The 144,179-nt window shown below is 42.4% G+C and overlaps 2 protein-coding genes, 1 non-coding gene and 1 pseudogene across 3 annotated transcripts in view; 3 read left to right on the forward strand and 1 right to left on the reverse strand.

Moving 5' to 3' along the window:
- Positions 1-21,850: 21,850 nt before the first annotated feature.
- Positions 21,851-97,739, reverse strand: USP31 (ubiquitin specific peptidase 31). The gene is made up of 16 exons (XM_068524149.1): positions 96,971-97,739; positions 58,903-59,040; positions 56,886-56,974; positions 56,703-56,795; positions 55,951-56,086; positions 53,518-53,662; positions 48,983-49,163; positions 45,552-45,663; positions 44,849-44,943; positions 43,347-43,424; positions 42,618-42,747; positions 36,363-36,482; positions 33,876-34,101; positions 28,430-28,588; positions 26,708-26,860; positions 21,851-24,734 (listed from the first exon to the last, which is right to left on the reverse strand). The coding sequence occupies exons 1-16, from the start codon at positions 97,589-97,591 to the stop codon at positions 23,173-23,175; spliced, it is 4,038 nt and encodes a 1,345-aa protein (XP_068380250.1). The 5' UTR covers positions 97,592-97,739; the 3' UTR covers positions 21,851-23,172.
- On the forward strand, positions 40,147-40,275 carry LOC137750781 (small nucleolar RNA SNORA22). Its single transcript, XR_011070566.1, has one exon. It is a non-coding gene; the product is annotated as a small nucleolar RNA SNORA22 (small nucleolar RNA).
- LOC137778598 (T-complex protein 1 subunit zeta pseudogene) lies at positions 40,426-41,668 on the forward strand (annotated as a pseudogene).
- A 24,999-nt stretch (positions 97,740-122,738) lies between the features above and the next one.
- SCNN1G (sodium channel epithelial 1 subunit gamma) overlaps positions 122,739-144,179 on the forward strand; it is a 25,031-nt gene continuing 3,590 nt past the window's right edge. The window contains exons 1-8 of the mRNA XM_068566132.1: positions 122,739-122,775; positions 126,138-126,485; positions 128,465-128,774; positions 130,236-130,426; positions 131,423-131,526; positions 134,073-134,236; positions 142,268-142,366; positions 143,916-144,033. Of these exons, the coding sequence (XP_068422233.1) occupies positions 126,169-126,485; positions 128,465-128,774; positions 130,236-130,426; positions 131,423-131,526; positions 134,073-134,236; positions 142,268-142,366; positions 143,916-144,033 (1,303 nt within the window). The 5' untranslated portion in view covers positions 122,739-122,775; positions 126,138-126,168. The remainder of the gene's footprint in view (positions 122,776-126,137; positions 126,486-128,464; positions 128,775-130,235; positions 130,427-131,422; positions 131,527-134,072; positions 134,237-142,267; positions 142,367-143,915; positions 144,034-144,179) is intronic.

Below are 144,179 nucleotides of genomic sequence, written 5' to 3' on the forward strand. Positions count from 1 at the left end.
TTTTAGTCTTTGATCTATTTTGAATCAATTTTTATATATGGTGTGAGATAGAAGTTCAACTTCATTCTTTTGCATGTAATATCCAGGTGTCCCATCACTATTTGTTGAGAAGACTATTCTTTCTCCCATTGGGTTGTCTTGACACCCTTGTTAAAAATCAATTGGCTGTAAATATGAGAGTCAGTTTCTGGATTTTCAATTCTATTCTGTTGACCTATATGTCTATCCCTATTGCAGTACCACACTTTCTTGACTACTACAGCTTTCTAATAGTAAGTTTTGAAATCAGGAAGTAAGAATCTTCCAACTTTTTCTGTTTCAAGATTTATTTTTGGCTATTCTGGGTCCCTTAAATTTCCCTATGAATTTTAGCATCAGCTTGTCAATTTCTGCAACAAAGCCAGCTGTGGTTTTGATAGGGATTTCATTGAATCTGTAGGTCAATTTGGCAAGTATTGTCATCTTGACAATATTGTCTTCCAATCCATGAGTATGGGATGTCTTTCTATTTATTTAAATCTTCTTTAATTTCTTTCAATAATGTTTTGTAGTTTTAGTGTACAAGCCTTGTATCTCCTTTGTTAAGTTTATTCTTGAGTATTTTATTCTTTGATGCTATTGTAAATGGAATTGTTTTCTTAATTTCACTTCCAGATTGTTCATTACTAGGGTATAGAACAAGAATTAATTTTTGTGGATTGATCTCTCATCCTGTACACTTACTCAAATTATTAGTTCGAATTGTTTTTTAGTGGGTTCCTTTAGAATTTTCTACATACAAGACCGTGTCATCTGCAAATTGAGATAATCTGAGTTCTTCCTTTCCAATCTGGATGCCTTTATTTCATTTTCTAGTCTAATTGCCCTGACTAGAACCTAGTATGATGTTGAATAGGAGTGATGAGAACAGACATCCTTCTTGTTCCTGATCTTAGGGAGAAATACTCAGTCTTTTACCACTAAGTATGATGTTAGCTGTGGGTTTTTCATAGATGTTCTTTATCAGGTTGAGGAAGTTTGCTTCCATTCCTAGGTTGTTGAGTATTTTTTTTATAATGAAGGGGTGTTGAATAGTGTCAAATTCCTTTCTTTAACTATTGAGATGATCATGTGGCTTTTGTCCTTTATTCTATTCATATTGTCTATTAAATTAATTGACTTTGGGATGTTAAACCAACCTTGCATTGCTGGGATAAATCCCATTTGGTCATGGTGTGTAATCCTTTTTATATATTGCTAGACTTGGTCTAGTTTTTGTTGAGGATTTTTGCATTCATATTCATGAGATATTGGTCTGTACTTTCCTTTTCTTGTGAAGTCCTTATCTTGTTTGGGTATCAGGGTAATACTAGTCTCATAGAATGAGTTGCAAAGTGTTCCCTTTTCTTCAGTTTTTTGGAAGAGTTTAGTATCAATTCTTCTTTAAATATTTGGTAGAATTCACCAATGAAAACTTCTGGGCCTAGGCTTTTCTTGGTGGGTAATTTTGTTGTGTTTTACTAACTCAATGTCTTTACTTGTTAAAAGTCTATTCAGATGTTCTACTACTTCCTGAGTCAGTTTTGGTAGTTTACATCTTCCTAAGAATTTGTCCATTTTGTCTAAGTCATCTAATTTGTTGGCTACAGTGTTCATAGTATTCTCTTATAATCCTTTTTAATTCTGTGAGGTCAATAGTTACGTTGTAAGGAGAAAAAAAAAAACTGCTTCTTCTCTCAGATCTCTACTACTATTCTCAGTATTTCATGGCTGACACCAAATGTGAGAGGGTTTTCCCCACACCAAGCAATTCTCCAATTTTCTGCAGACACCAACTAGATGCCCCACAATTCAATAGCTCTGACACTGTCTACTGGGGTTAGCACAGACCCCACAGGCAAAGGACTCAGTCCCACAAGACTGCACACACACCCCCACTTCAGACACCAACTGCAAGTCCAGGTTGTTACCTGTGCTTCTGGCCGACTGGCTATAAATCATAGGTTCCCACGACCTCCTCTTCTGGTCCGATAATTTGCTAGAATGGCTCATAGAACTTAGGAAACAATTTATTTACTAGATTACCAGTTTATTATTAAAGGATACAACTCAGGACAGCCATATGGAAGAGATGCATATGGCAAGCTATGTAGGAAGGGGCAAGGAGCTTCCATGCCCTCTCCAAGCAGGCCACCCTCCCAGAACCTCTGTGTTCACCAACTGGAAAGCTCTCCAAACTCTGTACTTTAAGGATTTTTATGCAGGCATGATTGATTAAATCACTGGCCATTGGTGATTAACTCAACCTCCAGCCTGTCCCCCTTCCTCCCTGGAAGTTGGGGGTGGAACTGAAAGTTACAACCCTCTAATCAGGTGGTTGGTTCCCCTGGCAACCAATTCCCCTCTCCCCCAACCCTTAAGAGCTTTCCCAAAGTCACCTCATCAACATAAACTCAGGTGTGATTGAAAGGGGAGTGTTAGGACTAAGAAAAGACACTCCTTTCATCTTTATCACTCTTATCACTTAGGAAATTCCAAAGGTTTTAGGAACTCTGTGCCAAGAACCTGATGATGACCAAATACATATTTCTTATTATAAATCACAAATGTCCTCTTTTTCATTCTTGATTTTAGTAATTTGAGTCTCCTTTTTTCTTGATCTTTTCTTAACTAAAGATTTGCCAATTTTATTGACCTATTCAAAGCACCAACTTTTTGTTTTGTTGATTTTCCCCTATTTTTCTATGCTTTATTTTATTAATTTCTACTCTAAACTTTATTGTTTCCTTCTGCTTGCTTTGGGTTTAGTTTGTCCTTTTTCCCATTTCGTTTTTTGTTGTTGTTGTTTTTTGGCTGCACAGCATGTGGGATTTTAGCTCCCTGACCAGGGATCAAACTCACGCCCCCTCCATTGGAAGGGCAAAGACTTAACCACAGGACCGCCAGGGAAGTTCCATCTTTTTCCCATTTCTTAGTGTGGAAGGTCATGTTATTGATTTGAGATATTTCTCTCTCTCTTTTTTTTTTTAATGTATGTGTTTACAGCTATATATTTTTCACTGGTTTAGCTGCTTCCCATAAGTTTTCGTATGTTGTATCTCCCTTTTAATTCATTTCAAAGTATTTTCTAACTCCCTGTGATTTTTTCTTTTACCCATTGGCTGTTTAGGAGTGTGTTGTTTAATTTCCACAGATTTGTGAATTCTCCAAATTTCTTTCTGTTGTTTTTACTCCATTGTAGTCAGAGAACATTCTTTGTATGATTTCAAGCCTATTAAATTTATTGTGGCTTGTTCTGTGGCATATCATATGACCTATCTTGGAGAATGTCCCATGTGTGAACTTGAGAAGAATGAGTATTCTGCTGGTGCTGGGTATAGTGTTCTATAGGTGTTTATTAAGTCTATTTCATTTATAGTGTTGAAGTCTCCTTGCTGATCTTCTGCTTAGTTCTACCCATCATTGAAAATGGGTTATTAAAGTCTCCAACTATTACTGTTGAATTATCTATTTTTCCCTCAATTTTGTCTATTTCTCTTTTATGTATTTGGGGGCACTGTTGTTAGGTGAATATATATAATTGTCATATCTTCTTGATGTATCAATCCTTTTATCATTACAAAATGCCCCTCTCTTATCTGTTTTTTGTTTGAAAGTCTATTTTGTCTGGTATTAGTATAACCATCCAGCTTTCTTATGGTTGTTAGTTGCATGCTATTTCTTTTACATCTTTTTACTTCCAAACTACTTCTATCTTTGAGTCTAAAGTGTATCTTCTATAAATAGCAAATAGTTAGATCTTGTTTTTAAATCCAGTCTGACAATCTCTGCCTTTTGATTAGATTGTTTAATTCATTCACATTTAATGTTATTATGTATATAGTTGGAACCACTGTTTTTTGAATACCAAGTCTTCCTTTTGTTTAGTTCCTTATTTTGAATTTTTCCATTTTGCTGGAGAGCTGTTTCCAGTACATTTCTTATGGCTATATGTGGATGGTCTCTTTTCTGAGTTTTTGAACACCTAAAAATATTTGTCTTTTATTCTTATGCAAAAACAATAGTTTGAAAAGGTATAGAATTATGGGGTCACAATCATTTTTTCTCAGAACGCTGTAAACATTTTTTGCCACTGCCTTCTAATACTCACTTTTGCAGGGGAACAATCTGATGCATCATTTGTTTTTCCTGCCCTTTTTTTTTTTAAATTTATTGTATTTTGGGCTGTGTTGGGTCCTCATTGCTGTGTGCAGGCTTTCTTTTTTAGTTGCAGTGAGCAGAGGCCACTCCTCTCTGTGGCGTGCGGGCCCCTCACTGCAGTGGCTTCTCTTTGTTGTGGAGCATGGGCTCTAGAGTGCAGGCTTCAGCAGTTGTGGCCCACGGGCTTAGTTGCTCTGCAGCATGTGGGATCCTCCCGGACCAGGGCTCTAACCCGTGTCCCCTGCACTGGCAGGCGGATTCTTAACCACTGCGCCACCAGGGAAGCCCTCCTGTCCTTTTTAATCATCACATTTTAACCTACCTAACTGACCTTAATATTTTTTTATACCTAGAATTTATAAAAATCCACAAAATATATCCATGTGCAGGCTCTTTTTTCCAGTTAATCCTGAGGATAAATCAGGAAACGCTTTTGACATAAAGATTTAAATATTCAGGTCAAGTAAATTTTCTTCTTTCCTTCAATTATTTCTTCTCCATCTACTTCACTTTGTATTTCTGGAATTTCTTTTACATAAATATCGAATCATTTGATCTAGTTTGACATCGTATTTTGTCGTTCAGGATTTTTGTTTGTCTTTTTTAACCAAGTTCTAGAGGAGTTTCTTAATAAAGCCTTTTAATTAATTTATTTGATTGTGCTATTCCATTTTTTTCAATCATGCTTTGTAGCTCCAAAAATTCCTTTTGCTTCTCTAATACCTTTTCATAGTATCCTGCTTTTACTTGTATCATTGCCATATCCTCCCAAGTCTCACTGCAGTAATATGGCTTCGCAACATGTCACTTGTTTTGAGTCCTCAGAGACTTGCTCTGATGAATTTCTTCATGTGTTTAGAGAGTTTTCTCGGAAATGAGGTGAAGATAGTTCAGTGTCAGTAGCTGAGGGAGCTTCATTAATAATTCCTCACGTTGATGAATTGTGAGGCCAAAGGAGAAGGAAATTCTACATTAGAATGTCTGTTTATCTAATTGGCCTCATTTGCAGAAAGTTGAGATAAACATACCCCTCTGTTTATGGCATATGACCATCTTCAGGCTGTGAAAATCCTTCTTCCCTTATTTTATTTATGCATTTATATAGTTATTCCCCTCATCCTAGAATTCTGAGTGTGCCAAAGTTAGTGCCAAAAGAAGCATATATTATTTAGGGTACAGGCTATGCTGTTGAAACAAAGACCTAACAATGCGATACCGTAAATAAAATAAAAGGCTTTTATTTTCTCTCACACAATAGTCCAGAGCTGCCGGATTGCACTGCCCTCCTGACACATGGCTTCCATTTCTGCTCCAGGTGTTATCATTTTCTGGCCAGCAAGAAGGGGGAAAGACAGGAAGTGGAGGGAAACCTGCTTCCTTTTAAAAGATGTGATCCGGACATTGTACATACCACTTCCTCTTACACTCTCCCAGCCAGAAGTTAGTCACATGGCCATACCTACCCTTAGGAGGCTGGGAAATGCAGCCTCTGGCAGCATAGAGAAGACGCGATAATGCAGGACAGTTATCAGTGTCTACTGCAGAGAACAAGGTCATCAACCCAGAGAAATAAATTCACTTCTCAACGCCTCTTAGCACTCGCTTAAGTGTCAACAGAATTTCATGGGCCAGAGCAGGAAACCGGATGGCCCCCCCAGCCCCAAACCGTAGTGAATGATCTACCCCAGAGTTTTTCTGAACGCCAGCCATTTTAGAGCCAACTTCACAATTTTTGCCACATTTATCATCTGTGTCCCATGCAAAATCATGTTGTAGCCTTTATACCTGAGGTGCACGCAGCTTCCCGATCTGTCATCATCACTCCTGCAGATGCTCCCGACTCCTTCATCATGTCCTCCCCGGTTAACAAGGAATGTACTGCATCTGGGAACCACAAAAATACCCTGTCATCCAGGCCTCACCTTAGACCCATCAGATCAGAATATTAGGTGAGGGTTCTAGACTTCAGACAAATTTTAAAACTCCCCGGGGGATTCTTATGTGCAATGAGGGAAGAGATCCACTGCCTTAACATTTAGGAATAATCCTAAATTTCCACAAAGAGCAGGAAAGCTTTCTTCCTTTTTATTTCTTAAGAAGAGAGAGGGCTTCCCTGGTGGCGCAGTGGTTGAGAATCTGCCTGCCAATGCAGGGGACATGGGTTCGAGCCCTGGTCTGGGATGATACCACATGCCGCGGAGCAACTAGGCCCGTGAGCCACAATTACTGAGCCTGCGCGTCTGGAGCCTGTGCGCCGCAACAAGAGAGGCCGCGATAGTGAGAGGCCCGCACACCACAATGAAGAGTGGCCCCCACTTGCAGCAACTAGAGAAAGCCCTCGCACAGAAACGAAGACCCAACACAGCCATAAATAAATAAATAAAAATTTTTAAAAAAAGAGTAGATTTAAAAAAAAAAAAAAAGAAGAGAGAGCCTTCCTATATACAATGGAATATTACTCAGCCATAAAAAGAAACGAAATTGAGTTATTTGTAGTGAGGTGGATGGACCTAGAGTCTGTCATACAGAGTGAAGTAAGTCAGAAAGAGAAAAACAAATACCATATGCTAACACATATTTATGGAATCTAAAAAAAAATTTTTTTAAAGGTTCTGATGAACCTAGGGGCAGGACAGGAATAAAGATGCAGACATAGAGAATGGACTTGAGGACACGGGGAGGGGGGAGGGTAAGCTGGGATGAAGTGAGAGAGTGGCATTGACATATATACACTACCAAATGTAAAATAGATAGCTAGTGGGAAGCAGCTGCATAGCACAGGGAGATCAGCTTGGTGCTTTGTGACCACCTAGAGGGGTGGGATAGGGAGGGTGGGAGGGAGACACAAGAGGGAGGGGATATGGGGATATATGTATACATATAGCTGATTCACTTTGTTATACAGCAGAAACTAACACACCATTGTAAAGCAATTATACTCCAATAAAGATGTTTAAAAAAAATAAAAATTATGGTATACCGCCCCCCCCCCCCAAAAAAAGAGAGTGCCTTGCTCAGCCCTGGCTTGGATGAGGGTGGTTCATCTTACAAACCTAACATCACATTTAGGCTCATCCTAGGGGGATAAGGGAGCCAAGGGGGATTTTTTTTTTTTCAGTGGCTCAGGCAGACAGAAGAGGATGTATATTTTCCCATGGCCATTCAGCAGGTCAACAAGCTCCTAACTCCCTCCCCAAAGCTCCAGCCACATGACCTTTCAACATGGCCCAAGCCTAGGTCACTGAGCTCCAAGGCCTTTCCTCATCCACCCCCCTGGATGAAGATCAGGGAAATCCAATCGTTAACCCAATTAACACCAAGCACCAGACATTTTTCTAAGTACTTTACATATGTGACATTGAGGCATAAAAATGTTAAACAATTTGCCTAAGGCCAGAAAGTTAGGAAGTGGAAAAGCTGAGATTTGAACCCAGGTGGTCTGGCTCCAGAATCCATGATATTAAACTGCTACATTAGACCAACCCTGCTGCAGGAAGGAGGTGGCTACTCCCACCCTTATGACCACAGGTCAGAAAGAAGCCAACTTGAGATTCAGAGTGAACAAACCTTTGTTGAGTATTTAAATGTGCGGGGAAACTTCCACTCCACCGCTGTGGAGGTTCTGCAGCAACAGAACCTTAAGCCTTCCCCTCTTCCTCTCCTCGCCCCCTCGCCCGCCTGTTCCCCAGGTTCTCCCACCCTGGAGCATCTCTGGAACATCTCTGCCCCAGCCTGCTCTCTGACAACCCTCTGGGGGGCTGCCTTCCTCAAGCCCAGGATGGTTCAGCCAAGACTGGTCATCTGGTCACCCAGCTCTGACCACAGCCCCTTCTCCCGCTCCCACTGGGGTGGGGAGGAGGGTCAGTACGCTCCAGACACACGGTCTGAGCTACTGCGCAGAGGCAGGCTCTCTGCCCTCAGCCTGAAGGGAGGGTCTGGCTGCTGAAGCCCCATTAGCCCAGACACGCAGGCTTGGGAGACGGCAGTCAGGGAACACAAGAGTGGTTGTTAAGTAGAAAGCACCACACGTGTCACCCCTGTTATCCCCTTTCTGCACTGTCAATCTGACAAGCTCTGACACAGGGGCATTAATTTTTCATGCCACCCTGCCGCAGACACACAGATTTGTTTGGAGCGACGACATAACGAAATCCAAATGTGGCTGGAAGCCCAGGGCTGAGATGCTGAGACCACAGGTCACACATCCTGCCCCCGCCTCACCCACCTGTCCTGTGACACCTGCAGCCGCCGCTTTACATCTGCCACACCCCGTGGCGCCAAGGAGCCAAAGGTGACTGGCGAGGAGAGGGAATACAGTATTCTCAGTGGGTAGCAGGAAAGTTGATTAAGAAAAATTCACTCCCTCAGTGCGATTTCTGATCTCATGTTTATCTTCATTTGAACCATCCTGGGTAGATGTGTTTTAATTGCAAGCCACTTCCATTCTTTTTCCAGAAGCAGGCAGGGCATAAATTATAAAACAAATAAATGATTAAGGAACATCTAATTATTGTTATTAGTTTCTTACTGGAAGGTACTTCTAAGCTGCTTCTTATTAAAGTCATTCATCAAGGAGCCACTGTGCCCTTTCTGGAGGCGCTGCTCCCAGGACTGACACGAGGCTCGCTGTCTCACAAAACCCGCGCTGCTTAATAAACAAGAGAATATTGATGGCTGTGAATTCTTCCCTCAGCCTAAACTCCAGCTTGATGGATTGATGCTTCCTAAACATGGAGACTATTTCTCTGGCCATTCATCAGCCCCACCACAAATACAGGTGTCAGCACGAACAGACGTCAGCCTCTAAGTGTCTCCCGCAGAGCAGACGTGGAGAGAAAGCCTGCATTTCCCACATAGGGATCTCATCAATTTTTCATGTGCTGCAGTCCCTTGACTTATTAAATATTTATAACAATGTCACTATTTACCAAACAAGCTACCAGGCTGTGTCCGAGGCCCCCAGAGCCAGACTCCTTTGTGTACAGAGCAGGGACCTCCCTCTGGCTCCCTTCTTCCTCTGGAGAACCTTCTTAGTAGAGGCCGTTGGGTCTGGCAGACAGATTTCTCTGCCTTCCTGCACAAACACCTCTGTAGGTTCTCCCCAGGCTTTGGTAGAGGGAACTGCGGGGCCAGAGGTGCATCACCCTGCTGGAGACCAAAGCATGAGGAAGCTAAGGTGTCGTGAGTGGGGACTCCCACGGGGGGCCCCCTTGCCATTCCGCCATCCTTGCCACGCTGACCTCACCTTTCCCTGATCTGCTCCCCATGTCACTCTCTCTGTCTGAGGCCACAGTTCAGAGCTCTAATGCTTCCAGGTAATGGCAGATTATGTCTCCAGGCAAGAGACCAAGAACTCATTGGCTCCACGGAGACTAAGTGAGCACCTGCAGGTGTAGGGCGCTGCCTTGGGTGCTGGGGATGACGCAATGTGGCAGACGTGGGGCTATCTCCCCAGTACTCATCCCCCCCAAGTTTCTTCTCTGCCGGAGCCCATCCTTCCAACCCCCAACACTGGCTGGAAATGCCAGTTACTCACTTCCTTTGCTTTCCTTGCAACTTGCTTACAGGCAGGTAACCAAGCTCCTGGTCAACGGGATCTGAGGGGAGGTTTTCAGAGAGCAGGGGGTAGATCTGAGAAACATTCCCCACCTGGGCAGAGAAAGGCCCCGTCTTTTTCAACTGGATGTCGTCACTGAAGGCCAAATCTGAGGACACAGGCTAACCTGCTGAGAACGGCAGAGGGAAGAGCCTTGGTCCTGGCTGACTCTGTTGAGGCACTGAGAACCCTGCACCTGCCCTGTTTCTGGACTTCCTGTTAAGTGAGGTTTTTAAGATGTCTTTTCTTTCACCACTGGAATACCCCAGTAATACAAAAATTGTTGCAGGCCAGATCCACTACTGGATGCTAAAATTAGTTGGCCAAAGGAGGAGAGACAGAATATTTGCATGATTTAACATCACCTCCCCAAGACATTTATTAAGTTCATAGGGAAAAATAGTAACTTTACAGTGGAGAAACCCAGAAGACGCCACCTTAACCAAATGGCCAAGGTTTTAACATCACCAGTAATAAGACATATCAATGTCACATTCTCCCTCTGATGCACTGCTTTGGGGATATTCTTGCCAAAAAATGCAAAACCTCAATCTAACCATGACAAAGCATGAACTAAATCCAAACTGAGACACATTCTATATAATAACTGGCTCATACTCTTCAAAATTGTCAAGTTCATAAAAGAGTGAGGGCTGTCAATTTGGAGGACCTAAGGAGACATGTCACTTAAATGTAACGTGAGATCTGGGGTTGGTTTCTGGAACAGAAAAAAAGACATTAGTGGACAAACTGGTAAAATCCAGATAAAGTCTGTAGTTTAGTTAATAGTATTAAACCAATGTTAATTTTGAGTTTTAATAAGTATTATGGTCCTGCAGTATGCTGACATTAGGGGAAGCTGAGCAGAGGACATGGTAATCCTCTGAACTATTTTTGTAACTTTTCTATAAGTATAAAATTATTTTTTTAAGTTTCAAAAAATTAAGCCAAGGACACTCCTAAATTCTGTTTCCAAAAAGTAGCAATTTCCTTACTTCCTGAATTTGCTGTGGTAAAAAATTACTCAGAGATTACAGACAAAAGAGGACTTTATACAGTGTAGAAGGATTCCCCTTCTAGTAACTGCATTATTAAATGCAGTTGAATATGTTAATTATTAAACTCCCTTATTTAATATAGTGTAGGGTATTGGAGTAATAATGTAAAAAAACACAAGTTTTGAAGTAGCAGACCTAGGTTCATATCCAAGATGTACCACTAATGACTGGTGGGATTTTTAGGTAAGTTATTTTCTCTCTCTGCACCTCAGTATAGATATGTATAACACTGAAATAGTGGAGTCTACTTTGTTTGGACATTTTGTTCCTTAGAGCTGAGAACACCCAAAATGACATAAGTAACAGAGCAAAGACAGACAAAGACTCTGATCTCATGGTAACTATGTTTTGGTGGGGCAGACTCATGATCAACTGGTGCTAGTGAATAAATAAATAAGAGTTTCATAGGTTTGTTTTCTATATCTGTGACTATTTCTGTTTTGTGAATAAGTTCATTTGTACCATTTTTTTAGATTCCACATATAAGCAATATCCTATGATATTTATCTTTCTCTGACTTACTTCACTCAGTATGACAATATCTAGGTCCATCCCTGTTGCTGCAAGTGACATTATTTCGTTCTTTTTGGGGGGTAAGGAGGGGGAGGGATAAATTGGGAGATGGGGATTGACACATACACACTACTATATATAAAACAGATAACTAATGAGGACCTACTATATAGCACAGGGAATTCCACTCAACACTCTGTAATGGCCTATATGGGAAAAGAATCTAAAAAAGAGTGGATATATGTACATGTATAACTGAATCACTTTGCTGTACACCTGAAACTAACACAACATTGTCAACTATACTCCAATAAAAATTTTAAAAAAAAGAATTTCAGAGACCGAGGAGTGTTATGAAAATACAACAGGGAAATGAAATAAAGAATGACTGCAGAGCTCTATTTACAATAGCCAGGACATGGAAGCAACCTAAGTGTCCATCAACAGATGAATGGGTAAAGAAGATGTGGCACATATATACAATAGAATATTACTCACCATAAAAAGAAATGAAATTGAGTTATTTGTAGTGAGGTGGATGGACCTAAAGACTGTCATACAGAGTGAAGTAAGTCAGAAAGAGGAAAACAAATACCATGTGTTAACACATATATATGGAATATAAAAAAAAATGGTTCTGAAGAACCTAGGGGCAGGATAGGAATAAAGATGCAGACATAGAGGGCTTCCCTGGTGGCGCAGTGGTTTAAGAGTCCGCCTGCCAGTGCAGGGGACACGGGTTCGAGCCCGGGTCCAGGAAGATCCCACATGTCGCAGAGCAACTAAGCCCGTGTGCCACAACTACCGGGCCTGCGCTCTAGAGCCCGCGAGCCACAACTACTGAAGCCTGCATGCCACAACTACTGAAGCCCATGTGCCTAGAGCCCATGCTCTGCAATGGGGGAGGCCACTGCAATGAGAAGCCCATGCACCACAACGAGGAGTAGCCCCTGATCACTGCAACTGGAGAAAGCCCACCACAGCAAAGAGGACCCAACGTAGCCAAAAAAAAAAAAAAAAAAAAATCTTTGAAAAAAAAAAGATGCAAACGTAGAGAATGGACTTGAGGACACGGGGAGGGGGAAGGGTAAGCCGGGACGAAGTGAGAGAGTGGCATGGACATATATACACTACCAAACGTAAAATAGATAGCTAGTGGGAAGCAGCCGCATAGCACAGGGAGATCAGCTCAGTGCTTCGTGACCACCTAGAGGGGTGGGACAGGGAGGGTGGGAGGGAGACGCAAGAGGGAGGGGGTATGGGGATATATGTATAGGTATAGCTGATTCACTTTGTTATAAAGCAGAAACTGACACACCATTGTAAAGCAATTATACTCCAATAAAGATGTTAAAAAAAAAAAAAAAAAAGGAACGACTGCAGAGCCGGGCAACAACGACTCTGGATACAGGGGTCCAGAGAGGACGTCCTGGGGTTCCATTTGAGATGAGAAAGGACTTGCCACATGAACATGCAGGGGAAGAGCATTCCGGGCAGAGGAAACAGCAAGCGCAAGGCCCTGTGGTCAAGACATTCAGGTGGCTTCTGTGCCTGCAGTGAAGGAGAGCGACATAAGATGGGGTTGGAGAAGTGGGCAGATTTATTTAAGAGGCTGATGCAGAAGCCCAGTCAAGATACTACAGTGCCTTGGACTCGACTCGGGTGTCATTAGTGGAAAGAAAGAAAAGTGGGCAGGACATTAATTGTGGAAGTAGGCTTGGACAAGGCTTGCAAATGGATTAGATGTAAGGATGGGGGCTGAGAGGAAAAGCAGAGTCAAGGATGGATCCCTGGCTTCTGGACTGAGTGACTAGAGTGGATGGTGATGCCATTTACTGAGCCCTAGAAGGGGATGGGAAAATGGATCAGAAGCAATATTTAAAGAGTTAATGGCTGAAAACTTTCCCAAGTCTGATTCATGAAGTGCAGGATAGAAACAAACAAAACAAATAACCCCACACTAGGCCCATCATAATGAAACTGATGAAAACCAAAGAGAGGCATCTTCAAAGCATTTAGAAAAAAATAATAAAATACCTTCAAAGGAACTGACTTATCAACAGAAATAATAAAAAGCAAAAGACCATGGAATGAAAATGAAAGAAAATAACTTGCAACCTAGAATTCTATTCCCAGTGAAAATACCCTTCAAAGGCAAAATAAAGACATTTCCAATCACATAAAAACTAAGAGAATGCATCATTAGCACAGGCTTGAAAAAGAAACACTAAAGGGAATTCTTCAGGAAGAAGGAAAATGATCACAGAAGAAATACTGAAATGCAGGAAGGAATGCAGAGCAATGGAAAGTAAATATCTTGGTAAATCCATGTGAATATTGACTTTTAACATTAATAATAATAATGTTAGTTATGACATCTAACATTAATAATAATAATCTTAGTTACATGAGTTATATATACAGTCATCCCTCAGTATCATGGGAGATTGGTTCCAGGACTCCCCGCACCCCGTGAATACCAAAATCCAAGGATGCTCAAGTCCAAGGATGGCATAGTACAGTCAGCCCTCCATATCCATGGGTTCTGCATACGCGGATTCAACCAGCTGTGATACGGAACCTGCAGGTAGGGAGGGCCGACTGTATATGTATGTTAAATACACATAGAATTCGAATACACAACAAATAGCAAATGGCAGAAAGGATAAAATGGAATTAAAGTGTTCTAAGACTCTGAAGGGGTAAAAATTACTAGTTTTTCTTAGACTCCTATAAATCAAGAATGCATGTTGAAATCACAAGGATAACCACTGAAAGAAGAGCAAAGGAATGAATAACAAACAGAGGTGAAAAACTGGAATTTAAAAAACGATTGATCTAAAAGAGAGAGAAAAAGAAATATAAAACAGGTGGGATAAATATTAAAGAAACAGTGAGATAGTATTATAGATGAAACTAAATACATTAGTGATTATATAAAATGTAAATAAACCAAGCACCCCAATTAAGCCTCCCAATGATCATATAGATACAATTAGACACACGGAACAGGTGAAGAATTTGAGGCACAGGGAAGTTAAGTAACCTGTCCAAGGTTGTCCAGCTAGGAAGTCATGGTACCAGGATTCGAACCTAGCAGCCTGCCCTCGGGGTTTCTGTACACCTAACACTGCTTTAGGTCAGCCCTTCCACCGGGCTCTACCCAGAGTCCTGCAACAAGTTCCTAACCAGGGCTCGCTGGTGCCACATCGTTGCCATGGTGACCATGCTACGTCACAAACTGGATCTCATCTCTCTCCCAAATTAAAATCTCTTCCTGGATTCTCATTTACTTCAGGACAAATGTGTAAGGTCAAAAAAGGTCCTGCTAGATGAAGCCTCTGCCAACCTCCCTCTCCCTTCATCCACTACGTCCTGCCTTCCTGCCCTACATTCCAAGAAGATTGGACTCCTGGGGTTTCCAGAAAGTACAAGCAGTTTCCCCAGCCTGGAATGTATGAGTCATGCTCCAATGTCCCCTCCTCTGTAGAGCTCCCAGGAAGGTCAGGGTCAGCCCCCCCCTCCCCATCCCCTAAGCCCTTTCTCTGCGCCACACACTGTGCTGAATGCTTTACAGGCATCGTTCCCATTTAACCCTCACAACTCCATGATGCAAGTACCATCATTCTTCATCTTCTAGATAGGAAGGCAGAAAGGCTAAGTGGATTACCCAAGCAAATCCATTAATCCAGTTAGTAAATATTTACTTAGTAACTATCGTGGGCCTGGCACTCTCCTAGGTGGTGGGAAAAGAGCAGCAAGCTGAACAAACAGCCCTGCCCTCCTGTGAGCATATATACCACAGGTATGTAGTATACATTGCATATATATTGTATAGATACTGTGGTTGTTGGTACTAAGTGATATGAAGAAAATAAAGTAAGGAGGAGGGAGAGAATGTGAAGCTGGCTGCAGTGTTTTAAAAGGTGGCCAGGGGAGGCCTGAGACGCTAACATCTGAGCAAAGACATAGGAGATAAGGGAATGAGCCCTGGGGCATCTCAGAGACAAGGTTTCTGAGCAGAACAGCTGGAAGTGGCTGCCGGTGGGGTGGGAGATGCCTAGAGGGAGGACCAGTGAGTGAAAGGCATGGCAGCACACACTGAAATCTTCGTTATCTACCAACCAACCTGACCCCTGACTAGACAGCAAGCCCCGCGGAGTATGGTCCTATCTCCAGACAGGAGGCGTTGCTAAACGAAGAAACTTGGACTTTAATTCTGAATAAGACAGTTAAAGGGGCACCTTCCCCAACACAACCTTTTATGGATTTGGAACCCTGAGGCCGGCGCTGACTATCCTTGGGCCACACTGCGCCATCCTCCACCCTGTGCCTTCCCTTCCCCACTCTCCGAAGGAATCTGACCCTGCGTCCCTATGTCTTGGGAACTGGATCTGTACACTGTGGGCCTCTATGAAATCCTCCTAAACAAAGGAAAGGTACAGAAGGAGAGCCTGCCAACGCCAGGGAGGCTTATCAAAACTGAAACCCTTGCTCACTTTTAATGCTCCTCAACTCGTATTGCATAAGCATTTCCACAGAGGCTAAGAACTTGGAGGCTGGACTTCTAAAATACCTTTGATAATGGTGACCTCTAGTGCCCCCAAGTGGTCATAAGTGATGTGACATCCTCAATAGGGAGTCCCGTCCTGAGAGGTGGTAAATTTTTGCCACCTGGAAATTTTTATCAGAACAGGATGGTTGAAAACGAAGATATCAGGGGCAACAGAGGGCCCAGAAAAGAATGGTTCCTTTTACACTGTTATTTCCTCCCATCCTAAAAGTTTGGTAGAAGAGGGAAATAATACAAAGCCCATTGGAATTGAGTTAGAATGTGAGTTCTTGTCCAGTTCCATGGCCCAGGACAAACTGCATCTTGGAGGAAATGGCTATATTAATCCTTGGTTGTGAAAATTAAATAAGCACGGATGTGATTTTTTTTGCTTTAAAATTTTACTTATAGAGTATCTGTATGTATCCTTCTGTAACTTTTCACTTAACACTACAATTTTAAAGCATTTTGTATCCATCAGTGTAGTACAAGTACCTGCTTAATTTCCAAGGTTAATTAACACCAAAAATACAGAGGTTGGCAAGGGGGAGAAAGAGGAATATGGCTTGAAGAGGGCATCAAGTAATACATTTATTATATTCTGTTACATTTTCCACTTTTCTCTTAATTCCAACTGTATACTATATAATCAACTGCTGTTCCAGAAATAAAACGTTTTAAACATAAAAATATAAATTCTGCTTCTTAAAAGTGCGTACACTTTGAATAATAAAACATACAAATAAATAACAGAAGTCAGTGACACATCTCATGCACTTGTTCTAAAATAATTTAAAATGTATGATACACTTTGTTTCCAGCCTCAAGGAAAGACATCCTGCCTTCCATATTACTGTACAACTAAAGAAGAAAATGATACACAAATCACTATGAATGGTGCATGAACACCACCAAAGCATTTTGTACACAGTGATATGACATGCAGCTTTTAAGACAACTATAGAAATTCCAGTGTAAAAACTTAAGAGTTCAATCAAGAAACTATTTTTGTAATGGGGCTTGAATTCAATTTTAACCAGTGGTGAGAGGCACAGTTGGTGAGCAAAACTATAGGGAACATAAATGCATATTTAAAAGGCCTACAAAGAGAACTTCAGCTGCAGAAACACTGCCTTCCCCATTTGGTATAATGACACCTCACCGTTGAGAATAGCACCTAGGAAATTTCATATTGCATTTTCACCATTACAACAGGTATCACTGCTCCGGGCGGCCCTTCTAAAGGAGCATTTCCAACTTGGATTTTTACTTATATATTATTCCTTGAAATGTTGAAAACACCAGGTAAATTCTTTTTTTTGTAGGCAGCATCATGCTCAACAGGAAGAAACCACCTGAGAAGCACAGCAGTTTATTTTGAAGATGTTGTAGTGCATTCAGCTCACCACAGATTAAAACTAAATTTCATTTGCCTCCACAGGTAACATGTACTGCCAAATTTTTGGATGAATATTATTTGATTTTTTAATTACATGAAAAAATACCAAGGGTTACCCGAAAAAAAGACCCCAAATAAAATGCTTCACATTCATTTTTAAACTAAAAAAAAAAAAAAAAAAATTCCTGAAACTACATTCTGGATAGTAGAGAGTGAGCTAAATAGGAAATTGGGCGGCAGCCTAGGGTTTGCTACTATAATTACTACAAGGTGACAATTGGTCTATCAAAATCAGGGACAGGATTTTCAAAGCCACTGAAGGCTTTACTTCAGCATTTTCTAACTCAGAGTGACCGCCCTACTCCCGCAAGGGTCTGGCCCTGCTGTGGCATCCAGGGGAAGGGCTCTGGGAAGGAGGCAAACCCATGGGGCACTCTGCCTGCTCCAGCAAACTAAGGACCACCGGTTCCCACCAGACGGACAGTGCTGAGGCACACACAAAGCTCCAAGCTCCTCGAATCAGAAAGGCCCCCCTTATTTCAAACGGGAGGTTGATCAGTAGCTCTCAATCTCTTTTTTCTTTTCTCTCCAAAGCAACAGAGAAATCTGAGTCACTCCTGAGTACTTCATATGGCAGTGATTCTCGCCACAGTTCTCAGCAAAGGGAGGGTGTATCACAGTGGTTCTCAATTCTGACTGCAAATTAGAAACATCTCGGAGCTTTCAATATAAATATGGTAATTCCTGGGACCTGCCCCTATACTAAGTATATCAAAAGCTTGGGAGTGGGACCCAGGCATTTTTAAAAGTTCCTTAGAAGAGTCTAGTGAACACTGGCTATCAGAATCTCAGACGAGTCATTCAGAAGAGGCTTGACAGAATCCTGGGGAGAGTACACGTGGGAGATTTGAAAAAGCCTCCCCAGTCTGCTATGGATCTCCCTTCTCCCCCAAACTGGGAAACACCGGTCTTAGACGAATGTGAGAGGGCTCTAGAACCTACCCCACTGTCAACGCTACTGTAAACTCCACAGCTTAGTCTCACTGTGACCAGCGGTTGGGAAGCTCCAAAGCTTTCCAGAACAGCTCAAGTCTCTACAAAAGTGTTTTAAAATTGTTAGCAGTTTTAGAAGCCACATTCTTCCCTTGTGACCACAATGGAACCCTAGAAGATATAAAAAATTAAGATCTATAGGAAATGGCAGGTTATTTTTAGAACAAAATACTTTAGGAAAATCTTCAGGCTAAATACAGTATATAAACCAGTGTGTGTTCAACATACCCATTTCTACTCCTGCTTGCAAAATACTTATTTTACATACAATTTTGCCAATGATCAAAAAAAAAAAAAAATCGGCAAGTGCAAAGCAAGAAATCATTCATGTTCTTTGATACTGATTAAGCCACATTTTAAAAATTACAAATTTAAAAATAGAGCTCCATAATCTAAGAGTTGTGTTTTTTTTTTTTTTTTTTAACTTACGTTGAGTGTAAGTAGTCTGTATTTTTTTATTAATTGCTTGCATAGGTAGTAAGAGCATGCTTTCTGGGTTAGATGGAGGCCATGCAAAATTATTTTCATTACTTGGGGGAAAAATGATTGGTCATGCTCAAAATGCAGCTGCAAAAACACTTTGGGGGTTGATCAAAAGGCAGTATGAGACTGAGTGTTCATTTAAATAAAAGCATGGGATTTCCCCCCAAAATTTGTAGTCAGGTTTAGCAACAACATACCCTTTGTGAAATTGCAGACAGACAGCCTGTACAGTAACAGCTATTTTTTGTGTTTATGTTTATGATATAGGCACTGGTTTGTCAGCAAGTTTTGCTCCTCTCAATTCCAAATAATACAAAGTTCAACGTGCCTCACAGAAGACGTTTTATTGAAACTGTGCTTATGGTTTGCACACTATCTCAAAAATCCAACCCGGAAACACTAATTATCTTTGCATCCAATAATTATTATAACCTACACAGGAAACAGTATCTTTAGCTGTTCGGTAATTTGTCAGAATGAAATTTAACGTCAGATGTCAATCTACTTTTTAAAGCATGTTTATTTGAAAAAAAATGAGCTTTGTTCACAGCTCTTCTCTGTTCCTTTTTTCCTAAAGGCTGCCACCTGTTTCCTTCACATTCTGCTCCTGTTTTCTCATGACAGGTACTTTAGAGGGATGACAATTTCTCTCCCCACCCACCCTCCAAAATCCCCACATCCATCTCATACAAATGCGGATGACCAAATTCTAATGAAAAGTGACTTCGTAATGGATTTCCAATCCCTAAGTAGTAGAGACAGCACAGTCTGAAAAAGAGGATGTGACAATAAAATGTCTCCAAAGATGAAGAAGGCCACTTTTGGTTTCCAGAACAGAACAGACTTGTTCAAGAGGCCCACAAGGCTCAGCCGATCACCAGGATCCACTTGATCTTTCTGCTCGGGAGGACTGTCGCTCCATCTAGGACATCATTGGCATCCCCTGGTTCATCAGCTGTGCTCCCAGGGCTCCTCAGCTACAGCAAACTCTCGAAGCTCTCAGCTTGCCTTTACAAGCAAAGCAGGCCCTCAACGAATGTTTGCAGAATGAATAAATGAATGAATGAATGAATGATGAAAGAATGATTACAGAAGAGGTCACGGCAGCCTCACAGACAATAACAACATTTTACCATGCCACAAATACTCCCACATTTCTATTGGTCCAGAGGAGCATTACTTACTTTCAGTTAGGCTGCTGTTACGATAAGAAAATACAAAAAAGGTGGGAGTCGGTCTTGAGATGATATGAGCTTAACAGTTTCTTTGTGCTTCCACATTATATAAGGGATTACAAAGGCAAGGTGTAGGGCTGTCCTACGGAATGATACAGACTCAGTGCACTCGATGTTTACAAGAAAAGAAATCAAGAATAAAGTTTTTAAAAAGCAAACAAACATTACAGATGCAACGCTACTGTTGGTGATTATTTTGTGCCTACCAGGAAATGACTACTCTAATCAGGCCCACCTGGTTGTCAACCAGGAACCCAGGTCTACCATCCTCAGCAGGTGATTTTTAACCCCAAAAACACATACAAGCTCATTGTACCAAACATCACTGGGAAAAGAAAAAACAAAACACCAAGTCACTAACTCTACCAAAGAACTGAACTGAACCAAGTAATAATTTTCCCGTAGGGTACTTCACACCACAAAGAGCACCTCCAAACTTTTGGGCAAAATATCCTTTTCTGTGGCTTAAAGGTTGTAACCTAATAATTAAGAATGAAGTTTTCATTGTTTACCAAGCACAGAAATATAATAGCCTAAAGATGCCTAAACAATGCCATAATACTTCCTGATTTTTTTTCCATTTAAATCTGAAACAAGAACTAAACTCCATAGACATACAGTTTATAGATACGGAAAATTTATTTCTAGATCCCATGGAAATTTAATGGAGTTCGTAGAGTTGTTGTGTTCTTTTTTAAAGACACTAGACATAACAGAAAATCTATTCCTGGAGGACTCAAAGAGTAAAAATACTTACCACTGTGAAAATTAAACTAGATTCTAATTAATGCTTAACTGTTTACAGCCCCCGAAAAAGTGTTATTAAAACACTCTGTGTAGTCAAACTATGATTCTAAGACTGTTTCAGAGCTTCAGATAGGAGATTTCAAACCAGATTTACCTATTAAAGAAAGATAAGAGAGTCAGACAAACACTCAATTCCGGATATTGACAACCCCACATTTGGTGCATCTTTTTAGGAAATAAAAGTGACACAGGAAAACTCGAAGTGGCTATACACGGATCAGGCTGTCAATGTGCCGTTGGACGCAACAACAAGATCGAAGGCAGTGACAGCCCAGCAGGGGAGAGTAAGGCTGCTTTGGGAAACCAGACGTCTGTACGGTGAAACGGGGACACCAAGCAAAGTGGTGAGTCAGGGTCGAGTGCCATGGGCAGCAGGCTCACAGTAAGTGAAGTGCATGAAGCACGAGCGTAACTCTCACAGGCTGAACGTGTAAGTCTTAAGCATTGCAAGGGTCTAAAGTTCCAGCTACCCTCAACATAAGTGGCCTCCAGACCTGCAAGTTACCTGCTAATGCTCGAATCAGCAGCAAAATAAAATTAAGTAACCTACTGGAAACATTTCCCAAGAGGCATTCATAGAAAAGAAAGAAAAAAAAAAAAAACCAGGGCAGTGCAGAATTCGTAGCTATGCATGTAATATGTGTTCTAGTTACTTCACACAGAGCAATACTGAAAAGGGAGATTATAAATGGCTCTGTGCACAAAGAGTTCAGGAAGAACCTGAAGAGTCCATGATTTAAAAGAAAAAAAAAAAGTTAATACGTAAAAGCATATAAACTTAGCATGCTATATTTCACGGCAAAGTGACAAATGCTAGTCAAAGAGAATCAGAACTATGACTCTCTTGACATTTAAAAAAAAAGTGAAAAAGAAGAAAAAAAAAGCAAAAAATTCCAGAATACCTCCTAAAAGCCTGAAATTATATATATATATATATATATATATATATATATATATATATAAAATCTTGCTTATCTTTGGATTTCTGTGAGGTTCCCTTTTTTCCTAAACAAGAAATGCAACTTGCACTGACAATGCCAGATGGAACATTCTCCATCCTGCTTGTGAGTTTCTGGGTAAGAGATGAAATCTTCAGCGCAAAGAAGAAATTAATGAGTTCCTGAAAAACAGTCACAACTCAGACTGACAGGCAGGACCGGAAGTGTGCATATAACACTTTGTCACACATCGTTCTAACATACCGTCACTAACTGCTGGCATTAGGCAACTTCTTTCCTCTCCGTATTACAAGATGAGGAAACAAAGGCAAGCACACATGGGGCAGCATGGAGCTTTCAACTTCTAACGTGGAAAAAACCAACACCAGAGAAGGAAAATGGCAGATTTATGCATCCAGTTTAGAATCCATTTTTTTCCCCAGGAATCTTGCAAAGGTATTAACTGCTCTACTACATTTCAAAATCCCAATGACCTTAGCTAGCAAATTTACAAGGAAAAAAAAAAATTAACTACTAGTGACTGGCTTTCCAGCTATCCAATTTGCCACCTCTTAGGACATATCCCAAGGGTCAAGACAGCTTCTGGTACAGACATCTTTGCAGACATGAAGGTGGTGAAAGACTTCACTTCTACCTCTAAAAACTTCTATCTGTGGCAGTAGGAGAAATGACAGCCACCCACAGGCCACCTTCTTCTTCGATCCTCTCACCGATGTGCACCCATCCTAGACTAGCTGAGTATATACCTGAGAAACATTAGTGTTAAAATATTGCCCTTTACAAAGACTGGTAGATGGGGCCAAAGTGCAGAAAGCGACAGTCTTCCCTCGGTTTGTTTCACTGTTAGTGTCACAGTTTTTAGAGCTTCTGGTGCCACATGACAATCCACACGCAGTGAGGACAAATTCCGCTCAGATGAAACCCAAGTCAAATAATTCATCCTTCTACAGAGCACACTAATGACAGCTTAACTGGTTCACAGGTTTCAAATCCCTAGTGTCCAACGAAAGTCATTAGAGTTCTCTAGAAAGAAATATGTACAATTGCTAAAGGGACCGTCCACGGTATCGTCTGCAATTATTCCAGTTAACTTGGTATCAATGCTTTGCCTATGGCTGTTATTTGGTTCAATGGCAGAATAAGGCGATGCTTTTAACAATTTGCAATTGAATTCTACACACACACACACACACACACACACACACACGCACGCACACACGTACGTCAGGCACGTGACCCAAAAAATACAAAACAAAAGCATAGAGGGCTTTGGTGGGAGGGAAGGGGTTCTAAATAAATTAACATCTTTACAGATAAAACACTTGGATTGCAGAAATATCACTGAGGTTTTTGAGAAGGCCGTGCATTGGTTTGCATGCTAGAAGGTAACTTTTTTGAGGATTTCTCAGCAGACTGCCTGCAACCAGGAGACAAGGGCACTCCAGAATCTAGCTGGGAAGACTTGGATTTGCGGGCGGACAGCAGGGAATGTTTAGCAGAAGCAGGGTCCTTGGAGGCAAGCTGCTCTTTTCCAACTGCATTCACATTTGGCTGCTGGGAGCCTAGCGCCTGGGAGCCTTTCTCTGCCTTGTCATCCGCTGCACTCTTAGAGACGGACTTGACTGAGCTCCCGCCCACCTTCTTGGACAGCAAGGTTGTCTTGCCAAGATCCGTCGACCGCCGGGTTTCCTTCTGTCTCAAGGCTGACTTGAAGAAGGACAGCCCCTTGTCCTCCGACTTGCTGTCCCTCTTCAGACCAGCCTTCATGTTCATGCTGGGGGAGCGCAGGCTGGCCATGGAGGAGCTGCGGACGTGCTTTCCATCTCCCCTGCCGTCGCCAGCTCTGGCCTGGCTCACGCGAGGGGAACTGGGTTTGGGGCTGGAGGTGACGCTGGCTCTGTCGGAAGCCAGGCTTTGTCTGGAGCCCTCTCTGCTTAAGCTCCTGTCTGAAGTCCTGCTCTTCCCAGGAGGGAAGGGGCCCCTCAGGGCAGGGCCTGAGGTTTTTTTGGTGGATGTGGAGGAAGCACTGTCGGCGAGGGAAGAAGCTGACTTCTGCTTCTGGAGCGAAGGAGATGACACGGAGTCCTGGGATTTGGGGGAGGACTCCTTTTGGGGGGCAGGGGAGGAATGCCGTCCACTGGCCCTGGAAGAAGAATCGGCTTTGCTTCGGGAGCGGGAGGGCTTTACAGAAACTTTTACAGGAACAGGAGAAGAAGGGGATGTACTGGAAAGAGATGATTCCTGGCTGGCCAAGACTGGTCTCCCCTTCCGCAAGCTTCTGTCTGGCTCAGGAGCGCCCCTGGAGCTGGGGGATCTCCTGGCTGTGCTCTCCGATTTCTTTGCGAGGGAGCCTGGGTGGCTTGGAGGTTTCACCTCTTTGACTGGAGAGCTGTCTACAGAATCGCTCTGATCCACATAAGCAATCTGGTTATTGTTATCAAATGGACCAGATATGGGGGGCAACTGATCCCCTTGTGCTGAGCTTTTGCTCTGTGTGTCTACAACACCGGAGTTCAACTTGCGGGTGTCTGACTCGTCTTTGAACACACCTTCCATGACAGCCAGAGGGGCCCGGCCCACAGCCTTGTGCTCCCGTCGACTGTGACCATCGCTTGAGTCCTGGTAACTGCTGGACAGGTTCCTCAAGCTACCAAAGCAAGAGATGGAAACTTTGTCGTCCACCGCTTCCCCGATCTTCTCCAAGGTGGAGGCGGAGGTGTGAATCGGAGAGTCCCCTGAGAAGCGGGAAGGGGAACTGGAGCGCATCTGCAGCTTAGCAGACAGGGACCAGGAAGGTCTAATGCAATTTTCATTGACGGCCAAGGGGCTGGTGACAGAAGATCTGGATGACAAGCTCTGGCGCTGGACGCTTCTCACGAACGGTCGAGTTGAGAAACCTCCTGAATGCAGCAAAGAGAGTGTCGTTAAGCTAAACCTACAAAATGTCCTTACTAGGATATCCATCTAAGACGGTAGGAAATCAAGGAAGGGGTCTGGGGTCAAGGAGTAGTCATGTGATTTTAACTCTTCTGAGCCCAGTTCCTTTACCTATAAAATATGGGCATTCTAACTTGGGGATCAGCAAACCACCTTCTTGCTCGACATCAGGGGTCAGCAGACTTTTCCTCTAAAGGCCCAGACAGTAAATATTTCAGGCTTTGTGGGCCAGCTGCTCAACTCTGCCACCCTAGTGCGAAAGCAGCCACAGGCAACACAAACAGATGGGCGTGGCTGTGTTCCAATAAAACATTTTTTTTTTTTACACAAATGAAGGCAGGGGCCGTATTTGGCCTGTGGGCTATAGTTTGCTGACCCTTACAGAGCTACTATGAGAAGTTTATAAAATCTTAAAAGTCCTGTGCCCAGCAAGGCACCTGGCACTGCACAGCTGCTCAATAAATGTGAGCTACTTCATTTACAGCTTCTTCATCTTATTAAGAACACTGGGGCCCACAGCAGTGCAGTCCTTGCCCAAGATCACACAGACAGAGGCAGAGCTAACACCAGAACCGCAACGCCTTCCCCCCAACTCAATGCCACAGGTAGGCGGGCCTGTAATCGCTGACTGTGAAAGCAATCAGTGGAAAGCCTCCAAGGAAAATATTCATAATTAGAACACTATACTCCAATTTTAAGTGACGTAAAACTTCCACAGAAAATATTCTAAATTAAATTCTCCACACACTTGATACTGTAGCTGTGGTATTAATAAAACTCTGTCTGGATGAGATCCTAAGAGATAGGCCCTGTTCTGTGGGCACCACCCAGCACCACTGCATGATGATGGTGCTGATATCGATTTCACCAACTACACTGTTTAAAAATAGACTGGGGCCAAACCATATCTAGGCTTACTGTTAAAACAACAGTGAATTCTAGGTTTAAAGGCTGTGTTGAAAATAACCTCTAAATAATAAACAAGCCAAGGTTCACTGGTCAGTTTTTCATAAAATGTCAGGAGCTACAGATAGGAGCTTCACAGTTATAACCCAAGACTCTCTGGCTACAAAAAAAGAAGCAACAACCAGAAGCAGGGGTAGAGCTGGAGCTGCGACGGAGTTCTCGTCTGGCCTTCTTCTTCCAGCCTCCTGATCGCCCCTAGGAGCGGTTTACTAGACGCGATGGAACTGCTGACCACGGAATGAGACTTGCTGGGAGATGAGTCACCGTCCTCATTATAGAAGCTGAGCTCACTCTCTCCTGCCCCTCCCAGCTCTCAGGGCCCCTGCTGCCTGACCCTCCCCACACCACCTGGGGTCCCAGGGAGAACCGAGGGCTGTTCCGCCACTACTCAAACGGCAGCTGAAGACAAAAAACCGGAGCTCAATTTTTATAAGATTTTCAAAGCTTTTATACCGTGACTATCTTCAAAATTCCTAAAAACTACCTTTATGCAAAGGCAACAGCTTTTGTTCTAGATGCTTGTGCACTCACAAGGGCACACACAGATCCCTCCAGGGGAGAGAGCGTGGTGGGAAGGCGAGAAGCTGAGCGAGTCGGGAGCCTCCACGCCGGGCCCCACACACCAGGCGGCCCTCGGCAAACCACAACCTCGCTGAGTCCCCTCACAGCTACTCTGAAGATTTCAAAAAGCACTTTGAAAAAAAGCATACATCACTGTACAGAGTAAAAAAAAAAAAGTGGAAAACAACGAAGTGGAAGGAAGAAGTGCTAGGTCACAGAGGAAGAGCGAATGACCCTGTTACATAAAATGCTACTTACGATGGTGACCCACAGCCATGCGGCCCACTCGCTAAAACCCCCTGCGTGTTCTCCCACCATTTTCCTGGGACTTGGCTCCTCGACATGAGGGAGCCCGTGCTGTGTCCGTGAGTTGCCATTTTGGAAATCTGTCACCGAAACCCAGACCCACCATCATCTTCACTCCTTTCCCCAGTCATCTCCACAGACTCAGACAGCGAGGCCAGGGAGGTGCGTCTGGAGGAAGCTGCAGAGGTCACGCTGGCTTGCTTGCTCCCCGGGAGCCGGCTCACCCAGTGTTCACACAAGGAGGAACTTGTGGAGCCTGCAGGAAAGGAAGGGGGCGCCGAGGTCAGGCCAGAATCCTGCCTGTGCCACACACGCCCTCACCAAGGGCTGCTGCCCGGGCGGCGGGTGACCTCACCGCCAGGTCAGCACTAACTCCCAGCCCCACGCTGTGCCCGCTCGAACGTCGCCTGTTGGGATGAAAAGGACAGACGCTCACACACGTTTGCAGTAATAAAATCCAAGTACAGGGATGGCCAAGTCCGAGTCTTAGTGCTGGCAACAGAATGGAACAGATACAATCGTTCATATATTCATCTAGTCTACAAACATTTATTAAGCACTACACGCCAGGCTCTGTTCTAAGCACTTGCAGGAATACTGACACAGAGGAAAAAAAGCAAGCAGCAGTGTTCTGTTATCTTCTTGGCCTGTGTGGTGGAATTTTTAAACCATTTTCACAATATTAATATAAACACACACACATACATGCACACACAAGGCCACATGCCATTCTGTCCTGTGTGTTCCAGGGAGGCCCTTAAATATATATTGGAGCAACAGAAACTGCTCTTGAAATGGAGAACATGAAGCCACATGACTATTATCTAGAGTAGACCTCAAGAGGGTGTCATTTCTGAGCATATCTCAGACTCTGGAAAGCACTGAGGGACGGCACTAGAGCCCTGGAGTTCCCACTTTCTGGGAACTAAGAGCAGCTACGGACAGACGGCTGTACTGGCTGGGGTTTGACTCCAGCAGGGCTCACTCTGCTTCAGTGACGCTTCCTTTTAGCGGCTTCCAACTTACCCCTCGCACGCTTCAAGGGGAGCAGGGATTAATAACTGACCACACACTGCCATGTCCCAATCCTCTGTCCTATTCTCTAAACTCCAACTCTGCATTAGGAAGCATTCGTCCCCCTGCTTGGATTGTGTGTGGCTGCATCAACATCACACGTGGGTACTGGTTCATGCATTTATTAAACACAACAGGCTAGATCCCATCGAACTAAATCCAAGCCATCTAATATTTTTATAGCCTTCAATCCCTCCCTTAACAGAATAGGCCAATCTTAGTGGAAAAAAGAACGATTTCTAATGGTGCTTTACCCTTTACAAAAGGCTTTAATGCACATTTACCTAATCTGTTTCACACAACTACCCCATGAGGCAGGTAGGATCAGTACACCCATATTACAGATGACAAATATGTGGCTTGGGTGGGACATGCTCGAAGATAAAACCCGACCAAAATGTGGCAAAGCCAAGTCTCAGTTCTATTTCCAGTCCCCCGACTCTGAGAGCAGTGTGCCGTGCTGCTTCTTAGCTCCCTCGCTCATTTATTTACTCCCTAAGTAAAACACCACGAGCGTGCTTTGAGCCAGGCTCCACGCCTCCTCCAGGTGAACTCCTGGTTCACAGCTGCTGGCACATTCCACCCCCATTTCCTTTAACTGCAACCATTCTGGTTTCCAGATTAAATGCAAACATGAGAATTAATCTGATCCAACCAACAGAATCATGAGACCTCCTGGAGAAGTTCTCTGGACCATCAGCTACAATCTTCTGCTCTCAAAAACAACCACCCAAGAGTAGAGGGGCCTTACCTGCCACCGAGCTGTTGGCCGACCATGACGGTATAGCTGTCCGCCTCTGGTAGAAGAGGATGTACGCCGTCTGCGTGCAGACCTCGTCTTCCGACAGCTGCTGCACGTCACTGTCGTCGAAGCAGTACCAGAGGCCGTCCACGGAGTTCTTGCAGTATGCTGCCAAAAAGAGTCCACCAGTGATCAGCACCGGGGTGGCCGCACTGGCCACTCCACTTGACCCACAGACACCATGTCTTTGGCTCATATAATTAATTCAAGAACTTTTTAAGGCTGCAGATAGTAATACAGAAAGAGGTAAGAAATCCAAATTCCAAATCACACTCAGGCAAAACGTTTCAAGAAATTCCAAACTATTCCAAATGGATGAAATTCTATTTAATTTTAATTTTAGAAAACACAATATACTTCTTTAAACCAGTGGATTTCAACCAGAGATGATTTTGCCCCAGGGGACACATTTTTGACTGTCACAACTGGGGGTGGGGGTGGGGGCGTGGGGAGGGCAGGATGCTAGTGCAATCTAGTGGGTAGAGACCAGGGGCACCACTACACATCCTACCATGCGTGGGACAGTCCCCACAATAGAGAATTACCCAGCAAAAATGTTACTGTACCAGTGTGGAGAAACCCTGTTTTAAGGATGCTGTAACATTTTAGTGTTTCTTAGAGACAGAAAACAGTAGAACTAGAAATAATATTAATGAGAGCAGTAGCTAACATTTGTTTAGCACTTATGTGCATCTCATTTGATCCTATGAAATTTGGTTCTATTATCATTGCCATTTTACAGAGGCTCAGAAAGATTAACCAGCTTGCCCAAGGTCATGCAGCTGGTGAAGGGCAGGGGCCAGCTCATTACAGGATTATCTAGTCCCTGAGCTTAAAGCCTTATCCTACCCTGCCTCCCTCAGAGGTAGCACAAACGATGGCTGACGGAAGGCCCCGGCAAACTGAGAACACTGGAGCTCATGAATGCGTGCGGCCTTCCCTCCAGTCCAAACTCTAATCCAAACTCTAAGCTGAGATAAAAATAAAGAGCACTGAAGTACCAGCAAGGACACAGCTCAGTGTTCATGGAGCCACACCATCCTGTGAATCTATCAAGGAGTGTGATAAGCTTGGTCCAGAAAGGTACACTCTTACAACACTTTCTAAAAAGACCCATTTATTGGGGTGAAAATAAACGAGTGCTAGAATATTCAGCTGAACGCTGGAACAGGCTCAGTAGGGCCCCGGGGGCAGGACACGTAAGGTCCCGAGTGGCACCAGGAGTGACTCCCTCGACAGGCCACCACCACTTCGCTAAGTATGGACTCGTAGGAGACGAAAGGGACCCGGAAGAGGAAGGGATATACCACACAGGTCCCGAAAAAGAAGAGCAGAAGAAGAACCTATGAGTGTAGGGAGGAAAGTTGTCTGCAGCTGCGGACTCACTGGAACCAGACGGCAGAGAAAGGGAGACACAAGCAGCAAATGGAGCTGGTAAAACAGCAGCTGTTTGGTCAATGGTGTCATCAGGCTTGATGGATGAATGAGCCAGCTGGTGAGGGGCTCCTATTCGGGAGTGGCAGTGGGAGTGGGAGTGGGAGGAGATCTGTAAGGGGGGATGCGCCCAAGAGAAGGTGATGGAGCAGCCTGTACTAGCTTCAGTCTGTTTCTCCTCAGGATGGTCTGTCCTCCACCCCGGTGTGGAAACTAAGGCAGCACAGGGACTCATGGATGGGTCAATGATGTATTTATAAAATAATTCTATGTGCTTTTCTTCCCGGCGCTATTTTCTGGAGTATTTCCTAGACCAGTGCTACTCAAATTGTGGCTCACAGACCGGTGCCAGTCCGTGAGATAAGCACCAAAACGAGGTAAGCATTTAAAAACATTCATAGCAATCTGATAATGTATGATATTTTTATTGTGTTTTTGCAAAAGTACTGGTTGGTTCATGGTTCATGAAGGATTGGACATTTTAAAAAAAGGTTTAAGAAATTTTTTAAAAGGTTCCTCATCACAGGTGGTTTGAGAAGCACTGTTCTAGCCTCCTTACACAAGTCAGCCATACATGTACCATGTAATTATAGTTAGAACCAGTGCAAAATAAAAGAACACATTAAAATAAACACTCCAAATGAAAGCTTAAAAACAAGGTATGTTTAACTCAACAATGCTGAGGTACTTAAAATGTTCTTATCAGAAAAGCAGTGGTATGGCCTAGGCACGGGAAAGGGATAACAACGCAGAAAATACCCGAGCCCCTTGTCGGTAACAGGCCCCAGGAGGCAGGCACGAGCACTTCTGGCTCCCTCACATGGTCGCCAGGTTTGAATAAGGTTACTCACCTAAGGTCACAGAGCTAGGAATACGTGTCTAGCTTCTACCCCATACTCCTCTCACTAATTTGTACTGCCTCCAAGGCAGTTACGGGTTTCCGGGCACTTTCCAGAGTCTATGCTATACAAAGAGCAACGTGACAGGTGAAAATCTGGCACTGTCCAATTTCCTGCAACAATTTCTTGCTAGAAACCACACAACACACTCACGCATATTTTCCTGAGAAACACTGTTATACACAGGAGGTTCTTTACCAAAGCTGAAGCTACATGAACACCAACCAGTGATGCTGGCAAAGGCATTACTTCACCAGCTAATTAGTGAAATTAAATTCCCTCTAAGTCCCTTTCAGTTCTCGGAGTCCCTGAGTATATAACTCTGTGACTCAGTATCAAAGAACGCAGATATGACCGGGAATGCCACAAAAGCAAAAATCCAACTAGACACACACACTTACAAGTGGCCCCCCAAAATATAAATATAACATATGTAAGACACAATATACAGTATTAAAATTTGGCTTAAACCAAAACACGAGGTAAAACATACTTAGGCATTTAATTAACATTAACTTTGTCTTCTACAGACTTTTCAATAGATCCTCTGTCTCCTTTTTGTCCTTGCAAGTACTTCCGAGGGCAAGTAGAGGCCGTCCGAACGGCTCCACCACGAGACGCACTCCAGGTCGGGACCGTTCCTCTCACAAGTGGCTGCTGCCGGCAGCGTGCTGAGAGAACTAGACTCAGCGGGTTTCGAGAACACGAGACTGCTGTGTCCTGTCACGCTCCACGGCCCCTGTCTCCCGAGGAAGAGCAGGTTCAGAGAGTGACTGCGCTGGGCTAAGGAGGGCGTCTGCGGCCCGACAGGCTCCTTCACCGTGTTGCAGGGCTCTCAGGGCTAACTGCCGGGGAAGAGCCTCAGAGAGACTGAAACACCAACTGGCAGAGCCTACCCTCCTCTACCTCCCCCTACCTTTATGAATCACTAGCACCCTGGGGTCTTGCTGCAGAAACCACTGAACTGCAGAAACAAAAAGTCCCAGAGAAGTGTTCATGCCAAACAGGCTGAGTGAGAAGGACGCAGAAATCCGAGTCCTGGCCACCTATACAGCAGGAGGACCCTCACATCAAGTCCCCCGACACACAGATGTCCAAGCAAGAAGCCCCCAAATCTACCTGCCTCCCCAGCACGCATGCATGCCCTTAACCCAATAATTCCATTTCTGAGACTCAATCTCAAGGAAATACAGAATTAAAATACAGAAAAGGTGACTACACACAAAGATGTCCATCAGTTATCTTCAAAGTTAAAAACCAGAAACAATATATGTGTTCAACAATGGGGAATGGTTATATCACGTTAGAGTTCCATCCACTGAATATTCTGTGGTCATTAAAAATAATATTTACAAAAATTAAGCATCTGTTGGGACTTTCCTGGTGGCACAGAAGTTAAGAATCCGCCTGCCAATGCAGGGGACACAGGTTCAAGCCCTGGCCCGGGAAGATCCCACATGCCGCGGAACAGCTAAGCCCGTGCGCCACAGCTACTGAGCCTGCGCGCTAGAGCCCGTGAGCCACAACTACTGAGCCCACATGCCACACTACTGAAGCCCGCGTGCCTAGAGTCCGTGCTCCGCAACAAGACAAGCCACTGCAATGAGAAGCTCGTGCACTGCAACGAAGAGCAGCCCCCGCTCGCCGCAACTAGAGAAAGCCTGCGTGCAGCAACGAAAACCCAACGCAGCCAAAAATAAAATAAATAAATAAATAAATTTATTTAAAAAAAAAAATAAGCGTCTGCCCCATTAGCCCATAAGGGCCTCACGTGTAGGCCGCAGGTTACTAATCCCAATAGCTTCTCCTGACCCTCCAGGAGGAGGGTGCTCTGACCACTCTCCTCCAGCCCCTGCTCTGTTCACACTTCAACCACAGAACCTAACACACATCCTGCTCTTTCGTTTTAAGTGTACCTACACCGCCCCAACCACTTGATTACACTCTTGGAAGACAGAGGTCAAGATCTTGTCATTTCCAGTGTGTCTCTGATGTGACACAGCCCAGTGCAAGCAAGACAGAGGAGGTGCTCCATAAAGGTCCACCTGAACAGAGCACACGAGGCCAATCACAACAGTATAAAATAATGGCCAAGACTTACAGAAAAACACTGGAAGGAAACACCATATATCAAAATGTTACCTACATACAATGGGATATTATTCAGCCTTAATAAGAAAGGAAATTCCGACAGATGATACAAAGTGGGTGAATCTTGAATGCATTATGCTAAGTGAAATAAGCCAGACACAAACGGACAAACACTGTATGATTCCACTTACGTGTGGTACCTAGAGCAGTCAGATTCATAGAAAGAATGGTGGCTGCCAGGGGATGGGGGAGGAGTCAACAGGGAGTCACTGTTTAATGGATGCAGAGTTTCAATTTGGGAAGATGAAAGAAACTCTGGAGATGGACAGTGGTGATGGTTGCAAAAAGATATGAACGTACTTAATGACACTGAACCGTATGCTTAAAAATGGTTAAAATGGTAAATTTTGTTGTGTATATTTTATCACAGTTTCTAAAAATGTTACCATTTTTTGAGCACTAATCTCATGGGTTATTTCTGAGTGATGATCTCGTGCGTTGATGGCCCTGTTCCGTCTGCCTCTCTCTAGTCTCTAAATTTCATACGATGAGCACTATTGCTTTGACAAATGAAAAGGTAAATTTAACCATACAGCAAAAAGAAAAACCCTTCCAAATCACGTTAAAGACACTATAAAAGTGGTTCACAACCACTCCAAATAAGGGAGATGCTAGGCCCTCAAGGAAGCAGAGCGAAACCTTAAACGGGTCATGCAGGTGAGGTCAAGAAAGCAAGTCCTGGGTGAGCCAGACGATGCCACCCATCTGCACACACCATTCCCTGCTTGGGTCAGAGCCCGACCAGACAATCCAACTCAGGGCAGAGAACCAGAGGACGAAAACTGCCCTCACGGTTGGCACTCTGCCTGCTGGAAGAGAAAGCGGGGTTCTAAAGCAAAGCGACCCTGTCACAAGCAAAACACGTCGGGAGGAATCGTCAGCACAGGCGCCCGGCCTCTCGCACTGCAGACCTGTGTAGTGCCCCCCTTGCATGGTGCCGTGATGATTGCACACAGCATACAGGTCATAGATGTAGTCCTCAGGGTCCCGCCCGAGTCCATAGGGCCGTCTCCATGGAGACCAATGGGATGGCAAACTCCAGCTGCTCTGGCTTCTCTTAACCACGTGAGGTGTCATGTCCAGGCCAGTCAGAGGGAACTTGACCATGTTCTGAAGTTTCATACGCTTGTCTCCTTCCTGTGGCAAGAAGAAAAACAAGTTCTAATGATATTTTCATGCAAGCAGATGGTAGAGCAGTTTAGCATAAAAGGCAGACCGTATCAACTGAAGTAGGGTTGAGTTACCTATCTGATGTTTCCAAAGACACATACAACACAGGGAAACAGATTAACAGTTTTATCTACCTGGAGGAACAGGTTTTAATATCACCAAAAATGGAACCAGCAATGATAATGAGCCTTCATTGCCTCACCTGATAAAGGGTTCATCCTGAAACCTCTGTCACGAAAGAGGCATGGAAAGTAATGGAATAACAACATATGTGAAGGGAAAGCACAGTGCTGGCACAGAACAGCCATTCACGGAACAGGGCCTCTTTCCTTCCCAACTCCTCCAACAAATACGTTAACAGTTAACAGTGACTTAACTTAATATAGTCATTTAGTTGACAATCTTGGACAATCTGTATTTCCCATTAAGCCCACTGGGAAATCCAACCATCAGTTGAGTAGATATTTACCAAATGTTTCCTGTGTCTATGGGAGCTTTAAAAAATTAATCAGGCACAGATAATGCCCATCCCAAGGAACTATGGATCTACTAAGGGAAGAAAAATGTTCCTAAGAGAAAGGTAGGATGGGTCTTGCATGGTCAGGAAGGTCAGGCTAAAGAACCTGGACCATGTTCTGCAGTCAAGGGAGAAGCACTGAGGCTTTGAGGGAGGAGGGGATGCCATCAGAGCTGTCATTAAGTAGTGCCCAAAACATGGTAGAAAGAGAAGAGCAGTGTAGGTTACGAAACCAATGAAAAGACACTGCAACTGCAACCAGCTCGGAAGTATCAGAAGTTGGAACTGGCAGGATGACAGCAAGAATGGGGAGAAGGGGACACGTACAGGAGGCAGTGGAGAGGCACAACCAGGCCGAAGAGGTGACTGACTAGGTGACAGGGACAAGAAAGAAGAGTCAAAGATGACACTGCAGTTTTGAGTTGGGGTGCTGGAAGGGTGATGATATGTCTTCAAAAGAAACAGAAAGCAAAGGAAGCCAGTCTGTGTGTATGGAAGGAGACAGAGAAGCTGGGTCCAAACCCTCAACCGGCCGTCCCACTGCAGATCCCAACGGAAGCGTACAGCTGGGACACTCAGGGCAAGTGCCCGCTCCTCACTACTACAGGAGCTGGACCCCAAACCTGTGTGTGATAGGCCACCCTGGGGACCATGTGCGCGCCCCCGACACATTCACTTCATCGGCCAGCCCCAGACATCTCTCAAGTCTATCCAGGTCTCTCCATCTCCACTGCCGCAACTCCACTGCGAGCCATCGGCCGGCCCCCCGCCCCGGTGACTGCAAAGGCCTCCTTCAGGTCTCCCTGTCTTCATCCTTTGTAGCCTCTAATTCTCCACACAGCAGCCTGAATGGTCTCTTCCAAGCACAACATTTGGTCATGTTGCTTCTCTGCCTCAGAATCCCACTCTGCCTACAAGGACTGCTTGGACGACCAGCCCCTGCCTGCTCTTCTACCTCAACGCACGTCCTTCTCCCCCCGACCCCCCGGAGCCACAGCCACACTGGCCTCAGCTTTCAGCCTCTTGCACATGCTCTGCACCTGCTGCTCCCTTAGCCACTATACGTGTGCAGCCCTGCTCCCACCTCACCTGGTACAGGCCTCCTCCTAATCTTCCCAATCCAAACTTTCTTACACCAGGCTCAGACTCCTCCAGCGTTTACCTCTCATTTACCTCTCTTACAAGGGGGCTGCCCAGGATAACTCTAACCTTAGGAATAGAGAGCCTCTGTGGGAAAATTGACTCACAAAGCAATACAACTCAAAGCAGATTTTCTTTGTATATATTTATGACTCATCTCCCCAACTGTACAACTGCTCCTTGGAAGCAGGACAACAACCGTTATTACTTTAGGGCAGAAATAGAATTCTACCCACCCCCAAGAAAGGCGCTCAATTTTTTTTTTTAAATCCCAAAGTACACTTACTTGAGCACAACATTTACAAATCTAAAGCAAATCCTCAGGAACAAAGTAAAATATCTGCAGTATGAACTAAAATGGTTAGGATTTAAAGGGTCACAGGATGCACAAACTTCGCTCTGGGAAAGAACAAAACATGGCTCCAAACATAGGGGCAGCTGTGTGTCTGCAACAACACAGGATCACGGGATCAAACAGGGACACCAAAGCACTCCCCGCCCAACAGCCCACCAGTCAGGGGCATAGAACCTTGGTCACAGCTCTTTTCCCTGTGACAGAGGGTTTCCTTACCTGTCGGAATCGCTTTAGGTGTATGATAAGCACATCAGGCAGAGTCCAGAGGCTTAACGTAATGCTCCCCTGCTGCAGCTGCTTGCAGTGCGGGCACCGCCAGGCGTCATCTGGGGCAAGCTGAAAACAAGGAGCACGACTTCTGTTACGGGCCACTTAAGGCAAGACTCTGTTACAGGAGACAGCCAGGCTCACCTCCTGGCCAGGGCACGGCACAACTCTGAATCTCCCCAAACTATGTATGATGGGAGTCAACAGAAAAACACAATTAAAAGTGGCGCCTGGCTAGAGCGGGCACCCAAACATTTGCTGAACAGATTCTCTCTCAAAGAGGAATGACCACCTAGGTGACTACTGCACAGAGATGTCAGATGTCACAGAAGCACCTCACGCTCAGCACACTCCCAAACTCAACTCGCCGCCTTTCTACCAACATAGTTCCCTTTCCTCCTCCTCCTGTGTGTCCTACCCCAGCAAATCCCACAACCGCCCGTCAAGAGCAGAGCACGGGGGGTTAACCCAGAGCCTCAAACCCCTCCCTCTTCCTCTGTTCCACGCCCATCCGAGGTAACACTCTCTGCCACTCCTCACACCTGTCTCCTCCTCTCCATCCACCTGAATTCAAAGTCCTCACTCACCCTTACCCGGACTTCCTCAAGTCTCTTAATTGTTCTCTCTCCCCCAAGCATCAAACTGCTCCAAACAATCTTCCTCATCCTGCTACCAACAAGATCCTTCTCAACAGCAATCTGAGACCTCGAATCCACATGTCACCTCTGCAGGCAAGGGTTTCAGGATGACAACACAGAGGTACTAACAGGGCATGTCTGGTAAGAGAGATTTTTTTTTTAAATTAATTTATTTATTTATTTACTTTCGGCTGTGTTGGGTTTTCGTTTCTGTGCGAGGGCTTTCTCTAGTTGTGGCAAGCGGGGGTCACTCTTCATCACGGTGCGCGGGCCTCTCACTATTGCGGCCTCTCTTGTTGCGGAGCACAGGCTCCAGACGCGCAGGCTCAGTAATTGTGGCTCACGGGCCTAGTTGCTCCATGGCATGTGGGATCTTCCCAGACCAGGGCTCGAACCCGTGTCCCCTGCAATGGCAGGCAGATTCTCAACCACTGCGCCACCAGGGAAGCCCCAAGAGAGATTTTTTAAATCTCCTCTGGATTTCGGAAGATGCATCAGATCTGGGACCATCAACACAATGAGGTAAGGGAAGCCACGGGAACAGATGGCAATGCCCACTCAGATGGAAGAGAAAGAAGCCAAGGACAGAATCTTGCAGAAGGCCGATTTTTAAGGGAAACACAAAGGTCGAGAAACCACCAGAACCTGAGGCTGCATAGTCAGAAAAATAGGCAAATCAGAAGCATTCCTTTTATGCACACCAAGAAAAGAGAGTGGCAAGAACAGGGTGCTTATCAGTACCATATCCCACGGAGAGGTCAAATGCAGACTGAGCAGAGGCCACTGAACTGAGCAAACTATGGGCCCCGAGAACTTCGGAGAGCAGTGTCAGAAACACAAGCCAGACAGACGACAAGAGGTTTGGAAGGCAGGAAAGGGAAAGACCTGAAATCACTAAATGGTAAAGTTACACAGAAAAGAAGAGAAAGACCGGCACAGCAGTCTGAAAGGGAAGCAGAAGTGAGGGAGTTATTTTTCCTGAGAGGGAGATCCTGTCATGTGTGTAGGAAAGATTGGGAGAGACAGAAGTCTGGGTGGATAGAAGTGAATCAGAAAGTCAGGCAGGCATAGCACAGGGAGATCAGCTCGCAAGAGGGAAGAGATATGGGGATATATGTATATGTATAACTGATTCACTTTGTTATAAAGCAGAAACTAACACACCATTGTAAAGCAATTATACTCCAATAAAGATGTTTAAAAAAAAAAAAGAAAATTAGGCAGGAGGAACCTAAGTGTCATCTGGCAAGTCCACATCTGTGCTAACATGCTAACTGTCTACAGACGTGGCCATCAGCCCAGTGCTCGTGGTAAAGGAACAGGTTGTTGTTTATTTGTTTTTTAATTTCCAATACCTCATAAACAGATACTCTTTTATAAGATACAATAAGAATGTCAAGGCAACGTCTAGCAGCTGTGACAGTTTCTACAACACTGCTCGACTTCTGTACTTGTCTCATTGTAAACTGCCACAAAGAGCTGCTGGGCCTGCAGAGCACCCTTGGAGCGTGGCCAGCCTCGCTAATGGCCCAACAAGGAAAGCGACTAGCCCCAGAGGCAGCTGCTCACTCTCAGGCAGTCTGTTACAAAGTTCTTCCTCATATTAAGACAAAATCACGCTCCCTGTAATTTCCAATCTCTAATTCTGCTTTTTAGATAAAATTAATAAGCCCAATCCCTTATCCACAGGATGGCCCTCGAAGTATGTGAAAATAACTATCAGATCCTCACTTAAGATCTCCTTCATCAAGACATACTCAGCCGCGCCATCCCCTATCCACACTCTCTGCGTGTGCCCCGGGATGTCAGTCTCTTAACAGTGAACATTTAAGGTAATGAGAAGAGCAGTGCTATCACCATCTGAGTTCTGGACACTGTTTCTAAAGCATCCTTAGGTAGCCAACAGCGGCTGACACCCACATGACACTGCTGATCACACTGAGCTTGCAGACAACGCGACCCCAAAATTATTGTCACACAGCCTACTGCTAAGTCTGACCTCCTCCTCTTCCATATCTGGACTGTTATTTTTGGACCCGGTGACTGAGCTCCCCAAGGAACACTCACTCATTCATTCACTGTGGCATAGATTTGCTGAATGCCTTCCATGGGCCGGATACTGCTAGACATGCTGGGGTCATTTTACAACCAGGATGCATTCTCTCACCTGCTGTGCCCCAGCCACAGTGGCCTCATTTCTTTTCTCAATCTTCCTCCGACCCCAAGACCTTTGCTTCCTTTACTTACTTGTTTATCCCCACTACACGGTAAACAAGCTGAGGGCAAGACTGTTGTCTGCCTTGGTCCCTGCTGTATTCCCAGTTCCTAGCACAGTACCTGGCACACAGTATGTACTCAACAGACGTGTGCTGAATGAACAAAGCCCTATTAAAATGTATCTGGCTAGCTTGAAAGATCAGTGAGATGTTTTGTAGAATACCAATGTTGTCATCTAGTAGATCTGCTCACCTTTAAGCTTTGTGACATTCTCAGACATCTCCCAAATCAATTAAAAAAAAAAAAAAAGCTAAATAGGATAAGGTGCTACATACAGCATGTGATCAACCAGTTTCAAAGCCAATTATTTATACAAGCCCAAGATTGGAAAAATATGCCTAATGAAAAACTATTAAAGGAATTAGCTGTTAACTGCTTGGGGGAGAAAAGACTTCGTGAGAAGACGAAAACTATTTTCAAATATTTGAAGGACAAACAAGTAGAAGAAAATGAAGCCCTGTCCTCTGTTCTTAACGACCTGAGAGTTCGCCTGCTGGCTGTAGCAACCAGGGACATATTTCAGGTTAACGTCAGTCACCATCAGAGATACCCAAAGAGAAAATGGTGTCTCTGTAAAACAGCGGCTGGATAATCACCTATTTGAAATTAGGCAGAACTCAACCATTAGAAAAAAAATTTTAAAGCCCCCTCCGACCCTGAAGTTGCATGATTCCCTATATGCAAGAGTGAGCAGTAAGAATCAGTAGCCAGAATTATGATCCTAAACATCAACTCAAAATTAGATGAACTCAAAGTGCTCTCGTCAAGGTTTCTCAAGGCGCCTGAACCTGGAGAGGTTTAAAAACCACAAAGGCCTGTTGCACAGTGAACACCAAGAGTGCCTTAGTTCCTTGGTTTCAACTCTGTGCTAGAGCAATGTCTGTTCTTTTCCTCTACACTGAAAGCTTATTTATCCTTTTTAAAGTATTCAGAAAGTCAGCACATCATATTAGTTGTATTAAAGGGTATGAATGATCCAGAATATCCTTCCATAAATGTAGTTCGTGTAGTTTATCACGAACTACAGTTGCATCTAACTGAAGATCTCTAGTATTAGTGGTGGTTTTGTAACTATGTGTTTATTATAGGATCTTCATCTCAAAATAATAACAGAAGGATTTGAAGCTGCAAAGAAAAAGGCACTTCAGTTTTGGCAACTAGTCAAAATATGCAAAGAGATGAACAGTGAAACACTTACAGACATGGCCAGAACATCTCTACATACTAAAATTCATGCTAAACTTGCTGGTGTTTTAACAGATGCTGTCGTGGACTCCATTTTGGCCATTAAAAAACAAGATGAACGCAGTGACCCCTTCATGGTTGAGATCACAGGGATGAAACATAAATCTGAAACCTATACAAGCTTAATCAGAGGTCTTGTTTTGGATCATGGGACATGGCATCCTGATACGAAAAAAAAAAGTAGAAGATGCATACATCTTCATATGCAATGTGCCATTAGAATATGAAAACACAGAAGTGAATTCTGGCTTTTTTTTTAATAAGCATGCAGAAGAGAGAAAGAAATTAGTAAAGACTGAAAGAAAATTTGCTAAAGATGGAGTTAAAAAAATAATAGAACTTTGAAAGTGTGGTGATGATTCAGATAAAGGATTTGTTGTTATTTATCAAAAGGAAATTGACCCCTTTGCCTTAGATGCTCTTGCAAAAGAAGGCATAGTAGCTCTGCACAGACCCAAGAGAAATGTGGAAAGGCTGACGCTTGCTCGTGGTGGGGTAGCTCTAAATTCTATTGATGACCTAAATCCTGATTGTTTGGGAAATGCAGAACTTGTCTATGACTACACACTGGGAGAAGAGAAGTTTGACTTTACTGAGAAACGTAACATCCGTCACATTACTGGTCAAAGGACCAAATAAGTACACACTCATGCAAATCAAAGATGCAATCAAAGGTGGCTTGAGAGCTGTTAAAAATGTTATTGATGATGGCTGTGTCATTCCAGGTACTGGTGCAGTGCAAGTGGCAATGGCAGAAGCCCTGATTAAATAAAAGCCCAGTCAGTGTAAAGGGCAGGGCCCAACTTGGGAGTTCAAGTATTTGCTAATGCAGGGCTCATTATTCACGAGGCTCTTGCTCAGAACTCTGGTTTGGACCTTCAGGAAACACTAGTTTGAGTTCAAGCAGAACATTCAGAATCAGGTCAGCCTGTGGGTGTGCACCTGAACCCAAGTAAGCCAATGGGAGGAATATGGGAACACTACTAAGTAAAGAAATAGCTTCTTCACTCCTGCACTGTAATTGTCACCAACATTCCCCTGGTTGATGAGATCATGAAAGCTGAAATGTCTTCTCTAAAAGGAAGGCTGAATTGAAGCTTCCCTTGTATCATCTGAATCATGAAGACTCTACAGAGTGATCCTAAGAATACAGCTATGGAATTTTGCTCCAAGCTTCAAATGATTTTCAAAGGAATTTTCTTTTCCTATATGAAAAAAGGACAGAATACTGGCACCTATTCAAATCCTGAAGTTCTGAAATTATAATTACAGTATTTTTTTAATTGCACTGCAGTGTACACACATACAGCAGGCCATATTTATCCAATAACAGGATGTTTTGCTTTAGCTTCAGTTATATAAAAATATATGTTAGATAAACATGTTATCTACCTTGTTATTAAATATTCCTGTTGGAAAAAAAAAAAAAAAAACACGTAGGCAAGGGTCCTATCCACTATTTGTCCATCCATTCATTCAAATATTTACTGAGTACCTACGATCTGCAAACACTATGCTAAGTGGTCTAAAGCATGTTGTCCAACAGAATTTTATGTCTATATCTACACGGTCCAATACGAGTCACTAGCCACGTGTGTCTCCTGATCCCTTGAAATGTGGCTAATGCAACTAAGGAACTGAATTTTTAATTTTAATTCATTTTAATTAAAATGGTACCTATGTTCTTAGTTCCAAAAAGTTGAGAACCACTGCTCTAGTTACTAAGGAAAATAATTTAAAATCTCTAAATTGAAACAAAAATATAACTTTATCATTAACCATTAAAAAGTAAAAAAAAAAAGGAACTATACAAAGGTTCATGTCTAGAGCATTTCATTTAATCAAGGTTTTCCAGAAATTTAAACTACTTTTTGTTAAAATCCTAAGAGGAATAACACTAAGATGCACATCACATGTGCAGAACCTATGTAAATGCAAAAATCCTTGGGGAGTTTTCTGGGGCATAATTTGTTTCTCCACTGTCATCTTGCCCTGGACCCTCCCTACTACCCTCACCACCCAACAAATGCTGCCCAACCCTTACCCGCTCCTCTTTGGTGTAGAGTTGGAAACACTGGGATAAAGTGCAAGTTTGAGGCTGATGGTGACGCTCCCTTTGCAGCCGGACACTTTCTGCATCAGGGATATACTCATCTTCGGTATTTACAAACAAGCTGCGATCAGAGGAGAAAAAGCATGTATTAGAGAATGTCTTGGAAAAGTGACACAAAATACAATTAACAGCTTCACAACGTGGCTGTAAATTCATAACCAAAAAGGTCAATATGTAGGAAAGCAAAAGTGGCAAGGCAACTTTTCTATGTTCCAAAATGTCGTGAGACGTTCTCTATCTATAACGTTATTTTCAAGAAATAACTTGAAATTGTTTTTTCTGGGATTGGGCACAAACTGTACTGATTAATTCATATATTCTTGTCCTTTGTATCAAAGGGCATGCATTTGGCAGAACTTGCTAGAGTTAATGGGTCTGTAATAAAAATCAAAGTAATTTGACCTACACAGTAGTTAATGAATATAAAGCTTCTGTCTCATTAGCAGCAAACAAATGTTCTAAGGTTTTGGGATCCAGACGACAGAATGTATAGGAGAGAAATAATAAATTACTTAAATAAAGGATCAGCAACACACTTGGATACTTAGCTGAAGAAAACAGAGGTTTGTGTTTCAGCTAATTTGAAAGATCAAAGGTATGCTATCATAGTGATAATTAAGACAATGACTCTACAAACACTAAGTTAAAAAAAATACTTACAAATCTTTTGTCTCCTTGTCCCATTCTACCACTAATTTCACGTGAGCAGTGCCACCTGGTCCACAAGATTTTAGTGCCCTATAGGATGGGGAAGGAAGTCACGTATTACTTTCTAAATAAATGATTTTAATTAAATATACATCCTATCTGAAATCTGAAATCATAGTGTGATTGCTGAAAATCTTCATCATCGTTCCCCATCAGAAAAGGTTTCTGACCATTATAAACTCTTATTTAATAACTTGATTACAACTGGACTGAAAAATCCTTAAATTAAAATATTCAATATGGAAATAAAGATATTGGAAGAAATTTAGTACCACACTATAAGGTTATCCACAATAACTCTTAGATGTTACGATCTTTCCAATTTTTGTCCAATATCTCACCAAATCCATAGAGATTGGACGGGATGATAGTCTCTCTGGGAACAAAGTCTGCTCCTGCATCTCTCCACCTCCCCCCATATGCCATGCTTGGTCCCTGGACTGTGCCCACACCAATGTAAACTGTGCCTTCCTACAAGGCACCCCTCAAGTTTCACCTCACTTATTTCCCCTGAGCTCCTTGGCTCCTTCGCCATCTCCTGAGATACTCAGCATTAACAGTCAGTATTACTCATCAAATAGTTTTTAAGTTTTGCAATGTTTTGGATCATTATCTAATCTATTAACTCTAATCTCTAAAACCAAACAGTGAGTTGCTTTTAAACAGAACCATGTTGCATACTTTTTTGGAATCCTGAAATGCAGGCACTACGATATTTGTTGAAAAAGTCATTATAATGAAAACAATAATGTGTTTTTATATTTATATGTATCCATATATGTATCGTGTGTCTATATACACTTATCTCTATTACTTTATTAATAACAGAAGTATGTTAAAGCACAGAGATAGCAGAGGGGAGAAGATAATTCTGAGGGGGAGAGGAGGGACAGTGTGAAGAGAGGCTCAAAGGGAATGAATTATCAACAGAGGAAACTACACGTGCAAAGGCACACATAAAACCATATTGTGCGTTCAAACAACCCTCAGTACTTTGATGCTGCTGAATGTTTAAGATAGTGGGGAGAAGAAAGAGGCCTGATAGAAGGGGAGTAGTCAGGGTTCAAACTGTGGAGAACTTCACATACTGTGGAAATTCGGCTTTATCTTTGAGGCCACGGGTTACCATTTAAGGATTTCGAGGAGGAAAGTGATATGATTAGAATTCTACTTTGGAAAACTTTGATCTTGGTGAATATGAAAGTGCAATTCATCTGTGGTCCTGAGACCGATCAATTTACTTTCCTAACATCAGTACTCTAGGCTTTCCTGATTCCAAAAAAGATCATAAAACATATCCTACTCAAATATGAATCAAAAGTAAAATAAGTGTTTACTTTCTAAGTGAGCCTGAAGGACCTACCACACTTCGTAGGAAATTACATCAGACATCACTAGAAATTACACACAAACATATATGAAAGTCTAGAAGGTGATTTCTTTTTTTTTTTTACCTTTCTACTGTTGGGTGGCACAGGGGCTGCTCCTCCTGGGGCAGCAAGTATGTTATTCCCACAACACTGACCACTCGCAAACTGAATGGACACACCTGCAACAAATGGCAAAGGCAAATCAGGCTGAGTTTCTCTTCGAGGGCATGTGGTTCACAGGGGCATTTCCAAAACAGATTAGAGGGAGAGCAAACTGTTTTGCAAAATGCTTCTCTACAACATTCTGTAAGGCTGTTGAGCCACTCTAATACACTTTAAATATGATTGCCCCAAATGCAATTTACATATCAAATATGTTATGCAAGACAAGTAATATGTTACTTTAGCTGAACATTAATGTAAGTTTTCCACGGATACCTTAACAAAGAAATCATAATTTTGAAAATATACAGATAGTCTACAAAATCTCTCCAAGCTGATCACGTGCTAAACTTTATTAGACAAACATTATAAAGGAACACCTGGCAGTGCATGGAAAACCGTGCCGTGGCCAGCTCCCTTCGTAAAATGAGGGACAGTCCTCATTCTGGAAAACCTGAACACAGCAGATTTTACTACACAGCTTTTCTCCAGGGCTCCCCAGCATTCCAGCTCAGTGTCTGGTCTTTCCTAAGGGCAAAGGTCTGAACTTCCAATCTCACTGTAATGACTGTTTCTTCATGACTGTACACACATGCTATGCTGGAGTACCAAAAGGCTTACACACCTGAATGCCAACTGTGGGCCTCAAGAAATACTTCATCTTCTCCAAGATTTCCCTCTGCAGAAGGTCCCATGCTATTGTCTTCTCTAAGTGCAGCACAAAAGGTAGTCCAAATCTAACACACATAAATATTATAATCACCTTAAAAAGTATGACAATTCCTTTAATACTGTAACTCCTTATTCATGATCTTTTTAAATGGAATCACAATGCAATTAGTTTTAGGACAGTTCTCAAAATAAAACAAACAGGAAATTTAATACTCTCATAAGTGGATGAAACAGTCAGAAGGGAAACTGAGATTTCTAAATGAAATTTAACAACTCATGCACCAAAATGGCTTCTAATAGAGTATGGTGCCAGGTAATAAGATGACAGGATTAGTGGAGATGGGGAGGAAAGCAGGTGGGAGTGGACACGAGTCCAGCAAGCAGCATGGGTCAAACATATAAGAGGTTCGGTGCCAGAGGAAAAGACAGGGCTGGAAGCTCCAGCAGGGAGGCAGCCACATGCTGGTGGCCTGGCAACAAGGAAGGCACTGGCAAGCAAGTGACACTAAAAGTCAGCTCCTAGCCTAGGGCAGAAGTCACGTGGCCCCTGCCAGGTTTCCTATCCAGTGCTGCGCTCACAGGTGTTAGAGAATCAGAGGCGGAGCCATGGTTCTCAGCAGTGGCTGCAGGCTGAAATCAGCGAGGGAACTTTAAAACACAATGATTCCCCCGAGATTCTGCTGCAATCCCTCTGGTCTGTGGCTCGAGCACTGAGGCTGTTTGAGGACCTCCCCAGGTGATTCTAATATGCAGCCAACGTGGAGGAGCACTGGCCTGGCCTTAACTCTCACCCAAGCCCCAGCCATTCAGACCTACTTGCTGCGCTCTGAATGCATCCGACTCACACCCGCAATGTACAGCCAATTCCCTCAGTCTGGACTACCCTTCTCACTCTTCTTTTAAGCTATTTCCTACTCATCCGCAGAAGGAGCCACTGGCACCCTGTTGATCTGTTCCCTGAGCTCTGCTGCACTACAATACTGCCTGCTTATTCTGCTGCCTCCACCAACAGACTGTGTTACCTGACAGCAGGAACTGTGACCGACTTATCTTCCTAGCCCAAACTGCCAATACCTAGACAATAGTAGATGCTGAATGAATGAATGCACAAGTGAATAAACAAACAGATAAACCCTGACTCAGGCCAAAGGAGGGGTGCTAAGGTCACCAAGAAACCCGCTCCTAACAAGTACCAGTTTACTCACAGCAGTACTCGAGTGAGCCTACCTTCCTAAAGACAACTGTGATGCGAAATAAGTTACAAGCACGATGTGTAAATCAGTAGCCATATTTTTCACATGACAATGACCTCACTTTTAAGAGACTAGCATCATGAAAGGGATTCTATAAGTTCTTTATTTTATACAAATACGATGAGCTGCCTTTTCTTCTGTCCCTTAAACATGCCAAGCTCCTTCTAATCTCAGCAACTTTTTTTTCTTTTTAATTTTCATTGGAGTATAGTTGATTTACAATGTTGTGTTAGCTTCAGGTGTACAGCAAAGTGAATCAGTTATACATATACATATATCCACTCTTTTTTAGATTCTCTTCCCACATAGGGGATTACAGAGTACTGAGTAGAATTCCCTGTGCTATACAAGTAGGTCCTCATTAGTTATCTATTTTATATAAAGTAGTATGTATATGTCAATCCCAATCTCCCAATTTATCCCTTGCCCCCTTTCCCCCCGTAATATCCAGAGAAAACCATAATCCGAAAAGATACCTGCACCCCAATGTTCACAGCAGCACTATTTACAGGAATCAAGACGTGGAAGCACCCTAAACGTCCATCAGCAGAGGACTGGATAAAGATGTGGTACATATATACAACGGAATATTACTCAGCCATAATCTCAGCATCTGTGTACTCAATGTCCCCTCTTCACGGGATCCCTTCCCAAGAGGCTCACACAGTTCGCACCTTCCCACTCGGCTCAGCCCAGCTGCCGCGTCCTCAGGGAGGCCCCCCTCGCCTCCCTCTCTAATACAGTTTTGCTAGAGCCCCCACCAGCATGTTCTATCACACCCGCATGTTTTAACATCTTCAAAGTGACAACGACTGTCTGAAGTTAATGTGTTTACTTGTCTTTAGTGGCTCTGTCCTAACTAGGATGCAAGCTCCATGAGAACACACAGATCCTGCTGTATCCCTAGTGTTCAGAATAGTGGCCAACACACTGTAAACACTAAAGTACTTGCTAATGAACATCATAAATATACAAATCAACACATTTTGCTTTTATGCTATTTACCATTCTTAAATAAGAAACTTATTTCAAAGCAACATTTTAAAAAGTTAATATAAATGCTACTCTGACAAATATTAGAAACACAGTATCCTTCCTCCCTGAAACACATCCATATCTTGTTATTACTCTAGTTACATTACTATTGTGATAAAGTTACTTTAAAAGTAACTCCCATACAGAAACTAACATAACATTGTAAAGCAAGTATACTCCAATAAAGATGTTTAAAAAAAAAAGAAAAGTAACTCCCATAAATTCTTACAGAGGGAAACAGATTTGAGAGAGATTTCTAACTCCCAAAATGTCTGACTACATGCAGCTGAATGAATACTGGTGCCATTTGCCAAGCCAGGAAATACTGGAGGGTCAGGTTTATAGGGGAACACAATGAGTTCAGTTTGGAACACAAGACTGAGGTGCACGTGCCATCCAAGTAGATTTGTTAAGAATTAATAGAAGAAAAAATGCTGTAAAGAAAGTAGCTGGATATAGGTCTATAGGTCTAGAGACCCAGGAGGATCTTGAGCTGAAACTATACAAGAGAAATGTGCCTTTAAAAACTACATGAGCGGCTTCCCTGGTGATGCAGTGGTTGAGAATCTGCCTGCCAATGCAGGGGACACGGGTTCGAGCCCTGGTCTGGGAAGATCCCACATGCCACGGAGCAACTAGGCCCGTGAGCCACAACTACTGAGCCTGCGCGTCTGGAGCCTGTGCTCCGCAACAAGAGAGGCCGCGACAGTGAGAGGCCCGCGCACCGCGATGAAGAGTGGCCCCCGCTTGCCACGACTAGAGAAAGCCCTCGCACAGAAACAAAGACCCAACACACCCAAAAATAAATAAATAAATAAATTTAAATAAATAAATAAATTTAAATAAATAATTTTTAAAAAAAAAAACTACATGAGCTTGGGAGCCATTCTAACTCAGATCTTATCATCCTAATTTTATATTCTCCCCCTCCCAACCCCTCAAATCAGGTCAATTTACACACATGCTCTTTCTAAATATCAGAATCAACAATTAACTACTAAAAGTAAGGATTTTTTTTATCCCTACTTTTTAAAACATTTGAAAATATTAGACTTTTAAAGTCTCAATATTTATTGGAAAATAAGTTGGTCTTCACCTTTTCCCTTGCTGCCCAGTGCAGGCTCGGTTACACACTAACAGAACAATCTTGTCGCTTCCTGCTCTCGCGGGGGTTAAGTCCGCTCTCCCCTGCTTTGCTGCTGCTTGCGTAGAAGAAGACAGTCTATAATGATCCAAGCCAAATTTCAAGTGGTTTAGGTTGTTGTTTAAGTGGATTCCTAAAACAAAATGAAAACGTACTTGATCTCTTCAAAATTTTTATTCTTTCATTACAAAAAATTTACCCGTTAGAGAAATTAAGAAGTTGTCATTATGTTATTTACGCTGCAATTGAAAAAAGGAACAAATGACCTACTTTGAGATTACTCGTCTAGTCATAAGAAAATTTTTTGCATCCATTATTTCTTTTAAACTTGCCTTACCTACTACCTTAAAACTGAAAATTAAAACTCTTCACCTTCAATGAATATTAGTTTTAGAATGGCAAGTTTGCAGAGATGACCCACCAAGATAAACTTAAAGTGAGACCATACAACCAGCAACCAAATAAAAAAATTTTAATAAAAAATAAAGACTAGTACATGTAGAATGATCTTCAATATTCCAACAGCAGCTGCTTTTCCCCGCTTTAGACCCAGACTTATAAGAAACTCACAGCCATTACGGAACTTTAATACAATCAACTAGCCTGGATCGACCTACAATAAAGTGAACAAAAATATATGTTTGACAGGCACAGTGCTGGTTGCTAAAAACCAGGTCTTCAGACATGCTCCAAAGCAGAGCTATCTGTCAGTCAGAGGTACTTAGCAATTCAGCACCTAGCACAAGGTCCTGCACTTAGTAGGAACTCAATAAATGCTTGACTAAATAATTGCTCATTTCTTTAATCCTTTGGAAGTATAGCCTAAGGAAATGACACCCCAAACTGGAGAACAGAAGAAGTCCTCCACCACTACCACACCAAAGAAATAATAACAATATCACCAGAAGGAGAATAAAATAAAAGGTGGTTTACACAAAAGCATCCATAGCAAAACTCCAGCAATAACCTAAATATACAGCAATAGGAGATTTGTTGAACCTATTAACATACAGAGTTAATACTAAAATAAATTCCCGATTAATTAGAGTTTAGAAACGAGAACATAGAAATTAGAAATAAGGAAGAACTGAATCTTCACCAAGCTATTAGAGGGAAGAAAACGTTTTAAGCTTAAATACCACAGAGAAATCAAAAAGAGCAGCAGATTTCACTTCACAACCATTTTAAACTTTGGTATGAGAAAAATAAATAGAAGTCTGAATTTGAGACAATTAACAGGCTCATTTCCCAGGTTCTTGGCAGAAGTAAGGCTGGGAAGACCAGTTCTGCTAAAAGTGATCAGGATTCCCAAGGAGATGAGAGGATACCACTCAACTGCTCAGAAATCAAGCTCCGCATTCATAGTCCAGGCCCATCACTACCAACTGTGCGAACTGGGCCCGTGACCTAACCTCTCTAAGTCTCAGCTCCCTCACCAGTGAACTGGGGAAGACAGTAGCCTCACATGCACGAACAAAATATCGATGAGGCCTTTGTAAAGAACAGAGGCTTACGCATATTCACTAAGTGGTATATTCTTCCAACAAAGGCACTCTCTGGCTAGACTATATAACCTTGGACCTCACCAAATTCATTTATAAATAGAAACTTAGTGCTAACCATAAGCAATTGGGGTATGAAGCGTTAATTTAGTGTTAACCGTAAGCAATTGGGGTACGGTTAAACTTAGCGTTAACCGTAAGCAATTGGGGTATATGAAAGGTATACTCTCTCTGTGTATTATACGAAGTACACTAAACTGCTAGGCACAGAAAGATAAAGCAAAGTGTAGTCCCAACTGCAGAGAATTTCACAGTTTGGTAGGAAGGATAGAGAAGAATACAGAGCATTTCCATACAGCATGCTAGTGTCAGAGATTAGCAGAAGCTACACTGGAACACAGGAGAGCAGAAGTCAGTCAGCCAGTCTGGGGTGGGGGAAGTGAGGAAAGGTTTTCTGGACAAGGTGATGATTGGCTATTTTTTACTATAATGCAACTAAAATAAGAAAACAATTTAAACAAACAAAAGCACATGCCTGAAAACACAACAACTAGAAAATAAACAAAAAAATCTCCCAAGTCAAAGAATGACAACTGAAATAAGACTCAAAAAAATAATAATGTAAATATGAGTAGACCAGAGAAATCTGAATCCTAAGCTGGCAGTGCAGAAAGCCGACCAACCCAAAATACAGAATTACCAAAGGTTCAGAGATTAGAGGCACCAGAGACCTCTAGAAGTAGAGGTGAAGGAAAAGAGGAACTAAAACAAGAACTTTCAACAGGGGTACCAAGGCCATTCAATGAAGAAAGAATAATCTCTTCAACAATGGTGCTGGGACTACTGAATATTCACATGCAAAGGAATGGAGTTGAACTCCTACTTCACACCACATACAAAGATTAACTCAAAATGAATCAAAGACCCAAATGTAAGAGCTAAAACTATAAAACTCTTAGAAGAAAACACAGGTAAACCTCATGGCCTTGGATTTGGTGATGGATTCTTGGATATGACTTCATCAAAATTAAGAACTTTTGTGCATCAAAAAACACTACCAAGGAAGTAAAAAGATAGCCCACAGAATGAGAGGAAATATTTGCAAGTCATATATCTGATACAGGTCTAGTATCCAGCAGATATAAAGAACTCTTACAACTCAAAAACAAAAAGACAAGCAACACAATTTTAAAGTAGGGAAAGGACTTGAATAGACATTTCTCTAAAGAAGATATACAAATGGCCAAAAACCACATGAAAAGATGATCAACATCATCTGTCATGAGGAAAATGCAAATAAAAATCACAATGACATACCACTTCGCACCCACTAGGATGGCTACAATCAAAAAGACAGAAAATAACAAACACTGGCAAGAATGTGGAGAAATTGTAACCCCCATATATTGTTGGTAGGAATGAAAAATGATGCAGTTGCTATAGAAAACAGTCTGGCAACTCCTCAGAAAGTTAAACATAGAATTACCATATGACCCAGCACTTCCACTCCTAGGTACATACCCACAAAGGAATTGAAAATAGGTATTCAAACAAATACTTGTACGTGAATGGTCATAGCAGCAGTATTTCATAATAGCCAAAAGGTGGAAATAACTCAAATGTCCATCAACAGATGAATGGATAAACAAAATGTGGTATATACATATAATGGAATAATACTCAGCCATAAAAAGGAATGAAGGACTGATACATGCTACAGTGTGGATGAACCTTGAAACACTATGCTAAGTCAAAGAAACAAGTCACAAAAGGCCACATATTATATGATTCCATTCATATGAAAGTCTAGACTAGGGAAATCTATAGAGACAGAAAGTAGAATAATGACTGCTTAGGACTGGGTGGGATGGGGAGATTGGGAGGTGTCCTTAGGGGAGACAAAGTAGGAGCTAATGAGACAGGAGCTGGAGAAATGAATTTTTAGCAAAGCAAACAGTAGGGAAATTATAAAAGCATGTGGCATGTTCCAGAAATAAAGAGTAACTTGGATAGGGTACATGGGGAAGAAAATGGAATATAGTAGAGAGGCTGGAAAAAAGGCAAGGACCAAATCATGAGGGGCCATGCATTCTTCCCAGGTATTCAGATTTAATCGCAGACAAAAGGGAAGCACTGGTAAATTAATAAGCACATAACGTGGTCAGAACTGCATGTCAGAATAAGTCTGGTGGTGCTGTGAAGAAATAACTGAACGAGAGAAAGCCCAGGGGTAAAGAAGTTACTAGAAAAGCCCAGTTGAGACTGGTCTGCACTGTGTCAGTCGCAGTAGAATGCAGAGGAAAACTTCAATGTTTGATCAGTTGTGAATTAAATCAAAATCTGAGGGAGAAGTGTTTGGGTCCAGCTTGGGCGAAGAGAAGGATGGTAATGCCGTATTTCACAGGAGAAACGCAAGAGGAACTAAGAAAGAAACGCTCAGTGTAAGATACCTGTAGGACTATAAACAGAGATTCCAGTGGACAGCTGGAAGTCAGGGAATGGAACCAGAAGAAAAGTGGGGGCTAGTGGAGAGTTTAGCTCTAAAAATCACCAGTAGAAAATACTGGTAAGACTGGGTATAGCAGCGGTTCTCAAACTTTCATGTGCATCAGAATCACCTGTTAAAAACAGATTGCTGGGCTCTGCCCCCAGCGTTTCTGTTCAGTAGGTCTAGAGTGGCACCTAAGAATTTGCATTTCTAATCAGTTCCCAGGAGACATTGATGTTTTGACAACCACTGGAGTAGAGCAAAAAGAATAGAAGCCCTAGGATCTTGAAGAACAAGGCCAGGAATAAAGTTTTTCCCAAGAACTGCCTTCTGCCAGGGAAATATGTTACCTAAAATTTATACCATCATAAAAAGATGTGTTATGTGTATTTTACCACAATTTAAAAAAATTATACCATCATATAATAATCTAAAAGGGTAGACATTTGTTAGACCTGCAAACCCAGGTGGTATTATGGAAACAGATACTCATTTACCTCTTTGACTGAGAATTCCTTCAGGCCTAAATATTTCTGGAGTCTCAAAGGCAAAAATGCAGTCGCTTTCATGGACTGTTTCCAGGTCGTCTGTGTCACAAAAGGAACGATGGAACCCATCATAGTACATTTCTGTTAACACAATCTAAAAATGGGAAAAATGTAAATAGTTGGATAACTGGAAAGTCAATATGAATTGATCTCCCAATCCAGCTGTGAACGTCTCCAGACCAGCAGGACCGCAGTGATCCGAGGGCTTGGAGACACCTCATCAAGCCGATGTGATCTGCCTTTAATAAGAGAGTCTTGGAAGCACAGTATCTTCTATGATTGTATAACAACATACAGATTTCAGAGTGCTGTGGCTCTAAATCCAGAGTTTCCTCTAAGTTTCGGTGAAGAGACTCAGCAGATACAAAGTCTAAGGCCCTTCTTTCACAGGGGGAAGAAACTAAAAAGAGATGGAGTGACTTGCCTAAGGTTATACAACTACTCAGCCTCGTAGCGAGGAGAGAGTCCACATCTGACTCCGAGACTTTCTCTTACCATTAAATTTTCTTCTTTTCAGATTAAAAAATGTCAAATAATCATGGACATTTGTATTGGAAAAAAAATGAAATCAACTCAGATGCCCAACAAGAGGAACTAGTTAACTACACTACAGTTCTACTGGAATTATAAAGCGCTTCCAAAGAATGAGCTGCATATATTTGCACTAACGTGGAAAGATCTCCTAAGTAAATATTAAAAGTAGGGAAAGAAAAATGTGAGTACACGGTTCCGTTTTCATAAAATATTAATATAGTACATGCACAGGAAAAAATATGAATGAATATACAACACAGTATTAAAGTTAGTAACCCTTAGTTCTTAAGATACTTAGTACAAGATACTTTCACTTCTAAGTTAAGTTTCTGAAATGGTTGAGTATTTTATAATGAAAGAAAAACAAAAGATGGGGAAAAAGACAATGGAGACATTTAGAGACCTCATTACGTGCTCAGCAGCACCCTCTAGTGAAAAAGCACTGGACTGAGCTTGAAGAAGTTCCAATTCTGGCCTGCCACCAACAGCCCTGTGACCTTGAACAAGTCACATGGTTTCTCTGGACCTCCTTCAAATGAGGCGGTTGGACTGGACCCCTAAGGTCCCCTCTACTATCACAAACATACTATGAGTTGATGAGGTGAAAGGAGCTTGGTGGCATATTCCACAAACAGTCCAAGAAAAATATTCCTGGCCCTTTTTTCTTCTAATGATTTTAACGACCGTACTGTTTTCCTGAAGGTGAACATGCAAGTATAATTCACTTTCTCCGGCAAGCTGAAGTCAAAAACAAACTTGTAATTACATCACTCATTTAAACAATGCAAAAAGAGCCAGACAGCACTGGAAGATTTAAAGATACAGACAGATCTGCCTCGGACACACATCTAAGCCTCCCTCTTTCTGTCTTTTCCCTCATCTTGAATTTAAAATAAATAAATAAATAAATAAATAAATAAATCAACGAGCACCTCAAAGTAAGGAAAAATGTGAACATTTTATCAATCTGCCAGTACTTGGCCTATGAAAATATGAGATATTTGCTATATCAGGGCAACACTGCTGGTTGTTTTTGTTTTACTGTGGTAACTTTTCAAATGAGGTCCCAGGAGGCCGAAGTACAAAACACCTTTATTAGTCACATGATTACATAGCAGCTTCCAGAAGTTATCTAGGGAAAGCTATTCAGCCACTGACTCATCTTTCCTTGGTAAATTTTAAATAGGGAATTTTTTTCCAAATAAAACCCCAACAGTGAATTGAGTAAAAGAGTATGCAAAATTATGTCAAGTCACAAGCAGGCCAAAATTATTTTTGGTCAATATAAGTACTTACCAAAAATTTACCCAAAAAAGAAAGGGAGGAGGTACAACTTTCTTTTCTCTTATCTAAACAAGGTAAGAGACTCTAGCCTAGCTTTAATCAGAAAGTAAACCAAACTGAGCACCTACATGTACTGTACTAGAAATAGGCCCATTCTTATCACCATAATGGGAAGGGATTTTCAAGAGCCACTGGTTGAGTTTTCTAAGCCTCTCTGACCTTCAAATACCACAGGATGCTCTTCCTATTGCCCACATGAGCATCCACAGAATGATTTAAGAGGGGTTAACTAATTATACTTTATAAACAAAGCTAAAAGAAGGTCTTGGTGTAAAGTCATAGCTTTTCCTTTTAAATATATATATACAATTAAATGAAACATGAGAAGTTTTGTGTATATTTTTCTCCTTTGGATCCTGATTTTTTATTTTTCCCTCAACACTAGAAACAACTGGTTTTAAATTTCTCTCCAACCATGTTTGGCTGAGAACTGTTAAAAAAACTCCAGAAGAAAAAGCAACACTTTTGTGGCTCATGTGTAATCGGTCTTAGCAAGCTTATTACCTGATCAGTGGGGATCTTTGTTTCCATAGACACTGCTTCCCGAAGTCTGGCGACAGTCCCAGACAGAGGCACGGCCACACCAATCCGCATGCAGTGAGAACATTTCCCTTGATACACTACAGTGACATACAGAGGCCTGTACAGATCAAAGTCAGATATTCCTATTAGTCACTTACTTCAACTAAAATATAGAAGCAGAACAACCCTGATCTGGAATCAACAAAACTAAAGCTAACCCACACCTTTAGTTGGACCTAAGTAGAACTATCAAACAACAATCAAGAACTCTTTGGAAAAGGCAATACAGCATAATAATAAAGGCAACACAACAAAAATACAGCATATCAATACTTGGCTCTGTGCTTTGTATATTCTTTATAACAGCGTTAACTCCTAGAAATTTCGAGGAACAGTTCAAATAAAGCAGCTAATTAAAAGTGGAACATAAGGTCTCTAGAGGCTCTAGAAGGCATTCAACAACCTTCTCCGGCCCCCATACTATAGGTGGATGACCTATAGGCGGAACAGACTACAACCAGACCAACCAAAAAGACTTGCTTGCCCCGTGCACCTGCTCACCCTGCAAACTCAGACAGGCATTTATAAATTTCTATAAGGCCTTAACAATGCCTGTATTCAATTTATCACTAATCCTATTACTTGTTTAAATACGCAAGAAGCCCCAACAGGAGCCTACAGAGGAAAAGGAACATATAGGAATATAGTCTTAATTTTATTAACTCTGTTCTTACCTTGTGTGGGGTAGTGGAATTGGCAAAGAAATGCAGAGGAAAGGATCAAAAGTGTTGCTCTGCTTCTGGCAATGAGGACACGTCAAAGAAGATCTGCAGAAATAAAAATGTAAGACACTCACATTAAGATCACCTAGAACTACATAAGCACACAACATAAGGGAAATTTTAATTTGCTCGTACCTGTACTGGGCTTGAAAAAGTTCTTGTACGAAAGTGCTACAGACAGGAAAAGATGGTCCCTCAGGCATCATATCAGTCTCTGACGGTGGCTAAAAAAAAATAAAGTACAATTTCACAGATTAAAAGTGCCAGTTCTTGATTAAAGATGAGCCTAAAAATGTCACAGATGTCCTTGACCTCCTTTACAAGATCTGCATCAGATCCAGATGTTTCAGGGAAAGACATCTGCTAAAGGAACCAGAACACAGATGCCAGGGTGTGGGTCACATGGACTCATCGCCTCACAGGCTCTCCCAGACACAGTGCTTATCCGTCTCTCCACCCCATCCAGGCAGTCGGAAAGTCCTTCCCAGAGTGCTCCAATCCCCCTCCAACTCTCAAAGGGCCCCCTCCAACCTCTTCCAGGAAATAATCCCAACTATTCAAAAGTACCAATTCCTCCCCTGCCTAAAGAGAATTTTTTGTCTGGCACCTATTACCTCTGCTGCTTATTTGGGCCTAATCATTCTACTTCACATTTTACTTAACCTTTTCATGTCCCTCCCCCTCACAGTTATTGGGCATCAGCTACCACGTGCAGAGAGCAATGCAAAGGGCATTAAGATACAAAGATAATAAGACACAGTGCCTGACCTTGAGTACGTCTCAATCTGGTGGGAAAGTCAGCCGCAAGCATATAGTCATACGATAGCACAGAATGTTCAGGCACAAAGGACCTTGAATCAGAATACTTTAACAACTTACCAAAACTAGAAATTTAAAACTTGAGGTATACACAATGTTCATTGCAGCACTATTTACAATCGCCAGGACATGGAAGCAACCTAAATGTCCATCGACAGATGAATGGATACAGAAGATGTGACACATATATACAATGGAATATTACTCAGCCACAAAAAGGAACAAAACTGAGTTATTTGTAAGGAGGTGGATGGACCTAGAGTCTGTCATACAGAGCGAAGTAAGTCAGAAAGAGAAAAACAAATACCGTATGCTAACGCATATATATGGAATCTAAAAAAGCGGTACTGATGAACCTAGTGGCAGGGCAGGAATAAAGACGCAGACACAGAGAAAGGACTTGAGGACACGGGGGGGAAGGGGAAGCTGGGACGAAGTGAGAGAGTAGCACTGACATATATACACTACCAAGTAAAATGGATGGCTAGTGGGAAGCAGCTGCATAGCACAGGGAGATCAGCTCGATGTTTTGTGACGTCCTAGAGGGGTGGGATGGGGAGGGTGGGAGGGAGGCTCAAGAAGGAGGGGATATGGGGATATGTGTATACATATAGCTGATTCACTTTGTTGTACAGCAGAAACTAACACAACATTGTAAAGCAATTATACTCCAATAAAGATATTAAAAAAATAATAAAAAAAGTAAAATAAAATAAAATTTGAGGTACAGAAAAGAATTATCAAAAATTTTTAAAGCTGTGAGAGGAGAACACTGTATTTCCATTATATAAATCACTTTACCCATCATACTAAGATTCCATAAATAAAAACTGAGAATGAATCACTGTTTCTCAGTAAGTATATTCTAAGGGTTCAGTTCCTACACTCAAATCTAATCCTAACAGCAGAGACATCAATACATTTCCTTTTTGATTGTGTATTCACATTCCAATGATCTATAGACTATGTCTCATTGGAATAGAAAGCAAATTTCTGCTTTAAAAACAGCTCAGTGAGATGGAATCCCTTAATGTCAGTCTAAAGCTAGTCATACATGCAAATGTGTCCCCTCTCTCGAGAGTGTAAGCTCCTATCTGACACTGCCAGCACAGTGGTAAACAGGGGAAATAGTCTCTAAGTATCCATGAATTTTATACTCACCCAGAGCTTAGTCAATTTCACTATATTAACTAACTGCAAACTGCAACAACTCCTCAGAGGAGGTTTGGAGGAAGAATCTACACTCACTCCTCACTAGGTTCACTGGTTCACCGGTGACCTGTGCCGCAGCCACTCACTGCTCCCTGACTGCCCTGAGGGCACGCGCCCTTACCTTCAGAGGAGGCTGGCCACTCTGCTTCACAGCATGATTGAGGTCTTCATGAACTCGGTCCAAAAGCCACAGCAGAAACTCCTGGGCGTCATGCTGGGAATTTCCCCGATATTGCAGTGCATTCTTTGACACAATACTCTACACAGGTAAATAAATCAGCATGAATAGTTGTGAGTTCCTGGCTTTAAAGATAAACTATTCATAATCCCAAAGAGGAACGCAAGATCTCAAGGGTGTTAGAGAGTACTTCCTGGAAAGACAGCAAATATGAAAACAGATGCTCAATGTAAAAACCTCACCCATGTACCAAAAACTTTTAAATGCACCTACCCAACAATCCTACTTTTAGGAATATATGTAAAGGAAACCATCAAAACAGCATGCCAAGACTTCTAAGATATTCATTCACTAACAGCAAAAAACTGGTAATAACTCGAACATCTTAAAAATGAGAATTGTTATAAATATCAAATCATTATGTTGTTAACCTGAAACTAATGTTATATGTCAATTATACCTCAACTTTTTAAAAAGTAAAAGAAAAAAAATGAGAATTGGTTAAATAAGTATCATAGTATTAGATTATAAACCAAAGTATAAAATAACCAAGTCTATGTAAGGTAAATGACTGAGTGAATAAATAAGTGGGAAGAGACAAATCTTCCTTAAAGAAGAATTCTGAATAATTTATGTCAACAATCCCCCCTCCAGGAGTTGGACCTTAACCCCCCCCACCCCGCCCCACAACCTTGAATATGGACTGTGGCAGTGACTTGCTTCCAAACTAGAGTATGCAAAGAGGGGAGGCCACGAAAGGCTGTAGGTGAACTGGTTAATTAACATTAAGATTATGGGCTCTGGAGCATATAGCCTGAATTCTCTCTGTCCTACCACTATTTGTGAGGCCTGGCCTACTCTGCTCCAAAGTAAAAAGGATATAATGACTTAGTGTGATGGTTAAGTGAGAATGCATATAAAACATTTCACATGTAAATGATATATAATAAGCACTCAAATTTTAGCTATGAGTATTGGATTTGGAAGTAGGGAGAAAGGAGGGGAGACAACTGCACAAAGAGAGAGCAGTTAGGAGACAAATGAAACGATCAGGCAAGAAACAATAAGGGTCTAAACTAAGTCTGTGAGAGCAAATTTGAGAGAGATTTCAAAATTGGGCAGTAGAATCAATAGGATTTGTGACCTAATGAATGTGGAAAGTGAGGACGGAGGCATTAATGTCATTCAGGTGTCTTATCTGGATGATGGGCCACTGGTGGTTCCCTTCATCAAGGCAAAATAAAAAAGGAAGAAGTCTGGAAAAGAGGATGATGAGCTCCCATTAGAATCCACTATATCTGAAGTTCTGTGGAACCTCCAAACGGAAGTACCTGGCAAACAACTAAAAAAAACAGATCTGGCACTCAGTGGAAGAGTCTGCGCTCAGGACAAAGATTTAGGGGTCAACAGATGGGTGGTACTTGAAATCATGAGTACGGCTAAGACTGCCCAGACAAGATCATGAGAGATCAAGCCAGAGGACAGAATCCAGAGGACTTCTATATTTAGGGGGTCCTAAAAGAAGACTAAGAAAAGGCCATCAAAGATGTGGCAAGAAAATCAAGAGAATGGAGTCCCAAGAGTCAAGAGAAGAGAGCTACGAAGGAGAGAGTGATCAATAGTATTAAAAGTTGAAGAATGACAAAGTAAGCCAAAGAACCAATAACTGTCCATTGTATTTTCCAATTAATGATAACAGAGATGAAAAGAAGGGATACATTTTTAATTATGAAGAAGAACCATCACAACATGATGATCAATTAGATGTGAATAACAAAAAGATGATCTACAAAATTTGAATTTAAGGAGGAAAAAATCAAAGCAACGCAAATGAGGATACACAAGTGTCATTGGCAAAACTCACTAACTGAACGAAGTGAACAAGGGAGAGAAAGGACCCTGGTAACAAACAAGATTTCAAGTGACTTGAAGGATACCACTTGGGTGCCACCTCAGAAACAGGTACACAAAAGGCGGAGTGGGTGTGGGCAAAAGTCTTCACTACACTACAAAACTTACCCCAGAGGTCAGACGCCACCCACATCACCAAATCTAATTTCTTCTTTCTCAGTCTTCACCTTTCTCATTCTCCCTGTAGCACTTTATATACTTGACATCTTACTCCATCTTGAAATGGTTTGGCTTGCGGCCATGATTATGTTCTCATTTAGGAGAATCAAAACTAAAGCCATTGGCATGAAGAGCGGAAGAAAGTGAGCTACAGAAGAAAGAGACCTCCTAGCAAAGAAAAATGGATCAGTAAAAAAAACATCATCAGCACTAGCAGGTAAACCTCTGGCTGATTCAGGATGGAAGAGAAAGAGATGACTGGTGACACTATATTGAGTGATATGAAGAAGAAATCGGGGATGACACCAAGGTTTTTAGTTTCGGACTCTGGTGCATAATGAAATCAGGAACTGAGGAAGAGACTGGGGACTGCAGAGCTTTGAACATGTTGAGTTTGAGGTACCTACAGGATCTCAAGTGAGGTTAGGTCTGGTGCTCAGGAAAGAGATCTGAGCTGGAAAGTTAAATCAGAGCACATACACCTATCATATGAGCATAGAGGAAATAGGGAACATTTAATGAGAAAAGGAGGCAGCTGGGGCAGAATCTTATAGAAGGGACAAGTCACAGAAAAGAAGCCCAAGAAGAAGATAAGAGGTAGCAGCCAGAAGAGAGTGGCATCACACAAGCTGACGGAGAAGAAACCTCCAAGGAGATGGAAACAAGGATGTAAACCACCACAGAAAAGTCAAGTAAGACAAGCACAGAGATGGGTCCTTTGGAATTGCAAATTAAGAGATTGATTGCCTGTGCAATTTCAGTGGCACTGATCAAAGAGGCTAAAGGAGAAGAAAAGGTAAGGAAATTGAATGGTTACAATTAGACCACTCTTCATATACAGGAAGCTTGGTTATAAAAGGCAGGAAGAAAAGATGCTGTAACTCTCTGGAGGGGGCACCTACAGGACAGAGGGATTTAAGTGCTGAGGGCAGAAGCTAACGGAAAGGAGATATTTGAAGAAAGAGGATTCTTCAGTAAGGGGAGAAGGAAGGATTCAGAAAAGAGGTAGAGGAACTATCTTAAACAGGAGGTAAGAGAGACAGAAGAGAAGGAGGTAAGGATAATTATGGATTCAGAGAAGTTATAGACAGGAAGGCAGGGAACCTTTGTTTGTTTTGTGGAGGAAGCAGAGGCCAATTGCCAAGAGGAAGTTTTAGGTACAGCAAGGGTAAAGACAAATCTCATGGCATATAGTTGGGGCACACAAAATGCTAGAAGCATAACAAGCTTCTGTTCAGGACCCTCTCCCTTATTTACTCCCAAAGGGGAGGGAGAGGTAGTTCTCAGTATATGTATCCGAAGAAACAAATAAGCTGAAATCAAATGCTTCTTTTCGTGTCAAAGCAGATATTTTATGCACGGTGGCCACCAAATTCAGGGTGGAGACAACATTCAGTTCTTTATCAGGATTGCATTAAATCTGATTTATGCTTCCTGCCACTATCACTTCAACTCATCCAGCATTTATCCTCCAATCACTCTGTAAAAGGTGCTGTGCTGAAGCTGCTCAACAAGATTTTTGCTGGGCACGACTAAACAAGCAACAGGACTTCCACAACCCTCTGTAACTAGGGCCAAAACTGCTCTGGGTCAACCCCGCCCTAAATCACTATATCTCAAACTAAATGAAATTTTAAAGGAAACCTCACTGAACATACACAACACAAAGGCTCCTTTTTCCCTTCACAATGGTGACTTCTTCCCACTGCAGAGACCCAAGGGACTATTTATTTTACTTCTTCCCCAGACAAACCATAACACAGAATAACCTAGTAACCATCCTTTAGCGTGTGTTACAGAAGGAAGAAACACAGTAGGAGTCAAGAAACCTGGGCTTAAGCATGGCTCTGCCACACACGGATGGTTATCTTAGGTAACTCACCAAACCTGACTCCTGGTCATACAATGAAGCAGTTGAGCTGGACCACCACAGAGACCCTGGCATCCCATATCTTCACCCAAGCTCTGCCCCTAGAGTCCCAGCAAGTGATTTGGTTTTTCTTTTGGGCCGCATCTGACACTGCTTTGGTTTGTCTTTTATGATTTTTTCTTCCTAATAAATCTTGGCTTATTTGATGTCCTAAAATTAATACTTCCGTATTTTTGCAGTTTTTAAAAAAGTTGATTATCACTAGAATATGTCATCTGTAAATATAAGCATTGCTACAATCTGAGAAATCATTTAAAATTAAATTTGTCACTTCTATGAAAAATAGAGAAGAACCTTCTTAAAATTAACCTTACACATCTGTGTCTATTTTATAGAATTTGGGTATGATTCTGGTTTGTAAAAACATTAAACTGAATCTGTTGCTTTAAATCCTTTACATCCTATTACAAATAAATGTAACCATCATTCTAATTTTCCATTCAGGATGATCCCTAACATCTAGTTACTATAAAGAAAAAATCAAACACATTTGTAGGGCCTTCAAGCCTCATAAAATTTCTTTTTACCCTTCAAATAAAACCTTAAGGACTAGAACAACAGAGAACTTTTTTTTTCCCCTTAAAGGGGAAAAAAAATGAGTTGGAAGCATGGTCCAGAAAAGGAAAAGAATGAAGTCTATCCAACTGGCGCTATAAAACTAGACATGAGGTTCTTTCTTTCCACAGAGCCCCAGTACAGAAGCAGCAGAATCCTGGGCTCCAGCAAAAAGACAGTAACTGGTTCAAGACATCCTTTACCTGACTCCAAGAAGATGACAAAGTAATGGCTATTGGTGATTTCCTTCCATGGGGAATGGACATGGCAGTATCGGTCTGACATCACTGATCAGGAGTTGGCTTACTCTTTTGGGGAAAGGGTGGCTTGCCAAAACGCATCAAACCAAATCATCACTCACTTTCCTTGATTCTATGCCAGAAGGAATGTAGAATTTATTTTCAGTGATTCTGGGAAAGAACAGAAGGACTTGGGAGGACAATATATTTACATCTTAAGAGAAAGATGAAGTGTAAAAAAAAAAAAAAAAACAGCTGGGTTCATAGATGGTATCTAAAAGTGAAACTTGGTTCCTGGACTGTGCTGGAAAGAACAGAAAGATAAGCACTTGTCTTGAGAAAAGCTTCATCTCTTGTATTTGACTTTCTGGACACCTAAGTTGATGAAGAATAATTAAGTAAAAACACAGTGGATGAAATTGGTACAAATGGATGAATACTGTAAAACCAGATATGACCCATAAAAAACAGTGATAAAGTGTCCATACAACAGAATTCCATGCCAGGGTACAGAACACAGCCACACTCAACGGGGCTCTCTGTGACTTTCATTCAACCTTTCCTCCTTTTATTGTCACCTCTGGTGGGGAGGTCTGTTCACATAACAGTACACATGAGGCAGAGAGGCCCTCAGTACTAGCCAGCCGTGGCAACTATGGGCCCTTGAAAGAGACAGTAAGGCCTCCAGACTTTCACACACTTTCCCTATGCCTAGAATGCCCTCCACTCCCATCTCCCAAATGCACTGCCCCCGCCTCCTTCCTCAGCAAGATGGAGCTGGGACCCTGGTGGGAGAGGAGAAAGACAGAAAAGGAAGGAAGCAATGGGAAAGAAGTTTCCTTCCAGGATGGAAACACAACTCGGGAAGAAGAGTAGAGAACACCACACACAACCTGTTCGTGTGTTCATGTCTGGCCACAGGGAAAAGTGAGTTATTCTGATACAGAGCTCCTTGATCCTTCCAGACAGAGAACTGAACAAAGGTTACCTCAAGTACAGGTGTCCCTTATATCCAAGTTCTCAAGATCCAAACTCAAGAACTAAAACAGATTTGGACAACAACAGATATTTGCAGTTATAAGATTAGTTTTCAGTATTAAACAAATTCATATATACCACAAAGACTTGGTGGCAGGGACTCACCGCTGAAATAAAAAATAGGAAAGGGTATATTCTTTTATAAAAGAAAAAACTGTAAAAAAAGGATTGAAAAATGGCTACCGCATTTCAAGAAATTATAGCTAAGGGTGGAAGTATGGTCAAGAGCGTTAGAGCCAGAATAAAAGGAAGAAATATAAAAAGAAATACACAAGTGGTTCAGCCAGATGAACAATGAGCAAAGATTTCTCAACAGATCATAAAGTTGTATCAGTGGAAAACATAGCAGCAAGAGAAGACCTTTAAGTATTTAAACAGTGGGTGGAAGTTTCTGCTAGAAATGCAATAGAAACAGAAAGACTGGATTCTGAATACCTTGGCTTAAGTCTACCCTTTACTTAAGGTGTAGTTTTTCTGAGCCTCGGCTATCTTTTCTGCAAAATGGGGATGATAATACTTTTCTAAATTTATCATAGTGAGGCTTTAATGAGATCACAAAAGCATTTTAAACTCTCAACACCTGCCATTATGTAAGTTTCAAAAGTCAAGTAAAAAGCAAGGAATTATCCTATGGTATAGTATAATCCTGGAAAACACCAAAGAAAAAGAGAAGAAAGTATCTAAAGCATTGGCTCTTGACCCTTGGCTGCACATTAGAATCACCTGGGGAAATTTTTTTTTAAAATAAAAACCATGCACAGCAGCAGCCCAGAGATGCTGATTTAATTAGGTCTATGGTGGGACCTGATCATCACTAGTTTTTTGTCAAATGTGATTTTCTTTTTTCACAATTCTATTTCTAATGTGAAGCTGCGACTGAGAAAGAGCATGCTACATCGGAAAAACTCTGAAGTTTCAGTTCCAAAAGCATTAAAACTTATGGGAGGCTCTTCTGTCATAACTGTATTATATCAGTTATTACATTTTATTCAAATCACCAGAATATATAATCTTATATCTGTCTCCACCACTAGACAGTGATCAGGAATGTCTTATTCAATGTTATTTCCCCCAAGCCTAGTGAATAAAATACTTGACACAGAGAATAACAATAAGTTAATATCTGAGTGCCTGTAATGTATCAGGCTTTATACTAATTGTTTATAGGCGTCATTTCCTATAAAATGAATCCCCAGAAATTCCCTAGGCTGTTAAGTATTAACATCACTATTTACAGATAAAAAACCTTGGGCTCAGTAAAGTGAAGTAACTTGTCCATAGTTACCTCTATTCTTCAACCTCATCTGATTAAAACGGCCTTAAAATATTTTTGCCCATAATCATTTTGTTCAATAGATGATTTTTTCCCTTCTACAACTCAGGATCACGTAGGGCTTGAGGTTCTTCATTCTGAACGCCATTCTCAACGCAGACACAAAACATGTGTTGGAGACTGAACTACAGCTGCACCAAGCCTGAGGCTTCTGGGAGTTCATTTGCTTTTAAATAAATCCTTGTTAATCAGTGTTTGTTTTGTTATAATTTGCATTTTTTCCTATGACTGAAACATGGCCCAGAAACAAAAATGCAGTTTATCTAAGTGAAATGTTATTATTCGAGAAATAAGGAGGAATTCGGACTATGTCAGAAAATCAAGGTGCAGCACGTGAAGAACTATATACCCTGCCTGAGTGTCCCAGGATGCTAGGGAAAGGAAACCAGAGAGAGTCGACCACCATCCCTCGGAGAGCTGCATCTGTCTCTCATCAACAGATGTAAAGGGGAGTGTTCACCTTATAATGCTCAAGCTGTTCTGCTGGTGGAGATGATTCTGATGCCATCCATCCCTCCCAGAACACTCTAACTGGCCAAGCCTAGCCAACTCCAAAGTCAGCTTGGGTCACCAAAATATGTTTATGTATACAATCAAGTAACTCAAGAGTGTCTTCTTTTTAGTCTCCTTGACATCTTCCTACACAATCTAAGATTCTTCCCAACTACAGTAAAATAGTGCTTTTTAAAAGCTTTTTTTTTTTAAGACGGGGAATTTTGGCTAACTACCAACACAATCAAAAAAGCAAACACCCAGCCCTGATGTGACTAAAAGGTCATCATACGGGAAGTGTAATAATCTTCAGCAGTTAAAACTCAAAACAGAAAAACCGGAAAAGCCATCTAAAATATCTAAGAAATTATTATATATTCCTACCATGGAACATTACAAATGTTTGAGAGTTTTAGAAAATTCAAAGAAATAAATACGTAATAAAATAAAGTGGAAAGAAGATACAAAACTACGTATGAACTTGATTTCAAACTTTTAAAAAACATTTTTAAAGACCTTTTTGTTTTTTATCCTTGTAAATATACAACAAAACATTAACAGTCATTATCTTAAAGTGGCATATTTTGGGTGAGTTTTCTTTTTCTTGTTTACACATTTCAGTATTTTCCATGTTTTCTAAAATGAATTTGTTGATAATGATAACCAAGTGGTACGTAAGGGTGATCTTATGATAAATAGCATACCCTAGTATTTCTGACCAAGGAACCCAAATCTTATGCAAAGAAAACAGGGCTGACAAAAAAACAAACAAAAACAGACCTTATTTCTAGCTGAAGTTTTGGCCTCAAATCCCTGAGAGTCAGGATGCACTATGCTAAGAATTTTTTTCTCTGCTAGACAGACCTAGGGAGCCTTAAATCAAAGTTTTCTGCCTATATTAATCCCAAACCTGAAGCCCAAATCAACCTTTGGATCTTACCACTGGGGGAAAAAGCAGCCAGCATCAAAGAAAAATTAGGGAAAGAGAAAGAAAAAAAGAATTTATGCCTATAGCCACCCATCAGGGGCCTTTTTAGGCCTCCCTGGCTTGCCAGGTGGGAGGTGAAAGCTTAAACCTAGTAAGAGAAAAAAAGAATAGCAGGATCAGCTTCTTGATCAAGTGGAGGGAAGAAGAGGGGGAACGTGGGCTTGGCTTATGAACTCAGCACATGGCCCTGCTCACCAGCACAGGGGCCAGTGATGTTCTTGGCTGAGTGTCACTCCTCTTTGGGGTGGAAGTAAAGGGACCTACACGTCATCGGAGGTGAAATAGGGTGGGAAAGACAAGGAGTGGGGTAGGCGTGAAGCCTTGAACTACTCCAAGGCCAAACGTGCATTTACTTCTTCTATAATCAGTGTGTGTACGTTCACTGGCAAAGTAATACATCCTCTTGATTTTGAATATATTGGAATTTGATGATAAACAGATCTAAAATGTTTTTGACCAAATTGACAATTTTATAAAGGGATTCAAAGTATTCTGGAAATTATCTTGCTTTGAATCAATATTCTGTTATTGCATTTTGATAACTAAAGCATCAATTAGTAGTAATCAAGAGATGTTATTCATAAGCAGATAGAGATCCAGCAGGTTTCTCTATAAATTATGCATTCATATTGCCATAAACCCAGAGCACTCCAAATAAATTTTAACTGGCTAAAGAAGCATTCAAGTCATGGGCCTGCTATATCACTCTTCTCCATACCTAGCACTGTGCATGCTTGATAGTTAAGCCAAGCTGACTAGTAAACTGCACACAGGTGTAGTCTCCAAATCAGTCCTGGCCTCCACCAGTTCTTCCAACCCTCACCACAAGAATCAGGCAGCAGGGACTTCCCCGGTGGCGCAGTGGTTAGGAATCCGCCTATCAACGCAGGGCACATGGGTTCGACCCCTGGCCTGAGAAAATCCCACATGCCACAGAGCAACTAAGCCCATGTGCCACAACTACTGAGCCTGCACTCTAGAGCCCACAAGCCACAACTACTGAGCCCGCGTGCCACAACTACTGAAGCCTGCGCGCCTAGAGCCTGTGCTCCACAAGAAAAGCCACCGCTATGAGAAGCCTGCACACCACAATGAAGAGAGTAGCCCCCATTCACCGCAACTAGAGAAAGCCTGTGCCCAGCAACGAAGACCCAATGCAGCCAAAAAAAATTAATTAATTTTTTTTAATTGAAAAAAAAAAAGAATCAGGTAGCAGACAACTAGCACAGGTGCAAGCCTCCAGCTTATCCTGGCTCCAGGCTTTTCCTAGCAAAGTGCAACTTAGAACCTTCCCAGTCCAGACCTGGTCTGACTGCCCCAATCTCGGCCAATGTTGGTTGGTACAGGTCTTGTTCATCTGCCTGTAGAATGTGAAAGCTAACTGGAAGGGTGTGTGTGAAAACACAGAGAGCAAACAAGAGAAATCTGTGAAATCAAAACAGGGTAATTCCCTAAATTATCAAAATGTTACTCTCATATAGATATCCTCCCACTTTAAAGAACAAATGGAGCTGTCCTACCTCACTATCAACAAAAAAATGCAAATTAAAACAATAAAATGCTCTTTTCCATTTATCAACTTAAGGCTTTCTTTTTTGCAACAGTGGGGTATGACAGACATTCTTACACTGCTAATGGCACAACCCTTCTGTAAAATAAAGTAACAATATGATTTAAGAACCTTCAAAATAGATGAACAATGACCAAGGAATTTCACTTCTAAATATCCAAAAGAAATAGTCAAAATGAAAGATTTATGTAAAAAATATGTTCACTGCAACCAGAAACCATCCAAAAAAAGGTTACAGTACCTTCATACAGTGATCTAAAGAGTTTTTGTGGAAAAAATGACTAATACAATATGAAAAGACAATCACATAATGCAAAACTATATACACAGTTTGATCCCAATTGTGTTAAAGCATACACAAAAGGAAAAAAAAATAGTATGCCAAACAACTTCTCTACACTTTCAATTTCCTCTTTCAACTTTTACATATTTTCCAAGTTTTCTACAATATTTTAGGTATTACTCTTATCAAAATAGATGTTACACATAATGAATTTTGACAAAAGAAACCAGACACAAAAGATTCCTTACTGCAAATAAAAAACACAATGAGATGCCACTCCACACCCACTAAGATGGCTATAACAGAAGACAGACAATAACAACTGTTGACAAGGATGTAGAGAAACTGGAACCCTCACACATGGCTGGTGGAAAAGTAAAATGGTGCAGCCGCTATGGAAAACTGCTGGGCAGTTGCTCAAAGTTAAACATGGAGTCACCATATGACCCTGCAATTTTACTCCTAGGTATACACCCAAGAGAAATAAAAACATATTTCCACACAAAAATTTGTAGATGAATGTTTATAGCAGCATTACTCATAATAGGCAAAAAGCAGAGACAATCCAAATGTCAATCAACAAATGAATGGATAAACAAAATATGGTATATTCACATAATGGAATATTTTTCAGCCATAAAAGGGAATGATACATGGTATGACATGATGAACCTTGAAAAACATCATGCTAAGTGAAAGAAGCCAAACGCAAAAGGCCATGTGCTGTATGATTCCATTTATATGAAATGTTCAGAATAGGAAAATCTACAGAAACAGGAAGTAAATTAATGGACATCTAGCACTGGGAGGTTGGGGGCAATGAACAATGACTGCTAATGGATATGGGGCTTCTTTGGGGATAATAAAAATGCCTAAAATTGTGATGATGGAGGCACAACTCTGTGAATATACTAAAAACCACTGAATTATACACTTTAAATGGGTGAAGTATATGGTATGTAAATTGTATCTCAATAAAGCTCTCTTTAAAAAGAACATATACTTTTACTTCACTCATAATAAAATTCAAAACCAAGCAAAACAAATCAATGGTGTTAGAAGCCAGGAAAGTGGTTACCTTTGGGGAGGAGGGAGAGGGTAGGGTTTGGGAGGGGGCAAAAGAGGAAGCTTCTGAAGTGCTAATGACAACCCATTTCTTGATCTGGGTGATATAATATCACATTAGGATTTACTATTCATTGAGCTGTACACTAATGATGTCATGCATTTTTCTGTATGTAGGCCATACTTTATTTCGAAGTTCTTAAAAATTGAGTTCAAAAAGGAAAACCCTAAAGTTTCTTAATATAGCCAGATTCTCAGGCCCTAACTCAGCATATTTAGTCTTATTTGAGCCAATTCTATTTATCTGGTTACTTAACTAGAAGCAGATTAGAAACTGCAAAATGCAGGAATGAGGAAGTAGGAGGTATAGGCTCCCAGGATAAAGTAAAACAGGATAAAGCAAGAGAAAACTAAGGAAGGACCTTGAGGGATGATGGTAGGGAGCAAGAAGGAGTATTACAAAAAGCAGAAATAAGAATTCAAACAATATAGCAAGCCAGGACCATTCATTAAGTCCTACATAGTCCCACTAGCCCCAAAGAAACCTCCATATTACAGAAGAAGAGTGCAATAGATCATGCTCATAATAAAGACTCTAAACCATCAAAGAGCGTAAAGTATGCCCAGGATTCCCTCCCTGAGAAAGTGAGTGTGTAAAATATGCTGTATCAAGCCATCTATCAAAAAAAAAAAAAAAGTTAAACTTTTAAAGACTTGATATTTAAATAAATAATTATCGAGGATATAAGTTATATGAAAGACTTACTCCCTCGAAAAGCCAGATGAATGGGTTATTACTGTGTTACTCAAGGAAGATCATACAGGGGCTTCCAAAAGCAGCCATAAATAAATAAACAAACAAATAAATATTAACAAAAAGAAAGATCATACAATGACAACTAAATGGCACAGAATATATCATAGTGAGAGACACCCTCCTGGGGGACAGATGCCTCAGTGAGTCCTCTAGCACTGTGACACTGGAGATTTAAATACCACCCTTTCAAAAAACAGTCTGCAATTCGAGAGGTCAGCACACATGCATCAAAGGTGAGCTCAAAACAATTACAGTCACAAGGCCAGACCCAGAGAAAATTTGGGGTGGAACACATTTATCTCTCTTCAGCACTTAGCTGTGGTGTAGGATCCTCCACATCTTCTTCCTACCAGGGTCCCTTTCCTATGTTCTAGGCTTGCTTTCACAGGCTGGGTTGGTGGGTTTTTCCTGCTAAAGTGTTTCCATTACTTAGGTATAAAGGAACCAGTGGTTATTCAACGCCACAGTCTGTGAGGCTGACATTACCACATGGCAATGAAAAGGAAAATAAGGAAACTGAGGCTCAGTGACCACCCCAAGATCTCAGCCATACCAGGATTCTAACTAAATTCAGAATTCATGGGTTCACAGATTTTCAAAAGGAAAGGAGCAGACCTGCACCCTGGCTGCCCGCATCCTCCTCCCAGCACTATCCTCTGATGCTGACAGCCTGAAGTCTGAGAGAGAACTGGGTACCACCAGGAAGTGGGTGGGGCAGTCACTACAGCCTAACCAGCTGCCTGATGTCACAAGAGAGCCTCAAAGGGTAACGACCAACAGGTCTCCAACCTAGCTAACCCTTCCTCCTGCTGGATATAAGATAAAAAGCTGCCAATGCTCCTCTTTCTCTCCCGCCTGCAGGGAAATGAGGCTACCCTCCTTCCTTCCTGTCACTATTAAAATCCTGAAATCATTAACTAGTAGCTATTTCCCATGAGCTACTGCTTTTAAAGGAGTTTGTCTTTTCTTTAGCTATCCTACTTTATTATAACTTCAGTGGAATAAAGACTCTAAAATGAGGGAGATTTACCAAGCTGTCACTGCACTGTCAAAAAGGGACTCTTATTTTAGGGTAACATTAAAGAATGTTCCAAGTTAATGTATCTTTGTAATTGCTGGGACCACCTCTGGTCAGGAAAAAGGTTCTTTCTACTATGCGTTCTTCTCCAGCTATAGAGAGCTATGGACCTCAAAGAAAAGGTTGAATTTCCTTTCCTACAGTTTAAAAACAGCCTTTCTCTGCTCCCATCGTTGCTCAAAGTAAAGCAGTTACAAAAGTGAGGTCCTGCTCATTCATTCACTCATGAACAAGCACACAAAGGACAGGACCAGATACTATGGGGAATAATGAGAATCAGAGAATTAAAGGTCTGTAGAAATGCCTCTGTTTCTTCATCTGTAAAACAGAAATAATAATATGTATATCTACCTTACAATGTTATAAGGAATACATAAAGTAATCCACTGTGCAGGGCATATGGTAAGCACTCATATATTATCTATAAGAAAAAAGCAAGAAGAAGAAAATCATGTACGTATGGTGTGCTACTATTTATCTGAATAAGAGGAAGATTATGAATACACGTATTTGCTTATATTAAAACAATGAAAGAATAAATCATAAAATTTAACGAGAAAGGGAATAGCATATAGGAATCAGAGACAGTAACTAGACTTCTTTGAACAGATCTTGTTTTGTAGATTTGACTTCAGGCAAATGAATTTTATTTTTTACATAATTATGCAACAAAACTAAATTTTAAAAAACGACTCTTCAAAACCAAAAGCAAAAAGAAACAAATCAATTTAACTGTATACCACATTGGTTTGACATCACAGACTACTAGCAGTATTGTGTCAAAAGGACTTGGTAGCTGACTTGTCCCAATGGCCAAAAGAGGAACAAGTTGGGCATAATAAGGTTAATAACTGTAATTGACTGAAACACATCAAATATGCATTTAAATCCATGAATTCATACAGTTACAACAAAAAAAATTCACTAACTACATTTGGAAATCAAGTAATTATTTTGAAATCCAGAAAATAAAGGGAAAAAAACACCACGTATTTATTTTGCCTTTCTTCTCCAAATTTACTTTGGGATAACCAAACGACTGACAAGGGCGAGAGTCTCTATAGAAGTTCTCCAGCTAATAAGTGAAAAGGAATGTTAAAATTAAAACATCACCATTTTTCAACCCTTATTGAACTAATGGATCAAGGACTAACCACTGACGACTGCTAACGCTGCAAGAGACACGACCAGACATGACAGGCTTCCTGATGGAAGAAGTTTATAACACTTCCCACAAACTAGTTTTACCAAAAAAAAAAAAAAAAAAAAGAAGAGGGCTTAAAAAAAAACCCTCAAACCTGAATCTCATTAAGCCTCTAGATCTAACTACCATTTTACGGGAAAAGCAAAGACAGAAAAACATTTTCATTGAAACTATGGGAATAAACAGACAAAATCAGACCATGGGAAGCTGCACAGCAGTGCTCTTCAAAGTATGAGGCACAGATGGGTGCCTGTCTGTGAACTTTTTTCACCAGTCCATGATGAGGCAAGTACAGAAATCAGAGTAAGCATCAGAAACATTTAGAGCAAATTAACAGTAATTGTGTGTCTACTGAATCTAACCATTTTTTTTAATGGGGCTGGTTTTATGCATGCCATTTTTATTTTATTTTTCCGGATAAGTTTAAATGCCAAGCTAAGAAATTTATACCACATTTTGTATATAAAAGAAGAAGTAAAGGCAATTTTTGAGAAGAGAAATAATGTAGTTACAGATAAGCTTTAAGATGACTCTGGCAGCAAGAAAAACTGCCAATAGGACAGAGTTTAGAAATGGGGAAGGGTACTCAGGTGGCCACAGACCTGGAACGAGCACCTTCCTCATCACCACCTTCCATTTCTGGAATACTTACCATGTGCAAGTTTCTGTACTAAACCCTTAATTATATCTTCTCCTTTAACCTCATAAAAACCATACAAGGTTGGAGTTCTGGCTCTGCTACTTATCAAGTACTAGCACTGAAGCCCTATATCCTAATTGTTTAAATGGAATAGCAATGCTTCTTTCACGGGCTGTTGTGAAGACTAAATGAAAAAGTTGTATACGAATGTACAGTGTCAATGATCTGGCTCCAGGGACTTCCCTGGTGGTCCAATGGTTAGGAATCCACCTTTCAATGCAGGGGACGCAGGTTCAACCCCTGGTCAGGGAACTAAGATCCCACATGCCACGGGGCAACTAAGCCTGCACACTCTAGAGCCTGCATGCCCCAACTAGAGAGAATCCCGCTCACCGCAACAAAAGATCCCACATGCCACAACTAAGACCCGACGCAGCCAAATAAATAAATTTTTTAAAAAGAAGGTTAAAAATAAATAAATGATCTGGCTCCACACAAATAAATGGTATTTTCATTATGATTATTATTATTTCTTAAATCTCGTTGAGAATCAGACAGCTCTGCCTTGCTCTTAAAGATGAGAAGACCAAGAGTTAAAGTCAAAGAATTAAAAAAAAAAAAAAAGAATTAAAAAAAAAAAAAGAAAAGAAAAAGAATTTACTAAGCTGGTGATGAGCTTACAAAGGTTCCTGACAGTAGAAGCAACAAAGGCATTTCCTGACCAGTCCTATGCAATCTTCTAAAGCGTGAACTGTTTGTTTGTGGACACACTGTTTGCTACCATCCACGCTCAACAACTGGAGGGAAGAAGCAACAGATGTTGGGTGACTGGCCAATTCCTCTAGGAACTGCCACACCCCGTGGCAGAAAACAATGATTTCTAAATAGAGAAAGATCACAATCAAATGAAAGACAAGATATCCCGATGTGCTCCACTGCAAAAATGTTGTTTGTTAAACACAAAAGGTCATTTGAGGAACAGCCAATTAACAGAGCAAACAAGAGTATTTTTGAAGGAAAAAGCTGCAGAGGACAGAATTTTAAATTACTCAGTTTTGAATGATTTCTTTTCCATGACTATATATAAAAGGCTTTTTTTGTGGAAACCATGAGGTCATTGTTTTCCTGAGTCTTCACTATAGGAAACAGCTGTGGGGAACTACACAAACAGAGAACACTGCCCTATTTAGCAGCCCCTCATTGTGACAAGTGTATAGATGGGGACAGGAAAAATCCACCAAACCACACACTAATAACAAAACAAAAGTGGCAGAGTCAAACTAAAAACTTCAAGCCACACAAAGGAAGATGTAAAACAACTAACTCAGGATAAGCATCTGTAACTCAGCACAAGCATCTTTATTACTACATCTGTATCAATTTAAGAGAGATTTCCACATTTTGACCAGATCGGCACATTTCTACATGGCTCGCCAAAAACTTAAAACGATTCACTTTACACAGCGCCTGCCTGACATATGAGAGACATTCAACAAATATAATAACAACAAACAAGTTCTCCTAGGGCTCTTATGTTCAAATACTATGTGACCTCTCTAAAACTGAACTTATCCACTCACCTCCAGAATCGTTTTCCATTCTGTGCTTCCAGTCTTGAAGAACACCATCCCAAGACACCCTGTTTCAAAACCTCGAAGTTATTTTCACCTCCTCATCTTATCCACCCTTCACGTAAAGCTGCCAAACACTGTCAACTCTGCTTCGAATATACATTTTTTATATGTTCAAAAGTCAGAGGAAAGGAGCAGGAGACAAGGACAGGGAAAGAAATAAACTGAATCCAGTCCAATCTATTATGGGGTGTGTAACTCTCCTTTACAATACTACCCAGGGCTCTGCGTAAACTTGTCCAATGATAAAAATACTCAGGTGAGGCATCTCATTCCATTTTCAGACAACTTGCTCAAACACTTCTGTTACTGAGGCACGCCACCCCCGTGTCCAGTTTCCCTCCTCCTCCTGCGAGGCTTAAAGCCTAAGCGTGATCACAGTCCTCAGGTGAGGTCTGACCCATGTGTACAAGAGAAGCGGCCCATCATCAGCACAGCTACATTTACAACTGAGGCTGGTCTGCAAGCTGTCCTTCCTTGCTTGTGGCATCTTCAGTTCAGATGGACCCAATACATTGTGCACCTCCAACAAAACAATGCTGAATAAGAGACTCACTGCCCTCGAGGGACTCACAGTGGAGTGGAGGAGACAGACATGAACAGGTTTAGGAAACAGAATCCTTTTGCCTCGGAGAGGAAATTTTTCTACACTTTTGACAGTCATACAACGTGGGGATTATCTGATCCTTGAAAGAACGTACGAATAAATCCATCCAATTCTGTAATCTTTTGGGGAAACAGGCAGTTCTTTTAATAACTCTTTCAATTTTCTTCCTCACTTATCAGTCAACCAGGTTTTCTTACTGTAACATTATGATTAGTTTATGGTTTGTTTAAAGTTATGAATTTTATCAGTGACAGGCAGACATTCAGCAAAGATGGTTATCTGTCCCAAACTAATGTAGATATTTAACACTAAAATTCACATAGGATTGGTTTTTGAAACCTGACAAAATGATTTTAAAATTTGTCTGGAGAACTTTAAAAGAACAACAAGATAGCTCATCTCTTACCCAATGTACTGAGTACTTTTCTGCACTGGTTTTAATCATGCCTAATATTGCAGAAGAAAAATAAATGTTTCACAGTGGGGGGGGGGAAAGAATAGCATGAAAAGAACAGGAAACAACAATGCCATGTGGTACCAATAAAAGTACTGATGAAACAGAACACAAAATTCAGAAATAGAACATAAAATTCTAAATATGGAGAAGACTTTTACAAATAAGCAGGGTGATAACAAGGCTGGGGTAACAATACCAGTTAACACTCACTTAGCACTGATGGTATGCCAGGCCCTTAGCCAAGTTTTTCTCTTCTTTTTAAAACAACCAAATGAGGTAGATATAGTCTTATCCCCATTTTACAAATGAGGAAACTAAGCCCAGAGAATTAAGTGCCCAAGGACCCATAGCTAATAAGTGCTGCAGCTAGGATTGGAACACAGGCTGTCTGGCTCCCCAGTCCAGGTTCTCAACCACTCAATGTACTATACAAGATGGGAAATCTCAAACCTTAAAATAAATCCCCACTTTACACTTGCACTATACTAAACCAAACTCCAAACTATTGGAAAGAGAAATATTTTAGAACATAAAAGAAAAAACTAACAAAAAATAAAAGAGAAAAATTATCCTATATGAAAGCCTAACTTTTCAGCTATACGTAACAAAAAAAATATGGGAAAGGTACAGGTTCAAAAACATTAAAACCTTCTGTAATACATAAAAGTTAACAAAACTAAAAGAGCAAGAGACTGAGAGAAGTATCTATATCAAATGCATCAAGGCTTAATGAAGGTGTTACCTTACATCTACACTCTATAAAGAGCTATTATAAAGTTTTTTTAAAAAGAAAAGAACCCTCAAAATCCCAAGAGACACCATGACCAAGTAGGATTTACTTCTGGAATGAAAAGGGGTTCAACATATGAAAATCAATCAATGTAATATGCCACATTAATAGAATGAAAGAAAACTACCACACGATCATCTCAATTAATTCAGAAAAAGCACGTGACAAAATTCATCATTCTTTCATGATAAAGACACTCAACAAACTAGGAAAAGAAGAACACTTCCTCAATATGATAAAGGCCATATCTGAAAAGCCCACAGCTAACGTCATACTCAATGGTGAAACACTGAAAGCTTGTCCCCTAAGATGAAGAAACAAGACAAGGATGCCCATTTTCACCACTTCTATTCAACAGAGTATTGGAATTTCTAGCCAGAACTAGGCAAGAAAGGGGAAGGGTGGGGGGAATAAATTAAGAGTTTGGGATTAGCAAATACAAACTACTATATATAAAATAGATAAACGACAAGGTCCTTCTGTATAGCACAGAGAATTATATTCAGTATCTTTTAATAAACTATAATGGAAAAGAATATATATATGAATATATATAACTGAATCACTTTGCTGTACACCAGAAACTAACACAACATTGTTACTGACTATGCTTTATCTAAAAAAAAAAAAAGGTATCCTAACTGGAAAGGAAGATGTAAAATTATCTCTGTTTGCAGATAATATGATCTTATATGTAGAAAACTCTGAGGACTCACCAAAAAAAAAAAACTGTTAGAGCTAATAGATGAATTCAGCAAAGTGCAGGATACAGTATCAACACACAAAAACCAGTTCCATTTCTATACACTAGCAATGAACAATCCAAAAAGGAAATTAAGAAAACAGTTCCATGTATAACAACACCAAAAAGAATAAAATACTTAGGAATAATCATTTAACAAAGGAGGTGAAAAACCTGTACATTGAAAACTACAAAACTTAAGTGAAGGAAATTAAAGACAACATAAATATTAAAAAAGATATTCCATGTTCATGGACTGGAAGACAATATTGTTACAATGACAATTCTACCCAAAACAATCTACAGATTTCAGTGCAATCCCTATAAAAATCCCATTTTCTGCAGAAAGAAAAGCCTATTCTGAAATTCATATAGAATCTCCAGGGACTCCAAAGACAAAACAATCTTGAAAAAGAAGAACAAATTTGAAGGACTCAAACTTCTGATTTCAAAACTTACTACACAGCTACAGTAATCAAAACAGTGTGGTGCTGAAACAAAGACAGGCATATAGATCAATGGAATAGAATAAAGAGCCCAGAAATAAACCCTCACATATACAGTCAATTGATTTTTGACAGGGGCACCAAAACCATTCAACAAAGAAAGAACACTAGTCTTTTCAACAACAGTGCTGAGAAAACTAAATATCCACATGCAAAAGAATGAAGCTGTAACCTTACCTTACACCATATATCAATACAAAAGTTAACTCAAAATGGATTAAAGACCTATATATAAGAGCTAAAACTATAAAATTTTTATTAAAAAACAAAGACGGAAAACTTCATGACATTAAATTTGGCAATGATTTCTTGGATATGTTACCAAAAGCACAGACAGCAGAAGAAGAAAAATAGACAAATCGGACTTCATCACAGTTATCAAGAGAGTGAAACAACAACCCACGGAATGGGAGAAAATACTTGCTAATCATATATCTGATAAAGGATTAATATCCAGAATATATAAAGAACTTCTACAACTCAGCATCAACAACAACAAAAAAATCCAATTCAAAAATGAGGAAAGTATTTGGATAGACATTTCTCCAAAGAAGATATACAAATAGGCAATAAGCACTTGAAAAGATAGTCCAAGTCATCAGTTAAGTCATTAATGACTAATGATCATTAGTCATTAGAGAAATGCAAATCAAAACCACAATGAGCTAACACTTCACACACAGCTAGGATGGCTATTATTTGAAAACAAAAATGGAAAATAACAAGTGCTGGCAAGGATGTGGAGAAATTGGAACCCTCATGCATTGCTGGTGGGAATGTACAATGGTGCAGCCACTGTGGAAAAGTTTGACAGTTTCTCAAAAAGTTAAATACAGAATTACTACATGACCCAAAAGAATTAAAAACAGGGACACACATAGATACTTGAATGCCTATGTTCATAGCATCATTATTCACAATAGCCAAAAAGCAGAAACAACCCAGTTGTCCATCAACAGATGAATGGATAAACAAAATGTAGTACATAATATAAAGGAATATTATTCCGCCATAAAAAGAAATGAAATTCTGCAACATACTACAACACAGATGAATACTGAAAACATTATTCTAAATGACATAAACCAGACACAAAAGGATTTTGTGTATTGTACTGTGTAAGTCTACTTATATGGGATACCTAGAATAGGTAAATTCATAGAGACAGAAAATAGAACACAGGTTACCAGGGACTAGATGGGAGTGATTGCTTAATGCATACAGAGTTCCTGTTTGGGACGATGAAAAAGTTCTGGAAATGGACAGTGGTTGATGGTTGCACAACAGTGAATGTACTTAATGCCACTGAGCTGTACTTAAAAGTAACTAAACGGGTAAATTTTATGTTATGTGTATTTTACCACAACAAAAAATTGGAAAAAATGACAATAGACAAATGAGAAAAGAATGAATATAAACTGACAATAACAAATTTAAATTATAAAAATCCAACTCATTCCAAAAATGGTTTGTGAGCATCCAACATGCACCATTCATTGGGCTGGGTGAAGTTTATGATCAAACTAGCAGCATTGTAATTTCTGTAATAAGAAGTCAAAAAGATGTCCATAAGCTTCTGATGCTCTGAGAACATGTTTGGAAATTTATCCTAAATAAATAACATGACAAAACAAAAAGCTATACACATGATTCATGTTCATTATAATAAAAAAGAGTATGGTGGAAATTGCCCAATAAAAGAGGAGTGGATGATTAAATTATCACTTAGCAATATGATACCATATGTATCATTAAACATTAAACAGTATTATGAGTACTATTTAGAAACATGGAAAAATGTTTTATAAGTTGCATGAAAAAAAATTATAATACAAAATGGCCTGGCCAGGATAATAGCAACTATGTTAAATATATATGTATGTGGACAAGTACAAAAATGTAAACTGATGGCACTTCAAGGCAATGTGTTCAGTACAGTGAGAGCATAAATGTTATCATCACACTGCCCTGAGTTCAAGTTGAAGCTCTGCCCCTGCAAATGTGTAAAGAACCAAACTAGATCAAATCAAAATAACAGATTTAGTGCTAGTTTATGTTGCTGGTTTGAAAGATATTTTTAAAAACTCAGAAGGGGAGTTTAATGACAAATAAAAATCTCTAGCCAAAACTCTAGCCTACACTACTGAATATTTTCCTCCATGAGTTATCATGGGACCTCAAATACAACATGCCTAAAGTGGAATTTAGCACCTCTGAAAAGTTTTATGCTGCCTCAGTTTCCCAAATGTAACCAGGCTCAAAGAGGCTAAGATATATTCTGTTCTCCCTGAACCCCCCAGTTCTGCCCCTGCCCTCTCTCATCATCACCTCCCCATCCTCAATGTCCCTGGCCTCTGAGTGATCATTCTTTGAAAAGTAATAAAAGAAAAAGACAATGATACCACAAGCCTGTCTGAAATTCCTTGGTGGCTGCCCTCACAAGATGCTATTCTCTGACATGGCACAAAGAACAAAGGCAGAGATCTAACCTTGCCCAAAGCATCACCACTGACCTCCTCCCCAATCCATCCACCACCCTACCCTTCTGCTCCAACCCCACCAGACCTTGAAATTTTCTGAATAAGCCAAGTTGTTTGAGGTTCTAAGCCTTTGCACTTGATGGGTTTTCTGCCCTGGAAAGGCCTTTCCCACCTCTCCCCTTATCCACCTAGAGGATTCCGACCAAATCCTTCCAGACACAGCCAAGGTATCATCTCTCCAGTCCCCCCCAACCCTCCCTTCCCTCCCTTGGGTCTACACGGCACTTCTATACATACCTCTGTCACAGCACTCATCCTACCCTTCTGCAATTGTTTCTTAACCCCTGACTTCCCTTCTAGACCCTGCATTCCTTAAGGGCACGGACCATCTCACTCATCCTGGCACAGCTCAGTGCCTCCCAACACAGGACCAGCACAAAAATGTGCTCGATAAATCTGTAGACTTAACGAGTCATGACTACAATATATCAACCTGAATTTGATTCTTAATGGGTATATAGCATTCTTTTTAAATTTATTTATCTATTTATTTATTTTATTTTTGACTGCGTTGGGTCTTTGTTGCTGTGAGCCGGCCTTCTCTAGTTGCAGCGAGGGGGCCACTCTTCGTTGCGGTGCGCGGGCTTCTCATTGCGGTGGCTTCTCTTGTCGCGGAGCACGGGCTCTAGGCGCGAGGGCTTCAGTAGTTGTGGCTCGCGGGCTCTAGAGCGCAGGCTCAGTAGTTGTGGCGCACGGGCTTAGTTGCTCCACAGCATGTGGGATCTTCCCAGACCAGGGCTCGAACCCGTGTCCCCTGCATTGGCAGGCAGATTCTTAACCACTGCACCACCACAGAAGCCCCTCTTACTGGGTATAAACTGACGTTTCTGCAGCTCTACACTGTACTCAGGGCTAAGAGCAGGAAGTCAACCTAAAAGAGCCAGGTTTCCTGACTCTGCTTTCCTGGTTTTCCGCCTATCTCTCTGCCCCTTTAACAAGTCCAACAAGTCCCTCCCTCCTCCTATCCTCTTATTTTTAGTTTCCCCCAAGGGCTTGGCCTTGGGCTTCTGACTACACACTCAATGCTCCTGGCTTCAATTATCACCTCTATGCAGCTGAATCCAAGTCTACACAGCTAGTTCTAAATCGCACCAGATTTCCAACTATTAAGACTCTCCTTAGATATCCTATGACCCCCAACCCCACAAGTTCAAATTATATTCATGATCTTCTCTGCCCTTAGTGCCCTTTTTGGACTGCTCCACCTCTGTCAGATATCCCCTTATTTTCTCCATCACCCAGGTCTGAAACCTCGGTGTTTCCTTTACCTCTCCATCTCTTGGAGTCTCTTTAATGATGTCACGATGTCCTCCAAAATGTCTCTTGGATTCACCCTTTCCTCCCCATTTTCCTCATGTCACACCTGTGATTGCCCTTTCCACGCACTTACTTTCTCCTCCATCTGATTCATTTTTGCTCACCATCAGAACCATTTTTCTAAAACATCTTTTTTCATCAAATCAGAGTCTGCACAGCTCAAGAAGCCTCAACTGAATCACTACTGATTGCAGCCTCAAGGCTAAATTGTTGTGACAGACTTTCAAGGGCACCCATAATCTGTCCCCTCTCACCTCCTCAGCCATCTACATTTATTTGCCCTTCTCTCCAAATCAGTGGTTCTCAACCAGGGGCAATTTTGCCCCCCAGGAGACATGTGGCAACGTCTGGAGACAGTTTTGATTATCATGACTGGGGTGGGTGCAGGGGAGTACTACCAGCACCCAGTGGGCAGAGGACAGGGACCCTGCTCAATATCCTAATACACCAGGACAGCCCCCCACAGCAAAGACGCATCTAGCCAATAATGCCAGGCATGTCAACAGTGCCAAGGCTGAAAAAAACTTCTGCAAATCAATTCCACACAGCAGACAGCCCAGTGGCCTCTCTGACCCTAGACAATGTGCCATGGCTGTGCCTTTGCTCAGAATATTTCCCCAACAATATGGAATGGCATCTCTCTTACCCGTAACTATCCAAGCCTTAGTTATCTTCAAATCCCATTCCAAGCAATATGTCACAGTTTTAAATACCACCTATAGACCAAGGAGTCCCATATCTTTATCTCTAGCCAGTCCCAATCTTCTGAACTCCAGATTCCCTTATCCAGCTGCCAACCAGATATCTCCTGAGTGTCCTATTTAATACATGTGAAACTGAACTCCCCATACCCCAGAACTGCTGCTCCTCAAGTAAGTGCACAGCACCAGTAATCGCTCTCTTGCTCAAAACAAACACCAGGGCATTATTCTGGCTGCTCCCCTCTGCCTCAGTGCCTTCCCCAGAATCAATCCTTTAGCCAGTCCTGTCGAGTCTACCTCCAGATATATATCAAATCTATCCGCTTCTCCATACCATCCACCACCTTCGCAAAACCTCCGAACTGGCCTCCCTGCTTCCAGTCTACAGTCACTATTCAGACTCAGAATGGTCACTTCACATTTCAAGGAGATCATGCCAGAACTCTGCTTAAAACCTGCAACAGCTCCCCACTGCTCTCAGAATCAAATCTAAACCCCTAATCTTGGTCTACAAGGGGGTCCTACAGGACCCGCCTCTGCCTACCTGACCTCTTTTTCCAGCCTCATCTATCCCACGCCCCTCCTAGCTCTCTAAGCCATGAAAAAGGCCTGTCAGACTTTCAAATGGACCCCCAGCCCTGCCCCCTGCAGAGCCTTTTGAATACATTTTATCACTCCTGCCTGGCCACACCCATCATTCTCTCTCATACACCTTATCTTTTCCTTCTTAGCTCTAATAATTTTAAATTTCACATTTACCAGTGTGTGTTTGTTAACATCTGCCTCCCCTGTAACAATAGAAGTTCCAAGAAGGAATGGCTCACGGGACCTGGCACCATTTTTTTACATTACCATACCGTTTGGTTTACCCCCATATACTCAATGACTAGCACAGCACGTGGCATGGAGTTAGGAGCTCCATAAATTCATAAATTTGTAGAAGCTTAACTGCCAACAATGAATGAATGAATCTTCTACTTACACTTCAGCTCACAACGATTTCACCCTTCTCTGAACTCCCACTGAACTTTCCCAGTCAATACAATTTTTTTAAAATTTCCCTATAAAACTGGTAAGTTCTCTGAGGGCAAGAACTTTGTCCTATAATCGTCATACTTAATCCTCTATTCCCCTAAACTAGTCCCTTTATACACAATAATTGCTCAGTAAATGTGGTTTAAGTCAGCAAACATGAGAGTCCATAATTGTCCTGTGTATTTTTATTCCCCAACTAGTCCTCTTCAATGCTTTTCTTGCACTTTCTCATGAGTCCCCTTTACCACCTGATAAGAAGCTGCACACATCAGGCGGACATGTCTGGAAAGAGAGACATACACATTTAAGAAGAGTGGAGAATAGGCATACCTAGAGGAACAAAACTGACCTAAGTGAAAGAAAATAAGTTTGAAAACTGAAGAATAGGGCAGTCACTTGAAAGAGGAAGCACATGTCAGCGGCGAGGCCCTAGCATGCAGCATGGAAGGGTCAGAGTCTTGTCCTAACACAGGCTTTTGCTGGGCAGTCTGGTGAGGTGCATCAACAGTGTAAGTGCACGTTCCCTCTGACTCAGCAACGCCACAGCTAAGACCCACTCCTTAGAAAAGGAGACTTGATATATGTTGAAGGATTGGCTATAACGGTTAAAAATTTTATACAACCAAAACACCCATCAGTGGGCTTCTACACAACTGTTTAAAAGAATGAGGTGGACTTGGATGTATTAACAAAAAACAATGAAAGTGAGCTGTGGGGGATTAACCAAGATGGCGGAGTAGAAGGACGTGCTCTCACTCCCTCTTGCGACAGCACCAGAATCACAACTGTCTGCTGGACAATCATTGACAGGAAGACCCTGGACTTCACCAAGGAGGATACCCCACGTCCAAGGACAGAGGAGAAGCCACAGTGAGACAGTAGGAGGGGCACAATCAGAGTAAAATCTAATCCCATAACTGCTGGGTGGGTGACTCACAGACTGGCGAACACTTATACCACAGAAGTCCACCCACTGGAGTGAAGGTTCTGAGCCCCACGTCAGGCTTCCCAACCTGGGGGTCCGGCAACGGGAGGAGGAATTCCTAGAGAATCAGACTTTGAAGCCTAGTGGGAATTGACTGCAGGACTTCGACAGGACTGGGGGAAACAGAGACCCCACTCTTGGAGGGCACACACAAAGTAGTGTGCGCATCGGGACCCAGGGGAAGGAGCAGTGACCCTGGGGGAGACTGAACCAGACCTACCTGCTGGTGTTGGGGGGTCTCCTGCAGAGGCAGGGGGTGGCTCTGTTTCACTGTGGGGACAAGGACTCTGGCAGCGGAGGTTCTGGGAAGTGCTCCTTGGCGTGAGCCCTCCCAGAGTCTGCCATTAACCCCACCAAAGAGCCCAGGTAGGCTCCAGTGTTGGGTTGCCTCAGGCAAAACAACCAACAGGGAGGGAACCCAGCCCCACCCAGCAACAGTCAAGTGGATTAAAGTTTTACTGAGCTCTGACCGCCACAGCAACAGTCAGCTCTACCCACCACCAGAGCCTCCCATCAAGCCTCTTAGATAGCCTCAACCACCAGAGGGCAGACAGCAGAAGCAAGAAAAACTACAATCCTGCAGCCTGTGGACCAAAAACCACAGTTACAGAAAGATAGACAAGATGAAAAGGCAGAGGGCTATGTACCAGATGAAGGAACAAGAAAAAACCCCAGAAAAACAACTAAATGAAGTGGAGATAGGCAACCTTCCAGAAAAAGAATTCAGAATAATGATAGTGAAGATGATCCAGGACCTCGGAATAAGAATGGAGGCAAAGATCGAGAAGATGCAAGAAATGTTTAACAAAGACCTAGAAGAATTAAAGAACAAACAAACAGAGATGACCAATACAATAACTGAAATGAAAACTACACTAGAAGGAATCAATAGCAGAATAACTGAGGCAGAAGAACGGATAAGTGACCTGGAAGACAGAATGGTGGAATTCACTGCTGCGGAACAGACTAAAGAAAAAAGAATGAAAAGAAATGAAGACAGCCTAAGAGACCTCTGGGACAACATTAAACGCAACAACATTCACATTATAGGGGTCCCAGAAGGTGAAGAGAGAGAGAAAGGACCAGAGAAAATATTTGAAGAGATTATAGTCGAAAACTTCCCTAACATGGGAAAGGAAATAGCCACCCAAGTCCAGGAAGCGCAGAGAGTCCCATACAGGAGAAACCCAAGGAGAAACACGCCGAGACACATAGTAATCAAAGTGGCAAAAATTAAAGACAAAGAAAAATTATTGAAAGCAGCAAGGGAAAAATGACAAATAACATACAAGGGAACTCCCATAAGGTTAACAGCTGATTTCTCAGCAGAAACTCTGCAAGCCAGAAGGGAGTGGCATGATATACTTAAAGTGATGAAAGGGAAGAACCTACAACCAAGATTACTCTACCCGGCAAGGATCTCATTTAGATTTGATGGAGAAATCAAAAGCTTTACAGACAAGCAAAAGCTAAGAGAATTCAGCACCACCAAACCAGCTCTACAACAAATGCTAAAGGAACTTCTCTAAGTGGGAAACACAAGAGAAGAAAAGGACCTACAAAAACAAACCCAAAACAATTAAGAAAATGGTCATAGGAACATACATATCGATAATTACCTTAAACGTGAATGGATTAAATGCCCCAACCAAAAGACATAGACTGGCTGAATGGATACAAAAACAAGACCCATATATATGCTGTCTACAAGAGACCCACTTTAGACCTAGGGACACATACAGACTGAAAGTGAGGGGATGGAAAAAGATATTCCACGCAAATGGAAATCAAAAGAAAGCTGGAGTAGCTATACTCATATCAGATAAAATAGACTTTAAAATAAAGAATGTTACAAGAGACAAGGAAGGACACTACATAATGATCAACGGATCAATCCAAGAAGAAGATATAACAATTATAAATATATATGCACCCAACATAGGAGCACCTCAATACATAAGGCAACTGCTAACAGCTATAAAAGAGGAAATTGACAGTAACACAATCATAGTGGGGGACTTTAACCCCTCACTTACACCAATGGACAGATCATCCAAAATGAAAATAAATAAGGAAACAGAAGCTTTAAATGACACAATAGACCAGATAGATTTAATTGATATTTATAGGACATTCCATCCAAAAACAGCAGATTACACGTTCTTCTCAAGTGCGCACGGAACATTCTCCAGGGTAGATCACATCTTGGGTCACAAATCGAGCCTCAGTAAATTTAAGAAAATTGAAATCATATCAAGCATCTTTTCTGACCACAACTCTATGAGATTAGAAATGACTTACAGGGAAAAAAACGTAAAAAAGACAAACACATGGAGGCTAAACAATACATTACTAAATAACCAAGAGATCACTGAAGAAATCAAAGAGGAAATAAAAAAATACCTAGAGACAAATTACAACGAAAACACGACGACCCAAAACCTATGGGATGCAGCGAAAGCAGTTCTAAGAGGGAAGTTTATAGCTATACAAGCCTACCTAAAGAAACAAGAAAAATCTCAAGTAAACAATCTAACCTTACACCTAAAGAAACTAGAGAAAGAAGAACAAACAAAACCCAAAGTTAGCAGAAATCATAAAGATCAGAGCAGAAATAAATGAAATAGAAACAAAGAAAACAATAGCAAAGATCAATAAAACTAAAAGTTGGTTCTTTGAGAAGATAAACAAAATTGATAAGCCATTAGCCAGACTCATCAAGAAAAAGAGGGAGAGGACTCAAATCAATAAAATCAGAAATGAAAAAGGAGAAGTTACAACAGACACTGCAGAAATACAAAGCATCCTAAGAGACTACTACAAGCAACTTTATGCCAATAAAATGGACAACCTGGAAGAAATGGACAAATTTTTAGAAAGGTATAACCTTCCAAGACTGAACCAGGAAGAAACAGAAAATATGAACAGACCAATCACAAGTAATGAAATTGAAACTGTGATTAAAAATCTTCCAACAAACAAAAGTCCAGGACCAGATGGCATCACAGGTGAATTCTATCAAACATTTAGAGAAGAGCTAACACCTATCCTTCTCAAACTCTTCCAAAAAATTGCAGAGGAAGGAACACTCCCAAGCTCATTCTATGAGGCCACCATCACCCTGATACCAAAACCAGACAAAGACACTACAAAAAAAGAAAATTACAGACCAATATCACTGATGAATATAGATGCAAAAATCCTCAACAAAATACTAGCAAACAGAATGCAACAACACATTAAAAGGATCATACACCACGATCAAGTGGGATTTATCCCAGGGATGCAAGGATTCTTCAATATACGCAAATCAATCAATGTGATACACCATATTAACAAATTGAAGAATAAAAACCATATGATCATCTCAATAGATGCAGAAAAAGCTTTTGACAAAATTCAACACCCATTTATGATAAACACTCTCCAGAAAGTGGGCATAGAGGGAACCTACCTCAACATAATAAAGGCCATATATGACAAACCCACAGCAAACATCATTCTCAATGGTGAAAAACTGAAAGCATTTCCTCTAAGATCAGGAACGAGACAAGGATGTCCACTCTCACCACTATTATTCAACATAGTTCTGGAAGTCCTAGCCACGGCAATCAGAGAAGAAAAAGAAATAAAAGGAATACAAATTGGAAAAGAAGAAGTTAAACTGTCACTGTTTGCGGATGACATGATACTATACATAGACCTAAAACTGCCACCAGAAAACTGCTAGAGCTAATTAATGAATATGGTAAAGTTGCAGGATACAAAATTAATGCACAGAAATCTCTTGCATTCCTATACACTAATGATGAAAAATCTGAAAGAGAAATTATGGAAACACTCCCATTTACCAGTGCAACAAAAAGAATAAAATACCTAGGAATAAACCTACCTAGGGAGACAAAAGACCTGTATGCAGAAAACTATAAGACACTGATGAAAGAAATTAAAGATGATACCAACAGATGGAGAGATATACCATGTTCTTGGATTGGAAGAATCAACATTGTGAAAATGAGTATACTACCCAAAGCAATCTACAGATTCAATGCAATCCCTATCAAATTACCAATGGCATTTTTTACGGAGCTAGAACAAATCATCTTAAAATTTGTATGGAGACACAAAAGACCCCGAATAGCCAAAGCAGTCTTGAGGGAAAAAAACGGAGCCGGAGGAATCAGACTCCCTGACTTCAGACTCTACTACAAAGCTACAGTAATCAAGACAATATGGTACTGGCACAAAAACAGAAACATAGATCAATGGAACAAGATAGAAAGCCCAGAGATTAACCCACGCACCTATGGTCAACTAATCTATGACAAAGGAGGCAAAGATATACAATGGAGAAAAGACAGTCTCTTCAATAAGTGGTGCTGGGAAAACTGGACAGCTACATGTAAAAAAATGAAATTAGAATACTCCCTAACACCATACACAAAAATAAACTCAAAATGGATTAGAGACCTAAATATAAGACTGGACACTATAAAACTCTTAGAGGAAAACATAGGAAGAACACTCTTTGACATAAATCACAGCAAGATCTTTTTTGATCCACCTCCTAGAGTAATGGAAATAAAAACAAAAATAAACAAGTGGGACCTAATGAAACTTCAAAGCTTTTGCACAGCAAAGGAAACCATAAACAAGACGAAAAGACAACCCTCAGAATGGGAGAAAATATTTGCAAACGAATCAACGGACAAAGGATTAATCTCCAAAATATATAAACAGCTCATTCAGCTCAATATTAAAGAAACAAACACCCCAATCCAAAAATGGGCAGAAGACCTAAATAGACATTTCTCCACAGAAGACATACAGGCGGCCACGAAGCACATGAAAAGGTGCTCAACATCACTAATTATTAGAGAAATGGCAAATCAAAACTACAATGAGGTATCACCTCACTCCTGTTAGAATGGGCATCATCAGAAAATCTACAAACAACAAATGCTGGAGAGGGTGTGGAGAAAAGGGAACCCTCTTGCACTGTTGGTGGGAATGTAAATTGATACAGCCACTATAGAGAACAATATGGAGGGTCCTTAAAAAACTAAAAATAGAATTACCATATGACCCAGCAATCCCACTACTGGGCATATACCCAGAGAAAACCGTAATTCAAAAAGACACATGCACCCAAATGTTCATTGCAGCACTATTTACAATAGCCAGGTCATGGAAGCAACCTAAATGCCCATCAACAGACGAATGGATAAAGAAGATGTGGTACATATATACAACGGAATATTACTCAGCCATAAAAAGGAACGAAATTGAGTCATTTGTTGAGAAGTGGATGGATCTAGAGACTGTCATACAGAGTGAAGTAAGTCAGAAACAGAAAAACAAATATCGTATATTAATGCATGTATGTGGAACCTAGAAAAATGGTACAGATGAGCCGGTTTGAAGGGCAGAAGTTGAGACACAGATGTAGAGAATGGACATATGGACACCAAGGGGGGAAAACTGCGGTGGGGTGGGGACGGTGGTGTGCTGAACTGGGCGATTGGGATTGACATGTATACACTGATGTGTATAAAATTGATGCCTAATAAGAACCTGCAGTATAAAACAACAAACAAACAAAACAACTAATACTAAACTTTCATTGGGTTATTTGTATGGAAATATGTTAATATAAATGTTTCAGACATTACATGAAATTTCTAAAAATCTTATATTTGTATTTGTATGGAAATATGTATGGAAATATGTTAATATAAATGTTTCAGACATTATATGAAATTTCTAAAAATCTTATATTGTATTTGTATGGAAATATGTTAATATAAATGTTTCAGACATAAAAAAAAAAAAAAAAAAAAAAAAAAAAAACAATGAAAGCTATGGCTACCCGTGATATATTCTCAAGTCCAGTATAGGGGCATAAGGGAAAGCAAGTTACAGAACTCTATGGAGAGTATAAGGCCATCAATGTAAAAGATGTGTTTATGTATGCATTTAAATGGTCTGAAAGGATAATTTTTTAAGGAAGTCTTCCAAAAGTGCCTAAGTCTCAGGAGAAATAGCACATATATAAAGCTAGCTGCAGCTGACCTTATTTTCACTACGATTTAGCACCGCAAACTTATAGGGAAAAAATGCTACATGTTTCAGCACATCCACCGTCGCTGTTTATGTTTTATGTTGAGACCTGTCGCTTCAGTGGTTGTGCTGATAAGACGACCTCAGAACCAGGGCTCAGTGTGTGCATCGGCATCTCGGGGGATGGTCAGAACGCTGGTTCTGCTCCCTCAGCCTCTAGCCAGCAGGTGAACCTCAGTTTCCTCATCCAGAAAGTCTGAGGACCACTCACATCTCACCCAAGTCTCCTTCCAAGTCTAAAATTTGATGATTCTCTCACCGCCCTTCTCCTTCAAAGATGTGGAGCTTCACTAAAACAGAAGTGACAGCATTTGACAGACAAGAGAACAGACCAGGAGGAGACATACTTTCTATCTAATACCATCACAAATCTGAACGTGACCGACACAATTTCATTTTTTTTTTCCTATTTTTCAAATTAATTTGAGGGACACCCTAAAATCAGATCACTTCTTGGGAACCACTGTGAAATGTCAACGTACTAATCAGCTTCATACAAACGAGGAAAACTTTTATCATAGGTCTGCAGCATACAATCAGAGCTCCCCAGCATGAGTCCATGACAAAGTCAGGTGTGAAACTGAGCCAGTGGAAGCCCCTGACTGCTAGCTTGTCTGCCACTACTCATTTACACACATATACTCCCTTTGTAACCCAAGAACTCTCACTAATAAATAAGCACCACCAGGCACCAAAGTTCAAGGAAAAAAATGTGGGAGAGAAAATTTGATTCATCAATTACTTTTTGTTTTCCTGCAAATTTGAAAGGAGTCCCCGCATTTCTTTTATCAGTAGATCACTCTGTTCTAGTTGTTCTTTGGAAGCACAGTTTGAAAACTGCTGCTATAAAACCTATCTTTGTTACTTGAAAGATGACCTTCCTTCTTTCACTTACTGCAAAAGGGCACTGAGTACCAGAAATCCGAAAGCATCTGTACGAACCTGGAGCACCCAAGCTAGCATCCTATTGAAGTTAGGACAATAAGCTTATTTCCTCTTAAAACAGCATACTGAGCATTCAGGTTTCAAAATGATTTACTTACTGTCATAGTTTTACTAAGACAGTGATCCAAGGATCCTGCCAGTAAAGTCCAACCTTTACTCTAGTGCTGCAGCAAACCCAGAGAAGAAAAAGTAACAAGATAACCATTAAAGGCTGGGAAAGTAAGGAAAACTTACACTAAGGAAGTTCAAAACATTCCTCCAACAGTTTCTTAACCTCAGCACTACTGACATTTGGGGCTGGATAATCCTTTTTGAGGGATACTGTCCTGCATGTTGTATGACACTTAGCCCCAAAACTGGAGTCTCCCCACTAGTCACCAGTAGCACCCCACCCCAGTTGTGACACCCAAGTATGTGTCTCCAGACATCACCAAATGTCCCCAGAAGTGAGGGAGTAGGCGAGGCAAAAGTGCCCTGGTTGACAACTACTCTAACAGCAGGAGAAAAATGACTGCACAAAAAGAGAAAAAGATATAAGCAGCAGCTAGAGACGTTTCTTAAAGCTTACCAAGATTGGACCAGTCAACTTCTTTCATTCTGGAAAATGAAAATCCAACCATAACAACCATCTAGCTCATCCAAAACCAAAAATCCATTTACCTGGCAAGCTCCTAAAGCTGAAATCAATGTGGTTAGAATCCTAATTGAAAATCTTACAAACAAAATTGTTAGTAACTTAAAGAAGTTTTAGGACGCTAAAAGTACATGCAAAGACATACTAAGTGCTTTTCGAGACCTCAAGGCAAATCATCTCAAGATGGCAAATTGGTTTTATCTCCTCTGCCAACTGGTAGTGGCTGCCCGGAGCCCAGAATTCAACAGGATTCTGAGGCTGAATGTGAGCTCAAGAGAAGAGTATCTGCCTCAAATATCAATGTGTGCCACCAACAGGTGAGGGGGGGCGTGGTGACTGGTGTGCCAGCATCCTCTTGCTTGGTGCTTCAACTTCCTTTATGCTTCACAGGCAGGTGCAGTGTCTTCCCCACGTGAGAGTGCCTGGCACATGGTAGGCGAAGCATTTTGGTGGGCTGCCTACAAGGCAATCCCCTCCTTTACTCATCTTTTCTATGAAGGCAGGAAAACCCAAATACCACACCTTTCTGCCTCCATGGCAGCCGGGGTGGTCAAGCGACATGATTATAGTTAATGAGATGTCAGCAGAAGCCTGTTGAGGGGGCTTCTGGAAGAATTTTTATTTCCCTAATGACTTCCTGCCTTGACTGGGTAGAAAACCCTGAGGTGACAAACATTAAGGACAAAAGGCCACCGATAGCTAAGGACAACAGAATGGAAACCCAGAAATGGTCTGGGTCCTAGTTGGGCCCATAAAGCCACTGCACCACCCTAGAACCACCTACCTCCAGACTTCTTACAGGTGAGCTAATTCAACATCTTTATTGCTTAAGGCACCATCATTAGGGCTTCTTCTTTCTGGTGCTGAATGCATTCCTAACTGACTGAATAAACCTTCAACAGAGGGAGGTGAATGAATGAATGCAAAGTGAAATCTACTAACGGTTCAGAAGATTACATTTTTTAAAAACAAGGCCTCCGGGTAGGGGTGGTGGTGTGATGAACTGGGAGATTGGGATTGACATGTATACACTAATATGTATAAAATGGATAACTAATAAGAACCTGCTGTATAAAAAAATAAATAAAATAAAATTCAGAAGAAAAAAACAAGGCCTCTAAGAATCTGTTCAACTTTGCCAAAGCATGTTTTTCTAGAATTATTGACCCAATTCTGTTACAGCTTTTTAATGGATAAAAAAGTAAACACAATCTCTTAAAAAGCAATGGAAATGTTCACATACAAAAATGCTGTAGAAATTGATTTTCACATTTTGGAAAAGAATGGAAAACCAAACTTAAAACACTAGGCTGTGACCTTGAAAAGTCTGCAACTGCTGTGGCTACTTGCAGGCACGTATAGGCAAAAAGAAAAAGACCGATGGTAGCTGGTTGGCTGCCATTCCCTCCTACTTTCTTATTTTGAGATCTCTGACATGAATCTCTTTTTTTCCAGTCCCTATCCCAGTCAAGTATTTCCATTCAAATTTCCAAGATCAAACAACAACCATTTTTTTCTTTTTGAGAAAAACAGGGTAGAACATAAATAAATATAAAAAACATGTAAGTAAAATGTATTAAAAGGGGAGGAGTAGACCTTGGCAGTGTTGTTCCTCAGCAAGACAGTAGGTCCTCAACCAAGCTGATTCCCGCAGATAGCTGACCAATTTATATTTTAATCAAATCATTTACTCATACTTAAATAAGTGTATGTTAGAAAGAAACTTCATAGCACCAATGGAATGCCAGTATCATTTGCCATAAATAGAAAACAGGGCTTCCCTGGTGGCACAGTGGTTAAGAATCTGCCTGCCAATGCAAAGGGTTCGAGCCCTGGTCCGGGAAGATCCCACATGCTGCGGGGCAACTAAGCCCATGCGCCACAACTACTGAGCCTGCGTTCTAGAACCCGCGAGCCATAACTACTGAGCCTGCGTGCCACAACTACTGAAGCCCGTGCAACTAGAGCCTGTGCTCCACAACAAGAGAAGCCCGCGCACCGCAACGAAGAGTAGCCCCCACTCGCCGCAACTAGAGAAAGCCCGCACGCAGCAACGAAGACCCAACGCAGCCAAAAATAAGTAAATAAATTTATTTAAAAAAAGAAGACAAATGTAAAGACAAATCCAATGAAGACATAACCTTATTAAATTCTAGCTACTGTTGCCTATTCAGATCTCTAAACTTGAAGCTTATTCTCTATTAAAAAAAAAAAAAAGGTGGGGGAGTGAGCAAGAGGTGTTAAAGACAAGCTAACCACCAAGCTGAGACTTTCTCTTGGGCATGATCAGGACAGAGAGAGAACAGAAAAGGAATTAACTTTCTTATTGTGTGACTTCATTCTATTTAGTTCTATTTATATCCATTTCCCACCCAGAAGTATCCCTTATACAATCCCAAATCATCTTCCCCTTTTGCTTAGAGTTAAGAGCTCATTTCCTTAGTACTACAGCCTAAATGATCCTACACCACCTGGCCTCAGCCCACCACTCACACTCCGCTCTCAGCTCTCACGTACTCACAACAAGGACCCAAGGCCACATCTAGCCCACTGCCTGTTTCTGTACGGCCTGTGAGCTAAGAACGATTTGGAGAGATGAATACTTGTAATCAGTTTGACAACAGGGAACATTAATTTTGAACTCCAATTAAGTTAAACGTTGTACTCTCCAAAAAAGAGTCCCATGCTTCTCATTAGTAGACCTGTATTACAAAATATTGTACTCAATTATTATAACATTTTAATTTTAGGCAATAAAAAGTGTGTAGAAATGTGTCTTCTCTTGTTATATAAGTATCTACATAATATCCTCGAGTTTGCCTCTTGACCAGCAGAGCCTAAAACATTTGCTATGCAGCCCTTTACAGAAAGAGTTTGCCCAACCCGGAGCTACGTTGCGGGTCAAGTACACCAGGCTCTTTCCCGTCTCCAGGTGTCCACACTTTGCTTACACCTGGGAACCGCTTTCCCCTGAGCTCCTCAAGGCTGGCCCTCCCCGTGGTTACTCAAGTCTCAGAATATCACCTCCTCCGAGAAGTCACCCTAACCCATGTAACGTACCCTGCCAGCACATCGGTCATATCACCAGGTTTTACTTCCTTCAAACCACTGTCTGGCACTACCTCTTTAACTTGTTAAAGTTTTTAATACTAAAAATAATAATGGCAGCAAATACTCATAGCACTGCACACAATGGAAGCATTTTTCATACCAGGTTGAACCCTATAAAAGTGCCAATCTGTAAGTCAGAACGGTCAACAGTGAGTAACTTCATTGGGCTCAACCCAACACATCAACTTGTTAGCAGCTCACAACCACCTATGAGGTAGGTACCAGATGAGGAAATTGTGGCACAGAGAGGTAGAGTAACCTGCCCGAGGTCACACCGCTAGTAAGTGGCAGAACAAGGATTTGAACCCAAGCTCAATACTCCCACCCGAAGAATATAAGTTCCAGGATGGCAGACGGTCTTGCCCATTGTCCCATCCCTCCCCAGTGCCCATCAAAGAGCCCGCCACGTAGCAAGCCCTTACAAATACGCGATGCATGAATGAGTGAATGACTGTCCCTCGCCATCAGCGCCATCTGCCCGGACTCGCGGCCCGCTCCTCTTTCCTGAGGCAACCAGAGCATCAGTCCTCCGGCCGCGACGGAAGCGGGGAAGGAAGCTCTGGGCAGGCGGGTGCCCCAGGGGCTCACCTTGAAGTCGCGGCTGTGCTGTGGGGTGTACTCCAGGGTCCAGAGGGCCCGCACCAGGTGCGCCAGCTGCTCGGTGACCTCACCCTGGCCCTGCGCGCCGGGCCCCGCGGGCTGCTCGGGGTCAGGCGAGGGCTCGGGCCGCCCCGCCCGGTACTGGCCGAGCGCCAGGTACTCGGCGAAGAGCTCGGTGTTGCTGAGGCACTGAAGCGTGGCGTTCATGAAGCACGTGTTGCCGTGGTTCCGGAGCCCCGCCACCCCGGGCACCGGCTCCGCGGCGCAGGCGGGCGGCGCGGGCGAGGCGGGCGGCGGCGGGCACGGCGGCGGCGTGGGCGCGGCCGTGGGCCCGGGCGGGAAGCAGCTGCGAAGGCCGCCGCGGTCCGGGGCGGCGCCCTCGGAGCTAAGGTGCGAGAGCGTGGACAGCGTCTTGAGGACGCGGCTCATGAAGCTACCCACCGAGCGCGCCGACGAGGGCGAGGAGGGCGCGGCCGGCCCGGGGCCCCCAGCGCCGCCGCCGCCGCCCGCGCGGCCGCTCCGGAACAGCCGCTTGCTGAAGGAGCGCTTCTCCTTCCCGCCCGCTGCCGCCGCCGGCGGCCCGGGCCCGGGCGCCGTTACCTTGGACATGGCGGTGGCCGCTGACGCTCATCACCGCGTCCGCCCGCCCGGCCCGCGTCCCCGCCACGGCCGCCGCCGCATCTCGCCGCGCCGCGCCTCACCGGGACTGGGGGCTCGACGCCCCACACACCTCGGAGCGCGGCAGACCTAGCAAGCGAGGCGCGGCCGGCGGGGCGGGCGGGAGCGCGCGAGATCCGCCCAGCTGGGCCGCTCACGTGACTCGCCTCCCAGCGCCCCCGCCCCCCGCTGAAGCCGCCGCGGCCGCCATTTTGACTCCGGGAACGGAGCCGCCTCCCCAGCCAGACGCGATGACTGGCGGCTCCGGGCGCGGTACTGCTCTGTGAAGCCCGAGGGAGGCCATGTCTAGTGTGGGCAAGGTCCAGGCGCCGCGGGGTAGCGCTGGGCTAGCGCTGGGCTAGTACTGGGCTAGCGCTGGGCTAGCGCTGGGTGGTGGACGCCCCGGGGTGGGACTCCGTCTTGACTGATCTGATGGTGGAGGCCTTGGGAAAGTGCAGGAATCAGGACGCCCCCTTACCATACTCTGGAAGAGGTGATGGACATGGCCCTGACAGATCCTGGGCAAGCCAGCCCCGCCAGGCTCCCGAGGGACCCCGACGGTCGGCTTGCCCACTCGAACGCCATCGCAGAGCCTGGCACGTTTCGGCCAGGCTTGTCTTCCAGGCGGCACTTTGGGGTCGCGGTGAAACTATATTATCAGAATACCTTCCTTTTCAGACCCCCCTGAGCTCTACCATCATTCACTCATTCATTCAACAGTTACTGTTAGTGCCAAGCACGGTGCTAGACGCTGGGAGTACGACGAAGTGTGAAACTAACAGGGTTACTGCGTGCTCTCTTGTTAGTGGATGCTGATAATAGCTGCCGTTACAAGCATTGTGCTAAGCATGCAATCTCTCCTTCAATCTTCCATTCAATTCCTTTGAGATTGGTAGACTCTTACCCATTTCAAACCCAAGTATGTTTCAAAGCCCCTAGACTTGCCTTCTAAACAAAAGGTCACAGACCCACAAATATCAGGTGGTCCTATCAGCGAATGAAGAATTCTGGTGTTTCAATCATACTATTATTACTTTAAGTGACTTGACTTAGTGTTGCGGAGGATATAAGGAATGGCAGGGACTCTGAATGTTGGTTCAATTAAAAAAGAAAAAAATAGTGCAAAAAACCCCAAAAAAGTACATCTTTGTGCTGCCAAATCCACTGGTTTATGACCTCCTCTCTGTAGATTCTCTTCTTTGCTAACCCTTCGCCTGAGTCCTGGTTACTGCAGAACAGAGAAATCAGGGAAAGGAGAGCCTTTCCTCTTTTCAAAACATAAATCCCACCTTACACCATATTTCAAAGTAAATGGCTTTTGCCTCTGACCTCCCACCCCGTAGTAAGCAGGACCCTTATGCTGACACCCAGTGGATTCTTTGCACTAGTCCCCAAATCACCTTGCAGACGTGTTTAAATTTTTTCAAATATGAAATTGTGGCGGAGGAAGGGACAAAAAAAGGAAGAGCTTTTGGTGAAATTTCAAGCAGTATGACAACATTTTATCACAATATTCAGCCATTATGCTGAAAGTTTGTTTGCTTGCTTGCTTGTTTCTAGTGTATGGGAAGGGTCTTGGGGCTGTGGTCTCTCTCTGTAGATTTCAATCTAACTAGGGAGTTAGCCCCCAAGCTTTGCTTCCCTATGCTGCCTTTATTTATTTATTTATTTATTTATTTTCGCACTTCTCCATTTTGGACTCATGTCCATAGCACCAATCACACTTGCTCAAAATCTGCAAAAGACTGTCAGCTCTTAAGGCAGAGACTAGCTCTCTTTTGCTGACCATAGATGACCAGCACTGACCATGGTTCTAATAAATGTTCGGTTGAATGAATAAACTGTTTTAGAAGGAAACTGAGCATAGCAACAGCTTTTCATCCCTCACGTCTTATGCCCTGAGCCTATCTCCAATTTCAGCCTCAGCTATAAACTGTGTAAGTCATTGCCGTGTGACGGCCACCCACCACACCCCCCACACCCCCGCCACTTCAAAAGCCTGCTGTTTCTTTGCTTTTCTGCTTGAGGGTTCTCCCTAACGCCAGGGAACTCACTAGGTGGAGTGGAATTAATAAGCCCCCTCCCCGAAGCAGGGGCAACCTTCAACCAGTGGGAAATATCAGCCGGTGGAAAAACGTCCCAGCCTCCCATCCTTTGGATGGACAGCTGTGGGGTGCATCCAACAGAGTTCTTCACAGAGTCTCCAGCAAAATTGAGCCCCAGTTGCCCTCCATAGTAACCAGTTCAATAATGCACACTTTTCTGGATTTCTTTACTTCCCTGTCTCACTCTTCCTACTCCCTCAGTCCTGCTTCCGGGATCACCTCCCAAACAGACTATCTGCACCCAGGTCTTTGTCTCAGGCTCTGATCTAAGGGGAACTCAAACTGAGACATTGAGTCACTTTAATTAGAACTGGGGAATTCAAACCCAAGACCGACCTGGAATTGGTTGAGATGGGGTTTTCTTTTAGCTGCTGCAAACAATCCTTGGCCTTCTCCACCAATGCACCTTGTCCACGTGACTGTCCTGACAGCTGCTTTCCAGAACATCATTCCTTCTTTACATGCATGCCTGGCAGGCAGTAGGTACTAACAAGAGTTCTTTTTTTTTAATTTATAAAACTGAGAGTGGTCAAAGACCAGTGGAAATTTACCACCCTGCTCCTCTTCTTTACACTGGAGCCTTAGGCAAAATATGACCACATTGCCTGGGCCCTCCTTTCCATTTTCCTTGCTTGTCTGAGCCAGCCACTCAGAATCCCGTGGCTACCATGTGCTTTGAAGAAATTAGGGCACCTTAGCACCTCCTTAGCACCACCACACAGGGGGGGCAAGCTATGGTTCACCACACCCCTTGGAACATTGCCCCCTCCCCTAGCCCAGTACCACCTAGTTGTCACTCCCACCTTTTCCCACCAGCATGTAGCTGAAATCCAAAATGTAGTTGCTATAGTTCAGCAGTAATTGGAGGCTGGTTTCCTTGGTCACCAGAGTCCAGTAAAATACGGTTCTCTCTGATGTTACTCACGTGGGAGTGTCCTCCAATCACTGCTTCTAGGCCAGCATTATGGAATGTCTTGTTCTTCCCCCACACCCTCAGGCAATTTGATCCAGACCCATGGGCCTTTGCTCAAGATGTATTCTCTATCCCAAACACCTTTCCCTGGGCCTCTTCATTTACCCAAGCGCTCCCCATCCTTACAGTCTTACCTGAGGTGTCACCTGCTCCAGGAGGTGTCCCTTCTGCAGGCTCTCTTGCCACCTCTCAGTCATGACACTAATTTTACCATATTGGAAGTCAGCTTACAATCTGTCACTTGCCCTAAGGTATAGACTTCAACCCAACAGAGGCTCCTCTTACCCATTATTGGATAATTAGTAAGGTAGCCATTGTATAGCATATTGATTATTTGGCAGCAGTATATCTAAACAACATCTGAACTCCTTAATGAGACATATGAACCCCCTTCCAAATCTGGCCCCTTTTACCATTCCACTCCAGGCTTATTGGTCCCCATAGGGGCCCAAAGCCATCCTATCCCAACTTGACCAGAACAGGCTTGGAAAAGAATTCCTAGTTGGAGCACTCAGATGGTCATTCTTTAAGACCCACCCCAAACAACATTCTATAGTAAATCTTCCACTCTCTATACCCACCCCTTACCCCCAAACTAGGGAAACACAAATTAGAAACAACAGTGCAGTGAGTAGTATCGTGATCTAAATTTGGTCCATCCCTGCAACTATCTACTTAAGCTGACACCTTGGGCCAAAGGGTATGCAGATTTCATATTTTGACACCTATTGTGTCAAGCTCACCTCCAGAAAGGTTTTATCCTGTCAACAATGAATGGGGTGTGCACATTACCCAAACCCTAGACAGTACTGAGTTTTTCAGCCTTTTTCACGTTGGCAAAGTCAATAAAAAAAAGATGGCGTATTAATGTACTTTTATCTGTAGGAGTGAAGTTGGACAACGTGTTCTGGTCTTCTACCATCCAACATCTAAACAGACTTCCTTTTTGAAGAGGATACCAAATTAGGCAGGACAATTCACACTCCATTATGAAAACTGAGCAGGGGATTGGGAGAAAGTATTTGCCTTCCCACCCCTGGAAGCTAGAGCCCAGGAAGATCACCTAAGAAAGACCAGTCAGATGCTCCCACCTGGACCTTGGCTCTGGATGTATAGATACAAGCTTAGTTGGAGATAATTAGTGAATCTAGTGGCTCTATATTCAGCAGAAGGTCCAGTGGTGGCGGTGCCAGTGATGGTTGCAGTGAGTGTCCAGCTGGCTGCTCTAGTGCCAAGTTCTTACTGGTGTCTGCCTACCTGCGTTTCTGTCCAAGCCTGTTTCTCCAGCTCTGTTTATTCTGCGAGCTAACCTAATAGGCGTCCTATACATTTCTTTATTGCTGAAACTAACCAGTGTCAGTTTCCGTTGTTTGCAATCAAGAAAATGACTAGTAATGCCTTTTAGTTAGCAATTTGTATTTTTGCTGCTGTGATTTACCTGTACACATCATTTGCCTATTTTTTCTTTGGTGTGTTCCTTTCATAAATATTGATCAATAAAAGTACTTTGTATATGAGTTATTCCTTGGTCTATGCAATTTCATTTGGTTATTTACCTTTCACCATATTTGCAGTATTTTTATATCAAATAGAGAATTTAAATTATTTTATATAGTCAGATTGATCATTTTTTTCTATAAAAAAATTTTTTTTTTCTTTAACATGCTTAGGAACTCCAAGATCATAAGAATACTCATCTGGGCTTCCCTGGTGGTTAAGAATCTGCCTGCCAATTCAGGGGACACGGGTTCAAGCCCTGGTCCAGGAAGATCCCACACACCGCAGAGCAACTAAGCCTGTGAGCCACAACTACTGAGCCCACGTGCCACAACTACTGAAGCCTGCGCACCTAGAGCCTGTGCTCTGCAACAATGAGAAGCCCGTGCACTGCAGCAAAGAGTAGCCCCCGCTCGCCACAACTAGAGAAAGCCCACGCGCAGCAACGAAGACCCAACTCAGCCAAAAATTAAATAAGTATATTTATATATATTAAAAAAAAGAATACTCATCTGTGTTTTCATTTAGTGCTGTTATGGTTTCTATTTTTTTTCTTTTTCTTACTGTTAATGTTGGTTCCATCTGGAATTTATTTTTGTGAAGGAAATGAGGTAAGGATCTTGCCTTTTTCCCCACTCACATGGCTAGCCAATTGTCCCAACACCTTTTTTTTTTCTAATCTAACCTTTTTCCACTGCTTCAAAATACCACTTTTTATCACATATTAAACTCCACATACATTTAGGGTTTTTAAAAATTCTCTTCTTATTGATGTGTCTTTATATTCCATGATAATATAGACATAGAATATATTGAAATGTTTGGTAGGGCAATACCTCCTAGTATTTTATTGGCTGTTCACTTATTCTCTCAGATGAATTTAATTATTGGGGGGATTATTTATATAGATTACTTTAAGAAAAATTGACATGATCATAATATTTATCTTCTTACCTGAGAATAAAGTATATCTTTTAAAAATTAGACAACGGCTCTCCATGTCCCTCAGAGTACTACAGTTTCCTTCCATAGGTTTGTGTAACATTAATAAGTTTGTTACTGTTTTTTGCTATTATGAATGGGATATTTTTGTGCCATTATATTTTCTGTTGTTTATCTCTAGGACAAAATTATTTTTGTAACCAACCACCTTGATGTACTTTAGTTGTTTCTCATAATTTTCTGTTAATTCTCTTGGGTTTTTCAGGAATTAGTATCAATGCATGAAATAGTAACCTGGCCTCTTCCTTTAAAATATTTGTACCTCATTTTTTCCTTTCTCTTGTCTAATTACCCTTCTAGAACTCTGTTAAGTAATAGCAATGAGAGTGGGAAAGCCTGCATTGTTCCTGACATTATGCTTCACCATTAAGCATGGTGCTTACTTTTGGTTTGAGATATATATTATTTATTGCATTAAAGTAGTATCCATTTATTTCTACTTCAGAAAGTGTTATTATCAGAAATGGATCTTGAATCTTATCAAATGCCTCTGGGCACCAACAGAAATGAGCATATGCTTTTATATCCTTTGACCTGTATACCCATCACAAGTTCTTGGTAGCAAACAATATAAACTACTTTCAGCTAACTTAAACAGAAAGGGAGTTTTTTAGAAGGATGGATATCAAACAGCTCACAGAACTGTCAGAAGAGCTTCAGAATCAGACTTGGGAAACCAAGGAAGACAGTACATAGTCAGGACCCTGCACCAGAAAATGCTGCCTTAAACATCTTACATGTCATTGTTGGCACCACTGGTGAAGCTAGACACACTGCTGCCACCAAAGCTGGCACCACCATTGAACACTGGCAGCCATACTTCTGGACCCTTGGTTCTGCTATACCAGATGTGAATAATCTTGAATAATTTCTGGTTGTCTTGAACTTTTGCTGTCATACCTTCAAAATTCTAAGCCCAAAGTGAAAGCATCCATTTGGTTGGGCTAAATCCTAGATCTGATTACTAGCTGCTGGGAATTAGGAAGAGGACCACATAGTGGGAGAAAGAGCTGCCTCCCATTCATCTTGAGATTCCCTCCAAAAGGAAGACTACTCAAAGCTGGGCAGCCAAAAATGACAAATGTCCACTGCAGCCTACTCATGTGATGTGTCTTGTTGATAGCGTTAAATGTATTGCTTTATCTACTTCCTACCATTTCACATAGAATTTTAAATCTATTTTTATAAGAAAGCCAGCTTGCAGTCTGTGTGTGTGCACGCTATCCTGGTCAGATTTCAGCTTTACCAGATTTTTAAAAGCAAGGGCCACCCCTGGAGACATAAGGGACATTATGCTTTTTAAAAGCGTCCCTATTTTCCTCAGGCTCTGGAACAATTTAAATAATGTGTTTTCAAAGGTTGTAAGAATTCTCCCATTTACTCTCTGGATCTGGTAGGGCAGGGAGTTCTTTGAAATAGTTTGTAATTTCCATCCATTAATATTGGTCTGTCTAGATGAATGGATAAAGAAAATATGGTACATATATATAGTGGGGTACTATTCAGCCATTAAAAAGAATGAAATAATGCCATTTGCAGCAACATGGGTACAACTAGAGATTATCATACTAAGTGAAGTAAGTCAGAAAGAGAAAGACAAGTACCATATGATATCACTTACATGTGGAATCTAAAATATGACGCAAATGAACCTATCTATGGAACAGAAACAGAATCACGGACATAGAGAACAGACTTGTGGTTGCCAAGGGGGAGGGGGTTGGGAGAGGGATGGAGTGGAGGTTGGGATTAGCAGATGTAAGCTTTATATACAGAATGGATAAACAACAAGGTCCTGCTGTATAGCACAGGGAACTATGTTCCATGTCCCATGATAAACCATAACGGAAAAGAATATTTTAAAAAAGAATATATATATATATATATATGTATATATATATATATATATATATATATCACTGAATGACTTTGCTGTACAGTGGTAATTAACACAACATAGTAAATCAAATATACTTCAATAAAAATTTTTTTAATATTGGTCTGTCTAAACTTTCTTCTCTTGAATTAATTTCAGTCATGTTATTTTGCTAGAAAATCACACATGTTTTCCAATTTGCTAGCACAGTCTTACAAGGATTACCTTAAGATTCTATTTCCTTTTTTTGGCTCAGAACCATGGACGTGAGTTAAATATATTCTTCCATTTGTGACTCTCTTATCATTAGGAAGATATAATGATATCTTCGGCAAGATATGGCAACGGCCTCCCCTCTCCCCCAGTCCTTTCTTCTTTGCAAGGACATTCACTAAGCTCCAGGATTGTGGCCGACACTGTTGGTGCCCTACCCAGACGCATGGGATCCTTTACCCTTTCTGTGTGCCAGTCCTCCAGCTGTGTGCTTTGCTTTGAATCGCTGCACCTGTGACTCTCTTCTGACAGCTGTCTTTGGGCTACTGGCACTGCCTCATCTGCACACGCAGAGAGTGGAAGTACTGGGGGCTTGTGTCTCCTGGGGTGGCCCTTGGCCAGCGACGGTTGCATGTGAGATTATGGAAGCCAGCTTCTCCGCCTTCATCATCACAAATTTTGAGGCATAACTTACAGTCAAGAGCTCCCTGCAGGATTAGGATGAAAGTTCCCTTTCCAAGACCCTGCTCCAAATTCCATCTTTGCTTGACAGCTTCCTTTTCCATTATCTGCTCCCCTCACCCCTTATGAGTTTCTTGTAAGAGCTCTTCCTTAAAAACCACTTACACATGAGTTCTCATCTTGGGGTCTGGTTCTGGGGAATTGGTCTAAGGCAAAGATGATTTAACCTAGTCCCTGCCCTCAAAGACTGACATACCATCCAATGAATTACACTGTAACACCTGGACATTGCCATAGAAATACAAATGAAATCCTGTGACAGTACAGAGAGGAAGTTAATAACTCAATTGGGAAGAGATAGTGAACACTGCATTTAGAAAGTGTTCGTCAATCTGGGTTTTTAAGGATGAATAGGAGTTGACCGGATAGGAAATATAGTATGGAGATGAGGTGTTATAGGCAGAGATAAAATGGCCAAAAACTTACAATTACAAATAACATGTGGTTCCTATGTTTTAGGAATTCAAAATGTAGTGAGTGAAGTTGGGAAGCCGAATGGCTCTCAGAGAAATTATAATGCAAGGGTTAAATAAGGGCTAGAATAAACAAGATGCTGTTCTTGCCTCAGAGAGTGAAGCTGGGTTTGGAAGAAAGAAAATAAGTTTTCTAGGCAAAGAAAGGAGTAAAGGAAATTTAAGAAGAGAAAATCACATAAGTAATGACACAGGACATGAAAAGCCTTTATATGTCAAGGAAGCGCAAGTTCAGGGTAGCTATATAGACTCATACATACATTATAAGCAAAGTATGTTCCTGTCATTCATTTCCTTTTGAAAGGAAAAGTCTCAGTGTGGTGCTAGTATGTTTTGTAAACCTCTCCACCACTTGCTAATCTCTTTCTTTCTCTCCTTTTTAAAACAAGTTCAGAGCCTTCAACAGGCAGCAGTAATGGCGTAGTTTGTAGTTCTTATTCCACATGCTCTTTGAGGACCTTGCTACTCCCCATCAAGCCCATCAAGAGTAGAATCTATATCCCCTCCCTTTTGAAACCTGGTGAGCTTCTGTGACTGCCTTGACTAATAGAATTCAGCAAAAGTGAAACTATGTGACTTCTGAGGCCATATCATAAAAGGTATATACCTTCCATTTGTCTCTCTCTCAGAATGTTCACCCTGGGAACCCAGCCACCATGCTGTGAGGAAGCCCAAGCCACACTGAGAGGGTCACATGGAAAGGGATCAAGCCTGAAGCTCTGGGCCCTGGGCCCTGACTGAGCTCCTGTTGACAACCAGCACCAACTTGCCAGCCATGCAAGTGAGTAGTCTTGGAAGAGGGTCCCCCAGCCTTCAGTCAATCCACCCCAATGATGCCCATGGAGCAAGGACAAGCCTTCCCTGACAAGCCCTGCCCAGACTGCAGATTCACAGGCAAAATAAATTGTTGTGTAGTTTTAACCCATTAAGTTGTGGGGTAATTTGTTATGATTGGATAAGTGAACAAGTATCTAGATAGATTTTAATTACATTGTTTTGTTTTCCTCTATTCATTTTTACATTCACCCTCTATTTATAGCAACACTGATTTTCTACTTGCTGCAATGATAAGAGGTTTTATTTTTAAATACATTTACCCCTTGAGTGTGGGCTAGACTTCATGACTTGCTTCCAAAGAACAAAGTGTGGGAAGGGGGAAGTAGTAAATTTGTGATGGAGCAGACACCACCTAAACCAAGTGATGATGAAGGCTGACATCACTCAGAGATAAGTCATGTTGATATCAAGTGATATCACTAACACTAACGCTTCGTGTTAGTCAGGGTTCTACAGAGAAACAGATCCAGTAGGTAGGATGTGTGTGTGTGTGTGTGTGTGTGTGTGTGTGTGAGAGAGAGAGAGAGAGAATAAAAGAATAAAAAAGATATAAATCTACAAAAGAGAGATTAAGAAAGGAGAATACAGTCAATGAAAGATTGTGTAAATCAAAGTTCTATCAGAACAGAAGCCACTCTGTGTGTTTTGATTAGGAAGGGGAAATGTAGGGCTTAGCTCACCAATGTAAAGCTGGGGAATGCAGGGCAGGCAAGCCACTTTCACCAGTCTCACCCTGCAGCACCAAAGCGAGCGAATATCAGGAGCAACCTGGCAGCTCTGTGCATACCAAGGGCAGGGCCAGGTATAGGGTGAGACTAGTGAGGCAGTCACCTTCGATACAGACTTTAAGAGGATACCAAAACACTCATGTGCAGGGGGTCTCCAGAGAAACAGAACTAACAGAGTAGATATGTATATATGTATTACAGGACTTGCCTCACATGGTTGTGAAGGCTGAGAAGTCCTGCAATCTGCTGTCTGTGAGCCAGAGAACCAGGAAAGCTGGTGGTATAATTCATTCTGACTCCGAAGACCTGAGAATGGGGCCAATGGTGTAACTCCCAGTCTGAGTCTGAAGGCCCAAGAACCAGGATGATGATGTCCAAGGGCAGGAGAAGATGAATGGCCCAGCTCAAGCAAAAAAATCAAATTTACCCTTCCTCCGCCTTTTTGTTCTATTCAGGTCCTCAATGGAGTGGGTGATGCCCAGCTGCACTTGTGAGGGTGGATCTTCCGTACTCAGTCTACTCATTTAAATGCTAATCTCCTCCAGAAACACCCTCACAGACACACCTAGAAATCATGTTTTACCAGCTATCTGGGCATCTCTTAGCCCAGTCAAGTTAACACTTAAAATTAACCATCACAACTCACTTATCAAAATAAAGAATATTTTAATACAATATTTTTTAAAAAGCAAACAATGCAAAAAATATCCATGGTGAAAAAAATGTCAGAATTTTAAAACAGAATTTTTTAATTAAAAAAAAATTTAATTAAAAAATTTTAAACAGTCTGATAGTGCATTTGCACGACCCTACCCTGCTCACCTCACCCTAATCCCAGCCCTGCTCAGTAGCTCTGGGAGAACCTATGGTATTCCCAGCTAATGGTAGAATTAAAAGGAGTGATTTATAGTCGTTGACTGGAAGATACTGAGAACTTCAAGTTTACTGTCTGCTCACCCATCTGCCCACAATAGCTGCCAGAGAATAACAATTTCTCTTTTATCTTCTGAATTCTTTGTGGGTATCTCTCATTAGCAAACACTAAGAAAGAGATTCTTGGAAATGTACTTCTAGGCTTCTTCCCTGTGACACAGAGGGAACTATAAAAGAGAGGTAATGCTGTCAAGTTAATAACAAGTAATCCAACAGAGAGATGTCAAGACTGTTTCAAAAGCTGGAAATCAGGTAAAGATATTACCAGAACTGAGAAATATGAATATCAGATAGTCTCAGAGAGGAAGAAAACAACAAGTAAACTAAGTTGTTGAATCTCTAAAAGCTCAGTGTTACGGGTTGAGTTGTATCCTGCCCCTCCCCTCAAATTCCTATGGTGAAGTCCTAACCCCAGTACTTCAGAATGTGACTGTATTTGGAGATAGGATCTTTAAAAAGGTAATTAAGTTAAAACGAGGTCATTTGGGTGGGCCCTAGTCCAATACAGCTGATATCCTTGTAAGAAGAGGAGATTAGGACAGAGACACACACAAAGGGAAGACCATGTGAAGACACAGAGAGAAAACAGCCATCTACAAGCCAAGGAAAGAGGCCTCAGAAGAAAACAACACTGCCAACACCTTGATCTCAGACTTCCAGCATCCAGAAATGTGAGAAAATAAAAGTCTGTTGTTCAAGCCCTCCAATCTGTGGTAGTTTTTTATCCCAGCCCTAGCAAACTAATACAGTCAGGAATTAGAAGCATCAGATACAGTAAAAGATGGGGTAAAGCATGGGGCTTCAAATAGGGAGCCTGGTTGAAAGTCTATATATTTAGACGCTTAGGTACCCGCACTTATCACACACATCCAAGGCAAAGATGCTTCTAGCTCCAACATCCAACATGAAGTATATTCGACAAAGACATTAAACTAGAGAGTTTCCAACTTCGGAGAGTTTCCAAGTTTAAAGGCCTAGTAAAGGACAGGCAAGAGGAACTATTCTGAAAAGTAGGGAACCAAGTAAGAGACTACCACCTAAAGATCGCGAAACCATCCCTGACCCAAACCACTTTTGCCATTTGGTCCCAGACTGGTACAGAGGACCATCAGCAGGAAATTGGCATTCTTTTCTAGAGAAAAGGGGCTCTGAAAAAGGTCTGCACACAGTGACATTTGGGAGTCTGACACAAATGGCTGGATTCCTTCTGAACAATGAAGCCCTCTGAGTTGAAAAGTCACACCTAGTGAAGTAAGTCAGAAAGAGAAAAACAAATATCGTATATTAACGCATGTATGTGGAATCTAGAAAAATGGTACAGATGAACCTATTTGCAAAGCAGAAATAGAGACACAGGTGTAGAGAACAAATGTATGGACACCAAGGGGGGAAAGGGGGGGTGGGCTGAATTGGGAGATTGGGATTGACATATATACAATACTACGTATAAAATTGATAACTAATGAGAACCTGCTGTATAGCACAGGGAACTCTACTCAGTGCTCTGTGGTGACCTAAATGGGAAGGAAATCCAACAACAAGGGGATATATGTATACATATAGCTGATTCACTTCGCTGTACAGCAGAAACTAACACAACATTGTAAAGCAACTATACCCCAATTTAAAAAAAAAGAAAAGTCACACCTCATATCCACAGCTTTTTAATACTCACTGTTAAAGATAAACAGCTCAGGATCATCAGACATTTAAGTAAGACATTTTCATTCCTTTGGAGGAAATTGAGACAAAGCAGAGAGCTAAAGAAAAGTTTTTAAAAATTGTACTTAACATGTTCAAAGAGATAAGAAAAGATATTGCATCTATAAAACAATAACATGATTTTTTAAAAATAAGACTATAAATGACTTTTGGGAATTAAAGTTTTGATAGAAGAAATTTAAAATTGAACAAAAGAGTTGGAAGATAAAGTTGCAGAAATCTCCTAGAAAGTAGAATTGTAACCAAGCAAGACCCTATGGGGCCTTCCCGGGACAGACCTCTCCTCATATCCTGTACTTTAGCTCCTCTCTGAAGTACCTAGATAATAGTATCTGATGCACATTTCCAGAGTCGTTTTACAGATGCTAAAACCCCCACTAAATGGAAGATGTTAACTGCTTGATGACCATGAACACATAGCCTCCTGGAGTCTAAGGACTGATAATGTTAACCCCTGTGACACCACCCAGTTATCTCACCATCAGAGGATTGTGCACGAGCTGATCACAGACCCTGGGATGCCTCTCCTTCACCTGTCCTTTAAAATGCTTGCTGAAACCCTTTGGGGAGTTTGGGGTTTGGGGAGGCACGAGCTACCCATTCTCCTTGCATGGCCCTGCAATAAACCTTTCTCTGCTCCAAACTCTGACGTTTCGGTATTGTTTGGCCGCACTGTGAGTTGGGCACACAAACTTGCATTCGGTAACAGAATTAAAAAGAAAACAGATGGGAAAGAGTAAAGAAAAGATAATGAGAATTAATTCATTGAAGTTCAATACTCAACTGACAGTAATTCTACAAAGAGAGCAGTAATTTCCAGCAGGCAATAATAGAAGAAAATGTCCAGGACTGAAGAACATGAGCGTCTAGATTAAAAGTATACAGCACATTGTATTTGAAAAAGATCCCCACCAAGGCATGTAATTGGGAAATTTAGAATCCCAAGAGCAAAAATACCATAAAAACTTTCATAGTGAAAAAATAGGACACAGTCACAAAAAGAAAAAAAAAGAAAAAGGGAAAAAAAGTGGAAATCAGAATCTCATCAGACTTTCAAAAGCAAAATGAGAAGCTAAACACAATGAAGTAATGCCTTCAAAATAATGAGGGATTATTTCTAATCTATAATTCTATTCCCAGACAAACTATACTTGAATCAAGTGTGAGGATGGAACAAAGGTAATGCCTCAGAAAATATACTTCCCATGACTTTTTTGTCAGGGCTATTGGAAAATATAGTCAACAAAAATGAGGGGTTAAACCATTAAGACCGACAGAAAACCCAACACAAGGAGAGGCTAAAGAAAATTCCAGAATGCTAGTGAACAACCAGTTCAAAAGGAGTAAGATTACAGAAGACTCCAGGAAAGATGTGGAAAAAAGGGAAACTTGATGTGTCTGACTACATAAAAAAATTTTTTCAAGTGAAATTTTGCAATTCTGTTGGAGAGTTTAGAAAGAATTAGAGACAGTGACATAGAAAACTAAGCAAACAAAAACAAGAATCCATAACTCCAAGGAAAACACAACAGATGGCCAAGGGAGGAAATTAGTCAGAGTACATGACACAGATCAGTATGGAGTAATATTTACATAACTCAAATAACACGAGACACTGAATTAAATAAAAACTGTCCCTTAGCCATATTGAGAGGTTGGGAAGGGTACATGGTGCTATGAAGGTGCTAAATCCTTTTCTGCACTGTGGCTGTCAGTGCTAGTTGCCCACCTAATATCTATTCTCCCCTTATGATTTAACAATAAAACTCTGATTTTTGTTTGGGGCGGCAATGAACCCAGTTTAAAAATTCCATTTTTACCGCCCCTGCACCTAGGAGTAGCTAGACAGAGTTCTAGTGCCTGACATCTCTGTAGAGATTTCTTGGAAAGTTCTTCTTTCCCAGTCAAGGTGCTAACTCTTCCACCTTGTCACCTGCTTCTTCCACCCTGGAAAGATATTCCAGACCAAGGGATGAAGAGGTCAGCTTGTGACCCTGAGATGCGAAGGACAGTGGAGCAAAAGAAAACAGGAGACTGGACCTTGACATCCTTGAGCAGCTGCATTAACTTCTAGCAGCTGGTAACGCAAGCAGAAAATGAAATTAAAAATGAAATCATTTATGACAATGCCAAAGCCCATCAAATATCTGGGAATAAATCTGACAAGAAACATAAGACCTCTACACTAAAAACTATGAAATATTGCTGAAAGAAATTAAGCAAACCCAAATAAGTGAAAGGATATACCATATTCATGGTTAGAAGACTCAGTATTGTCAAGACAATATTGTAATGCCAATTCTCATAAAATTGGCCTATAGATTCAATACATTCCCTATCAAAATCACAGCAAGCATTTTTGGTAGAATCTGACAAGCTAATTCTAAACCTTATAAGAACATGCAAAAGACCTAGAATAACCAACATAATCTTGAAGAATGAGGACTTACACTACCAGAGATCAAGACTATATAATTAACTTATCTGTATTACTTTGTTGTTATCTGCTCTTATTATTTCCTTCCTTCTACTTTCTTTGGGTTTTATTTTGCTGTTCTTGTTCTAGCTTCTTGAGATGGCAGCTTAGAGGGTCGATTTTCAAATATTCTTTAAAATTTGCTTAACTTTTTATTTTGAAATAATAATACAGGACTCACAAGGAGTTACAAAACTAGTACATAGAGTTCCTTGAACCCTTCAGCCAACTTCTACCTATGAAGATGTCTTATATAACTGATGTGCAATATCAAAGCCAGGAAACTGACATTAGTACAACATTGTTGAATGACTACAATTATTTAGTTTTCACCAGTTTCAAATGTACTCATTTGTATATGTGAGAGGAGGGAATTCTGTGCAGTTTAGTCCCATGGATAGATTTATGTGACCACACTACAGTCAAGACACAGAATTGGTCTATCACCACAAAGCAACTCCCTCCTGCTGCCCCTCTATATTCCCACTCACCCTCTCTTATCCTCATCCCTGTCCCTTAGCAACCATCAATCTGTTCTCCATCTCCATAGTTTTGTCAATTTGAGAAGTTATATAAATGGAATCCTCTAGAGTATGACTTTTTGAAATTAGCTATTAGCACTTTACATAATGCCCTTGAGATCCATCCATGTTGTTACATTTATCCACATTCATTCTTTTTATTGCTGAGTGGTATTCCACTGCATGAATGTATCAGTTTGTTTAACCATTCAGTTACTGAAGAACTTCTGAGTTATTCCCAGTTTTTGACTACTACAAATAAAGCTGCTATGAACATTCACATAAAGATGTTCATCTGAACATAAGTTTTCATGTCTCTGGGGAAAATGCCCAAGGATGTGATATGATTGCTAAGTTTTACAGTAAGTGCGTCTTTCGTTTTTTGTTTTGTTTTGTTTTGGTTCGGTTTGGGTTTTTTTTCTGGTTTGGTCTTATAAGGAACGGCCAAACTGTTTTCCAGAGTACCAGTTTACATTCCCACCAGCAATGTATGAGAGATCCAGTTTCTCTGCATCCTTGCCAAGAAATATTCTTTTAAAATATGTGCATTCGAGTTATAAATTTCCATCTGAGCACTGCTTTAGTTGCGTTCTCTAGACTCATTGTTTAAGCCACTGTTAATCAGGGCTTCTAATACTTGGAGCAGAATGAAATCTTAATCAGTTGTGTCCTTTACAACTCCAGGGGGCCACCATTAACATCATGGTCTAGAGTTTTGTAAAACAAAATTTGAAAGCTTCTATTAGGTATCTTGAATTCAGTTAAGGGGAACAAACCTAATTTAAATAGAGTGGTCATGAAAGACTTGGAAAGGTGACTTTTGAGAAAGGATCTGGAGGAGATCTTGAGCTAGGCAAAAATTAGGAAGAAGGGAGTTGCAGGCAGAGGGTAGCCCAAAAGCCTGGGTTGGGACTTCCCTGGTGGTCCAGTGGTTAAGACTCCATGCTCCCAATGCAGGGAGACCGGTTTTGATCCCTGGTCAGGGGACTAGATCCCGCATGCCACAACGAAGATCAGCACAGCCAAATAAATAAATAAATATTTTTTTAAAAACCAAAAAACATTCCTGGGTTGTTTGAGAAACAGCGATGAGGCCAGTGTGGAGGTGAGTAAATGATGGGCAAGTAGTAGGATATGAGGTTAGTGTGGTAACTGGTTTAATGGCACTAAATCATGTAGGGCTCCAGGACCGACTGTATGGTAGGCCATAAAGCAGGCCTCAATAAATTTGAAAGGATTGAAATCATACATCATATGTTCTCTGACCACAATTGAGTGAAATTAGAAATCAGTAACAGAAAGGAATGTGGGAAATTCACAAATATGTGGAAATGAAACAAGATACTTCTAAATAACCAATGGTCAAACAAGAAACCACAAGGGAAATTAGAAAATACTTTGACATGAGTGAAAATGAAGACACAACATCGCAAAATTTATGGGATGTAGCTCAAGCAGTTCTTAGAAGGAAATTTATAGCCTTAAATACCTATATTAAAAAAGAAGAAAGATATCAAATCAATAACCTAACCTTCCACCCTAACACACAGAAAACGAAAAGCAAATTAAGTCATGGAGGGCCATATGGGATTTGGGTTCTATAACTTCTGAGTACCTTTTGTATCCTGTTAATTTTACATGTCAAGTTGACTGGGCTAAGGGATGCCCACATAGCTGGTAAAACGTTATTTCTGAGTGCTTCTGTGAAGGTTTCTGAGAGATTAGCATTTGAAACACCACCGAGTAAAGATCATCCTCACTAGTGTAGGCAGGCATCATCTAATCTTTCCAAATAGAAGGAAAAGGAAGAGGAGGAGCAAATTTTCTCTCTCTCTTCTTGAGCTGGGATGTCCGTCTTCTCTGCCTTTTTGTTTGAGCTCTCATGCTATATTTTTACAGCCTATTTAGTGCCATTCTCTCACATTTTTTGCCTTTTGTTGGTGATTTTGCTGTTTAAAATGGCCCTCAATTGTAGTGCTTATGTGCTGTCCAGTGTTCCCATGCACAAGAAGGCTGTGATGTGCCTTTCAGAGAAAATATGTGCATTAGATAAGCTTCGTTAGTGCATGAGTCATAATGCCATTGGTCATTCAATGCTGATGAACCAACAGTAAGGTATTTTTAAACCAAAACACACATTCTAAAAGTTATGTATTTATCAGTTGATGAATACGTTGTGACCAGAGGCTCGCAGGAAACTACCTCTCTATTTCTCCTAAGAGAAATGGTTCAGTATTTGCTAATTCGGTATTTGTGTGACTTCATAGAACATAACTACTGCAAGAGTAAATATCAGGAATCGACTGTACATTTTTAGTTCTAAAGGCAATCTGAGTGTGACATCTCTTATCTGTCATCTGTGCTGATTGAACAACCTGGCTGGAGGAGGTCACTTTCACTACTTCATCCTTCTTGCAGTATCCATCTCAAATCTGCAAGTGGCATTTTGTGGGAGAGGAACATACCATTAGAGACCTCCCGCGAAATGGGAGAGCCCACAACGGCGTCCATGACTGCTGTCCACGGTGCTGATCATCTAAAGCGACCTTCCTACAAGAGAAGAAGCATCAGAAAAATCATGAAATTCACACAAGTGAACCTAAGGATCCTGTTCCCTGTTCCCCAGTGATCAAAGACAGTAGGTTTCCAAAACTGGTTAGTGAGCATGCATGAAGAGAGAGTCTTGATCTCATCCTTGTAACATCAAGTTAACATCCACAAGAACAGAGGGACATTATTCTAGAGCCACAGGAATCCCGGAAAGAGCCATACTTGGGAACAAGCTTACTTATTACCACTGGGTTCCCACACTTAGCCAATCCTGTGCCACTGAGGCCTAAGCCCTATTGTCAGTTTAACCAAACCTTTTAAACCCCTTTAGATCTCCTCTGACTCTCCAGAAGATTTAAGATTTCCTGGTATTGATATTTCTCATGACTGGCTTCCTGAGTCCCTGAACCTTGATCCTCTAAAACCCAGAGTCTCTACAGACTCTACATTATAAAAAGTTTCAAAAAGCAGAAATAAATTTTAGATAAATTGATACAACATAGAAGCCAAGAGAAGACAGTGTTTCACTGAGACAACTATCAACTGCAAGTGCCAAAGAAGGCAAAATTGGGGAAATTATGGAAGATTAGCTGTTTTGCAACCCAGAATTCACTTGGATTTTGCTTTGGGGGAAACGACCCTTTTCTCACTCTCAGATCATGTGTTTTGGGTAAAGGTGATTCCAAACCTAAGCCTGTGATCCAAACCTAAGCCAACCAGCACATTCTTTATTTTAATCACAGCCTTCAGTTAGAGGTTAGGACATGCTTCAAGCAAGGTAATAAAGCCTGCTTAGGATCATTCAGAACTAATCGTACAATCTATGCTGGAGCCACCAGTCCTGCTGGACTCAGTTTTGTACACTTAGGGGCTGGAGCTAATGCAGCCATCTTATGATTGCACTGGACAGAGAATGGCATGAACACTGAGAAAGTAGAGTCAAGACTTAAAGTCAGAGAAAACAAGTCCTGGTGACATCTTTTGAATCTAGGTTTGTGCTAAGCTGAAACCAAACTCCTCAGTACATGAGATAATTTGTTCCATTTTAAAACCTGAACTAGTTCAGAGTTGTTTGTTTCAGATACTTGCAAAATACAGAGCTCTACTTGGATTACAAATAAGTACTAGAAGTGGAGTGTTTTAGATGATGCATGATAAAATGTGGAATTGACAAAGGCCTAGTGGGTTGGATATAGGGCAGTGAAAACCCTTCTGACATAGCTAGGAGGTTGAGAAGACTTTTCACATGTTGGCAAAAATGCTGGTTAAATTCTCCTTAAGGGAAGGTTTTTATCAGCTGGCTTGGGAAGCGTGCCCTTCCTGAACCAATGATGGCCAGAGAGAATATGTTATGATTGGTGTTGAAGGGGGGGTTCCTACCAGAATCACATGGCCATAAGGTAGGGGACAAGGATTTCCCAAAGGAAAACCTAGGCTCTGTTGCCAGTAGAAAGTGGAATGGATTCCATGTAGGCAGGAGAAACAGATCCCATCAAGAACTCTCCTGTGATAGTTGTCTTGTGTGCTTTCAATAAGTCCCCATCATCATAGGTAATCTGTGCATGTCTCTTGAGCCTTAAAAAATCTGATTAATAAAAGAATGTTTCTTACGCTAGGTAATGATGCTAACTTTTGTTAGAAGCATGTGTGCCTCTTGGAGAAAAAAGTGTCCTAGAAGATGAATGTAACCAAATTTACATTTCTTTAATATTACAACAATTAATGCTATTGCTCTAAGCTAAGTCTATATGCAGAGATAGTATCCAGGTCATTGGGAGCTAGGGTCAGATTAAGAAATAAGAATGATCTTCTATCATGCCACCACCTCTCATGAGCCTAGCAAGTTGTGGAAGATGGCCCTCACTGGTGTCATCTGGCATAGAAAAATGTTCCCGAGAAAGTTTGTAGATCCTGCGTCTGGGACTGGATATGGAATACACTTACTTTAAGGAGTGGAAGATGGCATCACCCTCTCCAAGCAGATTGTTGGTTGGGGTTCTTTTGATTTCTAGTGAGAGAAACTGAACTCAGAATGTCTTAAGCACAACAGCAAATGTATTAGCTCACATGACTGAAAAATCCAGGAGGTATACCCAGCTTCAGGTAGTGCTGGGTCCAGAGACTCACATTTTATCATCAGGGCTGGAACAATCTCCATCTCTCAGCTCTCCTTTTCTCCCAGGTCCCATGTGATTCTCCCAACAGTTCTTAGATTACACAATTCTTTCTGCTGTTAGCGCCAACAGTAAAAGAAGTTCTCCTTTTCAATCTTTCAGAAAATGTCCTGGGTGGGCCTGACTCTCATTGGATTGAATTGGGGCCCATGCCCACTTCTGAACAAAACACTGTGACCTGAATGATAAGATAGGCAGATTGGCTAGACCTAGAGCCAGAGGTGTGATCAACCCAGCTTGAACCACAGTTCAAGTACTAGGAAAGGAGGATGAATTGGTCTCCAAAGGATATTCAGGATGTCTCCAGAATAAGAGGAAATAGGTGTTGATAAAAAACGAAAGAAAGAAAGAAAACAGATGACCACTATACCAGTGTTTCGGGCAAGCAAATCTATAAAATCTGTGCATTTAGGGGACAGTGTAAATCTTATCTAATATTGCCTTTTCCTAAATGGCCTAGAAGTAGTACTATTAACACAAAAGGATGTGTTGGTTCACTTCATTTTAAGGTTTCTTCTTCACTCATAGCCACCTTCTCTGAGAATTGCCCATCTACCCGTAGTGGTGGACATGTACTGCCATGTTTGATCCTACCCTCATGGTGCTAGCTGATTGGACCAGGCATGAAGACAACAGATCCCAAAAATCTAGCTCATTTGCATACTAGTGGCTAATCAAATTCTTCATGGGCTCCACTGAGACTGAGAAGGGGTTTGAGAACTCAAGAAAGCCCACAAAATCCTCCTCCTGAGAAATCCAGAACGTTCCTGGTTCCCATTCTCCTGAGGCCTTATTTGTGTTTCTTCAGATCCTGTTAAAAAGACTTCTGCCTGCATCCATTTAATAATTTCTTGGTTTTGCTTATGCTAATTTGAGTCTATTTCTGTTAACTGAAACCAAATGACTTTACCAAGACTAATTCCAGTCACAAGCTTCCAGCAGCATTGAAGAAGGAGTAGCTGATTTTGAGTGTGATTTTAATGTTCTCTGAACTTGGCCCCTGTGGTTGCATTTCCCAGGCTCTAAGCTCTTGCTGCTAAGCCTGTCACTAGTCCCAGTAGTTCTGAAATGTTTGGGTCTTTCAAAACTCCTGTCTGAGTGAAGTAGTGCCAGTTATCAATTGCCACAGCAAAGTTGCATGACTGGTGCACCTGGAATCAGCTGTTGGGTAAGCGTGGCAATCCTCCTGATCTTGACTGGGCCTGCCATACAAGAAAATAACATAGGAAGGCAGGTAGGAGGCATTTGGAATGATAGGAAATATTGTGATTTTATTTTATTTTTTTTAAAGTCTTTATTGAATTTGTTACAATATTGCTTCTGTTTTTATGTTTTGGTTTTTTGGCCCCGAGGCATGGGGAACCTTAGCTCCCCGACCAGGGATTGAACCCGCACCCTCTGCATTGGAAGGCAGATTCTTTACCACTGGACCACTAGGGAAGTCCAAACATTGTGATTTTAAATAGGGTAACCAGGGAAGTTCTAACTGATAGAAAAACAATAACTCAAAGACTTGAAGGAGGCAAGGGGATAATCCATGGAATTATCTAAGTGACTCTGTGTGTGTGTGTGTGTGTGTGTGTGTGTGTGTGTGTGTGTGTAGAGAGAGAGAGCAGTTCAGATAGCAAGCCCTGAAGCAGGAGTGTGTCGATCATATACAAGAAACAACATGGAGTTCAATGAGGAAGAAGCAGAATGAGCCAGAGTAAGGGTGGTAGGAGATAAGGGAAGGGTGATAACAGGGGTCAGGTCATGGAGGACCTTGTAGGTGACATGAAGACTTTGGCTTTTACTCTGAATGAAGTAAAAAACCATTGAATGGGTTTAAACAGAAGGGTGACATGATCTGACTAACTTAACAGCATCCCTTTGGGTAGTGAATTGACAACAGGCTGTAGAGGACAGACTCAGTGAGACTAGTTAGGAGGCTATGGCAATGGTCCAGGTGAGAGAAATGATGGATTGGAGCACAGTGGTGGCCCCAGAGGTAATGAGAAGTAGATTGTAGATATATTTCATAAATATGGACATGATGCTTCCAAAGGGAAAAGAAGTTGCCTATGGTCTAATGATGACAGAGATGGTTCAGAGACAACACCACTCTGTACCAAAGATGGTTTTTACAACTTTGGTCAACTACGCCTTATGCAAGCACCTTGATAGAAGGCTTGCTGCCCCATGGCCTAGGAAGTGAGGGGCTTCTCTGCATCTCAGCCATTCCAAGCAAGGACTTTTCGTCATTCTTCATGTGGGGTCCGGGAGGATGAGGGTTGGTCCCACTCACAGCAAGATTCTCATGCAGCTTTGTGGATAAGTGTGTAGGCTTTGTATTCTACAGAGCAGACTTGGATGCACATCTTGGCTCTACCACTTACTTACAAATGGTAAACTTCAGCTTTCTGAGTCTCAGTCCCATCATCTGTAAAACTGGGGTAATAATAACTCAGTAAGCAGAGACAGTGATGGCATAGTGGAAAAACAAAAGCCAGAACTGAATTCATGAAAGAAAACCAGACACAAAAGAGTACATACTATGTGACCCCATTTACATGAAATTTAAGAACCAAAAAAATTAATCTATTATTGCCATAGGAAACACTGGTTGCCTATGTGGGAAGTGAGTAAAAAGGAGCTGAGGGAACTTTCTGGGGTAATGATCTATATATTGATTAGGGTGATGGTACATAGTGTATACCTTTATCAAAACTCATTGAACCTGTAAAATCTGTACATTTCACTGTATATAAATTTTAATTGGATTTTTAAAAAGAAGCCAATCCAGCCTAAATTCATTATATCCTATGGTGATATAGAGCTGATTTTAAGTCTTATCCCTGACTTCAACTAGCTCCCATCTTGTAAAAACATTCTTATTTTTATGGCACAGGTGATATGTGTGTGTGTGTATATATATATATATATATATATATATATATATATGTGTGTGTGTATATATATATACACATATATATACATATACATATATATATATCACAAGTAAAATTTGTGATATATATAACACAAGAAAACACAAATAAGTAAAATTCAATTGTAAGCCTACCCCAAGAGATAACCTCTTTTTAAATATTTTGATATATATTCTATTATTCTATATATTGTTTGGTAGCCTGACCTTTTCTCTTAACTGTACTTTTTGTTGTACCAATTAAACTGGGTAAGTACATTGACAGAAAAAAAAATACACCAGTAGAAATTTATCCCAAGGAAATAGAGATGTACATGATATTTTACAGAATAATTTATATTAGTGAAAAATTAGAGGACACCTTAAACTATATCAATAGATCGATTAAATAAGTTATGTGAAAGGAATACTTTGGTAAATGTAGTTATTGGCAAGGAAAGTTACACATATCATGAAGTGAAAAAGCTGGCTTTATTTTACAATGAGAATCTAACTGTGCAGTGTATTGTCATTAAAACAAAGTTAAATTAAAGAACAGTATGTACATCATTATATATACATACTGGTAACTATGTTACTGGTATTTAGTGGGGGTCGCAGATTATGGAAAGACGTCCATTTTCTCTTTATCTTTTGAGTTCTTAACTATGAGGATGTATTGTCAGAAAAAAAAACAGTTGAGATTTTAAAAGATGATTTTCTTTAAATTGCCCTCCCCAAATACTGACCCACTCACTTGGGCAAGTGCCCCTTGCTAACTCAAAGTGTGGTCCTTAGACCAGCAACAGAAGCATCACCTGGGAAATCCAAATTCCCAAGCCCCATCCCACCCCTAGTGAATTAGAATCTGCACGTGAACGCGATTAGCATGTCTGAGCAGCTCTGAGCAAGAGCGGACCGCTTCCCCTGTCTGTGTCCTTCCCTACTCAAGGGGCCTGTGACAGAGGTGTCCCTATGGTCCCTCCCAGTTGCAATTTTCTAAGCTCATGTCTTGTTTTCAGCGTGAATGCCTATAAAAAGACAGCTGAAGAGACTAAAGGATGAGCGGCCTGCCTGAACAGCCCTGCTGCCCAGGTGGGCACTGAAGTAGCCTCAGGCTACATCCAGGTCAGGAGGAAGCCAGGGGCAGGAGGCTACTTGGGATTTCTCTTGATGGTGGGGGCAGGAGGGCGCCCAACGGGACCAGAATGGAAGGCGCTGGGCAGTAACAGGGCAGCAGGAGGCGCTGCGAGGTGCTTGAGGAAGGTGCCGCACAGACCCATCTGGAATGCAGGGTGCAGGGTGGCCTCAGGGCGGCAGCAGGTGCTGCGCAATACCACCTAAAAGCACAGCGCAGGACGGGCTGGGGCGCAGTGCGGCCTCAGGATGGCAGGGGGCGCTGCAGAATCGTGGCCCACTCTGGGCTGCCGCAAGTCCTCGGCCGCTGGGGAAATACACACCTGGGCAGGCGGGGGCTGGGGCCGAGGGGCGGGGCTCCGAGGGGGCGGGGCCCAACCCACAGGAGCCTTGGCCGCTGGGGCTGCGGGATGCTCTCGCTGTACGAGGAGCAGAACAGAGCGTACCCGGATCGCGCACACGCTAGCCGCGGACCCTTCGGAACGGAGTAAGGTGAGCCCAGCCGGGTCGGGTCGCACCAGCTCGGGGGTTTCAGGCACCGGAGTGGCCTCGGGGTCCCTGGGTTTCCCGGACACTGTCCTCCCGGTCGGCGGCGGAGCGGGCATCAGCCCGGGGCTGCCTCCCGGTACCTGGGATGCTGGGACACCTGCCCAAGCCCATTCGATCCAGCTTTCTGCTGTCTGCCCTCGCCGTGGCCCGGGACGCAGAGCTGGGGCGGGAGACGTTTCTGAATTACTCAGAAACCGGGTCTGGGGTGTCCGGGGCCGCGCCCCGCCTCGTCTCTCCACCCAGCACCCGCTCATTCCCTTCCTGGCCTTGGTGAGACGCGTGGACCTGACCGCGATCGTTCCTTTTCCCCTCTGGAATGTTTTCTCTGTGGTGACTGGGGTTGCAGAATGTAGCAAACACTTGAAGCGGGTTGGTTGGGTTCCTTCCGGCGGCCTCAGCGCGGGCTGCCCTGGGGCAGACGTGGCTTCAGCCACAGCAGCCGGTCTCTCGGCGCGGGGAGGGCAGGGGCTGCAGAGTCGCCCCTCGGGAGGAGCGCGGGTCTGGCACCCAGAGCCCAAGGCTTGGGTTCCATCACTGAGGTCTAGGGGATAGTTGAGGTCGGGAATGGGCGAGAGGGGTGCAGTAGAGAATCATGTGGGACCCCGGAACTCCAGAGAATTCTTTTAATCCTTCCTCCCGGTGTGGCATTGGACAAGTTGCCTAAACTCTGCACCTCAGTCTTCTCTGTGCCTCATATAATAATAATGGGGATTAAATAAGGTAATGTGTGAAAAGAGTAGGAGGAGGAAGTCTGGGAGTAGAGTAAGGGGTCAATAAATGATAGCTGCTATTATTTCTGTTGTTCGTGCTGTTGCTGTTGTTGTTACTGTTATTATTATTATTATTTGAGGAGCAGTTTGTAGTTAAAGGCATGGTTTTAAATCCCAACTCAGCCACTTTCTAGGGTGACCTTGGGCAAGCTACTTAACCTCGCAGTGTCTCAATTTCATGAGTATAGTGGGGAAAATTATGGCGCCTATCTCAGAAGATATTTGTGGAAATTAATTGAGTTAATACCTGGCAAGTGCTTAGAAGAGTGAGTGCTTGGGTGTCAGCTACTAATTCTTCCACAAGGGCATCATGTTTAATCAAGCAGTATAACCTAAAGGTAGCTACAACCTTGCTTTGTTTATAAGTTGAAATATTATTTGTGTGAACATGTATATGTTTTATGCTGTGCAAGATGGGTTCCCTTCTTTCACCTGTGGTTTCACTAACGCTGGTGGCTGATCCACCGGGGTCAAGGTAGTCCTGGGGAAGGGGCTGATGGGGCAGAGGGACCCCAGGAGTTATCTTCAGTGAGAAAATGGAGGGTGTGATGACAGAAGCTTCCAGAATCACAGTTTCTGTTGAGCATTCACAGAGGAGAAAATCTTCCCTGGGTTGCAGTTTTATTTAACAGGAAATTTGTACCTGGATCTAGGTTTCTTAAAACAAACTCTTGCTAATTTTGGCTTTTGGATTGTAGTGAGAGAGGAGATGAGGATGGGCAATATTTTAAATGATAAAACACAGTAAATCACATTCCTCTTGCCAAGAGGCTTCTTGCATAATTTTGAGGGTCAGAGATCACAGCAAGATCATATACGTCTGTGGAGGGTTAGAGTGGTCTGCCTGCCTTTGGATGTCTCACCTTCCTCCCACAGCACTCTACATCCTTGCCATCAGAAACCTGAAACCCACTAACATCGTTAACTTGAAAGCCTCCCACCTTTGCCCCAGCTCCTGATTTTGGATAATACCCCATGGGTTCAGGGTGGAGAAAAAGTATTTCCTCAATGCCAGAATCCTGCCTGAAGAATGTGATGGGGCAAACTATGGTCTTTGTCCCAGACCCAGGCCTTCTGGGGGGCATGGAGACTACCCTGTATATCCTATCCTACTAATTCGAGTATATCCTAATTTGCCTCTGTCACCTACGGTAGGCATAGGAAACAGAGTTTCCATATACCCCCTCCCCAGTACCAGTGCTCACCAATGCTAGTGTTAGGAAGTGGCCACACTACCTACCCAGAGTTTGGAAATTAAATAGCTCAGGATTCCATCTCTTTCCACCCCCCACTTTAGTCCAAAGGACTGTTAATTAACTGTCTTGGGGAGGGGGCAGCACCCAGCACAATACCAGGCCCCTCAAAGCATATACCATGGTGATAAAGGCTGCAAGATTCCAATCCAGCACCTCCACTTACTAGCTGTGTAATTTTGCACAAGTTACTCCTCCTCTCTGAGCTCATTTTCCTCCTCTGTAATCTGGAAGTAATAATAATATACCTACCGTATGGCATTGTTGAAACATGAACTGAAATATATAGAGAGATTATATATATTTGGAGAGAGATTGATTATATATATGATATATGGAGAGAGAGACTGTATGCATTTGTGAGGCTAATGAGACTATATATTATTTTAGTTCATTTTTTAAAAGATTATTATTTCACATTGTAAAGTTTCTGTAATTCAGGTGCAGCATGTATGTTGATGAACGCGGTCATTTGCTTTCCAACACTCTTCCCCAGACAAAGCTGTTATTACATCAAAGTGTATTCTCCAAATTCTCTTAGAATCAAGGAAATATGGCATGGTGCCTGGCAAATATTAAGTGGTCAATATTTGTAGGCTATTATTATATCAAGTGCTCTAGAAACACTAAGGGCTTGACTGTAAAGAGAAGTGAGACAGAAATGAAACAGAAACCCTCCACTTGCAGTAAATCAGCTGAGAAAAGGCTGGGAAGATACGGCTGGGCTGGAAGGGACTGGACATGGTCTAGGGTGGCTGCCCGTAAATTCTCTTGGCAGATTTTATCTGTTAGAATCGATTTGCAAGGTGCTTGCTCTGTGCCAGACGCTGAGCTGGGCACCAGAGGGCAGGGCGAGGCAGGAACGATGCCCTAAGGAAGGCAAGCTAATGGAGACACTAAGATCAGACCCCTGGATGCTGTAATCACGATGGAGCTTGATAAGAGGGGTGTGGAGGCTGATTGGGATGGGGTCGCCCAGAGGGCTCCTGCTCCAAGCACCCAGGGGGAAGGTCCTGCAAACCGTACAGTGATTTCACAGGTCACACCCCACCCAGCCTCCACACAGCTTGGCCTGGGGGCCACAAGAGAAGGAGGCAGCTCTTTGGCAGCTGTGGTGGCCCAAAAGCAAATATCCTGGAGCAAGGGCCAAGGCCTCAAAGCAGACTGTCCAGGCCAGAGGGAAAGAGGAAGGCAGCCTCTGAGGACATGAGGGCTGGTGCTTCCCAGCGCCCAGCCTCCGGGCTGTGCCCACTCACCTACTTTTTTTTCTCTGCCCCTCCAGCTTGCCTGCCCCGCCAAGTCCCATCTTCACCATGGCTGCTGGAGAGAAGATCAAAGCCAAAATCAAGAAGAATCTGCCCGTCAGGGGACCTCAGGCACCTACCATCAAAGAGCTGATGCAGTGGTACTGTCTGAACACCAACACCCACGGCTGCCGCCGCATCGTGGTGTCCCGTGGCCGCCTCCGGCGCCTGCTCTGGATTCTGTTCACGCTCACAGCCGTGGCCCTCATTTTCTGGCAGTGTGCCCTCCTCATCTCATCCTTTTACACCGTCTCTGTCTCCATCAAAGTCCACTTCCAGAAGCTGGATTTTCCTGCTGTCACCATCTGCAACATCAATCCTTACAGGTAAGAGGCAGGAGCAGGGACAGAGAGGAGGGGTCATGCCCCCTCCAGGTGCCAGTGCCCTTCCCAAAGGTGACACACTCCAGCCTGCAATCATGCTTTTTAGAAATTTGAATTCATTGCCAGTGTTGGTAAACTGCCCTCTCCCAGGTTTTAGATCTGTACCAAGATTTCAGTCCCATCAGCTACTTCTGAGGATGGGCTAGCTCAAGGAAGGCAAGAGAGGGAGGCTGCAAAGATCACTTTTGCTTGGTGGTTGGGCCTGGAATGAACTAGCATTCCTCCTACCCTGGAGACACACACACACACACACACACACACACACACACACACACACACACACACACAGCCCAGCTTAGCCATTTCCCCTGAGCTCTCCAAGCTCACACCCTCACTCTCCCCTGAATATGAGCTGGAGGCTGACTCAGACATGACACCTAGGTGACTTCCAGAAGCATCTCAGCTCATTTGAGCGAACCCAGCCCCACTAATTGAGATCACTGGGCTCTGGGCAGGATCAGCCCTTGGTACTGCCCAATTGTCTGCTGCAGGACCTGTTCTAAATGGGTCATTGGAATCCTTCCCAGGATTATTGAAAACTGATCTGTGAGGCAGATCAGAATCTGGCAGAATTTGTCAGAGCAGGTGTGAGGGTGGGGAGAAGGGAAGAGCAGGGGAGGAAGACCTTCAAAGGGAACTAACTCGTCCAGAGTCATCAATGAGTTGATGGCAAAGCTCAAACTCAACATCAGGTCTAAACTCATTCTCCACCTCCAAGTCTGTCTTTCTTTCTTCCTTCCTTCTTTCCTCCATCCCTCCCTCCCTCCTTTCCTCCCTTTACCTCACCCTCCCTCCTTCCCACCCCCCTCCTTTCTTCCTTTCATCCATTGTTCCATAATCTTTTACTCAGCATCTACAAACTGTCATTCACTGTGCTAGATTCAGGGGCATGGAAGTGAATGACCCAAACACAGTCTTTGTCCTAGTGCAGCTGATGTTGTAGTAGAGGATTGAAATATTAACAAATATAATTACACTAATAAAATTAATAACAGTGACCATTTAACAGCATATATGTGTGTGTGTATATACATATATATATATATATATACATACATACATATGCACAGAGATATATGGATGGATGGATAGATAGATAGATAGATAGATAGATAGATAGATAGATAGATAGATAGAAAGAAAGAATAAACTCACTGACTCTTGCCAATAACCCCATTTTACAGGTGGGGAAACTGAGGCACAGAAAGGCTAAATGGCTTGTCCAGGGTCACACATCCAGAACCAGAATGGGTACTGGAACCCAGGTAGTTTGGCTCTGGAGTTTATACGCTCAGTCACTATGCCGTGTGGCCTGTGCCCCTAGCAAGGGAGAGAGAGAGTGGGGAGAGTTAAGAGGGAGGCCAGGACCATTTGGTATTGTGAAAATTAAAAGATGGTGTTGTTATGCTTCATGTAGTCAACTCCCAGATCATGCTTCTGTGTTCTTGGGGTCTGTCAAGGTAACAGTTATACCTCTTCCCTCCCAGCATTGATTCGAGGAGAACCCGCGGGCAGGGGCAAGTATGCTGGGTAGAGACAGAGCCTGCCCCCTTGGAAGACTCCTGGTTAGCAGTTATTTACTTGTCTTCACTGTGGCTGGTTTATGGGAGGCACCTGACAGTCACCACTCCAGAAATGCTGGTTGGGGCAAACTCATCAACACACCCTGAGAGCAAGCAGACAGTGGTGGCAAAGGTGAAACCACAGGAAGTCACACAAGGGTCATATGGGAGCCTGCCCCGTTTACTTGAGCCAGTGGTCACATTGGAGGGGGCAAATTATAAAAGGCCTGGTTTGCTTGGCCAAGGGCTCTGGGGTGATGGGCACAGGCTGACGCACATCGATGGAAAGCAGCATGGGGAAGTGCCAGCTTTCTGCCAGAGGGGTTTCCCATCCCTGACTGCTCCTTCCCACCTTGACAGGTACAGTGCCGTGCGGGACCTTCTAGCCGATTTGGAAAAGGAGACCAGAGGGACCTTGAAGACCCTGTATGGCTTTTCAGAGATTACATCTCGGAAACGCCGAGAGGCAGAGTCCTGGAGTTCGGCCAGGGAGGGCACAGGGTCGAAATTCCTCAACCTGATCCCGCTGCTGGCTTTCGATAAGGGTGAGACAAGCAAGGCAAGGGACTTCCGCACAGGACGGAAGCGGAAAGTCAGTGGGAGAATCATTCACAAGGCATCAGACGTCATGCATGTCCATGAGTCCAAGGAGGTGGTGGGATTCCAGCTGGTAAGATGCACATCCTCACGGTTTCGGGGAATGGGATGGGATAGTGGGTCCAGGGAGGTTTCTCCTTTGCCATTAGCCCTATAGTCCCACAGGAAGAAACACACTCAGTTAGGGTGAATCGGCTGTAGGCAACTGAAACTGATCCAGGCAATCCTAAGATAAAAATGTCTTAGAAGGTAACCAGTAGCTCATGGAGGCCTCCTGAAGGACAGAAATTAGGGAAGATCCAGGGATCCCAGTGGCAAGAAATGATGAAAAGTCGTTTCAGATACTGCTACTGGATTAAATAAGCTTCAACTGTTTTCAGTCTTCTTGTTAATCCAACCATAAAAATGGATTCAGATCCCATTTGGGGACTATCTGATTGGCCAAGTTTGGGTCACCTGATGGCTCACATAGGGTAGGACATCCTGATGGACAGTCTCAGCTGACTGTATCCAAAGGGTGGAAGGAAATTCTACCAAAGCAAAATTGGGGTGCAGATACCAGAAGGAAGAAAATAGATAATGAGCAGCAGAAACACAGCGTTCCCAGCAGTACTTGCCTTCACGAGGTGCTAAAGCCTGACTTCTCATCTCTCCTTCTTGGTCCCATTTGAGGGACTCTGAAGAAGCAGCCATTCACCAAAAATGAATTCCATTGCCTTCCTGGCCAAACTCAACCATCACCCTCCTCTCTGTGCCCCAGCCACCTCTGCAAGATGAGAACTACCTCCACTTTATAGTCTTGGTTGCTGATTGTGAGACCTCATGGCTCTAGTTGCAAATCCTGGGAAAAAATGGCCCTTTCTCTAAATCACTGAGCTTTTTTGAAGTCTTCCTGTGTCCTTATATAAGATAAAGTTCTCCTTGATACCAAAATCCATCCTTTGGTGTCCATCTTTTAGGAGAGTTTTCAAGCCCTGTGTGATGAGAACATCTGGAATATACCACAATTTCCCTATAACACTCTCATCATTATGTATTTTAAATGCTGGTCCTCCCAACTACCTTGTGAGGTGGGGAAGGATGGTATTTTGGTCAACATTTTGTAGGTGAAATAATGGATAGGTAATGCCTTGCCCAAGATTCTTCAGAGAGGTCATGGCAGAGTCTGGGCTAGAATCTCGATTTCCAGACTGTTGACCCAATAAGAAATGGTGAGGGTTGGGTGGGAACTCAGTAGCCATAATCAGTCGAAGCCTGGATGTCTGGGGACCCTGAAGAAGCTGGTTTTGCTTCTCGCTTGGTAGGGAGTCATGAGACTGAGGCTCTGTGTCCTTCCTTACTCAGCCCCTTCTTGGTCCTTGAGGCTTGAGGATGATGTGTCCCAAGCCCCAGAAGTGAGAAGAAGCCCATCCTTGCCCCACATATCCCTCCTGTTCCCCTGAGTGTTTGATCTAGAGTTTCAGTTCCTTACGGTCCTTCTGAAGGCCGCTGGTAGGGCTGATAGCTTCATCCTGGTGTCTCCTCCTATTCACAGTGTTCAAATGACACATCCAGCTGTGCAGTCTACACCTTCAGCTCGGGGGTTAATGCCATCCGGGAGTGGTACAAGCTGCACTACATGAACATCATGGCACAGGTGTCTCCGGAGAAGAAAATCAACATGAGCTACTCTGCTGAGGAGCTGCTGGTCACCTGCTTCTTTGATGGGGAGTCCTGTGATGCCAGGTCAGTAGGGGAAGGCTGCTCTCTCAGCTCCAAGGACCAGCGGCTCTGAGTGCTGGGCTCCTTGCATGCACCCGAAGCTCAACTAGAGGTCTTGGGAGCAACAGGTGCTCTTCTCACTGACCCTGACTTTTGGAAAATGACTTATACAGGAGCTCAGCTCTAGAGTCATGAGGAAGGTGGAGATGGTATAGAGTCAAAATGTCCTTAAATTCATTAAATTACTCATAGAAACAGAGTAGTTGATGGTGGACATATAACCTTGTATATTACCATCACACATACCAGTGAGAACCACTGATCTAGTACAGGAAGGAAAGAAGAAAGGGAGGAAGGAGGGAGGGAAAGAAGAGGGAGGGAAGAAAGGTCTATGTACAGATGTGTGAACTTTCAGAACTTTCCACCTTTAGATAACACTCAGATTCCTGGTAGAGACTGGGCAGTCATGGGACATTCTAAAGTGTTCCTGCTTATCTGAAGGGCTTTCTTCATTCTTTTGAAATACTAAGCCTTTCTATATGTTAGTTGATATACTGACCCTTGCAAAAACTGAGTGATTGGAATCGTGTCTCCCTGAAGGTTGGGTTCTAAAGTCAGTATAAGGACACATATGATGTGATTCCTTTTCTGGGGATTATTTGCTAGGAATTGGAATGGAAAAAAGTCAAGTGTTGGCTGAGAAATTCAAGAGTAGAGGAAATGGGGGGCAGATATATTGGCCCAAAGAAGGCCAAGTCAGGATGGAGATGGAGGTGAGAAGATTAAGAGGGAGAACAGAAAGCAGAGAGCGGTTCTACATCAACATGTGTCAATTGGATGAGGGGCCTTGTTTGTCATCTATCAGAGGAAAGATGGGGGAAGTAAGTCATGTCTATCATCCATTGTCAACAAAGGAGAGCTGGCCCATTAGCACTGCCCATTTGGACTTCAGCTCAGGTGCATGAGGGGAGTTCCCGGCACGGCCCTTTTCTGACCTGTATTCTCCCCCCCCCCCCATAGGAACTTCACACGTTTCCACCATCCAATGTATGGGAATTGCTACACATTCAACAATGGACAAAATGAGACTATCCTCAGCACCTCCATGGGAGGCAGTGAATATGGTAAGGAAATCTGCACCAAGGAGATCCTGGGGTGCTCTAATGGCAAGCATGCTGGCAGCAGGACAATTGGGGATGCTTTAGGCCTTCCAGAGATGCAGGCTTTCCCCACCTGGCCAGAAACTTGGGGCACAACTTCTCTTCTTGCAGTGTTTCCATCAACATCCATATCGGTTCTTTCTTTCTTTATCAGAGTCTGTTTTCCTTTTTGACATCTCCTCTTTGCTTTTGAGAGAGCAACAGGGACAACCCTGGGGTTTCTTCTCCCAGGGAAACCACTTGGGTTTAAGCTTGTAACTGGAGTGAGTAATGTTGGGCAGGCAGCTTCCAGATGGGCTTAAATCTAGATGTGCTGAACAGGAGATTAGGGAAGCAAACACACCTTTATCTTAGTTAAGATGACAGATTCTGGAGCCAAAACCCAGCTCTGCCACTCACTGTGTGACCCAGTGCAAGTTACACCCCTTCATCTATAATGAGGGAATAATAATAGTATCAATGATACGAGGTAATTGAGAAGACAAAATATAAAAAGCACTTAGAATAAGACCTGATACACACTGTATTAGTTTGGTTGGGCTGCCATAGCAAAATATTACAGATGGGTGACTTAAACAACAGACATTTATTTTCTCAGAGTTCTGGAGATTGGAAATCCATGGTCAAGTTGCTGGCAAATTCAGTTTCTGGTGAGGACTCTCTTGCTGGCTTGCAGTTGGCCACCTTCTCTCTGTGTCCACACATGGCCTGTCTTCTGTGGAGAGAGAGAGCTTTATTGTCTCTTCCTCTTCTTATAAGAACACTAATCCTATGGGATTAGGGCCCACCCTTATGACCTCATTTAACCTTAATTACCTGCCTAAAGTCTGTATCTCCAAATACAATCACATTGGGGATTAAGACTTCAACATATGAATAGGGTGGAGGGGGCAACCTTCGGAGAGGCACAAAATTCAGTCCATAACACACACTAAGCACACAATAAATGCTAGATGTGGTTGTCATTACTACTATTACTACCATTACTACCATTGCTGCTGCTACTACTATCACCACCAATAATTGCTACCTCCAGTATTAGTATTACTACTACTCTACTACTGTGACTTTTGTAGAGAAGGCAGGAACTCAACAGACTGGACTGGTTTACCCACAAAAGGAATTCTTAAAAGGTCCTAAACAAATTGAACATGATTTGATATATAGATATGCTCCTACAAGGAAAGGCAAGGTCTTGTCATGGAGGAAAACCCACTTGGATTCCTCATCTTTGTTACTGTATTCTCTGTGTTCTTACCAAATCTGCAAGAAACCGTAATTCAGGACACTCACGTCAGTGGGAAGAAGTAGTCTGGGAACTGTTGCACAATCCTGGCTCTGCTGCATGTGGGCTGTGTGACCTTGAGCAAATCACTTCCCCACTCTGGGCTTTGTTTCCTTTACTTACAAATAGAAGAAGTCAGAATAACTCTCAAAGTTCTCTTCTTTCAAATCATATAGGCCCCGCTCTCATTTGTTTACCAAATGTTTATTGAGTGTCTTCTGTATGCCAGGCCCTCTTCCAAGTCTTCGGGACACAGTGGTGAATAAGACAGATGCCATCTCTGCTTTCAGGGAGCTTGCATTTTGTTGCAGAGAGACAGATAAATGAGTGAACAAGCACATAGATATTACCTGGTTATCAATCCTAGTGAGCGCTATGAGGAAAACAAAGCAGCACCAGGGTAGAGAGAGTGGCTGGGGCTGAGATGGGGGGTTTATTTCAAATAAGGAGGTCCAGAAAGGCCTCTGGGAGGAGGGTTATTTAAAGATGGAAAATACGCATTAAGGTCCATAGAAGAGCATTTTGGGCACTAGCAAGTCCAAGGACACCAAGAAGGAAATGGATTCGGTGTGCTCTAGAAACAGAAAGAAGACCAGCGTGCTTGGAGCTTCGTGACGGAAGGGGAGAGTGGAATGAAGAGGGAGTCATCATCATCTCCCTGAGAGCCACAGTCAGGTTTCTGGACTTTATTCTACGGCATCCCCATGTATGCAGTGAGATGCCACTAAAGAGTTTCAGGCAAAGGAGTGACCTGATCTGATTCCTGATTTTAAAAGGTCCCTCTAGCTGCTGGGCTCAGATTAGACTGCAGGCGCAAGCAAAACAAAAAAGTGGGAGCAGGGAGAGGAGTTAGGATTCACCACTGGTGTCTCTCCCTGAGGGTTTAGGCAGCCACAGCTCTGTGTGTCCCTTTGGGTGCCCAGCAGAACTCCCCATCTCAAAGGACCACATGGAGATTCATGTCTTGGGCAGGGTAGTAGTTTTCCTTATGCTTAGCAAACCTGCAGTAGTGACACTGTTTCTGAGCCCTATTTTGTGCTAAGCCCTGGAGACAGAGCAGTGAACAAGTCAGGCTGGAGTTTCCAGTCTCACCCTTGTCTACCTTTCACTTGTGGGAAATGCCTGGGTCTTGGTTTTGAGACTCCCAGAGCAGTGGGAGAGGTAGGCTACCACCAGGGAATGTTCTCCTGGCTTTTGACCACAGCAGGCTGCCTTATCCTCCCAGGGCTGCAGGTCATCTTGTACATAAACGAAGAGGAGTACAACCCCTTCCTGGTGTCCTCCACTGGAGCTAAGGTGATTGTCCATCGGCAGGATGAGTACCCCTTCATCGAGGATGTGGGAACAGAGATTGAGACGGCCATGGCCACCTCCATAGGGATGCACCTGGTAAGAGAATATTCTGATTCCCGTCGGCTTGGTGAGGAGGACAGATTTTGTTGAAGGATAACCAGTGAGGTGCAGCTTATGGAAAAGAGTGTTGGTTTCAAAAGGAAGCATGGTCCAGTATTTTCCAGTGGTTAACCCAGTGGTCATTCTAGTAGTTATACTAAAGGCTGTCTTTGTATCTTTTGTATGGATGAACAAGGACAGGGTGCCATTTTGGATAAGAATTGAAGGAACCTTCCTTGTTCCAGAGACAAATGTCAGCATTTATGGAACCTGTGCTGGTCAGACACTAACTATGTATTTGTCACTGGTATAAATAGAGCAGATTAACACCTTTCTGGGACACCTAGAGGCCACTGGGGCATGTAAACCACTATTGGAAAGTCATTGGGCCATCAAAGGTCTATTTGGACCATCCTACTTCCATCAGTTTCACCTCATTTACCGAGAGCCACTCCCCTCAAGTCTTTGACATTTTCTGACCTCACTAGGTGCTGAGAACACTCATACCTGTCAACGAAAGCACATCTGGGCTGCAGACTCCAATCCCTGAGTCAGTCATGCCCAGTGGAAGCAGAAGGGCAAGGCGAGGAATGTGCTTAGACGCCCCTGGCCACGCTTGTACAGTCTCTTGTTTGCAGGCCTGCGGTCTTTTTATGCCAGTCTCTGTCTCACTCTGTCTCACTCTCTCATTCTCTGTCTCTGTCTCTTGCTCTATCTAATAGAATTAACTATTAAGTACTTATTTAAAGGGAGTATATGCACAAAGTAAAACACCCAAACAATACAAGGAGCCTACCATGCAGATGTATCTCCCTTCTATCCCTGACCTCTGGTTCCCTCCTTCCTCTGCACAGAGACTATTGCTGCTGCTTCTGTGTTTCGCCAGGGATGTGATAGTCTTCTTCAAGCATGTGTGTGCGGGTATAAGCATTTCTCCTTTCATGCAAATACAAGATACTGTTCTGCCCCATTTTTCACTTGATACTATGGCTTGGAAATAGTTCCATATGAATACACATGTAGATTCTGCCTCATTCTTCTTAAAGACCCATAATATTCCATTGTGTGGATAAGTTATTGAAGCAATTCCCTGTTGATAGACTTGAGATTGTTTCCAGGTACAACTAAAAGCAATGGTGCAATGTGATGTGTAGTCATCGATTGCTTCCCAGAAGTATATCAGTCAGTATGCATATTAGCCAAATCGCCCTCCAATAAGGTTGTACCCACACAGGTATTAACCAATTTTTAATCTTTGCTAATCTGTCAAGAAAAAAATGGTATCTATTATAATTTTTGACAGTCATTCTTAGTGGCATTTTATCACCTATTTATGGAGGAAAAAAATCTCCTTGTGGACTCTTTGTTCATGCCTTTGTTTATATCCAACCTTAGTATCCCAAATTAAACATCTTAGCCTTCATCCCTCATAAATTTTTCCTCCAGAGCAGTCGTTTCCAAACTTGTTGATCAGTAGATTCAGATCTGCTGAATCAATATCTCTGAGAGATGAGCCCAAGGATCTGTATTTTTACCAAACTCCAGTGGTCATTTCAAGAGGCCACAAACTCAGGAACCTCAGCTTTAGAAACCTGAGTAGTTCAGAATGAGAGAAGAAAAGTGTGTCTTCCTAAGAGAAAGTAAAGCTAGGATGACACCAGAGCTTTAGCACAGCCATAAATGATGGATGGCTTCAGAGTGAGTTATAAAGTGATATGGTGGGCATTGGGGCTTGTATATTTCTCCATCATCTATTCATTCAACAAGCATTTTCTGAGCACATCCTGTGTGCTAGATGCTGGGGCTACATCAGTGTCCCCAGGACTGTCGCTGTCATTTTAGAACTTAGGGTCTAGCAGAGAGAATCAATAACAAACAAAAAATTGCACAGGTGATTAACTCTAATCATCATAGGTGCTGAGAAGGAGAAATACCGGATGCATGAGAGCATATCACAGAGATGCCTGATTTAGGGCTTTTTAATAGGGAGAAGAGGGGAGCTCAAGGGGTGCTTTCCTGAGGAAGTGGTATTTAAGTTGAGACAGCAGAGAGGATAAACTGGCATCTGTGGCTTCAGTGCCTCACCATGTCCCATCGAAGGGCAACCCTGGACAAGAGAGAACATCAGGTTGGCACATCTGTGAAGCCGTGTCATTTAGTGGCTTTGCTCAATGCGGGAAATTTGTTCCAACATGAGAAGTGTTGTGTACCAACTTGGGCTGTGTGAATGCTGATCGCCCAAGGAAAAATCTTGAGCCCCAACCTGCTCAAACCGTGGTTTGAAAAGACTTTAGGTTACTACCTTTTTTTTGGCCGCACCGTGTGGCATGCGGGATCTTAGTTCCCCAAACAGGGATCAAACCCATGCCCCCTGAATTGGGAGCACGGAGACAACCATTGGACCACCAGGGAAGTCCCTTTAGCTTACTACTTAAGGAACCAGGTCTCTGATTCCTCTGTTCGCTGGCAGATTACAAAACTCCCAGATCAGAATAGTGAACATTTTGATCCAACATTTCTCAGGCAGTTTTATACCTTGAAGAAGCACCTGGGATTTACAGCACATTCTGACCTTCTGCCTCTCGCAGTATCTGCAAACTTAGAGCTTGGGAAGTACAAGAGCTAAGGAATTGCCCTCTGGTTTTCTTCTCTGAGCTTAGAAAAATATCCATCACACTGTTAAGCAAATGCTCTCTTTAGCAATGATGGTAAACAAAGACATGGGTCGGTTTTCTGCTACACTTAATTTGAGATATACAAAATCAAAGCCACAGAGCAGGGTCAGGAAGCTCTAGTTCCGATTTATGAGCATTTAAAACAACAAAAAAACTAGGGATTACTGAGAGGTCACCAGTGAGTCACTAGCATAAGTCCAAACAAACTAGACTTCCTTCCTTTCTTATTTATTTTTTATTTAGTTATTTATTTACTTTCGATCGGCATGTTAAACTGGTAGACTCAGTTTGTTAGGCAGTTGGTTAACTAATCTTCCTTCATTCACTGAGGCATGTGTGTCCAAAGCACTGGATATTCAGAGATGGATACAACAGAGCACCTACCTTCAAAGATTCAGCTTTAAGAGAAGATAACATACCTTTGCAACGCAGGTCCAAGCTCTGTGGGAACAGGGACCTTCTCTATCTTGTTCCCAGGCTCAGTTCTTAGAACGTAGTAGATCCTCAGTAAATATTGTTGGATAGATGGATGGATGGTTGGGGGCCAGGACAGAAGCTTTTGGTGAAGGCTTTCTAGGTGATGGATTCTTAAAGGACAATTGTCAGGCAAATAGTATCAGGAAAGGCTAGTCCAGACAAAGGGCATAGCAATTACAAAGGGGTCGCAGAAAGGATTTGAAGCCATGTAGTGAGTCATTCTGAAAAACCACTTTGGCTGAAGGGCAATCAAGATACTGGAGACAGCGCAATATTTACAGTAACACTAGAAAGAAATGATGAGGCCCTAGCTGAGGCAATGGCTGTGGGGATGACCAGAAGTGAATGGATTTGAGAGATATTACAAGCAACAGAGTTTGACAGCCGAGGTCACTGAGGAAAGGCCAGGGGGAGTTAGATTGATATTTAGGTTCTGGCTTGGGTAGTGGGGTGGATGGAAGTGCCAGGTTCTAAATTAGGGAATAAAGAAGGGTAGGTTTGGGGGAGAAGATAACCACTGCAGTCTGGGACATACCCAAGTTGTTGTGCCTTTGGGAAATCAAGGTGAAAACGTCCTGCCAATAGATGCTGTGAACCTGGGGCTCAGGAGAAAAATCCGGGGGCCATGGCGGGGTTGAGGGTGGGGTTACATCTAGCATAATTCTAGACTTGGAAAGAAATGCCATCACCCAAGACCTGAGACAGAATGCAAATGTTTAAGGGCTGAGCAGAAAGAAAATGGAGAAATAGAGGGACCAAAGTAGCAGCAGAAGCTGGAAAGGGTTGGTGTCAGAGAAACGAAGAGGGTTTCCAGGCAGGTATTAGCTAAGGTGCCAAACGCAGTTGAGAGGTCAAGCGAGGTAAAGGGCAAAAGCTGTTGGGTTGGGCAACCAAGAGGTCACCGGTTCTCTGCCAGAGCAGTTTTCAGTGGAAGGAGTGGAACAGAAACCAAAGTACAATGGGTTGGATCACGAATGAGAGATGAGGAAGCGGGCAAGGGCAAATTCACCCAGGGGAGTGTGGAGCCAGGCCCCGGAGAGGGGCGAGACTTCACTGTCATTGCAAACCTTACTGTATTTTTTTTTTTTTTAAGATTTATTTATTTATTTTTGGCTGTGTTGGGTCTTCATTGCTGCGCACGGCTTTCTCTAGTCGCAGCGAGCGGGGGCTACTCTTCGTTGCGGTGCACGGGCTTCTCATTGCGGTGGCTTCTCTTGTTGCAGAGCATGGGCTCTAGGTGCGCGGGCTTCAGTAGTTGTGGCACGCAGGCTCAGCAGTCGTGGCTCGCAGGCTCTAGAGTGCAGGCTCAGTAGTTGTGGTGCATGGGCTTAGTTGCTCCGCGGCACGTGGGATCTTCCTGGACCAGGGCTCGAACCCGTGTTCCCTGCATTGGCAGGCAGATTCTTAACCAGTGAGCCACCAGGGAAATCCTCCTACTGTACATTTTTATCTTAAAGCATGCACACACTTCTCTTCACAAGCATATGTATAACAGGGATTAAGGGCTCAGACTTTGGAGCCAGACAACTGGGGTCCAAACCCCAGCTTTGCATTTTGATTGTGTGATCTCTGTGTCTCAGTTACCTCATCTGTAAAATGGGGATGATAATAATGTTACTGCATAGTTTGGTGAGAATTCAATGAGTTGATTCATGTGAAAATTGAAAACAGTGCTTGACATGTATTGGGTGCTCCAAAAATATTGGCTATTACTATACACTTTTTTAAGAAAAGAGATGTGAAGGGAAGGAAAAATATTTGAACCAAAAAGAGGGGTTAGGGAAGATTTTTCTTGTCCTCGTGATACCCTACTGAGTGAGATATTGAGTAAGATATTGATCTCTTCCATATAGTATATAGAAAGTACTAATTATTTGCCATATGTGTTGCAAATATCTTTCCCAGTGTGTGCTTTCATTTTAGTTTTCATTATGCTTTTTCACATGCAAAAACATCAGATGTTTACATAGTCAAAATCTTTGTTTTCTTCTTTAGTCATTATGTTTATTGAGGATTTTCCCTCCTTGAGATCAGATACTGAGCTGATTTTCCTTCCAGTTATTTTATTATTTCATTTAATAGTTTAACCCACTAGAATTTTATTTCTGCAGGATGTGAAATGCAGAATTCCTCCAAATTCTTAACAAGTAGTCCTAACTTCATATGTTGCATAATTCTTTTTTCCTCCATTGATTAGAAACGTCAAAATAACTTTTATAATTATTTATATCTATAAATTATTTTATAACATTACAAATAACTTTTATAATTTACTACAATTTAAAAACAGAACAAAAGAAAAAAGAGTTAAAACACCCGTAATTCCACCTAGAGCCTCCTGCTGCCACCTGGGCTTTTCCCTGGCACAGTTCATACCTTTAAAGATGGGAGCTAAGGACTCTGTGCGACTGCTCTCCTCCCCCAGGATTCTCAGAAGGAAGCAGATAGGACCTCATTTTGATAAAAAGGAGTCCTGTTCCCACATACACCCACATACAACACATGTGCACGCAGACACCTAATCACACCTACACATACCTGTGCATGCCACACACATATCTATCTATCTATCCATCTAAACTTGCACACACTCTCACACACACATACATATATACCCATTCTCATTTTTGGGTCCCTAGGGGTCAGGACAGAAGCCAAAATGTTTCCCCACCCTGCCCAGGTCAGCACTTCTGGTAAACTGACAGTGAAGTGGGGGAGTGAAAGGCGGCGGGGGAGAGAGAGCGAGAGCAAGCCAGGACTCTGTCCAAGTTCATCTAGCTGAGGCTTTGAGAAGCTAAAGACCTCTCTTCCCCTCTAAAAAGGCCATTTGCCCCATCTGCCCCAGCCCCAGGTGTTTCAGGAAGTAACCTGAATAACCCAGGAGCTCTGAGTTTGATAAGCATCGTTGCAAAGTGAAGGGCCATTGAGTATTCAAAAAGCATAAAAATCACAATATGACTTCTCACAATCGGTTTTCTGGAAGTGGTCCATGGGCTGGTTCTCAAAGCAAAAAGAGCCTCAGCCACCTTTGCCAACTGCACAGGGCTTACCTGCGTGGACGAACCCTCTCCCCTAGATGCCAGGGTGTTGAACTCTCCCCACAGGCAGGTAGAGCCCGTAGCTGACACTCTAGGCTCTGTGGACATCCTGGGCCTGGGGTCTCCAAGGGACATCCGATCAGGGAGACTGCTGCTTGGAGAAGCTTAGAGGGTAGCATTGAATGGAGGTGCCCTCGAGGGAAGCCACTGCTTGGCATCTTTGTGCCCAGATCCCAGCCCAGCCCTGGCATGCACTAGAGGCTCTAAATCAGTTTGCTACCCAGCTATTAGAGGAATGAAGTAAGTCTGTTTATTCTGTACTGACATGGAAAGACACTCACTCTTTATTATTAGTGAGAAAAGGACATTGCAGGGCAAAGTGAACGTGTGATGTGTGTCTGGATCTCAGGATCGAGATCTGACCTGTTGGAGTGGGTACCCAGGGGAAGAGAGGAAACCAGACGGCTAGGCTACTTTCTTCTCTGCTTCTTCTGTTTAAACGTTTTAAAATGAGCACGGTCTTTTGCCCCAGAGGGCAAATTACTTTGCAATTAATTGAGGGAGACTAATGGGTCAACAGATGAATTATAATACAAACAGAAAGAGATTATAGCCACTTGAGATGTCTGTAGTTTCTACCTGCACCAAACTTCTTGATTCCTTCCCCCCACCCAATCACCTTTCTCTCTGTTCATCCAGTCTTCAAAGGAAAAAGAATTTTCTTCCCTCCCATAAATCTGCCATCCATTTGCCCTTTACCCTCCCCATTTCATAAAAGACAAAACAAAAGTCTTTGTACACACACACACACACACACACACATACACACCTCAAATCCTAGCTATGATATGGTCACAATATATTCAGTTGTTATTCCCCCTTGGGAGATATTACCCTTTTTTTTTTTTCTTAATTGGCTTGTCTGGATTGTTCCTTTGCAGTGACAAATATGAAGCTAGAACCAAACGTAGTAAGCTATAATAAAACATAATTTAATAAGGCTTTCGAACAGTGAGTTATGATGCTCTTACCTCCTCTGATCAGGGTATCATTCTGCTCTGCTGGGTATTCTTTGGTCCTCTCTAAGAAAGTCCATTTTTTCAAGTCAACTTCTGGGACCAGAAGACAAGAGGGTAGGAAATGAGTCCTTCCTTGAGACAAGGACCCCATGCAGCAAAGTCACTGCTCATCTTTCTAATCCCTCCAGCCCCTCCCCGTGGATTCTCCAGTGGCTCACTACATTCTGAAAACCAAATCCAAACCCAAATTTCTCAGCACAGCTTAGGAGGCCGCCATGATTTGGCCTTGGCATCCCTCTCTGACCTCATCTCCAGCGACGGCTCTCCCTTTTACCACGTTCCGGCCACCCTGGCCCTCTCCCGCCTCCAGCCTTGCTACTCCCTCTGTCTAATCCTCTTCCTACCTTTCTTGGCAAGTCCAGCTCTTTGTTGCCATTCCATGTCGAGCCAACATGTCCTTTTCTCAAAGACATCTTCCCTAACCACTTTTGGGAAGACTGCCCCCTCCTCCCAACCCCTCTCGTCTCTCTACCCAGTTTCATTGATCACTATCAAAAAAGATCCAAAATGATTTATTTGCTTTTTGACCATCTGTCTACCCCACTAGAATGTGAGCTCCACAAGAGCATGGAACTTGTCTATTTTGATCACTGTGGATTCCATAGTGCCTAGAATAGCATCAAGCTCCTAGTAGGTGCTCAATAAATATTTGTTAAATGAATGACTGGGTAGCTGCTCAGCTCCTCGAAGCTGCTAGAAATGCCCCTTCTCTGGGTCCTGGGGGAGGTCAGGGCTGAATGTGTGCTGCTGTGATTACAGACGGAGTCCTTCAAGCTGAGTGAACCCTACAGCAAGTGCACGGAGGACTGGAGTGACGTGCTGATCACGAACATCTACAATGCTACGTATTCCCTCCAGGTACAGGCTGGAGGCAGCACCCAGCCCCGGGTTGTGGCCTGGACCCAGGAAACAAAGTTATATATAGGCTGGGGTGTGTCTGGGACTGGGAACTGAGGTTAGAATCCTGGGGATCATCCAAGGACCTCAAGGGCAAATGATGCCAGCTGGTTCCGGTCCTCTTCAATCCATCTGTAACCAGAGCTTAATTGATTCATTGAGGTTTGCATGGAACAGAATGTACAGCTGAGATCCACTTCCTAAATTGGCCTTGGCGAGTGAGGGACCGGAGGAGGAAGCAGCCTGGGAGAGGCACTGGGTGAGGGGTGCCCTTCACCCGCTGATGGCTTTGGGCAAGTTGTGTACTCCTCAGCAGTCACTGGGGGAGTTTGGATTGGATCAGGGGCTGCTAAGGGGCAGCTCCCAGGTCCCTTCCACCCTGCTCACCTGGTTTTTCTGGATGGTGTTTAAAAGTCAGGGAATTTCACAAGAAAACCCAGATTTCTAGCTTCTCTTGAAAAACAAGATCTGGCAACATTGGACCCATATTCCTACAGGATAAACAGTGGGTGGAGTGGCCTTATCAAACAAGACATGTTCTCTGGTTCCCCGTGGTCTCCACCGCCCGCTAGTGTATTACCTATGTCAACCCTTGAGTGAGATCACCTGTTACACTGCCTCCTGTTCTGGCAGTCTGCCCCTCACCTCCCACCAGGACACTAAGAGAGCCAATGAGAATCATCCCAGCAGAACAAAAGGACCAGGCGCCCTGAGTGCACTGAGTCCACTAGCTTCCACCAGAGCTGAGCTGAGGGGTGGTGGAGACACTGAGTGAAAAGAGACTAGTAGTCAGACAATGTCTGCTTGTAAGAAATAGAAACACATTCACACTGACTTCAAGACCAAAAAAAAAAAAAAAAAAGGGGGGTGGGGGGGTCAGCTCGTTGGAAAGATACTCTGGATAAAATTTAGTGAGAGGCTACCATTTACAAACACTTTACATCTTTCAATTCATACTCACAACAACTTCATGAAGTAGGTCTTGTTATACTTATTTCAAAAATGAAGAAACCAAAGCATCAGAGAGATTAAGTAACTTGCCTGAGGTCACACAGCTGGGAGGTAGCACAGCTGGTATTTGAACTCAAGCAGCCTGCCTTCCGAGCCCACACCGTTAGCTTTTATGCTATAAGCTTCATGGATATTATGATCCCCAGGGATCCAGCCTGGAGGGCTTGGACCTGAGAATCAGAAAGTTGGGGGCTGGGTTTGTTTCTCTCTGTTTCTTAGCACCTGCTCCAAGTTTCCCACTTATCTCTGGGTCAGCACTTACATGATGGAAAATGACCACCGCAGCTCTAGCTCAACCTGGCCTCCACGTCTGTTTAAATTCCCAATAAATTTTCTAGCTTTGTCCCTGTGGCCCTATCAGCTGTGACATGAGGGGTACATTTATGCTGTCTGCCAAGGCTGTGGGAAGCTGACCCTCTCCGACTGAGGGATGTAGGGATGGGGTCTCCGGCATCCACGTGCAAGGAGGTTAAGGGAATTCCTGGGTCTTGTCTTTCAGATCTGCCTTCACTCGTGCTTCCAGGCAAAGATGGTGGAGAAATGTGGGTGTGCCCAGTTCAGCCAGCCTCTACCTCGGGGAGCCAACTACTGCAACTACCAGCAGCACCCCAACTGGAGTGAGTGAGACCCACCCCCGCCTTCCACACCCCAGGAGCGGGGTCAGCCCAGCCCTGGCAATAGCTAAGGCGCTCCCGGGACCCTGCCCCTATGGCCTTTGGCCTGAGGGAGATATTGATAGAGAGACACCGACCAGTTTCACTCC

Source organism: Eschrichtius robustus, chromosome 16 (assembly GCF_028021215.1).
Source record: "Eschrichtius robustus isolate mEscRob2 chromosome 16, mEscRob2.pri, whole genome shotgun sequence".
In the NCBI taxonomy this organism is placed as follows: domain Eukaryota; kingdom Metazoa; phylum Chordata; class Mammalia; order Artiodactyla; family Eschrichtiidae; genus Eschrichtius; species Eschrichtius robustus.

Bases quoted from the DNA above. Each gene is read 5' to 3' on its own strand.
- USP31 (XM_068524149.1), bottom strand. From the start codon at position 97,591: ATGTCCAAGGTAACGGCGCCCGGGCCCGGGCCGCCGGCGGCGGCAGCG. The intron at 56,796-56,885 runs GTACGAGCAAAT...TTATTTCTGCAG, and splicing joins CTTTTTCAAGCCCAGTACAG to ATCTTCTTTGACGTGTCCTC. The intron at 45,664-48,982 runs GTGAAGACCAAC...TATGTGTGTTAG, and splicing joins ACTGGGCAGCAAGGGAAAAG to ATTTGGACTACCTTTTGTGC.